General features: G+C 46.6%; 1 protein-coding gene across 5 annotated transcripts; it reads right to left on the bottom strand.

Moving 5' to 3' along the window:
• Positions 1-408: 408 nt before the first annotated feature.
• HRH1 (histamine receptor H1) lies at positions 409-92,901 on the bottom strand. 5 transcript variants are annotated; one of them, XM_044385069.3, is made up of 3 exons: positions 92,668-92,892; positions 6,056-6,184; positions 409-3,331 (listed from the first exon to the last, which is right to left on the bottom strand). In XM_044385069.3, exon 3 carries the CDS (start codon positions 3,294-3,296, stop codon positions 1,833-1,835), a length of 1,464 nt encoding a protein of 487 aa, XP_044241004.2. In that variant the 5' UTR covers positions 3,297-3,331; positions 6,056-6,184; positions 92,668-92,892; the 3' UTR covers positions 409-1,832. The 5 variants fall into 5 exon arrangements, with proteins under 5 accessions (XP_044241004.2, XP_057167917.1, XP_048082669.1 ...); XM_057311934.1 differs by lacking the exon at positions 92,668-92,892 and adding an exon at positions 77,565-77,777; XM_048226712.2 differs by lacking the exon at positions 6,056-6,184 and having other exon boundaries at positions 92,668-92,901.
• Between the last annotated feature and the right edge of the window lie 17,310 nt (positions 92,902-110,211).

The following is a 110,211-nucleotide window of genomic DNA, read 5'->3' as shown; positions in this document are numbered from 1 at the left end:
TATTGATGATTTCTTGTTCTTATCAGACTCAAATCCAGGTCTCTTCAACCCAAAGTCAGAGCTCATAAACATTTCTCTTCACTAGCTGCCTCAACCATTTATCAGCATAAATAATGGGCACTTTGGAAACATTTTTTGACCTGGGAACAGACCAGCTGAAGCTTTTAAAACCAGCATAAAGGTCTCTTTTGCTCCCCCCGTTTTGACCAAGAAGAGCTTTGGGGGATGTCAAGCAGAGAGTGAGCCTTGTTATTAAAAGTAAGTTCTTTTCTAAAGACATTTACAAATGTGACCAGAAACCAAAGAGAAAATCTATATCAGATCTTATAATATTTGACAGTACGTTTCAATACATCTTCTCAGTCAGAGAGACTCAGAAAGGTAGAATTAAATAAATCAAACTCAGTATAGTTTCAAATATCATATTTTAAGTAGGTAAAAATCTGTCATTTTAACAGATCATGCAAACAGGAACACGAAGAGACAAAATACCAGCTTGTACACACACCCCACTTTGCTACATATATGACAGTTTGGCAGTAAGTTTTAAAATATAAATCACAACCAGATTGCGATGTAAACCCCAAGGAAAACCGGATGTTCCCATGCCTTTGCTAGTTCTTACTGAAGAAGTGTGACTACAAAAGAACATGATGACTTCTCTTCAACAAACATGGCAGAACTCACAGAGAAAATGCACATGAGGGCTTCAAAGTATCACCTTTTATGGCCTCAGGCAAATTCTATGTCAGCCGTTCCTTCTCTCAACACATCCTTTTCAGAATTGCCACCACTTTCGGGAATAGTGTGTGTGTGTGTGTGTGTGTGTGTGTGTGTGCGCGCGCACGCGCGTGTGTTGTATACTTAAAGGATAAATTTTTGCCTGTTGGAGGAAACGTGTGACAACGAGCTGGAACCCCACCAGGTTTTCATTCTAGCTATGTGATGTTTGGCACTTATTCCGCCTTGCCACACCTCACTTTGCTCCTCTAGTAACAGCATCCTCCTGCTGTGGAGTGTCATGGAGCTTCAACGAGATAAACACGACCCAGCTTTCAAGAAACATGGCTTTCTTCTCCCCATTCCCATTTTTGTTTGTTTTTGTCGTGCAACCATTAAAAAAATACCCTTTTTCTCTTTCTTTTGAGAGCAGCTTTTATCATTATTTTGTTACTAGTCAAAGGAATTCAGGGTTGAAAACAATGAACGAACAAGCTGCATAATTTCCTACCAACTCTAAAATATGCGTGGATGAGAAATAATAAAGCAGAATTTCCAACATGGTTCAGACACTGGTTCTGGAGAAAGCTGTAGGAGGGGCTCAGAGGAGAGGTGTTCTGAGAAGTGACAGTCAAGATGGAATCGCTGTCATGCCTATCAAGGTGACCCCTGGAAGGGGACAGCGTCTATCTGCATATGTAAGGTCTCTGCACCGTCCTATAACTCCATTCCAGGAAGGCTTGAGAGTTCCATCTAATTCAGCAGTAAAACTCTCCCCACGTGTCCCTTCAGTTTCCAATTAATCCCAGTCTGCAAGCTTGAATTACAACGAGAGTCTGAGGCTCCCACATTTCCTGAGGAGCAGGAGAACTCATCCAGATCTGATTCTCTTGAAATATCCTGCTCTCTATTCAGAGTACAATCTCTCTGCTGACCACCGCCATCTGCTGTTCTACCAATGGTGCCTAAGAACTCTCCAAGTTATCTGGTCCTTAAGACTATTCTTCCGACTCCAGAAAGCCCAGGTGCCCGGCAACTCATAGGCCTTCATCCTCCATTTTCTTCAGGAACATCCTAAGTGTCACTTTAGTTGCATCCCCTTGTTCCTTCCCTTAGGAGCGAATGTGCAGAATTTTCTTGAATGTCTTCTTGAAGTTTTCGTTGCACAAGGGGTAGATGAGGGGGTTCAGTGTGGAGTTGATATAGCCCAGCCAGATGGTGAACATGTGCACACGCTCATTGCAACAGTTCTTGCAGAAGGCAATGACCATGAAGAAGATGAAGTAAGGAATCCAGCAAAGAATGAAGGCCGCCATAATAAAACCCAATTGCTTGGCCGCCTTCCGTTCTCGGTTCATGTGCAGGCCAGACACATACTGTCTTGAATGTGAGCGGAGCCTCTTCCAAGTGAACTTGATGTAATCCAGGCCTGTGCTAGACCCACTTCTAGGTTTACCTTTCCCTGATGCTGACTCTGTGGGGGTGTCTGAGTCTGTCCGGGAGAAGGACTGGCTATCACCTAGGATCTGATCCTCTGACATTTCATTAGCCACATGCATGTTCAGGCTCTGCTCATCCATCCCGACTGGGCTCTGGCTCTGGTCGATAGCTATGAAACTCCTGCCACTCCCCTCTGCCTCAGTCTGCATTTGCACAATGTTAAGTGGAAAGCACTGGAGTTTGTCCACTTCTCTGTCCTCCTCTTGGCTGAAGACACCTGGAGATTTCGTCTCGTCTGGGTCTTGGGATGGTGGCTTCAAGACAGGCTCACCACTGGCATCCTTTGACTTCCTTTTCAGAACTTCCCAGGGAGACTCCTTCCCTGGTTTCTTGGCGCCTGCCTTGGGGTTCTCTGGCTTCAGCTTAATTTCAGAGAAGGAAGGGAGGGATCCATTGATGAGCTCTCGGTGCTGACAGTGCTGCCGAACGGCCTTGTAGATCTTGGCGTAGAACCAGAGCATGAGCAAGGTAGGCAGATAGAAGTTGATGATGGCAGTCATGATCTTGAACCAGGTGACATCATAGAAGTCTGTCTCACACCTGTCATCCCGGTGTCCTGAGGACTGTGACATAAAGTGATGCCATCCCAGAATAGGAATAATCCACAGGAAGGAGAGAAACCAGGCCCCCAAGATGGTGGCTGATGCTCTGGTCTTGGTACGATACTTCAGGTATCTGAGGGGCTGCTGGACAGAGCGATAGCGATCAATGCACAAGATGAAGACGCTGAAAATGGATGCTGTGCTGGCCACGTAGTCCATAGAGAGCCAAAAGAGGCAGAGAGGCTGGCCCAGGGACCACCTGGACATGAGGAGGTAGAGGATGTTCATGGGCATGACGACAGCTCCCACGATCAAGTCTGCCACAGACAGGCTGACAATGTACAGGTTCCCCACGGTGTGGAGCTTCCGCTCACTCCGCACAGCATAGAGGACCAGCAGGTTGAGTCCCACTGTGACCAAGGAGATGGCACTCAGGACCACCACCAGTGGCATCAGTTGGGGGCTGGCTATGGTGGTCTTGTTCCCCTCGCACATCTTGTCTTCGAAGCTGCAGGAAGAATTGGGAAGGGTCATTGGCACGAGAACAGCCTCCAGCTGGGGCTCCCTCCCTGGGAAGAAAGACACAAAGATTAAGATCAGAGCCTTGGAGATCAGTAGAGTCAGTTGGTATCATCAAGTTGACCTAACTGGGGTTGTATGCCATTCAGGGCAGTAGATACTGCTGTTACCTACGGTCTATATCCCCTTCTTCCTTAGTCATTCATTTCTTCACCCATTCAATGACCATTTAGTGAAATCCTGGCATTGTTCTGGGCACTGGGAACATAGTAGTGAACAAAAAAATTTCTGCCCTCATAGAGTTTACATTCTAGTGAGGGAGCTGGCAAAAGCAAGACAAAGTTTGTGCAAGTCCCATGTTGCATGTGTTCTGGGAAGGTGGGCTGCATTATGAGTGGTCTATGCTGGATATGGCACTCTAGTTTGAAGAAAACTGAGAAGCGCTAACAAAGTGTAAATCTCTCTTAAAATTGAGCAAAAACAAACTGCTTCCATATTAAGACAAAGCCAGATAAATTCTTGAGAAGAAAACTAAATTTGTATGATTTTTTTTTAAGATAAAAAGCAAGACCTTAAGACATTTGATCCTTGTGGGAGGAACCTTTGAGTTACTTTATCAGAAAAGCATCATGGGGGTAGCACTGATTTTGTCCCAGCTCTGCCACTGATATCCTGAGTGATCTCTCAGCCTGCATTTTCTCATGGGTCAAACGTGAAAGGTGGCGCAGGTGATCCCTAAAGCCTTTCCCAGGCATCCTGTTTAGAGTCTTGCTTTGGGTATTTTTCCATATTCTCCTCCAGCTCTGAACTGCCCATCAGAGCAACCCTTCAGCTTCTTCGAGTGTTCCTCCTCGAAGGTGATGCTTCTCCTCTTGTGACCCAGTCTCGCTCTCTGCTCCTGTCACTCTCCACTGTCTGCCTCAGAGCCTTCCCTACTCACCCCCGTCAGCCCCGGCCATCAGCTCTGTGAGGATAATAGCCCCCAGTTCTACAGCTTCAGCCTGTCTCTTTCTCCACTTCCACACCTCAAACCAGGACCTCCAGCTTCACCTGCAGCCCTGATCCAGCTCACTCCCCTTGGAATAGCCCGCGGCCACCCCAGGAAGGCGCAAAGAGGCTACGGAAGTTCATCTCAGGTTTAATTTTGATTTTGTTTGGGAGAAAGCAGGAAACAGTTCCCCCAGACACTCCCACCGGCTGGTATTCTCAAGGTAGCTCCAACCACCCTCTGCTACAGATGTGTCTCGTTTCTCTTTTTCCCTTGTTGCCTTGAGGGAAGTTCTCTTTTCTTATTTCTCTCTTTGCCTCATTGTGCACAGAGAGGGACCGAGAGTCTCTTTTCACTGTGCATATACTATTTGTCATTCAACAATGTGACAGAAAATGATTTTTTAATATAAAAATCATTGATTTTTTTCTTTTTTGACTAAAAAGAAAAACTGTGATGATTGAGTTGAGATCACTGAACTAAAAATTACTGTCCCATATTAAGTGTCTCAGGGTGAGATCTACTCAGGTCTGCAGCTTACTTTGAAATGAATCAAAAAACAAGTTGGATGGATAGTTGGTTAGAAGAAGGGATAAAGGAACAGACATATAATAAAGTAGAAAGAACAAAATGTTAATTTATAACCTAGGTGGTAGATTTATAGGCGTTCGCCGTACAATGCTTCCAACTTTTCTATTTCATCAATAATTTTCATAGGAAAATGCTGGGGAAATTAACATAGCATATATACATTTATCTTCCTCACCTATCACTGTAAGCTTGACTTTTTGTCACATGTTCTCCTTTGTAGCTTGGACATGTTAGTCTGCATAAACATACAAGCAAAAGATCAATACATATTTGTTAAATGGATGAGTGAGTGAGTGAGTGAGTGAGTGAGTGAGAGGCAGATGCCACGAAGCATCTCAGCTCAGAACTTACTCATTCAATAGATATTTACTGGTGAAAGGTTCCCTTCAGCTCAGGGATCTGCTTCAGGAGCAAGAGAATCCATTTTTGTCCTCTGAAGCCATGGGATTCCAGGATTCCTGGAAAGGCAACTGCAGCACTCGCCTGCTGCATGAAGACCCATCTTGGCCCCTGCCTTCCCTGAGGACTGCCAGCTGGGGGGCAGGGCGTCAGGGAAAGAAGAAGAAGCCTGAAGGAACCATGAAAAGTGGGCCTCACAGGCTGGGCGCCCAAAAGGGCAGCAGGAGCAGCCACATCAACGGTGATCTCATGTCCCACTCAGGACTGGCTATGTAATTTGCGGGGCCCAGCGCAAAATTAAGAATTAAACAATTATTAAGAATTTCGAGATGGCAACAGCAGAACATGACACTGAAACACAGGCCCTCCTGAGCACAGGGCCTGTGTGGCTGCCACCACCACAGGCCCATCTGCCATTTCTAGTCTCTGGTCCTCTTACCCAATCCCGAACACGCCCCAGCTGGTGAGATAACTAATGCAAGGCACTCCCCCCTCCCTCAGGGATCTGCATTTTGAAACGCAGATGGTTGAATGGTTTTCTCTCTATAAATGCCAAAGGGACGTCGAGCTGAGTGTGCAAATTACCTGGGGACAGGGATCCTCACTGCACCTCATGCTACACAGGAGGCCATGCTCCCTTCAGGCTGCCCAGACCCCAGCAGGTTCTGAGGTGGTCTCTCTGGGATCAAGGCCAAGACTAGAGAGATGGTGCAGGAGATGGGTGTGCTCTGAGAAGAGACAAGGGAAGCTAGAGGAGGCACTTCGGACAGGGCAATTGGAGAAGAAAGGCGGGCACCTGTAGATTCTTTATAGCGTTGTGTCCCTAGAGAAGCAGGTGATGGAAGGAGGGGGTTCTCACCCCAGCTCTGCCACTTGATGGGCCGTGCGGAGCTTGGGTAAACAGCCACGCCTCCAATTTCCTTACCTGTAAAGTAAGGAACACATCATTACCTCCCTCCCGGGGCTGTCGGGAGGGTCAGTTGAGGCAGCAGGGTGGGAAAGCTCTGCTAATCCCCAGGTAACGACAACCGGGTGACAAGCAGAAATGAACCCCTTTTCTCGAAGAGGCTCATGTGCACAAGCAAGTCATCATTTTTGAATTAAGGCAATGGCTCCATTCCAAAACCATTAGCTGCAGCAGGATTTTTTCCAGAGTGATTACAAATAGTCTAATCCAATCAGGCCCATGTGCCAGCAAGTAAACAAAAGTAGTCAACGTTCCTTCCATATCCTGGGAATGCTGACTGGAGCAGCCACAACGGTAAGGGGCCGAGCCCTGGGCTTTTCAGATATCGGTTATTAAATGCCTACCACAAGCCTAGAGGGAGGACTTGTGATGATCCCCAAGGTAGAGATGAGGAAATGGTCAGCTCAGGTTCAGAGAGGTGAAGCAACCAACTCACGGTCACACAGCTAGGAAGAGACTGGCGAAGTAAAGATGCAAACCTGAGTCTATCTGTTTCGCAACCTTTGCTCTATTGACATTTTGAACTGGACAATTCTTTGTTGTGAAGGACTGTCCTGTGCACTGTTGGCTGTCTAGCAGCATCCCTGGCATCCCTGGCCTCTGCTTGCTAGGTGCCAGTAGCCTCCTCCCCCTCTTCCCAGTAGTGACAACTAAAAATATCTCTAGACGTTGCCAGATATCCACTGGGAGGCAAAATGATCCTTAGTTGAGAACTACAGGTCTAACTGAAGAATAAACACCTTGAACTGCCAAAGAATACAACTTTCTGCTCAAGGTAAAAAAAGACTTTCTAAAATTGATGTTATCAAACAATGCAATGAATTGCCTTGATAGATAGTAAGTTCCCCATCATGGGAGGTATGCAAGGAGAGGTGGCCTGAATCTGATTCCAAATTAGAAATATTCCTTCTTTCTCAGGGGCATTTATTTACCTAAATAAACTTGCAGACCTTGGTTTTAGGTAAAAGAGACCAATAGGCAGGGATGTCTGCTAATAGGAAGGGGAGGCAAGAGGAATTGGTGGGTTTGGAGAGATGCTACACTTTAAATGAGGCTCCCAGTGGCCTTACCTTCCCCACTTCCCATCCCATTTCAGCAATGCTGATCCACAGAAGGCTCAGAGCTCACTTGGATGGAAGAATTGGGCGGTGGTTAAAAACCCAAGCTTTGTAAACCAGTTAACCTCTCCTCTAATCCTGCTTCTGCCCTAATTAGCTGGGCAAGGTATTTCACTGCACCAAGTCTTGGTTTTCCTCACTCCTCAAATGGGAGGAAAGCACCTCGTACAGTGCCTGACATAGGAAGTGCTCAATTAATAGCAGCTGTTGTATTTTCTTCCATTTCTGGGTGAATAACACAACAATCCCACAGCCTGTCCAGTCTGCCTCAGAGGAATCATCCTTGACCTCCTTGTTTTTCACTGTGGCAGAAACTGCTCATAGTCTTCCAGTATCAGTTCTCCTCTATTTAGGAATAGACCTCTATTTTTCTAGCTGAGTACATGGCTGCCTAGAATAGACATTATATTTTCCAGGCTCCTTTGTAGCTGTATATGGCCATGTGACTAAGTTCCAATAAAATGGAAATGGAAATGGAGTTTGCTACTTCCAGAAAGCAGCCCTAAAGGGAGGATGTGTTCTTTTCTTTGGCCTTGATTCTTCCAGCTGGCTGGAATGGTGATAGGATGAACAGGGCTTAAGCAGCCTTCTTGGGACCATGAGGAACAGCCACAAAATGAGAACAGTGAAGCAGCAATTTGGATGGAGTTGAGATCTCTGATGACTGCAGAGCTGCCAAACCAGTCAGGGCTCTCCCCCTCTGGGATAGTTTAGGTTTTCTATCACACACAGCCAAACTGAAACCTAACTGGTACACTGCCCCTGACTTCAAGGAGTTTGTCAATTAACATGAGAATAAAGACAAAAGGTAAAGGAACAGCACCAAAAAGTAAAAAATTCTAGAATGTAACTGGGACAAATATGATGACTGAGGTAGGATCAAAGCAGGTGACAGGACAGAGGAGAGAGGAACAGCCTCTCTCAAGGTGGAGTGCAGATGTCAAGAAGAACAGAGAAGGAGTGATGTGTGAGCTGGGCTTCGAAGGATGAGTAGAAGTTCACCAGGAGGAAGGAAGAGGAATTTAAGGATGAAGAAAAGAAAGAATAAAAGTACAGAGCTGAGTTTGAGGCATTAGGAGGGAATCGTTGGAATGATGAGTCCAGGAAGGCATCAGGGGACAAGGAGTAAGAAAGCTCTTTTACACCTCTATGCTTTTGCTTGTGCTGTTTCCCCTGCATGGAGCACCATTCGCGTTGAAGCTCTTAGTTGCTCCCCCTTCTGTGTCTCCACGATGCTTCTAACTCCCTTGACATCACCTAGCTTATCATCCTTTCTTCAGGTGATTGTTCCTAACTAAACAGGGAGCAACTCTAGGGCATGGAAAGTGTCCACTATTTCTGTTTCTGATGTGAGACACCCATGACCATCAGGGAGACACCCCCTCCTTCATGGCAGGGCCCACACCTTTTCATTCACTTCCATTCTCCCATGCTGGCACATGAGGGATGCTCAACAGATGTTTGTTGGATGGGCTCTGAAAAGCGAGACACAAAAAGCGAGAAGGGCAGCAGGAGACACAGGAAGAAGGATCTAACTGCAGAAGGCGTGAGCTTATTTTTCACAAAGATGTCTAAACCAACAAAAATTGGAGGTAAGACTTATGCTATTGATGAATATTGATAACCTTCACTTAACTTTTCTACTTTTTCCTGGAAACTTTATTGTTGGAAATTTCTCTCATGGTAATCCAAATCATAAATACAGATTTATACACAAGGATGCTTATTGCAACATCATTTATGATAGGCAATAAAAGGAAAGAAACCTAACATCTGGGAACTAAATATATGATGGGACAGCTACAGAATAGAGTACCATGCAGTCACCAATAATCACATTTACGGAGCACCATTAGTAATATGGAAAAATGCTTACAATGAAATTAAATTTACAACAGATGTTGTTTATCCAGAATGATGTCAATTCTGTTATCAGGTTTAGCATAAGGGTGAGTCTCCATTATGTTATATTAACAGTGGTTTCCTCTGGGTGGTGGGTGATGTTTATTATCTTTGGCATTTCCCAAGATAATCAACGAGGAGAGCATCTTAGTTTTATAACAGGGAAAAATAAGAACTAACTGCATTCATTTTTAAAAACAAAATAAAACAGATTTCTTCCATTGGAAAAAATTTTTTTAAGGAAAGGTCTTCCACATTCTTAGCACATCTTTTATTTTCTTTAGTGAGAAGTGAGAGTTTGGGATTCCTTTCTTGATACATTCCAAACTGCCTCACCCACCACTGCTCATTCCAAACCGCTCCACCCTCCGAGAATCATTTGCATTAGACGCTTGTTTTAGTCAAGTACGTCTGAACATTGGTTTCTTTGCTCTAGTTCTGAGGGTGAGGTGCCATGCATGAAAGTACCCCAAGTATTGCATTTTCTCGTTGAGTCTGGCCAAGGCATAATTTCCATAAAACACCCAGGCTTATCAGTGCCACTGGCTGTGGTGCAGAGAGCAGACTGCAAATAGCAAAATCGCATTATAAACCCAGTGCTACCGAACATGCCTGACTTTGAATGTAGGGCAGTGCCGGGTGAAGAGTTAGCCTCTGGGTAAGATGCAAGAGGTAGATGACCTTGTGGGAAGAGAGGGGCCCCGAGGATTTTTCTGGGAGTGGAGGTACACATTCAAATGTCTACAGAGTCAGGAAGGGAGAATTAATAAGAACAGGGGACTGTGTGTCGAGCAAAAGGGAGTGGTGGGGACTGGGGCAACCTGAGATTATATTCTGTCTGAAGAGGGCAGCTCTTGCTTAGACACCACCAACCACTGTAGGTCCGGATCTGCCTATTTTTTAAGTGAAGCATAAAAGCTGGATTTTTTCATGGAAACTTTTAATTTTAAATGTCACTTATTTAGTTGTTTTATTTGTTTTCTTGAACACTTGATCACAGGTCAAGCAAAAACAAATTTTGAGGACATGACCTGTGAGCTCCGAGTTAAAAACGTCAGGTTAGTTCATAGGGAATCCGGAGTGCTGAATACAAGGTAACCACCCTGGAATAGAATAGTTTTGGGGTATCTGCCCAGCTCACAAGCCTCCTTCTTGGAGAACCATCATCCAGCTAGGGGTAGAAACTGGCAGCCAAATTTATACCATGTAAACCTGATCCCTAGTCATGTGATTGGACTGGAGGATGTCATCTGACCCAGAAGGGCTAAGTCCCATTCTCTCTTCTGGAAAACTGAAATGGGGGTTGTGCAGCCAAGACAGTCTGTTGGTCTCATGAATTGAAGTGACAAGAAGAGGGGGGCGTGGCTGCCATTGAGGGGCGGTGTTGCTCATTATGCAGGCACACTGAAGTAGAGGAAGGAATGTAACAAGGCAGGGGACAAATGCCATGACCTGTGCTGGGATAACTGATGTCTCCATGTCCAAAGATGAATCTAGACCTTTCCCCCTCACAGCATACACAAAAATCAACTCAAAATTGACGATAGTCCTAAACGTAACAGCTAAATGTCTTAAAACGATCAGAGGAAATCATAGGAGAAAAGCTTTGAGCTCTTGAGTTAGCTGAAGATTTCTCAGATACAACGCCAACGGTACAACTCATAAAGGAGAAAATTAAGTTGGACTTTGTCAAGTTTTAAACTCCTGTGTTTCAAAAGGCACCACTAAGAAAGTCAGAAGCTACAGAATGGGAGAAAATATTTGTACCTCATACATCTGTCGGATCATATGTCTGATATGTCCAGAACATATAAAGAACTCTTCCAACTCAGTAGTAATAAGACGTATGACCCAATTTAAACACAGGCAAAGGATCTGAATAGATGTTTCACCAAAGAAGGTACAGGAATGGCTCAGAAGCTCATGAAAAGATGTTCAACATCATTAGTCATCAGGAAAATGCAAATCAAAAACAAAGTGAGATACCACTTCACACCCACTGGATGACTATATTTTTAAGAGACAGACAATAATAAGCATTGATGAGAATGTTGAGAAATTAGGACTCTCCTATACTGCTGGTGGGAATGTAAAATGGTGCAGCCACTGTAGAAAAATTTGGCAGTTCCTCAAACAGTTAAATATAGTTACCATAATAACCAGTGATTCAATACCTAGATAGCTACTCAAGAGAAGAGAAGGTATACATCCATGCAAAAATTTGCATGTGAATGTTTCTAGTATTGTTGATAATAGCCAAAACATGGACACAACCCAGATATTCATCAACTGGTGAATGGATAATCAAAATATGGTATATCCATGCCATGGAATATTATTTGTCAATAAAAAACCCCCCAAAGTACCAATGTATGCTATAGCATGGATGAACTGCAAAAACATCATGCAAGTAAAAGAAGCTAGACACAAAAGGCAACACATGGTATGATTCCACTTACAGGAAAAGTCCAGAATAGGAGATCCATAGAGACAGGAAGTGGATTAGTGGTTGTCTGAGACTGGGGGTGGAAACAAGAAGGAGTCTTTGGAAGTGATAGCAATGTCCTAAAATTGAATTCTGATGATGATTATACAACTCTGGACATTTACTAACAATAATTGAATTGTATGATTTACTCAGAATGGGTGAATTTTGTGATATGTAGATTATATCTCAAAAAAGTTGATTAAAAAGAAATTCAGTGGTCCAAGCAGGAGGCTGTCTAGGTTTCCAGACTTCTGTCTGTTTCAAAAACCTGTTTTGGTACACTAGTATTGCTCCCTAAAATACTCACCAGGCACTGGGATTTTTTATAGAGGAAATAAAAGAGTATTAGGCAAATAAGAATGAAACTAAGGGTAGATCCTAAAATGCCACTGGAGTTGGGTCACAATTTTGTCTCTGAGCTTCCCAGGAGCCAGATCAAAGAGGAAAACAGGATCAATTACAAGATTCTAGTGTCGTTTGAATAAAAGCAAAATAGTCACTTTGCAGAAAGACAGCTTTAGCTGGAACTAAGTTTTAGATAAAATGGTTTCTTGTAGAAGGGGCACAGTGAGATGTTACAAATAACTTCTTCATCCTTAGCAGCAGAAGAGTGGACATGACATAGCTACATCAACTCTTCCCTCCTGTGCCTCCATGATCCTCTCTCATTTTATAATTTGGCTTAAGAGTTTGGGAGGTTGGAGCGCCTGGGTGGCTCAGTCGTTAAGCGTCTGTCTTTGGCTCAGGTCATGATCCCAGCGTTCTGGGATTGAGCCCCGCATCAGGCTCCCTGCTCAGCGGGAAGCCTGCTTCTCCCTCTCCCACTCCCCCTGCTTGTGTTCCCTCTCTCACTGGTTGTCTCTCTCTTTCTCTCTGTCAAATGAATAAATAAAATCTTAAAAAAAAAAAGAGTTTGGGGGGTTGGACTTGTTTATCTGCTCTTCCCAAGCCCCACTCCTGGTGTGACAGGCTGGGATTTTGAAATTAGGCCACAAATGGGGAGCTGAAGGATAATTATCACTAAATGGCAAACAAAAGAAGTATAAAAAGCCCAGCTCCATTCTCTCTTACCTTCTGACATTGAAAGCAATGAATAAGAAGAAAAGTAGTATTTCAAAGGCTTCCTACATACCAGCATTGGGCTGGGAGGGTTTCCATGTTGCTTCATTGAATCCTCACAGTGCCAGTTATGATAAAGGAATCATTTTTTGCCCCCATTTTAATGATGTGGAAACAGAGATTTTTGGAGTTGATCCAAAGCCCAGCACTAAGGTCCAAAGATGACTGAAGAACAAGTCCCTTAACGGCCCAAGTGACACCCACCTTCTAGGCTATTTGAATGAGCTTCAGACCCCCTGCCCTAACCCACCCACCTTTTCACTATAGTAAGAAAGAGAGAGAAGTAAATACAGGTTTTAAATAAAGATTTCACGGCATTGGAACTAAAAACATCTATGCTAACATTAGACAAGGACAGTGTACACAACACCAGACCCAGCATACACACACGTATCATTTCAGGACACAATGAATAATGTTTTATTTTTGTTCCAAATCCCCAGAGATTAAGCCTTGAGAAAGGCACTTTCAAAGACCAAAGTTACCCAGGCTGTTTTCTTCTTGAGAAAAAAAGAATTGTGTATGATATTGAAGGAAACAAAAGAGCTGGTAGAAGAGAAAGGAGAGGCAGATGAGATGTTTACAAGAGGTAGCTCCTAGGTAATTGGGAGTTTCTTTAACGTCTGTCTCCTTCAGTCAAGGGACCCCCTGCCTGACTGTGCAGCAGCCATCCCAGCACCACACCTGGGGCTCCTCAGCGCCACCTGCTGGCCAAGCCCCCTCCTGGTACTGGGGCAAGGTTTGTCTCTAGACTGAGGTATATGCGGACAGGAGCATAGGTAAGAGTGAATCGGTCTGGCAGCTCGTTCCATTCTCCTATGCATTCATTTACCCATCCATCCATCCATCCATCCATCCACCCATCCACCCATCCATCCATCCCCTCCTCCTTCCACTGATCAATCCATTCAAAAACTCCTTATTGAGCCATCAGGCACAGATGCTACGCTAGGTGAAAGGTAGACACAATCCCAGTGCTCATGGAACTCATGGCCTATACTAGTGGTTCTCAACCTTGGCTACCTGGAGACCTTTTAAAACATACTGAGACATCTGTTTCAGGGAAGACTGAGTAAGGGTACTTTTCCCTATTTTTCTGCTAAGTATAGTAAAAAAAAAAAACCAAAACAAAACAAAAGAAAACCCTGAATATTATATTTAAAACAAACATAAGACAACTCCAAAAGGTGGAGAGGCAAAGGCAGACCAGCTAGGAATCCCAGGACCCAGAGAATGACACAGTGATGAATTGCCTAGGTTTTTGTTTGGCCATATGTATCTGGAGACTTTGAGCTACAAAGGTTGGCAGCTCAGAAATGCCAATGGGCTCAGACAAAAAAATAAATAAATAAAAAGCCCCAACAAAAGCCTACTGTGTCTAGCCAAAGGACCAGGAAAGGGGCAGCCTAGCAAAATAGAAAACTTGTAGACTAAAACTGGTCTACCTGCAGCCAAATGCCACCAAAAACACTAGAGCCCCATTCCGATCCTGGCCAGCAGAGGCGGAGTGGAGCCAAGATTTCCACCCTCACCAGGCTACAAGGTGACCCAACCCTCCTGCTGGGCAGGTGTCCCTAAGGCCCCTAATAAGAACTTTCATCCTCATCGGGTAAAGAGAAGCCCTGCACTCCACCCCCCCCCCCCCCAGAGAGTGGAGGCCACATGGGGAACAGTAATGAGGCACCTCCACCCTTCCCAGCCAGGGAGTTATTCCTGGAGGCCTGGTAGGGAGCCAGAACTTGTCCCAGCTCATGAGTAATGAAGACCCCTCCCCCTTCAGGTGTCACAGAAGCTGAGCTGAGAACCGGAACTTCTACCCCCACCTGGAAGTAATGAAGCAGTAATGAAGCACATCCTCCTCCCACTGCCTCCTGCTTCCCCTGCCAGAGCAGTGTCTAATAACACCAGATAAAACAGAAGAATTCAATTTGATCCAGAGTCTCAAATGCCCACCTAAAACGCCCACATTTTAGTCAAAAATCATTCCTCGTATGAAAAACTGGGAAGAGCTCCTACAGAATTTTTCTTAAAGCAATCAATAGATACCAATGCCAAGATGACAGGGATGCTAAGATGACCTGACAAGCACCTTAAAGTAACCATCATAAAAATGTTTCAATGTGCAAATGGGAACATGCTTCAACAAATGAAAAAATAGAAAGTCTGGGCAAAGAAACAGAAGAAAAAAGAAGAACCAAATGGAAATTTTAGAACCAAAAAATCTGGTGACTAAAATAAAAACTCAATGGTTGGGTTCAACATCAAGATGGAGGGAACAGAGGAAAGAATAAGTGAATTGGAAGACAGGACAGTAGAAATTACCCAAACTGAACATCAGAAGGAAAATAGACTGGAAGCTAAAAAAAATAAATAAATAAAAAAGACAGAGTCCCAGAGATCTGTGGGACAATATAAGAAAAGTGTCGACACTCATGTAGGCATGGTGCTAGAAGTTGACAAGAAGGAGCGTGTGGATGAAAAGGTACTTGAAGAAAACTCCCTCAATTTGGTAAGAGACATAAACCTTCATCAAGAAGCTGAGTGAGCCTCAAACAGGATAACGTCCTCTCAAAACCCACACCCCAGGACACATAATAATTAAACTTTGGAAAGCTAAAGAAAAAAAATCTTGAAAGCAGCCAGAGTAAAACACCTTACTATAACGAGAATGGCAGTAGATTTCTCATCAGAAAATGTGGAGATGAGAAGGAAGTGACATAATATTTTCAGAAGCTGAAGGAAAAGAAATGTCAACCCAGAATCTCACATTCGGTGAAAATACCCTTAGGAAATGAAGGGAAATCAATACATTCTCTGAAGAAGAACTTGCACAAGACTTGTATGCTGAAAACTACACAATGCCGATGAAAGAAATAAAAGATCTAAATAAATGGGCAGATACACTGTGTTCACAGGGCAGAAGATTCAGCATAGTAGATGTGTCAACTCTCCCCACACTGATGTACAGATTTAATGCAATTCCGGTTCAAATCTCAACGTGTCTTGTAGATATGGATGAGACCATTCTAAAATTTATATGGAAAGACAAGGGACGAGAATAGCTAAATGATTTTTCAAAAGAAAAATAAAATGGATAAAATGAAATCAGGCTACCTGATTTCAAGACTTACTACATAGCTGCAGTAATCAAGACTGTAGTATTGGTTGAGGGGTAGGCACAGACCAATGGAACAGAATAGAGTACCAAGAAACAGGCCTGCACAAATATGCCCAAGAGATTTTTGACACAAGTACAAAATCAATTTAACTGGGGAAAGGGTGTTTTCAACAGATGGTGCTGGACCAGTTGGACGTCCATAGGCAAAAAACTGAACCTCACTCAGAACCTCATACTTCATAAGAAAATTAACTCAAAACAGCTCACAGACTTAAGCGTAAAAAGTAAAACAATAAAACTTTTAGAAAAACTCAGAGAAAGTCTTCAGGATTCAGGGCTAAGCAAAGCGTTCTTAGACTCGGCACCCTGAGCATGACCCATAAAAAGAAAAATTGATAAATTGGATCTCTCCTCCAGTTGTTTGCCTACTCCCATTATAATCTTTGCTGGATCTATGTGTTTCTTATACCATCATTTCCTTTATATATGTATTTAACAGATTCACTTTTTTAAAGCTCCGGTTTATTTTACTATCATGTATGAGAAGCCAGTCATCTGTTTTTTGTCATCTATAGAAGATTTCCATAAGAATAAATATGATGACAACAATACAAGGTGATTAAATTCTAGCCAGATATTTTGAGGAAGGCTCTTCATTAAAAAACAAAACAAAACATGAGTACTTACAATATAGGTATTAAAGATCTACCAGCACTAAATTGAAACTCTCCTGCAGGTAATCAAAAGAATCGAAAACCAATGTGAGTCAATATTCATCAACGCCACGACTGTTTACAATTTACAGTCACTTCAGGTACCACCTAAAATGTAGTAAGCTTTGTTTTAAATCTCATCACATGCTCATTTTGCTCCCAAATGCCTTTAAGGAAAAGTGCAAACCCTTTAGATGGCTGGCATGATATTTCCTTCATGTTTGACCCACTATACTGCAGTCACAATGAAGTCACTGGCCCCAGACACCTCAAGTTCTTTCAGCCTTTGGGCTCTGTACATGCTGTTTCCTCCTCCTGGAAGAGGATGTGCCTTCAGAGTGGGGACCTCATTTTTGTATACAATTCTCTCCTTCTGGGCCTACTTCAGAGCCTGCCTGCAACAACAAGGTGAGAAGGATGAGAAGGAGAAAGAAGGGGATGGTTGATAAAGAAGATGGGAAGCTGGGTGCCTGGGTGGCTCAGTCACTTAAGCATCCGACTTGATTTCGACTCAGATCATAATTTAAGAGTCTGCACTCAGCAGGGAGGGAGTCTGCTTCTCTCTCTCTCTCTCTCTCTCCCTCCCCCTCTCCCTCTGCCCCTCCCTCTGCTTGTGCACGCTCTCTAAAATCAATCAACCAACCAATAAATCAATCTTTAAAAAGAAGATGGGAAGAAAAGAGGAAGAAGAGAGGAAGGCAGGAAGGAAGGGAGGGAGAGAAAGAAGGAAGGAAGATGATGAACTACGTCTTTTTTTTTAAAGTTTATTTGTTTATTTATTTATTTAAGTCATCTACATCCAACGTGGGGCTCAAACTCATGACCCAAAGATGAAGAGTTGCATGCTTTTCTGACTGAACCAGCCGGGCACCCCTGAATTTCTATTTATCATACAAAACTTATCTTAAAATTTCCTTCCTCTTTGAGGTTTTCCTATATTCTTTGGCCACATCTAAGCACTCCTTCCTCTGGGTTCCCACAGTATTGCTTCCATATCTATTTTTTTTTTAAGATTTATTTATTTATTTGAGAGGGAGAGACAGAATCTCAAGCAGACTCCCTGACTGAGACACCCAGGCATCTCCCATATCTCTACTGAGGTATTTAATGCTCTGTATTCTACTGAATGAATGAATGAATGAATGTATCTTTCATTTAGACTTTGACCCTTACAAGGACAGGAGCAATATGATAGTCACCTATTATTCCAGTACCTAGCCCAGAGGTTCTTAACCATGGCTGCATGTTAGAATCCCATGGGGAGTTTTCAAAAAAAATTCTAGGGGTGCCTGGGTGGCTCAGTCAGTTGAGCGTCTGCCTTCAGCTCAGGTCATGACCCCAGGGTCGTGGGATCGAGCCCTACAATCAGAATCCCTGGTCACTGGGGAGTCTGCTTTTCCCTCTCTCTCTGCCCCTGCTTGTGCTCTCTCTCTTGCTCACTCTTTCTCAAATAAGTAAATAATAAATAAAACTTTTTAAAAAATACTAATGTTTGCCTCCCACCCTCAGACAAGATTCTGATTTTCTTGGTATGGAGTGTGGTCTGATTATCAGGATTTTTGAAAACTCTCCAGATGTAGCCAAGACTGTGAACCATTGCTTAACCCAAAGCTGAATGGTAAGAGGAGCTCAATAAATGATGAATGAGTGAATGGATGAATTCTTTCTTTAACACATCACAGTCCTGACCCAACATGACCATTTTCTGGGTTTCATGTTATGCTAATTCATTAATATATTCAGGAACTATTAATTAAGCAATAATGCGGTACCAGGTGTTATGCTAGGCCACGCTGCTGGAGATGGAAACATGAGTAAGACTCCCACTTCTCACCCTGTTCCAACGTGCCTCTGGGAAAGCTGGGGCTGTGTCCTTGTTTGTCCAAGAACTTTCTGTCCTGCTGGTTAATTGGGCAACACCAACAGCAATCATCTCTCCAGTGACTGACAGCCAACCTTACTCCTGGCTGCTTCCTTCAGCAAATGTAAGGACAGACTCTATAAATGCCCGGAAAGTTCCTGGAGGGTAGGAGTGATCAACAGAGCAAAAAGAGAGTGATCCTGTCTAGAGCTCTCCAAGCACTGCAGAAGTAACAGGGGAGTCTCACAGGTGGCCGACTCAGGGGAGTCTGCCAGGTGAAACCCTGTGCTACTTAAATAAACTTCCTTCTGGGTGTGTATTTACACAAAGAAAATCTAAGGCCTTAGGATATGATTAGGATCTGACCTACCTCACACTTCAGGAGAACTTCCTTCCCAGTTGCTGCCCTCTCATACTTAGAGCTGCTCTAAGATTGGCGCCACAGATTACCGAAAAGCAGAGATAATGACCATTTGTGCCACTGCTGTTCTGGTTTAGACTTTGGTAATATCTCTGCTCAACTGTTTAACAGCTTCAGAACTGGTCATCCTGATTCTGATCTAGGTCCCCTCAGCCCATCCTACACGCACCAGCCAGATAATCTTTCTAAAAACCACACATCCAATCACCTCTTTCTCCTACGGAAAGTCTAATGGCTTGCCATGGCCATCAGGCCACAATAGGATACACAGGATGACCCCCCTATGTATCATCCAAGGGTGACCCAGATGAAACTGGGCTGTCTTGCGTCCAGTCTAACTATGGTACCATATTCAGAAGAAATTCAAGTCCAACATCCAGGAAGAAAACAGAAGGAAAGTAACTTAAACCTTTCCCGAAGACTCTTAAAGAGGCAAAAAAAAAATCCTAAAGCACCTCTTGTCCCACCTATTACTCTACTGGGCCACTTCCTGTGTCAGCTGCTTTCCTGGTGCTTTCTCTTCTTTTCCCATAAATTACTCCAAACAGCACCACAGAAGCCCAGGAGACAAGCATTCAAAAATAGATGCCACTCTGGAAACAAAGGGCCGGGGCCAGGCAGTGGCATGTCAAAACCTTTGACCTCACACAAAGCCTTTTCCATCGGGATGGACCCAATTTCCTGCGTAGCCTCCTTTTCTGGGACTCCACGTTGCCTCCACAGACCTGGCTCTCGCGCACCCCCATACCTTTGCAAATGCTGTTCTCTCTGCCTGGGCTGCCTGTTCCTTCCCTCTCAGTCTGATAACACATTCAATTAATTCTTTACAACCAGCTCTGATGTCACTTCCTTTAAGACTTTCTCAGTTCCACAAGACAGGGTTCACTGGCTTCCTTCTCTAGGGTTTTTCTGAACTTTGTACAGACCTCAGTTACAACCCCTGTCAAGCTGGGTTGTAATTCCTTAATTACTGACCTGACTTTTCATTAGACCGTAGGTGCCAAATTTAAGTCTGAGTCATCTCTGTGTCCTCAGCCCCAAGAACCAGGGAGCTGCTCAATAAACAGTTACTAAATGCTCTAGAAATATGCTCCAGCTATGAGTGCTGCAGAAAAGCATTTCCCAGTGTTCTCCCCTCTGCTCATTAGCCTGGGAGCTCATGTCACAGCGGAGCTTGAGAGATTGGCCCTGGCACTCACATGGCCATCCCTCCAAAGGGTAGTCTGTCCCTCTCTCTGACCCCAGCCAGGCCTGATTCTCACCTAGTCGTAAATAAAGGAAGTTAAAGGCAGCCCAGCAATTAGGCATGAGAATGCAATAAAGGCACACGGACTTGAAGAAGTCAAACTTCTTTATTTGCAGATGATAGGATCTTATATCTAGAAAATTCCAAAGGTTCTACAAGAAAATGATCAGAGCTGATGAGTGTAGGGGGCCTAGGTCCTCAGTTTGGAATGGGAGAGGCCCTGCTGCCACCTGGATACACTTTCCCATAACATTTGCCAGCACACCTTCCTTTCCTATGCTCTTAGCCCCAACACACGGGGTGCCCTGTGCAAGGCTGCCTGCTCTGCCCTCGTGTGCCTGGGCAGTGCCTTTGTCTGGAAGGCTTCTTTCCCACCACCGCCTTATCTGTAAACAAGAGCTACATCTATTGAAGCTGAGAGTTTGTTATGCATAGTCTCATTTAATCCTCACAGCAACCCGGTCAGGAAGGAGCTATTAGCATCACCCTTATTTTTTTAGGGGGGAGTGGCAGAAGGAGAGGAAGAGAGAGAATCTCGAGCAGACTTCCCACTGAGCAAGGAGCCCAACACAGGGCTCAATATCACGACCCTGTGATCAAGACCTGAGTCTAAATCAAGAGTCGGACGCTGAACCGACCGCACCACCCAGGTGCCCCTGTCACCCACATTTTTCAGATGAGACTCTGTTCCTGTCCCTTGCCCAAGCTCCATGGCTACATGGCCCAGCTCAGCTTTGAAGTAAGGGCTGCCTGACCCCAACACCCAAATTCCTAACTGAAACTCTGGGAAGATAAGAGAGGCCCCGTTTCAATACCACCTCCCTAACACTGTAGGGAAGAGACACATTCCCTCCTTAACCCAAACGCGAAGGCTGGCATTTAGCGCGGACTCCGTAGCTGAGTCACTCGTGTAAAGCTTCTCTCTTCCCCGGTAGGCAGGAAGGAGCCATGTCCTCATCAGTTTGACAGCCTCATACGCCCACACTGCTTGGCGCACAGTAGGTATGCATATCACAGGGCTTCAGCAGGGATGGAACGATACGGTGGGGGAAGAGTCTACTAAAGAGAACGCATGTCTGTTCCTTTTGGCATGTACGGCAGTGATGCCATCACTCAGATGTGGGGTGTGAGGATAATCTGGCAGGCACACATGGTGGGTGGGGCGAAGGCTGTCCCCTTCACTGCCAAATCTCCCCATGTGTCCCATCCCCATTCTCTGCAAATCTGCAGAGAAGCCATCCAGCGAGAAGAGCCCACTCTTCACGGCACAGGATTTGTCCTCTCATCTTTGTTTACTGTGCATCTGGCTCATAGTAGGTGTTTGGTAAGTATTTGTTGAATGAATTTGTTGTATGACTTCGAACACTTCTCTCAACCTCTCTGAACTTCCTCTAGCAAACAAGGGGGTCGCACTAGATCAGAGGATTTCAAACCTCCCACCCCTTTTCTTGGTAGCACAACTACTGGTTCTTACGAAAATTTATAATCAGAGAAAAGCAGATTGCTCTGGTTAGAGAAGAGGAAGGGGGATCCCAGAGCCCCATCTGCTTGGCTCTTCCCCTCCCTCCTTGTCCCAGAATCCCCAGAAGCCCCTCAGAATACAGTTTGATAATAATCGAGCTAGATGAACGCTAAAAATCCTTATGGCTATAAAATTCAGATTGCTCTTTAAGGAACATATGCATTTTAAGAGAGTTGCTCTGTAAAAAGAAGCCCTTTCTGACATATTTGGACAACTATGATTGCATGTCTCATGTGCTTGAATGGTGGAACCTGAGGCACCTTGACTGGAAGGGAGAGGTAGGGTTGTCTCAAGATGGAGGATGGATGCTTCCCAGTGCCTTGACACTACACTGGATAGAGAGGACCACTTGCTCTGCCTGGACATGTTTGTAATTTGGCCTTGGCTACGCAGCATGTCAGCAGTCAGCAACCTGGACCACTGTACCTTCCTGTCAGCCTGCCATCTTTTTCCTAAATGGGCATCTGCTTCATAAATGGTGGCCAAGAGAACATTTCCAATCCAGGAAAGTTACAGCTGTGAATATGCAACAGGTTTCGGTTCCTTGTCCTGGCCCAACCCTGGCTTGTCCTTCATCCCCACCCTGGCCCCTGCCTCCAGCTACTTTGCTATTTCCCCAGTTCCTGAGCCCAGGGTGTAGGTGTTAAAGAGAGGCTGACTGTTAGTACCCCATGCCATTAGAACAACTACACTATCATTGGCATATAGGATTAATGGACGATTTTAAGGAGAAACTGATATAATCATGTTCACAGTGGCATTATTCAAAGGGTGGAAACAACCCAAGTGTCTATCAACCAATGAATGAATACACAAAGTATGGTCTATACCTACAATGGAGTATTATTCAGCCTCAATAAGGAAGGAAATTCTGACCCTTGCTACAACAAAAATGAACCTAGAGGACATTGTGCTAAGTAAAATAGCCAGTCACAAAAGACATATATTGTATGAATCTATTCTTAAAGCGCTTATAGACAGAAAGTAGAATGATGGTTGCAGGACCTGGGGAAAGGGGTAATGGGGAGTTGGTGTTTGATGGGTACAGAGGTTCAGTTTTGTAAGATGAAAAAGGTTCTGGCCAAGCAACTCCTTACAACATTCTGGGGGGGCGGGGTGCAGTGTCTAACATGAAAGGATTTGTCAGTTGAAGGGGCTCTTTAGAGGGAATCATCCTGGGAATTCCAGGGTGATTGAATGTGAATGTCTAGTAGGTGTCAGGGCATTCAGCGAATTGTTACATTTTACATTTTCTTACAAACTCATTTTGTACCTCCTCCACCTCCAGATACTTCAGGGAGCAGCCACCCCAGTGACTCTATCTGACTCGATTTCTCCTCTCAGTTCAATCAAGGAATCAGGGGTTGATCGTCTCTTTCCTGCTCCCAGGGAAGCAGGATTGTGAAGGAAAAGTGACCCTTTGATAGGCAGGGAACCCTTCGCAGGTAATTACCCTCCACTTGTCTGTTCCTTTAAGCTCAAACGACCTGGTAAAGGCAGTAGAGGCAAACAAAGCTTAGAGGAGGCAGCCCAAGCCTAGAAGGGTAAAAGCAGCACCATGTTCCCTACATAAAACACCAGAAAGCAATTTACTGTCTCCGCCTTGTGTCTCCAGCACATTTTCACCTGCCATGGGCAGGCTCAGGAAGCATTGAGGAGTCCACACCTCTCACTGCCTGCTGTTTCCTGGGGCCACTGGAGGCTCCGCGTGTTTGGAGGAAATACAAGTATGGGCAGGCTCAGCCTGGAGCACTCCAGGTCCCAGCAAGCAGCCTATGCACCTCAGTGACAGTTCTTACAGGGGACGGGATTTTCAGGAGAATCAGGAGGCGTCGGACCTCGGAGAAGCGACTCTGCTAAGATCACACAGCAAGTCAGGAGTAGAGGTGGAGACAACACTCAGGGCTTCTGATACCCAGGTCTGCTTCTTTCCAGGACCACCACTTCACACTGACAGCTCTTACAGGGTCCAGGTGTGGTGGGAGGGAATGACCTGCATTCTCTTACACAATGCTAGGGGCTAAGTGCTATTACAATTTCTTTTCCAGATAAGGAAACCAGGCTGAGAGAGGTTAAATAACTTGCCAAAGGTCAGAGAGCTGACAGGAGGCAGACCTTGAATTCTTATCTGATTGTATTCAACACCTCCCCCCTTCTTTTAAAAGTGTGTATTTTTAAAAAACCAAATATAAACACAGGAAACAACACTAATCTAATGAGTTTACCCAACAGATGATGGTAAGACACACACCACCCAGGTCAAGAAAGAGGATTTTGCACCCCCACCCCCCAAGCAAGCCTGACCAGTCCCTGAACTCTCTGCCTCCTGACTCTTTGCTCACGCTGTTCCTTTTTCCTGCACCACCATTCTATTAAATCAGTACTGACCTGCTGAGATCCTGCCCAACCCAGAGGCCCAGCCCAAGGGCTACCCCTCCTGAGACGTTTGCCTGATTCCTACTACCTGGCCTGGTCAGAACCTCTGCATCTCTCAACAGGACAGCCTTTTGCACACCTCTTTCATTTTCTTTAGTACATCCTATCTGAATTTGTTGGTCTAGGTAATAATCATCTAAGGTCAATCATCATTATTGAGAACTTTCATTGTGTTGGTCACCATGCAAAGAACTTACATGCATTGTCTCATTTAACATGTAAACCTCTATTACCATGTCAGTTTTAAAGACTTGGAAACTGAGGCGCAGAGATACTAAGAAGCTCAAGGTCACACAGTTAGCAAGGAACAAAGCCAGGCATTCATTCAATCAATTAATCATTCATTATTTATTAAGGGCCTATAATATACTAGACATATACTAGATGTTGGGAAAATAGCAGGAATGAAGTCAGACAAAGTTCCCATCCACAAAGAGCTAGCATTCTAAATTCACACTTAATTAAAAAAAAAGTAAATAAATACTACATTAGGTGGTCACAAATGCTTTGAGAAAACAAGGGGATTATTATGTCTGGGGTAGGTGTGCTATTGTATAAAGAATGGTCAGGGTGATGTGGTAGCATTTGAGCAGAGACCTAAAGGAAGCGAGGGAATGAATCACGCAAAGATCTGCAAGAAAGAGCATGACAGGAGGAGGGATCAGCCTGTGCAAAGGCCCTGGGGTGGACACATCCTTGACATGTTTGATAAACACCCAGGACATCAATATGGCTGGAGCTGAGTGAGAAATGAAGGCAGAGAAGTGGTAGAGATGAGATCATCTGGGGCCTTACAGATGTGATAGATACTTTGGTTTTGACTTTGAAGGAGATGAGGAGCCACTGGAGGATGGTTCCTAGAACCCATGCTCTTCATTACTATGCTATACTTTCTGATTGTTATTTGAATGAGTGCCAAAAGGTACTTGTGGACATTTTCTCATTAAAACCAGCAGGATGGCAGCCAGACAGCCAACAACAACAAGAGATGGCAAAATCAGAGCTAACAGGGATGGCATGACCTATCCCCTTGCTTGTCAGGAGGCTCTGTGGTCCCCACAGCACAGGAGTGGTTGGGATTCTGGGATGACCTGAGTGGGTCCTCTAACTGGACCTGGCAAAGTGTAAACTTCCCAGGCCTGTTCCTGGGGAGGGCTCAGCCCCTCCACGAAATGTGTCCTTTGCTTGAAAGAGGCAGAGAGAAGGAGGCACTTCTGTAATGACTCACTGGAGAGAAATGAAAATTGTGTTCAGGCTGGAAAACAATCCATTTGAAAGTCACACATTTGCCTCCAGAATATATATATACGGCTTTTTTCTTTTTCCTTCTCATTAAAAGTATGGCAGAGACTTCTTACACACACTGCCTCACAGCGTGACAGAAACCATCTCCTGAAATTCCTGCCTTCTTTCCTGTTACAGTTTTCTCTGAGACAAAAATACAAACCTGAAGATGTGGGCAGGCCCCCAACCCCCAGGCTGACTGGGAAGTGCCATCCGGCTGTAGGGCGCGCGTGCTGGTGGTCCTTAGGACCATCCTGGCGGCAAATATTCTTCTGATGGGTGTCCTCACCAGCCAACCAGCCCCCAACTTTGGAAGGCATAGGAACCTCTGAGAAGCCTGTTAAAAGGCAGATAGATTCCAGGGAACTGGACCCGGGAGGTCTGGCACAAGGCCCAGAAGCTGAGTTTTTAATAAGGAGCCCTCGATGATTCTAATGTTGGTGGTCTGAGAAACACTGCCCCAAACCCTAGGAATAGCACCAAGAGCCCAATCTTCCTGCATCGAAGCTTCCAGGAAAGTGGCCGCAAATTCTTTCTCAGACCACAAGTAGCACGTTTTGGCTCCTAGCAGGGGTGGGAACTCTCCTGGGTAAATCTGAGCGGTAGAGAATCTTGAAATCCCAGTCCTTGCTGATGTTCACCCCAACCCTCTGCATTTATTATCCAGACTTGAGCTACCAACACCGCCCAGGGTTTGCTCTCTGGGTCCTACCCAGGAAGACCCACCCCCTGGGACTGCAGCTGCCCAGGGGACAGCCGTAACTGGAGAGGGTGCCAGACCTGCTCTGATGTGAAAGGTAAAACAAGGTCTAATCCTGATTATGAAATGCTGTTTCATCTCTCAATATGATGAATTTACATGTTGGCAACAGGTACTCCTCTAACAGTTGGAAACAATAGAGCTCAATGGGCAACGTTTATTATTATTATTATAATCGCCGGAATCAGGGGCCACTAGCTAGAGCTCCTGGTTGGCACCCCTTCCTCGGGATTTACAATAGTGGTTTGAGAGCCCTGTTAGCTGCTTGCTTCAGGCACCAGATTTGCTAATTAAAATTTTCCCATGGTGCATTCAAGTTCATTTATATCTGTGCTCAGATGTCACCTTCCTTGTCCATTCTGTCTAATGAATTCTCCTTCCCCAAGCCTTCTCTCTTGTTTCTAATCTCTTAGCTTGCTTTATTTTTCCTCTTATCCTGCTTTCTTTTTTTTCTTTATAGCACCCAGCACTACTGGAATTGATTTATTTGCTTGCTACTTTATCTTCTATCTCAATCCCCTTAGCAGGTTAGCTCTTTGGAGCTGGCCTTTTATCTTGTTCACCGCTGGATTTTGATGCTTGGCACGTAATAGACACTCTATCGATATTTGCTGAGTGAATGGATAAGTGAATGGATGATGTTACTATACTCTGAGAGTACATGGAACCATCTCTAACTCCGGGGTGCTCTACTCATGGGATCCCGGGGTCTTTGGGGGACTAAATGAATACACCAAAAATAATAAGTTTATTCAGTGCTTACTATGTTCTGGCTGCATACACTATCTTCTTTTGTCCTCAAGGCAGTTTTGCAGGGTAGGGATTATGAACCCCATTGCAGGGATGGAAAACCAAAGCCAAAGCCACAGAGCTGGTAAGGGGAAGAGGGGGGTTCAAATCCAAGTCATCGAAGGATAAGGCCTTTGCTCCACCCATTAGACTGGATGCTATCTGCCTTGTGTTGACACTGGGATAGGATTCAGAGGCAAGCAAGGCAAACCCCTACCCTCCAGAAGTTGTACCTACAGTCTACCTGGGCATGTAGCAGAGTGACAATGGGCAGGGAATTGGAGTCAGCCTCCCAATCTGAGCTCCATCTCTTATTAGCTGAGCCTCAGGCTCCTCCTCTATAAAATGGAGGTAATAATTCTCTCCTTGTAAGGATGTCCGCGGAGACAATACACAGAGAGTGTACCAAACAGAGAGCTTGGCATGGAGCAAGCACTCTAAATAAACAATTGGGTTTATTGGCTACCACTGGAGAGACAAAGCTCACATTAAAAGCGATGATCTAGCCCTCTGGTTCCCAAACCTGTCTTCATGGAAGTTGCCATCAGTTGAATGCCTGTGTCACCCGATTCATATGTCGAAGCCCTAACTGCCAATGTGGTGGTATTTGGAGATGGGGCTTTTAGGAGGTAATTCGATTTAGATGAGGTGGTGAGAATGGAGCCCCCATGACGGGATGAGTACCTTTGTAAGATGAAGAAAAGACAGCAGAGGGTCCGCTCTCCACCATGTGAGGACGCAGTGAGAAGATGGCTGTCTGCAAGCCAGGAAGAGAGCCCTCGCCAAAAGCTGACTGTACGACGCTCTGATCTTGGGCTTCCTACCCTTCAGGACTGTGAGAAGTTCTGCTGTTTGCGCCCCCCGTCTGCTGTGCTTTGTTGTGGCAGCCTGGGCTCAGACAGAAGAGGTTCTGGAAGTCACAGGACTCTTACTAGCCAAACACTCTAAACTACTGATGGATTAAATTCCTTCATACAGACTGGAAGCAGTTTTATTACCAGATCAGATGTGCCAGGAAAAGAATCAAGAATCTCTACAGAATTAAAAATTGCCATCACAAATAATTTCCAAATCTCTTTGTTAAGTACAGTTGACCCTTGAACACCATGGGGGTCAGGGGCACCAACCCCTGTGCTGTTGAAAACCCACGTGTGACTTTTGACTCCCCCCAGAACTGAACCACGAATAGCCTACTGTTAGCTGGAAGCCTGACTGATAACATGAGCAGTCAATGAACCCACAGTTTGTATGTGTATCATATACTGTATTCTTACAGTCTGCTAAAGAAAAGAACACGCTATGAAAATCCTGAGGAAGAGAGAAAACATTTACGGCACCGTACTGTAAAAAAGTCCGTACGTGAGTGGACTCGTCAGTTCAAACCTGTGCTGTTCAAGGGTCACCTATATTTCTTAATTGGGCCTTTTGGTTTTTGCATCCTCACGAGCCCTATGAGGCCGATGAGCGTGTGGGAAGCTGGCATCTCACAGCTGGGGTGGGGTAAATTAGGCCTCTGTTCCAGGAGGCCAGTTTGGTGATTTTTTTTTTAAAGATTTTATTTATTTATTTGACAGAGAGAGACAGAGACAGCCAGCGAGAGAGGGAACACAGGCAGGGGTAGTGGGAGAGGAAGAAGCAGGCTCCCAGCTGAGAAGCCTGATGTGGGGCTCGATCCCAGAACGCTGGGATCACGCCCTGAGCCGAAGGCAGACGCTTAATGACTGAGCCACCCAGGCGCCCCGATTTTTTTTTTTACTCAAAGTCTTTAAAATGTACCTCCTTTTCCTCAGCAGTTCTACTTCTGAGAGTCCTTCATCCCACAGCATACAAAAAGGCGTTCACCATAGCTGTTTATATTCTTAGAAAACAAGAAACTATATAAATAATGATCATTATGGGATTGGTTAAGTATTGGCTCATAAGAACACTGAGAACATATGCAGCTGTTAATAACGATGTGGCTTTCTCTGTGGATGTGGGAAGATATTCGTGGCTGTCAAATTAAGCAGGTTACAGAATGGGATGTAACCATAGCATGAAAAATTGGATGACTATGTATCCTTGGAGAAGAGTTCCCTGAAAATTCACAGTTGGTTTTACCTTGGTAGAAGGATGTTAAGTGACTTTTTTTTTTTTTTAAGATTTTATTTATTTATTTGACAGAGAGAGACAGCCAGCGAGAGAGGGAACACAAGCAGGGGGAGTGGGAGAGGAAGAAGCAGGCTCACAGCAGAAGAGCCTGATGTGGGGCTCGATCCCAGATCGCCGGGATCACGCCCTGAGCCGAAGGCAGACGCTCAACCGCTGTGCCACCCAGGCGCCCCTGTGACTTTTTAAATAAAAAAAAAGTGTTTGATTTAATAAATATAGTATTGTGTTAGGACAAGTTATGCAAAAAAAAAAAAAGTCAATTTAAAATTGATTTAAAGAAAAGTGTTAAGGTTGTGTTGTGCAGGTACAGCAGGGAGTAAAGAGACGTGGAAATATTGCGAAGGGAGCGTGAAAGTTTGAAATACATATTTTAAATTCTTCTCCACTTTGCTCTTGGGTACGCTCCGCAAAGTGGAAAGACTGTTCTCACCTTTAAACAATAAACTTCTGAATGAGGAAAGCTCCCCCTTTTGTTTATCCACTGATCTAGTTTTGGTGGTCCACAACACCCACCCTTCTGGACAGCTCTCAGGGCACAGGCTAGACAGACCACTGGACATGCAGGGATGGCCATTCTCCTTCCTTGGGTCTTGCAGTGGCTCCCCACCCCTAACCCCCCAAACGAGGGGAGCAGTGTGTACCTATTGGAGGTTCCCTTTGGAAAGACTGTGCTAATCTTTTGTGCATCTTTTTACAACCACTCTGGAAGGGAGGCCTTTTGATTACCACCCCCCTCCATTTTATAGACTAAGAAACCAAGGCTCAGAGAGGTAAAGAGTCTTGCCCAAGACACACAGCCAGTAAGTAGAAAAGCTCAGACTAAAGCCCAGGTCTGAGTCTTGAACACCTCACTCTAAACCTCTGCTGAGGTCTGACTTAACTTGGCCTTGGAGGCGCAGCATGATCTTGCTTCTACCTGCCTTTCCTGCCTCCCCCCACCACTGCCACTCCCTGACCCCTAACTTCAATACATCCAAGTATCTCATACCTCCACTTCGCTGCTCCTGCTGTTCCCCACCTCCAGGAATGCCCTTTCCCCTGCAAATCTCCAGAGACTTCCACCCATCCTTCAACTCCCCAGCCAAGTGCTCCCCCACACCCCACACCCCACTCCTCTGGGTTCCCTCCACCACAGCACTTCCACCCTGCTGGCATTGTCTGTCCTCCTGTCTGCTCCTTCCTACAAGTCTGCATGCCCCTTGAGGTTACAGACAGCGTTTTCTGCTTCAGGCACTGGGCACAGGGCCTGGCCCCTAGCAGGCACCTGGGAATTGTAGAGCGATTTGATTAGAGGGCTTAAAAATCATGGGGCGCCGCCTGGGTGGCGCAGTCCTTAAGCGTCTGCCTTTGGCTCAGGGCGTGATCCCAGCGTTCTGGGATCGAGCCCCACATCAGGCTCCTCCGCTGTGAGCCTGTTTCTTCCTCTCCCACTCCCCCTGCTTGTGTTCCCTCTCTCACTGGCTGTCTCTGTCAAATAAATAAATAAAATCTTAAAAAAGAAAATCAGGTTAGGAGGTGCCTGGGTGGCTCCGTCAGTTAAGCGTCTGCCTTCGGCTCGGGTCATGATCCCAGGGACCGGGGATCAAGCCCCACGTCAGGCTCCCTGCTCAGTGGGGAGCCTGCTTCTCTCTCTGCCTGCCTCTCTTGCTCTCTCTCTCTCTCATTTTCTCTATCATAAATAATAAATAAATAAATAAATAAATAAATAAATAAATAAAATCTTAAAAAAAAAAAATCAGGTTAGGAACCGGATATAGTTTGAGTTCCAGTTCCACACCACATCAGCTGTGTGACCCTGGGAAAGTCACTCTACCTCTCTGAGCCTCAGTTTCTGCATCTGTAAATTGTGTGGGGATGAAATAACATAATTATAGGCAAAGAACTTGACACAGAGAATACATAACAAATCCCAGGTATGATCATGATGATGTCAGTCGAGCAGTTTATTTACAAATGAATCTGGCCACAGGTGCAGGGGGAGCCAGGTGATAGGAGGATGGGGAGTCAGGTACTGAAAGGAAATCCGGGCCAGCAGGCCGATTTTGGTATCCAAGGATGGGAAAAACAGCCAACCAATAAGTGGCGATCTGTGTCAAAGGTCAGCTGCTGGGTGTGCTCCTGCTTCGCAGCCAGGTGGACCACAGGGACAGGGCATCCAGGACCTGAGTAAAGTCCAACTCCAAGACAGCAGCCCTCTGGCAGCCGCAAAGAGAAGTTTGTGAGCCTAGGGTTTGGTGGCAGACCTCCTACCCCTGTGGAGCACGGGGAAGTGGCCGAGCAACTGAAAATGTCCCACATTCATGCGCCAGGGGCTTGCTAAGCACTTTCCACCCATCATCTCATTTCATCCTCACAGCGACCTTTTTGGGTGATGCTGTTTGTGTCCCATTTCACAGAGGAGGAAACTGAGGCCCAGACAGATTGAGAAACTTGCCCAAAGACCTAGAAGGTGAGGGTGGAGCCAGGATTTGAAGCCAGGAAACTGCTTCAGGCCCTCCTGCCCCACATCGAGGGACCTGGGCAGGGCAGAGCCCATGGGTGGGGGTCCAGGGGCCCAGAACCAGGGGATCCCCACATCAGGGATTATGCGATCTAAGTAGCTTCTGCACAGGGCGTTCTACCTGGGGTGGGTTGTGCTTCTCCAGCGGGAAGAATTTATCCCTGGAGAGCGGCCAGACACAGCGTGGTGGGTGGCAGCGCATACATTTCCCATATCCTCAGCCCCACCTCCTGAGAAGAGAGGCACCGATGAGAGCCCTATGTCACCAGCAAAATTGCCTCCAAATTGCCTTCTTCATTAACTGTACAAATTTGCATCTTAATTAGGCTTAATGGAATATAATTACCAGACCCCAAGTTTCTCTCTCTCTGATTCCAAGCAAGGATGCCACAGAGGCAGGCCAGGAGCCAAAACATGGGGCTGAGGAGAGCCGGGCTGGGCTTTCCCCGCAGGAAATCTCGCACCTGGAAGAGGAGGGTCGAGGTGGGGTGACAGGGGGATGGCAGCCGGGGTGTCCAGGCCCCTGAGATGAGAAGCTGAGGATGGCCTGGGCTTTGGAACTGGATGTGGCAGGAAGCCTGGCTCCACCTCTGACTAGCTGTGGGACTGCAGCTGTCTGCTCTCTCTGAGCCTCAGTTTTCTCCTGTGAGAAATGGGATGGTGAAAACATTTTCCAGTGGGTGGCTTCTGGGATCAAATAAGATCACGTGTAGGCCAGCACCTGGCCCAAAACCTAGTATTTAGTTTGTCCTCTTTCTTATGCCCTCTCTTTCTGCACTGCAGACTCAGGAGGTCACGCGGAGCCGATCCTCGCCTACCCGTTCCTGATTCAGTGCGAATGATCTTACAACATCCCCTCCCTGCTCTAGCCACACACACCTCTGAGTGCTTGGAAAGCTCTAAGCACTTCCTGCCTCAAGGCCCTTGCAAGTATTCTTTCCTCTGCTTGGATTACCTGGCCCCTGCCTGCTTTAATACTCACTCATGCTTCCAATCTGCACTCCAGCGTCACCTCCTCCAGGAAGCCTTCCCTAGCTCCGACTACACTCTCCTAACACCCTTAATCTGTGGGATTATTTCACTAGAGTCCCCCTCTCTCATCTGCTAGACAATAAACTCTGTGAGTGTGGGAAACACTTCCCTTGCGTCCTCTGCTGTGTCTCTAGCTCCCGGCTTGGGGTTCATCACGAGGTCCTTCCTTCTTATTTGTTTAAGGTGCACATCTCCCTGAGCCTCGCTGAATGCATCTGTCAAATGGGAATCATCATCCCACTCTCACATCATGGTGTTGTAAAATGATGAAACAATTTTTGGCACATAACAGGTCCCCATGGACCATCACTCCATGCCCCCATTCCTTTTGATGAAGGAAGAGTCAGAAGCAGCAGTGTAGCCAGCTCCAAGAGCAGTTGGGCTAGGGGACGGCAGAGCGGAGAGGGAGCCCGGATGCTGACACCACATAGGATCAGGATGGAAAATAAAGGAACCTTAGAAATGATCTAGTTAATTTGTTCCCATACAAAGTCTTCTTTTAATCTTCCCACCATGAAATAACTTCATCTACCACGAAACTACACGAATTAAGGAAAAATCCACTCTCCCAGCTTTGAATTACTCAAAGGCATTCTGCTTTATCCGTCTGGTGCCTGCCCAGTGTGAAGGGAGCCATGTGGAGACACCTTGCCAAGTAATTCCAGCAAAAAGGAAGGCCCGCCGGGGCCTGGGCAGCAAGAAAATGATTTCCTTTAATTTCCCAAAATGTTAACGACAGCCTCTGGAGGCCAGGCACAAGGGCCAGAGTTAAGAGTCACCGTGGGACCACACAAAGGGAAAACCTCTCTGCTTTTATTTTTCCAGGCTAGACCTGCTTCCTTTTGGCAGGTCAGCAGGCGCATGACAAGGCCCGGTGAGGACGGCTTTCTGCCTGGAAGGCTCCCTCTCAGGGGGCAGTGACAGCCTTGGTAACACCTTTAATTTACAGATAGCCCCTGTCCCCCAGAGTCTGAGGTGGTGTGGACTTTTCCGCCTGTTTCTTGGAATGCTCACGTCTGACCTTAGGTCCTCATGACCCTTTATAGAGATTTCCTGCTCTGATCCCCACTCTTACGACACGCCCCAGAGTATCCAGAACTCGGTCACTTCCCCTTGGCTTCTCTCCCACTCGCCATTCTCCGTCCCTCCTGCCGCCCTCCACCATCTCTCTGGTTTCATCTCCGCTTTATTCTAGCTGCACAGGTACTCCGCATCCATAAAATCCGGCACCCTTTCACACCTGGGGGCAGGTGCACGTTCCTTCTGCTTGGCCGCCAAGTGGTCTTCCTCATATGAGAACCCGGTGAACTCCTACCCAAGCAGCAAGGCTTCCCCCGCATTCCCCAGCAGTTCCTGCTGTCACCACAGCCTGCCTGTTGCAACGCCTCTTGAACCGGAGATCAGTGGTTTACTGGCACGTCTGTCTCCCCTTCTGCATTGAAGGCTCCTCCGAGTCTTTGCTGCTCCTCCGTGCCCCCTAGCTCCAGCTCTGACACAGCTGGAAGGCAGGGGTGGGCCTCTGAAGGCTTCTGTCTATCTCAATGGAGTCCCTAAAACTGCCCACAGATGTAAAGGGGGCAGGAGCGTCTTTCCAGGGAGAAGCCACCGAAGGGCTCTCTTCCCCACACAACGGTAAAGATCCTCCACCCTAGACCCTGAGTGTCTCGATGGAAGGGAATGTGTCTGATTCTTTCCTGTAACGCACAGCCCTGCACAGAGCAGACCCTTAATATAAAATACTATCAAGTCACGGAGTTTTTTTGCATTGGAGATTTAATCTAAACTTCCCATTTTACACATGGAAAAGCTGAGCCCCAGAGCAGGAAAATGACTTACTCATCTGTCAGCCAGTTGGAATGCTTAGGGGAAACACCTTCTCTCTTATAGGAAGTAGAGATATTAATATTAATTTACTCACCCTTCCATTATTCCCCAATCAGTTTTCAAGCACCTACTATGTGCAGGGTATAACTGGGGGGATCCAGAAATGACTGACACACAGGCCCTCTTCTTGGGGAGCTCACAAGCAACAAGGAGGAAAGACACACATGGATTATCAAGATACACAGAAGAGTCCTGACGAAGGAGGCCTGACTTCCTGGGAGGCTGCGGGGGGTGGGGGGTAGAGGGGCAGGTGGAGCTCTGGGAAGGCTTTGTGTGGAAGTGGCATCCAACCCATACACAAAAGATATCCCAGACCCTTCAATGCTGGAGCCAGAGCCCACATCCCTGCTCTATTCCCCACTCAGTCCCAGACTGTACTCCCTCTCCATGGTACAGTGTAATTGTTAGGATGATCTAGGATAAAAGGCACAGAAAACCCCAACTCACTTGGCTTATGTAATAAGGAAATATATTCTCCTTCTAACAAGAAGGAGTTAGAGCAGCTCCAGGGTTGGTTAATTCAACACCTCAAAGACATCATCAAGGACTTCAGTCCTATCTATCTTTTGGCTCAGCCATCCTCAGCATCTGTCAGGAAGATCACCTCCTGGTCTCAAGATGGCTGCCACTGGCTCAGAGGTGACACCCAGACAAGACAACATCCTGAGGAAGAACCATCCCTCCCCATGTGTGTCTTCCTTGGTGGGAGTTAGCCAGGCAGGGAGACTGCAGGCAGCAGGAACAGTGAGTGCAAAGGCCCTGAGGTGAATGAGAGAGAGAGATGACTCCTGGGGCTGGCAGCATGCTTCATGCATAAGTGCAAGACCTCTGAGTCAAAGAGATTTACTTTCCAATCCTGAGGTCAGTACTAATGGGGAGTATGACCAGGGGCAAACTGCTTGACCTTTCAGTGCCTGAACTGTTTCACCCATAAATAATATAGGGTTAATAACACATGTCTAACAGGGTGTGTGGCTCAAATAAGGTCAAGTCCATAAACCTCTCACCACAGTGTAAATTCTCAATTATCATAATCATCATATCGTCAGGATTGGACCCTACAACGAAAAATGCACCGAGAGAGACGGGTGGGGTCCATTTGGCTCCTCCCCATGGTTCTCTAAGGCAGCCAGGCTGGACTTGGGCTACCCAATAAGTGGCCACAGCCTCATGTGACTAGTGAGTCCTTGAATGTGGTAGGTCCAAATTGAGATGGGCTCTAAGTATAAAATATACACAGGTTTGAAGACTTAGCCCCACACTCCCAAATGTAAAATATCTGATAATCATTGGTTACACATTGAAATGACAGTGTTTTGGATATATTGTGTTAGATAAAATATGCTATTGAAGTGAATTGCACCTGTCTCTTTTTACTTTTTAAAACGTGGCTACTAGGATATTTACAATTACATTCATGGCTAGCATCCTATTTCTACTGAACAGTGCTGGGCGAAGCACATTCTCCCACTGCAAAGGTCAAGAAACAGAAACACGAACGCACCCAATGCCTGCCCAGCTCTCTTGTTTTTCAGTCTCTAGTCTGTCCTTAGTTTGTCTAGCCTGTCTTCTCCAGGTCCCCAACTTCCTCTTTGCTTAATGAGCCCCACTTCTTGGAACCGTTGACAAGTGGCACTCTCAATACACAGACAGGGAGGGAGGGCTGTACAAGCAGTGGATGATTGTTCTGTGAGAGGTGGACTGAGCCCTAAATACTAGCCTTGCAGCCAGCTCTGGGGGCGGGAGAGGAGCTCATCGGTGGGGTCCCCCCAGACCACTGATGCTCGAGGGCTCTAAACACATATGGGGGCACTTGGGTGGCTCAGGTGGTTAAGCATCTGATTTCGACTCAGGTCATGATCTCAGGGTCCTGGGATTAAGCCCTGCCTTGGGCTCCCTACTCAGTGGGGAGTCTGCTGGTCCCTCTGCCTCCCCCCCCCCACTGTACTCTTGTTCTCTCTCTCTCTCCCTCCCTCTCTTGCAAAAATAAGTAAAATCTTAAAAAAAAAAAACCCAAAAAACCCAAACATAAAATAAACACATATGAAGACCCCCACCCTTCCAGAGCACAGTGTCAGGAATGCTTGATGGCTACTGCAGTGTCACCACCTTCTGTTTGGGGACATCTCCAGCTGGAAGTCTCAGATGCCTGAGACTCAACCCATCTGAGCTGTCTCATCACCTGTAGCAAACGCCTCTGGTGTCCCACCCATATGTGCTTGGTCTACTCTGAGACAGCTGTCTACACCACCAAAGTTCTCTCTCCACCCCCAACGAGGAGCAGGATGAAAGTGCTGGATAGTTAACACCCCAGGACGATACGCAACCAGCTTCAGGGGGCCATGCTCAGGCATGGCCCAGAGTCTGTCATTGGTTCCCAGGTGGGCTGAGGCACAGCCCACAGCAGTAATCCCTGCACCAACACACCTTCCATCAGCATTCTTCCTTGCCCTGGCTCACTTCCCACTCCTACCTGGAATACCTCCCTAATAAAGTGCTTACCCAAATCCTTGCCTCAAGCTCTGCTTTGGGGAGAACCCAGACTAAGTCATCATCTTTCCTCCAGAACTGCATCTTGTTCCATGGACGGCATTGCTCTCCTCTCGGATTCTGTGGCTAGAAAACTGGGAACCACCGCCGACCTTCCCCTCCAGCTCACCTCTTATATTCCAACCATCTTGAAGTGTTGCCCATTCTGCCTCCTAAATGGTTCTCAATTTCATCCACTTCTCTGGGTCATTTTGCCATGGTTTCTGGGCCAGGCCATTGTTGTCCCTCATCTGGACAGCAGCTCTAGCCTTCCGTATCCCTGCCTTAACTTTTTTTTTTTTTTAAAGAAGACTCCCCGCTGAGTGGGGAGCCCGATGCGGGGCTCGATCCCAGGACCCCAAGATCAGGACCTGAGCCGAAGGCAGATGCCCAACCGACTGAGCCACCTAGGCGCCCCTGCCTTAACTTTTGATCCTGGTGGTTCCTAAATCTGCCCAGATCTGCCAAGCCCCGCCCATGTATCTAGATGCTTCCTGGACAACTCCTCTTGGAAGTGCACCTCAAACTTGCCATTTCCAAACCTCCTTCTGGAGCATCTACATCAGTGACTGGGTTCCCCCCCCAACCTTATCAGCCACACACCTGGAAAACAGGAAGTCACCTTCAGTAATTCTCTTTCCTTGCCACCCCGTTTCTGCCTTGGAAATTTCTTACACATCAACCCTCACCTGTTGTTTCCATGTCACTGGCTCCATTCAGGTGGCCCACGTCTCCCAGCAAGAATACTCTGACTCTCTCCTAACTGGTCTGTTTGCCTCCACTCTTGCCTCCCTGATCCCTTCTCTATGTTGCTATTGGAGGGATTTTCCTAAGATGCCAATCAGATCATGCCACCATCCTCTCTGACTCTTCACTGGCTCCCCATCTCCTCCAGGATAAATTCCATAAAGATCCCTTATAATGTGGGTCCAAACCTCCTTCACTTCCACCTTCCCCCACAAAACCCAGGGCTGCAGCCATCCCCAGACTATTCGTACTTTTTCTTGCCTTGGGCCTCAAGGCTGTAAGGGGTGGGGCCCAGGGATGGGGATCTCCCTCATCGGTTCAGCCAGACATTTCAACAGGAAGTCCCCACTCTCCTCGCCCAGAGAATGGCACTACCATCCAGCTGCACATCCAACCCAGAAGCCAGGCAAAACCAGATGTCCAATCCACTGCAACAGTCATTGTAACACTAAGACACGGGTCTCTCAGTCATTCACATGCTCTTGGCATTTAGTTCCTTCTTAAAAATCCTGGCAGCAGGGCCCTGAGGAATGGAAATTAGATCAGAGAGAGTGAATGTTTGGAGCATGGGGAATTGAAAAGTGGTTGGGGGGGCAGAAGTGGATTTGGGTGGGACTTTGTAGGGCAGGGCAACAAGCAAGCATGTGGGTGGGTGTGCAAGAACAGAAAATATGAGGGCACGCAGGACCCACTGCAGCCCTTATGACCTCACAGCTTTGCAGAAGGCTGAGCCAGGGTCGCCATGTCCCCTGTGCTACACATAGCAGAGGCTACGGGTGGCGCAGGGGGCACGTGACTGAGGGTACTGAGGGTAAGTGAGGGCCCTGCAGAGAGCTGGATAGCCCAGCCCTCTGCTAGTGAGTGGAATACATGACGTCGAAAGACAAGCAGAGTTGGAGAGCAGCATCCCCATTTCCCAGATGAGGAAGTAAAACAGATCACTTGTAATCACTGACTGGCAAAAGGCAGGGCAGGGACCTTCCCACGACCTGCCAGATGTGGTCTTTCTTCCTTAGCTCCTGAAGGCAAATGCTGTAGCATTAGCCACAGTGTGCAGCTGGGAGGGAAGTCTTGGATGAACTGTCTGGTTTTTTTTTAAAAAAGTGATTCTGTGGTTGTATGTCATGACCCTACAACATAACCACACACTGTAATACTTTGAAGACGATCTTCAAAAGGCATGTACAGTGCTGTCTAGCAATTACAATTGTGAAGTCATGCTTTCCAGAAATGATGACTAAATTGGGTTGCGTTTCTTTACCCATTGTTCATTGAATCCATTGAGTGACCTCTGCAAATATCCAAACTAGCTAGCATTGAGGTCATTTTCACATTAATGTACCTTTCCCAGACGGTACCTTTTGTTCAAACAAAGTAATTTATAGAGCATTCTATAATACGATAGATGTTGGATGGGCCCTTTTCTGGGGGATAACGTCAGGGGGGAGAAAAACATCCTTGCCTATGTATGCCAGGTTATATCCCAGGCACCGAGGTTAAAGAGGTGCACGAAGCAACCAGGGTCCCTGCCCTCAGGAGGCTCACAGCCTAGAAAAAAAGTCTAACACTAAAGAAGCACTTATAAGTGGAAAGAAATCAAGGAAGGTTATAGGAACATGGAAAAGAATATCCTGACCCAGCGCTCCTTAAACTTTAATGTGCACATGAATTCACTTGTTCAAATACAGATTCCTACTGAGTAGGGCTGGTGTTGGGCCTGAGATTCTGCATTTTTAACAAGCTCCCAGGCGATGCTGATGCTGCCAGTCCATGGACCACAATTTGAGTAGCCGAATGGCTTCTTATGATCTGGGATATAATTTCCTATGACAGCATCATGCCCTGTTTCCTAAAGGGCAGCATCTCGAATATTTTATATGGCTATGAAACTTGGCTGCTCTGAAAGGCTCTGAGGGAGGACTCAGTTAAAGGCTCCAGCATGGGCACTGCTGTTATCGAGGCACACCAGCTATGTGCTAGGAGAATAAATGGACCTATCCCAATCCTGATGGAGTGAGCAGTAGAATGGGGGTAGATAAATAAAAATCCAAAAACCATAATACAGACAGATATGGGGGGAGAAGGACTATAACCAGATTACATTTTGAAAAGATTCCTGGGATGGGGCACCTGGGTGGCTCAGTTGATTGAGCGTCCAACTCAGGTCATGATCTCAGGGTCCTGGGATGGAGCCCTGAGTTAAGCTCCTTGCTCGGAGGGGGGTCTGCTTGAGATTCTCTCTCTTCCTCTCCCTCTGCCCCTCCCCCCACTCATTCTCTCTCCCTCTCTCTCTCTCTCTCTCAAATAAGTTAATCAAAAAGAAAAAAAAAAGATCACTGGTTGCAGGGAGGAAAATGGACTGGTGGGCCAGATTGTATAGCCACTTTGCTGGGGGTGTGGAACTGGGCCTAAGAGAGCATTTCAGTCTCTCTCTGGGTGGCATAAAACTCTGAAACTGTGGCTGGCCACTTTCGGCCCCCGAATGCTGGAAGCAGGGACAGATGATCTGCTCAGAACAGGGCATGAATGAGACACACAGGAAGTAACTGGGACAGAGAGGGCTTGCAGGGGAGCGGGAGGGGAGCTCTGCAACATGAATACATGTAGATTCCTGAGCTCCGACAGGGCCACATGAGGTCACCCCATGCCCTCCGTGGAGGTGGGGGGGATTTCTAGTCAGCCCAGGACTGTGAAGGTGAGCTGGGGAGGGGAGGTTGTCAAGGAATCACATGGCAGATATGCCTAAATATAGTCTGGCTGGAAGAACAAACTGGCTTTGAAGGTTCACTGCTGGCACCGTCCAGTCAGCCCCACTCAAAGTTGTTTATGTTTTCTCCTCACATTGGAGGTTTGGTTTGATTTACAAGGGACTGAGATGAATATGAATCTTTTCAAAAGGAAAACAACCGCGCAGAAGCTGCATGTTCCAAGGAGCACTCCCTACAATGTCCTGCTCTTTTTGGTTACTGGCGAGAAGAAGACTGAGGATCTGAAAGATCCCTCTTAAAAAGAAAATGTCTGGAAGGAATGTCAAACTGACCCCTCGAAGGTACTGATTGGATGCATGCTGTTGAGAGGGAAATCCGTTCCTTTATCTCGAAAAGAAGGGTAGTTCTCCTCTTGACGGGACAGCTTGGGGATTAAATTCAGACATTTGGGCATCCCCAAGTGTGGTGTGCATTATCAATGTTGCTTAGCACACTGATTCTTTTTTTTTTCTTCTTCTTTCTTTGGTCTCACACAAAGAAAATTGTTGTTTTAATGGTTATGCATGTATTTTAAGGCATGTTAGAAAAAAAAGCATATCAAACCCATAATTTCATGGCTATGATTGTTCAGGATGAGGCTTAAACTAAAAAGTGAGCTGACTTAGAAAGTTTTTAAGTAAATAATAATAGCGCATTGGTGTACCAAAGGTTGTGACATTCGCAGAACAATGGGATGAAGTGTGGGTGAGCATCGGGCACAAAGCGGCACAGAGTAGGAGCCCCAGTGTGATGGTCACCACCGAGCAAGTGCCTAGAGCATCGATAATCCTTACAACAAGCAGGGGTAGGAATTACCGTTCCTATTTTACAGTTGAAAAAATTGAGGCTTGGGGAAATGGGATCGCTTGTCCAAATGCAGAGTACGATACAGCACCAAAGTTGGGATCCGGACGTAGGTCTGTTTGCCTCCAGGCCCCAGATTCTCAGACGGCACCGTCCCACCCTGAACAATATATCATTCTCTCTCACTTCTAGGGAGAACAAGGGTCCTTCCTATAAACACCTCATAAATGCCATACTTGGGGCATGGCCAATTTTACCCCAATGCACTAATTTATGCCACATTATCTGCTTGAGTTTGTACTTGGACAACCCAGGATCAACCCAGCAAATTTCAGGACCAGCTCTTCCTGCCACAGAGTGGGCCCAGCGCCCTGTCCTCAGGAGGCCTGGAGTGAGCAGCCCAGGGCAGCCTGGCCTTGGGACAGCGTGTGATGGCTGGGTCTCTTCCCACTAGTGGGGTGTGCAAGCATTGGGGCTTGGGTGAGGACGAGGAAGGGGCCCTTCCAGTCTGGTCTGGTCATGCTCACTTGGCATCCAGGTGGGTTTCTGGAGCCACAGTTGCAGACTGACATTTTGCTCCATGTCCTCTGGGCACTTACATCCCCCCTTGGGACTAGCAAGGCAGGACTGGGTGTTCCAGGGCTCCTAGCTAAAAGGCGTCCGGATGACACCCTTCTACCAACATCCATAAGGGTTTCCCAGAGACCTCCTGTCTTGCTCCAGAAAGGCTCCTGCTCTCTGCCTACACACAGCCATTCCAGAGGCACATGCTTCCTGCCTGTCTCTCCCCCAGTTACCTGGATTTACACTATTCTCACTCCTTCAGTAGTCATTTTTCACAAAAAAAGAATGTGTGCGTGTTGTAAGTTGATCATCATATCATTCCATGTGAGTATTAACTTCTGTCTCAGCAAAACAACAAACTGTTACATGTAATGGACCACTAAGGTTCTTTGAGAATTGCCAAACTATGCACCCACTGATGCCAAGCATCTCGTTAGAGTCCTGGCTAAGATCCATGGAGCACTAACTATGTCCCAAGCACTATTCTAAGAGCTTTGTATGTGTTTGTTTACTTAATTCTTCTTGAGATAGATAGTTACTATTACCCTCCTAACTTTACAGATAAAGAAAGTGAGTCACAGAAGGACTGACTAGCTGGATTTTGAATGCAGCGCCAAGCCCTTCATCATTGGGCTGGTCTACAACACGAGTTTAAGGGTGTCCCCTGGATCCAGAAGGACAGCAGGTTTATCCGAGAGTAAAGAATCTGGGTTGCAGTTACACACGTGCCATGTGACCTTGGACAAAACACTCCACCTCACTGAGACCTTTCTGGCATCTGTACAATGGAGACAAAATCTGCCCTTCTCATTCAAAGGGTTTCTGTGAAGATCAGAAGAGATCACTCATGTGCAAATACTCAGTTTTTTGGCAAATGTATGCATGAAGGGGCAGAGACAAATGGATTAAGTCCAGTGCTACTCCTGCCTTCAGGAAACATTTAGGATCTTATAGTAGAGGAAAGGTAGAACACACGTGCAGTTTCTTCTGTGGACTTCTGCAAACGCTGAGGCAAAGTGTTTAAGGCACAGTGAGGACAGTTACCAAGAACACACTGTGTGATCTGAAATAAGGGACTTCCCATCTCTGGGCTTCACCCTTCTTAAGCCCAAGGTTAAGAGGAGGTCCCTTTCTGTTCTAATGTCTTACGACTTGATCTTGTTTCTGGGTTAACATATTTGTGAAACAGCCAGCAGCTCACACTGGGGATTCTTCTTGCTGGAGGGAGCAAACAGCAGCCATGTGTCGGGTGCCAATGGCCTCTTCACATGCAGCATCAAGGGGTGGTCACTGCCAAAGTAATGTTTAAAGTTGCATTTTTGTCTCTCCATAATATTAGCATTCTAATTTGGGATCTTGAGCCCAGATGTTCCTTCTCATCCTGAACTATGGACTTACTTCCCCTTTGTCCTGCCTCCCTGGTCTCCAACCTTCACCTCACACAATATATTCTCTTGTCTAAGCTTCCTTGACCTTGAAACTAGTTTAGGAGGAGAACACTAGCCTTGAAGTCAGAGGCCCTGAGGTAGAATGCTGACTCTGCCACTTCCTAGCTACAGGACCCTGGCTGGGCAAGACTCCCTCAGCTTCTGCTTCCTCGTCGGGAAATGGAGATGGTAGGAGCTCTCTCACAGGGCTGCTGTGAGGATTAAATGGATCGAGCAAGACCAGTGCTCGGGCATATAGTAGGCATTCAATAAACAGCAGCTGTTATTACTGAGGTAATATAGGGACTGTATTAGTCAGCACAGGAGGGGTTATTCTGCAGAAACAAATTAACACCCAAATCTCAAGGTGTAACCAAGCCAAGGTTAATTTCTCACTCATGCTAAGTCGCCAGTGCAGATCGGCAGAGGATGCCACTCCATGTGGTCACACAGGGAACCAGGATGAAGAGGTTTCGTCGTCTGAAATATTGTTATTAACACCACAGCAGAAGACAGTGCCAATGAAGTGCTTTGGACTCGCCTAGTTTGAACTAGTTACTGGCCCTCAGTGGCTGCAAGGGGCCAGGAAATGCAGGGGAGCACATGCACTATCAAATGAGCAGTACTCTATGTGATATGGAGCCAAAGTTTTTTCACTTTTGATTCTCCCACAGTGCTTAGCACCGTGCCAGGCAAATGAGAGATGATCAACGCCATGCCAGGCTTATTAGAGAAATGAAGACCCAGGTCAGAAAGAAGTCTTCTCTGATGATAAAATTTCCTAGCAAAAATGATTTTCTCTCTCTTTTCCTTCACTGTAAGCAGATGTTTGTTATTCTCACCCTACAGTTGGTCATTGAAACAGGTATTTCAGTTTTATAGACAACAGTTGTTTTGAGGAAGTTTGCAAATGCCCTTTGACTGAAGGGAAAACCCCAGGTCATGTTCAGGTCATGAGTTTACACTTGCGAGGAAGAAAGAGAAGAGGCGACAGGACTGCCTGGGACAAGATGACAAGATGTTTGCATCTCTTAACAATGCTTCTAGTGCTTCTCAAGCCCTTCTTCTGGGCCCTTTGGTCACCTAGGGGTAGGTGGGTGGATCATGGCTATGGAAATCAAGGCAGGGAGGCAGTATGGCTTGCCCATGGATCCAAAACAAGTCAAGAGTAGACCAATATTCCTGCCATACTTTTCTCTTCTTCCCAAACCCTGGCAAAGTCCTTTTTCTTGCCCAACGTTCACAGAAACTATTGTGGGTCACAATCTGTCAATACATCTACTCAAGAGAACTCCTGAGAGCTGCCACTGATCTCCCCCTTAGCCTAGGTGGGAAAAGGGGGCTCAGAACGATTCTTTCCGACAGGAAGGAATCCCCTAGCACCCCATTCTCTTCTGGGCTCACAGATGTGTTCTGGTCCTGGCTCCACCACCCTGCCACTGGGTGACTTTGGATAACACACCACTCTTCAATGGGCATCCCTTTACTCACCTGTAAAGTCAACATGCATGGAGTGCAGCCTGACAGAAGGGCTGGGAATGTGCAGATGACTAAGCCATGAACCTGACTTCCAAGCAGAGGAATACATGTAGTAGGGACCAGGAGGACTGCCTATGCCAGCAGCCCAGGCACAGATGACAGGGATGGGAGAAACAAGTGAACTGGGTGGGTGGAGGGGTGCTGTGGAGACCAGGCACCTGCAAGATGCCACCAAAAAACACTTTAAGGACATGTTTTCAGCTGACTTTCCAAATGGGCTATTCCAGTCTCTTAGGAGCCCCTTGTATTTGTGTCACGGGAGATGAAAAACTTTTGATTTACTAAGCTCATTCTGTTGCCACCTTAATCAGCAGAGAAAAAGATATCTTTGTCCTCAGTGGCAAGCAGGGCTCACCATAATGACCCTGAGGCTGGTTTATTCCAAGCCTTTGGGTTCCCTCTATTTCCCCTACCCTGAGGTCTGGGAAGAAGGCAGGTCTGGAATTGTATAACTCTGAGTGGCCTTTAGTCAACTGAGAAGGAGACAGAATAGCTCCTGCTAGAACCAGCAGGAAGCCTTGCAGATCTGCAGGGTCAGGAACCACCCAACATGAGCTCCAGATGGGCCTATTTTACAGATGAAAAAACTGAGGCCCAGAGAGGGAGAATTTCAGTCACTAGGACAGATAAGCTGGGGCCTATGTGGTGCCACATGTGGGGTGCCCATAATGACCTTAAACAACAGTGACAGCATCATTATTACTACTGATACTCTACATTAGTAGACCTTCAGGCCCTTTTCAAAGCATGTCCTCTTTTGACTCTTGCATTTCATCCTCACAATGGCCGAGAGAGAAAGGCAGTGCTGGAATTTAGCATTCCAGTTTAGCAGAAGAGGAAACTGAAGTTCAGGGAGGGGGAAGGAAACTATTCTGTTAAGTACCTTCTATGCGCCAGGCATTTTTGCATTGTTCTGTTCTTTTATTTTTTAATTTAGATATATGATAAATACATTTGTGCACAGGGTTAGGCAAAAAGATATTAAAGAAAATAGAGTACAAAATTCAACTATTGGGACTACACCAAAATAAAAAGTTTCTACACAGTGAAGGAAACCATCAACAAAACAAAAAAACAATCTACTGGGTGGGAGAAGATAATTACAAATGATATTTCTGATAAGGGGTTAATGTCCAAAATATATAAAGAACGTACACAACTCAATACCAAAAAACCATATAATCTGATTAAAATGGGCAGAAGACATGAACAGATATTTCTCCAAAGAAGGTATCCAGATGGCCAACGGACACATGAAAAGACACTCAATACCACTCATCATCAGAGAAACGCAAATCAAAACCACAATGAGGGATCACTTTACACCTGTCAGACCGGCTAAAATAAAAAACACAAGAAACAAGTACTGGCAATGATGTGGTGAAAAAAGAACTGTTGGTGGGAGAGTAAACTGGTGTAGCCACTCTAGAAGACAGTCTGGAGGCTCCTCAAAAAAAAAACCTGAAAATAGAACTACTCAAAGATCCAGTAATTCCTCTACTGGGTATTTACCCAAAGAAAACAAAATCACTAATTCAAAGGGATATACGTGACCCTATGTTATTGCAGCATTATTTACAATAGCCAACATAGGGAAGCAAAGTGCCCACTGATGGATGAATGGATGAAGAAGATCACACACACACACACACACACACACACACACACACACACAGGAATATTACACAGCCATAAAAAAGAATGAAATCTTGTTATTTGCAATGACATGGATGGACCTAGAGAATATAATGCTAAGGGAAATGACTCAGAGAAAGACAAATACCACATGATTTCACTTGTATGTGGGATTTAAGAAACAAAACAAACAAAGAAAAAAGAGACAAACAAAAAACCAGACAAACAGAACAAACTGCTGGTTACCAGCGGGGAGGTGGGTGAATCAGGTGACGGGGATTAAGAGTACACTTACCTTGATAAACACTGAGAAACGTATAGAGTTGTTGAATCATTATATTGTACACCTGAAACTGTTATGATGCTGTATGTTAATTATATTTCAATTAAAAAAAAAAGAAAACAGAAAGTAAAAAAAAACAAAAACAAAAAAACCCAAGCCCTACCCCCAGACACTGAGATCTTATTCCCAGAAGCACTTCTGTTCCTAGCATCCTGTATCTCCTTCCGGGCCAGGCTACGTGCACAGAAGCGCATGTGTAGACATAAATTATTTGCTCCTTCCTTGCTCCTCCCTTCCTTCCTTCCTTTCTTTCATTCAAACAAATGACACTTGAAAATCTTTCTATGTCAGTTGCTATGAATTGAACCATTCTTCTTCATAGTTGCATAGTAAGACATAGATGGCTATATGATCATTTATTTAACCAGTACCCTAGAGGTGGACATTTATGGTTACTTCCAAGCTTATGCCACTTCAGACTCTCCTCAGACAATCACTGATTCACACACGTGCAAGTCTGTCTGTAGTAGCATAGGCTTCTATAGGTGGAATTGCTGGGTCAAAGGATTTGTGTGTTTTAAAATTCCGTAGGATCCAAAGTGTCCTCCATAGGCTGTACGATTTGTGCACCACTGGCAATTTCTCAGGGACTCTGTCTCTGCACAACCTTGGTAACAGGATGTCTTGTTGAACTTTGAAACCCTTGCTTGCCTGATAAGTTAGGGTGATATGGTTGTACTTTATTCATACTTCTTGTAATAAGGGAGGTTGAACATCGTTTTACATAATTAAATGCCATTTGTATCCCCTTTTCTGTTCACATTCTTTGACTACTTTTTTCCTGTGGGGTTGATCTTTTTCTTTCTGGGTACAGGGACTCTTTATATATTAAGAAAATTAGCTCATGTGTGAGATATATGTTTATAACTATTTCTCCCCAGATGACTTATTTGTCTTGACTTTGTTTATCTTATCATATTGTAATGAAGATATTTACATTTTTTTAGGTGTTAGAATTTATCAAACATTTTTGGTGCATTTTTTTTATTGTACATTATACTTAGAAAGTCCATCTCCACTCACTCTGAGGTTACTTTTAAAATCTCTTATCTTCTTCAAGTAGTTGTATTTTATCTTTTTTTAAGTTTTTTAATATAATAATATTTTTTATTATATTATGTTAGTCACCATACAGTACATCCCTGGTTTTTGATGTAAAGTTCGATGATTCATTAGTTGCGTATAACACCCAGTGCACCATGCAATACGTGCCCTCCTTACTACCCATCACCAGCCTATCCCATTCCCCCACCCCCTCCCCTCTGAAGCCCTCAGTTTGTTTCTCAGAGTCCATAGTCTCTCATGCTTCATTCCCCCTTCTGATTACCCCCCCTTTCTTTATCCCTTTCTTCTCCTACCGATCTTCCTAGTTCTTATGTCCCATAGATGAGAGAAACCATATGATAATTGTCTTTCTCTGCTTGACTTATTTCACTTAGCATTATCTCCTCCAGTGCCGTCCATGTTGCAGCAAATGTTGAGAAATCGTTCTTTTTGATAGCTGAGTAATATTCCATTGTATATATGGACCACAACTTCTTAATCCAGTCGTCTGTTGAAGAGCATCTCAGTTCCTTCCACGATTTAGCTATTGTGGACAATGCTGCTATGAACATTGGGGTGCATATGGCCCTTCTCTTCACTACGTCTGTATCTTTGGGGTAAATACCCAGTAGTGCAATGGCTGGGTCATTTTTTAAAGTTTTTGATCAACCTGGGACTAACTCTGGTGAAATGAGTTGAGGTCCAACTTAATATTTTCCAGGTAGCTCTCCAGTGGTTCCAATACCATTTACTGAGTGATCCATCTCTTCTCCAGCGATTTGCAATGCCACTTTTAATACATACTAAATTCTCATATATCTATTTCCAGACTCTTCTGTTCTTTGTGTCTGTGCCTATCTGTTCTGGAGCCAGGTGCTTTCATACATAGGCACAGTAACCTGCACACTTGTTGTGCAGGTGAGGGTAGAACCAGGACTCCCAGTCTGTGCTACTTTATCTCCCACAATTGGTGGTGAGGCTCTCCTGACCCTGTGGGTGGAGGATCAGAGAGGCTCCAGACCCTGATCCTCCAAGAGAGGGAGACAAACCAGGCACAAAAGTCAGCCTCTTCTTCCCCTTCATTCACTTAGAGGCAGTGAATGGCATCAGCCAGCTCTGAGCTGGATTTCAGCTTTCTCAAGAGTGAAGTAGTTTGCCCTCAGGTCTCGGAGCCTTGGTTTTCTCATCTGCAAAGTGGTAATAATAATAATGCCTATGTCATAGTTCCAGGACTCAGTCATCTGACAGCAGATGGAAGTGTGGTAGTAAAAGCCACAGTTATGATGACGAAGAGTGTCACCATCAGGGCAGAGCGGCTGTCCCTTATTCTCAGGCAAATAATGTCCATCATGGCACAGGGCCAACCCGGGCAGCTTCCTGACAGCTGGTTAACAGATCTGAAGTTTTGGCCGTGCACACCCCAAGGGTAGAGAATTCCCAAGGGCAAGTTCCTTGGAAGACCACTGGAATGCTAAATCTGACCTTAGAGCTGCAGAGCTAAAAATACTTAATGTAGGGACACCTGGGTAGCGCAGTCGTTAGGCGTCTGCCTTCAGCTCAGGGCGTGATCCCGGCATTCCGGGATCGAGACCCACATCGGGCTCCTCCGCTGGGAGCCTGCTTCTTCCTCTCCCACTCCCCCTGCTTGTGTTCCCTCTCTCGCTGGCTGTCTCTCTGTCATATAAATAAATAAAAAATCTTAAAAAAAAATACTTAATGTAAAGCTCAATTCTGCTCGGGAGGGGTCTAGGATCCCCTTCAGAGCCCAGCAAGGTGGGCAGAAAGAACAGGAAAACGGGGAAGGTGGTTGGAGGTCAAGGCTTCCACACAACACTGAATGACTCAGTGATGCCAACCCCTGCAAGCCACACATGCTTACATCTGGAGCCGCCATCTGCCCTCCCTGAGTGCTGCGAGCCCAAGGGAAGCCAGGCTCAGAACCCACAAGTTGCCCTAAACGGCATCTCTCAGAATGCCCACGTTCCAGAATAGGAACCACGTCCTCTTCCTCCTCTTCCTTCACCCCACACCAGCATGGCACCCTCAGCTTACAAACTGTCATCACACTGTTGCCTGTATCATCTGAGCTCCCCCAAGAGCAAAGCATTAATATTATTCCCATTTTCCAGATAAGCAAACTAAGACTCACCTAGAGCACATGAGTAGCCCAAAGTCAAGAAGACAGAAAGGCATGAAGTGAGAACTCAGGTCTTTTTGGTCTGTAGGCTAGGCCATGAGATGCTCTGGACATAGGCCAAAGCGGCCTGTCCGCTTAGTCATCTATTTGTTCAACAAACATCCATTCAGCACCAACTTCATATCCAGCACTGGAATCAGTATTGGATGTGCAGCAGCTGATAAGACCATTCTCCCTCAAAAGGGCCAAATAAACAACTACTCCATGATGTCAAGTGTAATGGGTGTACCAAATGCTGTGGGAGGTTAAGGAAGGAGCAAACAGCTACTATGAATCGGGGGGGGGGGGGCTTCCCGGAGGAGGCAGTTGTGAGAACTCGAATGATGCTCTCATCATCAATGATGAGCGGGAGTTGATCTATCCCTCAGTGACTGAAAGGTCAGGTTCCCGAGCCCCACCGCTATGGTGTACTTTAGAAATTCCAGGGCACCTTGTTAGAAATACCCATTCTTAAGCCTCACAGAGGCTTAAGCACAGAGCCTCGGGGCTTGATCTCAGGATCCTGAGATCATGACCTGAGCTGAAGTTGGACACTTAACTGACTAAGTCACCCAGGGGCCCCTACTTTTTTCTTTTTCTTGCATCTTGAATCCATTGCATCAGCAAATCTTAGTGCCTCTGTCTTCAAAATGTATTCAGAATCTAACCACTTTTTAATACTTGCACTGCCACCTGAATTATTGTAATAGCCTAACTGGTCTTCTTGCTCTCATCATTGCCCCCCTAAAGTCTATTCACAATATAGCAGCTAAGACAGTCTCATTTTATTAGGTAAATTCTCAAACAGCAAAGGTGAAAAAATTTTACATTGCTCCATCTGTATACGCACTCCCTAGATTCTACTGTTAGCAGAACAGTCCTGCTTCACGATGACAGATTCTGTAGCTCCTCTGTCCGAAGCTCTCTGATAGCTTACCTCATTCAAAAAGGAAAAGGCAATTTCTTACCATAGTCTTCAAGACCTAGTATGATCTGGTCCCTAATTCCATTCTTCCCTGTTATTACTCTTTAGCCTCACTGGTCTTGTTGCCGCTCAAACATGGCAAGTACATTCTTGCTTTAGGGTCTTTGCACTTGCTGTCCCTTTGCTTGGGATGCTCTTCTCCTAGGTATTTGAATGACTTGCCTCTTTCTTTGGATCACTTCATCAGAGGTCTTTTCTGACTCCTCCAAGTAGGGATTAGGTTGAACAATTTAATGTCATTCAACCATGTTGAACCACATGAATCCAATATTGTTCTGAGTTTAAAAAGAATGTAAAAAGGATCAGGAATTTCATATGGGTCAAGCTAATAAAATAGCACCACCCTACCCTTTTATTCTCACTTGGGTTCCAGTATTCTTTATAGAGCTTTTCACCATCTTATGTACTATCATAATGTATTGTCTAGAAGGTCCTCAAAGATAGAGGATCTTTCTGTTTTGTTCAATGCTGTGTACTCAGCGTGCAGATTGGAACTTGGCCTATAGTGGGCACCTTCTGAATCTGAATTTATAGCGCTAGTACCCAGAGGCACTTGAGTTTCTCCCAATCCCCCAGGTTTTTATCGGAGGGCATGCATCTGGGGCCTGCTATCCAACGCACAGATATTGGCAGTTTTTTCTTAGGACCATTATTCGTTTTAAGAAAAACTAAATCCAGTGGGAAAACAAAGCCAGAAACCCCAGGGATAAACCCCATGTCCATTTAGCCTCCACAATTAGTCTGATTCTCTCCTTCGTGCTTGAAAAACATTATCCGGGTACGTTAGGAAAGTGCTTCCTCCACTCCCATTAATAATGTCCAGCATGTCAGAAAAGCTCGGAGCTCTGGGAACTTCTTGTGTCTGTCTGGGAGAAAGCTGGCCCCAGAGACAGGAGGCTGGGAGGGCAGGCTGCTCTTCACTAGCAGTTTTTAAGAAAGGGAGTAAACATTCCATGATAAAGAGCATGGAGCTAGACCACTTGTGTTCAGATTCTGCCTCTGTTACTTCTGAGCTGTGTGACTGCAGACAAGTTCCTTAACCTCTCTGTGTCTCAGTTTCTTCGTCCATAAAATGGGGACAACAATAATATCTATCTCACAGGTTATGTAAGGATTGACAGAGTTCACATATGTAAAACGTCTTAGAATAGTGCCTGTCAGATATAATAAATTTTACATAACTAGTTGCTTTCATTATATTAACTTGGGATTTGGAGGTGAAATTTGGGGGTGGGAGGCTGGCCATCGCCAAGACTGGGGCAGCTCTTAAACCAACAGGAGGCATCTTCTTGGACCAACTGTTTTCATTCGGCAAGTCCTGTCTGAGAACCAGCTAGGTTCATTTACTGTGCCGGGCACAGGAAACAGAGCAGTGAGTGAGACACAGCGCCTGCCCTCAAGAGGGGCCAGGCTGCAAGCAACGAGCAAACCATCTAATCATCTGCCTCTCTGAGTGGCAGGGACCTGCCTAGGGCTCAGGACCCTGCGTGCTTTCAAATAACACAGCAAGATTTCCCACTGCCTGTCTTCATCACAAGCTTATTTGCGATTCCAGCCTAGAACGTAGGAGGGAGGAGAAGAGGAAAAGGATGTTCAGGCCTCAAGTACAGAAGATCTTCCTGGGGAGCAGAATCACCCGCATGCACACAGACACATGCCCCTGCCCCTTGTGGGCCCCTGGGGAGAGCAGGACCAATCCTGCTGGTGTACCAGCTTAGAACAGACTTTCTCAGCCTCTGCACTACTGACACTTTGGGGCAGGAGAATCCTGTTTGGGGGCTATCCTGGGCATGGTAGGATGTATAGCAGCATCCCTGTCCTCTACCCACTAGATCCCAGTAGCATCCGCTCTCCCAACCCTTCCCAAGTCGTAAGAACCAGAAATACCTCTAGAAAAATGCCCAGTGGGGGCACAACCACTCTGGGCTGAGAACCACTGCTTTAGAATCTGAGCCCCTCTGCCCCAGAGAACCCCTTCCTCCACCCAGGGAGCACTCAGATTTGCCTGACTTCCAGAAGGAGAGGCCCAAGGGATCTTGCCTTCCAAACCCAGCACAGTCCAGGCCAGGGTTGGCCCTGCCGACGGTGAACTTCAAGCCTCCCCAGGCCACCACTTCAATACGGGCTGGGTCTAGATTGCATTGAAAATGCTGCAAATCTAAAAGGTAATGAAAGCATCAGATATGACCAGAGTGGGAGTGCCTTTTCGTTTTTCCTCAGGTTTCCTCAGAGACGATTAGAAAGTTTCTGATATAATCACAATAAACAACAGAGAAGAGAAAAAGGGAAAAGTGCTTTCCTGGGGTGATCCAGGAGATAGAGTACCCCAGAGGTCATGGTGTGGCAGCCAAGGAGAAGACAGACATTGAGGCTGGAAAATCCTGATGCTGTCACTTCCCAAACAGGAGCCCTCAGGCAAGGCACTTCACCTCTCTGAGTATCAGTTTCTACATCTGTGAAATGGGCAGGTAGGAACACCTATGACTTTGGGAAGTTGGGAAGGCTGAACAAGACGACGCTCATGGAAGCGTTTCAGACCATGCTTGCTCAGTGCAGGCTAGCTCAGACTCCCTCCCTCGCCTCCACTTTACAGATGAAAACACTGAGGGGCCTGGAGAGAAGTGGCCTGCCCAAGGTCACACAGCCTGGCTCCACTGCAGATCTGCTTTAGACCATTTCTGAAGCCAAGAGCAGGAAGTAACTTTCCTTCTCCAGCCTGAGTTGCTTCATCTGTGGAACGGGTAGATAGAAGGGAGGGACAGATTGGATAATATCAGGAGGCTTATCTGTGAATGAATAGAATGTTCTATTGGGGTGCCTGGCTGGCTCAGTTGGAGGAGCATGGGACTCTTGATCTTGGGGTCATGAGTTCAAGCCCCACACTGGGTGTAGAGATTACTTAAATAAATAATTATTAAAAAATTAAAGAATGTTCTATTAATGATACCAACAAACAGCTACCCAGTATTTACAGACGCCTTATATACTTTGTATCATAATCTAGGGAACAGCAAGTTACAGATGAGGGAAATGAGGCCTCATATTTCTGATAAGGAAATAATAATCCAGAAAATATAAAGAACTCTTAAAAATCAACAATAAAAAGACAAATAAACCAATTAAAAAATGAGCAAAGACTCTGAATAGAGACCTTTCTCCAAAGATCTATGAATGGTCAATAAGTACATGAAAAAATGCTCAACATCATTAGCCGTCAGGGAAATGCAGATCAAAACCACAATGAAATATCACTACACACTCACTAGCAAGGCTAAATAAAAAAGGCAAATAGGTGCTGTCGAGGGTGTGGAGAAAGTAGGATTGTCATATATTTTGATGAGACTGTAAAATAGTGCAGCCTCTTTGAAAAATAGGCAACCCCTCAAAAAAACACACAGTTAAACATGAAAAGTTAAAGTACATATGACACAAATTCCACTCCACACACACACACACGCATATATATACATATATATATTCACACATATAATAAATAAAACATATTCACACAAAAAATTCATTCACAGCAGCATTATTCATAATAGCCCAAATGTGGAAACAACCCAATTGTCCATCCACTGATGAATGGAGACACAAAATGTGGTAAGTCCATACAATGGACTATTACTCAGCCACAAGAGGGAATGGAATTCTGACATTTGCCACAACATGAATGAACCTTGAAAACATTATGCTCAGTGAAAAAGTGAAAGTGAAAGAAGACAGATACCACTGAAGACCACATATTATATGACTCCATTTGTAGGAAATGTCCAGATGGGCAAATGTATAGAGACAGAAAGTAGATTAGCGGATGCCAGGGGCCAGAGGGTGAGCTGGGGTGAGGGAGGAAATGGGCAGTAACTGTAATGGGTAGGGGCTTTTTTGCAGGGTGATAAGAATGTTTTAAAATTAGATCATGGTGATGGTTACATATCTCTGTAAACATACTGAAAACCACTGAACTGCGTACTTTAAATGGATGAATCCTATGGTATGTGAATTATGTCTTAATAAGGCTATTAAAAAAGAAAAAGAAAGTAACTGAGGTCTAGGGAGGTTCCCAGTGCGTGCCTTTGGAGCAGAAGCACAGTGAGTTGGAGGGGGCTCGAACAGAAAGTATAAGGAGATATGGTAGATCACCAATACCGTCCATTCCAGGCACCTAGGTGGGAAGTAAGGGACCTGGGATTTGAAAACAGGTCTGTTCCCAAAGCCCATGGCCTTGGCACCCTCTTTAGGAGAGATGTGCCCATAGACTAGGCTGGGGAATGGACCAAATGTATAGGCCCCCAAGGGCGAGGAGGACAAGCTGGACCTGGAAGGAAAGGAGGACAGCACCCAGAGGCCACAGTCTGGGGAGGACACGAACCTGGCCCCCAGGGGAGACAAGAGGACGAAGTATGTACGAGGCAGAGGGCTGTGTGCTGAAGGACGATGACAGGGGCAGGCAGACAGCACCTCCTCCCTCCAAGGCCTGGGTCTAAATGTAATCCAGCCATATCTTCGCAGCTGCTGGAAGCTCTGGTGTGGGCATGGAGGGGCCCAGATAACAGAGATGCCTACAGGAAGCAGATGTGTCTGAAAGAACCCCCACGGAGGGAACTCTTTTGGATAAACCTCTTCAGAGGGAGGCTGAATTGCCGCAGGGACAGGCTGACTCCTGTCTCTATCTGTGCCAACTGAGAAGCTGCTGTGTTTCAAGGGAAGCCATAAACAGCTCATAAATCCCAGGTGACTGTGACCTGCTCTACTTAGTCACCCAGCATGAAGGGTCTGCTCTGTGAGCAACTTAGCAGGCAAAGTGAATTGATTCAATCAAACATAAATTCTGCACTTTCCATGCCTGTGATGCACCTGGATAGCACTGTGTTGGGCACTGGGGGTGGAGGTGTTAAAAGGAATCCAACAAGGTCTCTGCCTTCAAGGAGCTTATCAAGTAGGGGAGACAGACACAGCAGGAATCACAACACAGAGTGATAAGTGTCATGGTGAGTTAATGATGGGAGCACAGAGCTCAGAGGAGGGACTACTCCCTCATCCTGGAGAAGCTAGGGATAATCCACAAATGAGGTTATATTGGAATTGGGTTTTGAAGGATGAGTAAGAGTTCACCAGAAAAGAATGAGAGAAGTGCTATTTCAAAATTACTCAACTGATGACTAGCAGGACTGGGTTTGTACTTGATTCCAAGCTGTGCTCTGGAGTATGTCACACTATCTTGACACTTCCATTACATTAATCTCCCACATTACATCCTTAATTTTAAAAACTACAATAGAGATTATCCCCTTTTGAGTCGGTCCTGTTTGAATCCTGGCTTCACCCCTCATTAGCAGGATGACCTTGCACCTGAGAGTAAGCACTCAATAGTCAATTTCTTTTCCCCCTTTCCTACTTGGCTATGGGCTTATCCTGCCCAGTTCCTGAGCCAATTTGAGATAGGACACCTTCAGGTTCACCAGTAGGTGGCACCTGGCACTGTAGCCAGAGGCCTGCAAGGCAGAGTCCAGCATGGTGGGGTGGGAATCCTGGTGCCTGTGTGCCTCTCTAAACCTTAGATTCCACCACCCCACCATGCTGCCCTAGAAGAATGGCTTTCAACAGGCTGTGGCAGTGGTGGCGGTGGTGTTTGGGGGTATCTCCTATGGAGCAGCTGGAAATGGACGCAGTGTTCTGAGTTATCACGGTGATTTGGAGGGCACAACTGGCATTTCGTGGGCAGTGGCCAGTGAAGTCCCCTACAACAAGCACTGTCCTTTGTCCTGCCTACCTTTCAAAGCTTCCCTGGACTATATGTAGATGGAAACACGTTTTATCTAAACACAGAACCCCTACTTCCATCTACATACAAGCACAAGAACTCATTGCATGGTTTTAATCTGCTCTGAATTGTCTAATATTGCTCTGATCACGTAAACTGAGGGAAGGTGATACATTGATAAATTAGGGAGTTTACCATGGGTTGAATCACTTGGCGGCATTCGATCTGCCCGTTCAACACACCTACATCCACCTGCATTTGTAGCTATGCGTTTCCCTGATTCTAGATGTGGCTGCAGGCATCTGTCTGCTTCAGAAAATCTTCGAGTGTGGGCACGCTGAGCATTTAGGTAGTGAAATCTGTATTATTAGTACATTATAAATGGTTTTCCTTTCCTTTCTCCTTTACCATAAGATTAGTTTCTGCTACTTACATTAGTAGTTGTACATTACATTCTACTAACTACATTCTGGTAATTACATTCCTACTGTTACTACTAGTATTTACTTAGTATTTGTAGATAGATTGTTTGATCCACGTTTGAACTGCATTTCAGGATGGTAAAGAGGGCATTGCAAACTTTTGGTAACAAAAGGGAGCATTAGGTCTGAGGGATTTAGAACCATTGGCCTTGTCCATACAACTGGGAATCTTTCCCATTTCTTTGGGATGACAGACAGTAGAGCCTAAGGATAGAAGCCACGGTTTGGGAGCCAGAAAGACTTAGTATGAAACCCAGCTCTACTGCTCACAAGTTATATGACCTGGGGGGATTTGTATAATCCTGCTGATCCTTAGCTTCCTTGTCTGCAAAATAGGGATAAAATAGCCACCTCCAAGGGTTGTAGTGAGGGTTCAATGAGGTTGACGGTGGAAGGGCACAAATTAAGTGCTCAGTAACAACAGGAACTGATTTACCATTATGTCCTTGTTGCTGTTTCTACATGGAACCCTCCCCAGCTAGAGCCCTGAGCTATGACCAGGCCTTAGCATTTCAACCACACCCGCCACTTGCAGCCTGGCTCAGCATCCTCATCTCCAGACACCGAGAGAGATCCATAGGAACCATGAAACCAAGACACCCCTGCTGGGACCATGTGAATCAGGCCTGATTTGCTACTGAATGTTGCTCTGCGTGGTGTGGGTGAAGCGTGTTCTATTGCCCAAAGCTCCTCCAGTCTCTGTGCTGGCTTTGAGCTCAGCTTCCCCACTTTTCCCGCCGCTGCTGGGGCCCTGGCATGCCCTGTGCTAAGTTCGTAGGCTGTGGGGACAAGCCAGGAGCTGCCTCCCAGGTTCCGGCGCTGGCCTCTGAGCCTCCAGGATCAGTCAGGCCCGCCTGCACCAGGCCCATGCCAGCTTCGGAGCACTGGAGACAGCTGTGGTCCCCCCATGGTTAGATATCCACGGAGCCCTCAACTAGTTCTACATATTCCACCAAGGGACAGTTAATGGCACACAAACTCTGGAGCGGGCCCTGGGAGCTGGCTTTTCTTCTCATCATTCTGGTGGGTCTCTCTGCTCTTTCACTGACCTTTGCTCTCTAGTCCTCTCAGTAATCCCATTTTTCATCTCCTGCTTCCCAGGAACCCCAGGCAGGCCTTGAACCATGCATTTGGCCATCAGAGGAAACTGATTCCTCCCCCTAAGGCAATGGGAACCAGCAGGGGTGTCAGAGCACAGATGTCCTCTCCCAGTCTCAGAAGACCCAGAGCCATCTCTCCACGCCTCCTCTCTTTGAATGAGTCATTAGGAATTCAGAGAAGGTGATGAAGGAAATCTGGTCTTGATCACGTGTTTTCTGAGAGCACTAAGATAACACACACGTGGAAGCCTGCCCTGAAGAAGTTCATGGTCTAGCTGGGAGGAGACGGTCATGTAACAGATAACTATAGTTAAGTGTGGTACATGTTGAGTATGACATTCACCGTAGAGGCCATGGACCTTCTCATGGATGAATGGCCAACTAATTCCACCTGGGCAAGATGGGAAGCCTTCCGAGAGAAGTTAACATTGGAATGGGGTATTGAAGGATGAGTAGGAGTTCTCCAAGGCTTGGGCTAGACTCGCAGGCCTCACCCCATCCTGCTAGCCCTACAGCTCTGGCATGGTTAGCCCATCCCTTTTTTCCTGAGTCACAATCTTGGGGGAAGAGGCAGTGAAGAAAAGGAACTGAGAATGAAACACAACTCTACACCCAGAATGATCCATATTTAGCCTGGATTCTGGTTCAGAGACATTGGCTTCCCCAGACTACTCCCAAAACACAAAAATCAGTATTTCCCAGAGTCCCACAGAGCATGAATTCCTTAGAAAGTCCTGTATGTTATGTGAAAAACGTAACTCCAAAATCAAATAAATTTCAGAAACACTAAGTTAAGCAAAGTCAAGCAGATTTTACTGCAGGATTTCTCAGAGCCTTTAAAGATAAAATAATAAGATAATAGTAATTAATATATTTAAAATAAATTTTTATAAATAATTTAATACTATTAAAAATGTAATAATTAAACAGCTATCCTTTAGTGTTTCCTAATGTGCAAGACAGGTGTTGTGCACTATCTCACGAATGTTCATGATAACTTTACATCATTGGTAACTGCCATTATTTCCATTTTGCAGCGAGACTGAATCAACCCAAGAAGTGAAGTTCACTGCCCAAGATCACACAGTAAATGCTGCAGCTGAGATTCAAAGCCAGGTTCTGCCTGACTTAAAGTCCTCATCATTTACTGGGTATTGTGAATCCCTAAGATATGATATGCAGCATTCCCAGACTTACGCAGCCATGGAACCTCCTTCTATTCAGGGTTCCACAGAGCAAGTTTGGGAAACAATGTTCTACTTTCTTCCTAGTAAGATGCACCAAAGGTAACAGAAGAACTTCCGAGGCTCTGTTTCTCTCTTCCTCTCCCTTCTCAGCTGGGCCCAGGGGTCCTGAATCCTAAGCAGGGCCTTCCATGTTCATCCCAAGGGCCGGTGTGAGAATTCAGAGGAGTTCCCAGGGGAAGCCGAGAGTCTAGCCAGCAGTTCCTAACTAAACTGTCCAGCTCTAAATAGATGACCTCACTGGATACATATCACACACAGAGGGTTCCAGATTTTATTCTCAGCTAGTTCTAAGTGACTCCTTCAAACTTAGCAGCTGCTTCTGTCTCCAGCAGATTAGATAGGTTATGAACTCAGAATTCTTGCGACATTACCCACTTAGCAGGACAAAGTATAGCCTCTGAGGGCTGGTGCAGTGTCACCAAACAGAGCCACTGGCCAGACCCAGGCCTGATCTTTTGTCACTTGGACCCTGACATCAGCCTCTGCACTGACGTCTCCAGACCCTTCTTGCCAATTCCTCACTGCTGGCAGCATCGTCTTTCAATCAGCAGCATTTTGTCACTCCCTTCCTTGGAACTCCTCGATGTCTCTCTAGTGCCCCGGTAAAAGTCCAAATCACTTGGCCTGATTTTCAAGGTCCTGGGAGATGTGGGAGTCTTTGTAGTCTTTGTTCCTTTCTCAAGAGAACACATGGATGAAAAAAGGGGCTATAAAATTGATATGCACAAGGTACCCTGCCCCGAAGATAAACCATCTCATGGAAGGAGCCAAGTAAGCAGCACCTGCTGCATCTCCTGTCCACATATCTTTTATTTTGGAGGCTCTTATTAATAAGGAACAGAGAAAAGCTTTCTCCTTAACAAATGAGTAAGAAAGTTGTATTCATACATCCCACTCGATCCTGCTTGAGACCAGGCAAGAGACCACAGGGAGGTGGCAAAAGGGATTCAGACATGTCCCCCTGGAGGACAGTCCTCAAATAGGGGCAATGCCCGCCTAGTCCTCATCTAAGACCAATGACACATGACTACTCGGGGGTCCCGCACTGCTTGAAGAGCAATACGCCCACCTTTGCCAGGGAGCTGGAGGGAGAACAGGAGATGCCCGGATGCCTTCTGGCCCTGCCTCACCTCATTCTGGAAGGTGCCTACATGTCATCCTGTTCAAATGCAGATTCTGATTCTGCAGGTCTGGGGCGGGGCCTGAGGCTCTGCATTTCTAACAAGCTCCCAAGTTATGTTGTTGCTGCTGGTCCTAGGACCACTCCACGAAGGGCAAGTTTCCTGAGAATAAATGGGCAATGCAAACCCTTCCACCTGCCCACTGGGTCTCCTGGAGACCCTGAATCTTTCACTCATTGGGATGAGAAGATTCCAGGTTAAATCACGGGAGGCAATGATCCTGCTTCTCTCTCTAGGCATGTCCATCTCCTACCACCCCCTGCACATAAGCTGTATCTTTTTTTTTTCTTCTAAAGATTTTATTTATTTGACAGAGAGAGAGAGAGAGAGAGAGAAAGCATAAGCAGGGGGAGAGGCAGAGGGAGAGGGAGAAGCAGGATCCCTGCTGAGCAGGGAGCCTGATGTGGGGCTCGATCCCAGGACCCTGAGATCATGACCTGAGCCGAAGGCAGGCACTTAACTGACTGAGCCACCCAGGCGCTCCCCCCCGCCCATAAACTTTATCTTCTGCTCTGGCAAAACCTAACTCCCTACGGATTCCTGCACACACCATGCTATTTGTTGGAATGCTGTATTGTTTTGCTGAGACCATAACTTCTGCCTGTTAGCTCATTTTACCTCATTTTGCTGAATTACATCCTACTCATCTTTGAAAACTAGGCAGGCACACCCTTAGGCTGAGCTAAGTACTCCCGCCTAACCCCTAACCCTTACAGTGCAGCCGTAAGCCTTGTGTCCATCTAGACCTAACACATATCTTATTACGTGGAGACCGACTGCATATGGGTCGGCCCTCCCCACCATACTGCAAGTTCAAAAGCATGGATCATGCCTTGTCCCCCTTTGTCTCCTCAGAGCCTAGCATGGAGCCTGGCACACAGGCACGCGATAAACGTCTGGCACACTGATCCAAAGCTGGTAACATCTCCTCCAAGGAAAGAGTTTAGCAAATTCTTGCCATCTTAAAGAGAAAACACTTAATTTTATAAACAAAGTGTGTTTTGGGCTTGCTTTTTTGTTTTTGTTTTTTTCTGCTTCCTTCCCTGCTCCTGAGTTTAAAGAAAGGTGTGAAGTGATAATACTGATAGTGCAGTTTGCAGTTGCTTCAGCTGGATTAACTCATTGAGTCCTGTGAGGCAGATCCAGCTAGGGACCCCCTTGAGCAGATAAGAAAACTGGGACTCCCCGGGGGCCACTGACTTGTCATACGGTGTGCCAAGTGGCGATTCCAAGCTTTGTGTGACTCCAAGCCCTGGGGTCCTTCTGCTGAGTTCCTCCAAAGCTGCAGGGCCTGAAGTGTGCATTCTAAATAGGGGAGGGGAGGCCTAACAGTGTCCACATGCTGGGGGAGGGGGAGGCAGTAGGCACTGTGGGATGGAGTTCCAGAGGGCTGGGGTATGGAGAAGGGGGAAGGGGATCCTTTCCTTGAGACAAGGTGTCAAAAGGGATCTGATTATTAAAGGGCACCTGGATAGAGGGATTAGGTCTCCAAACAGAGCTGTTCTTGCTGCAAGACAGTGAGCAACTCATTTTTGATATTAGTTCACAGAAACAGAAGGGCTGTCGGCTTTGACTTGACAGAGATGTGGTAGGGAGGTTGTTTCAAAGGGCAAGACAATGAATGTACTGCCTCTTGAAGGGGGTGGAAAGAACAGCAGGTGGATAAGGAATTCCAGAATGAGTCATATCCCGGCTTCGGCCTGCCTAAGTCTTGGGGGGCCTGGGAGGTGGCTGGGAGTGGGCCCCACAGGTGGTGCCCTGTGTCCCACACTCCCTACAGGAACAAAGCCTCCAGTTGAGCCCAGCTAGCCTTTGTCTCCTCCATCACAGCCTGGCTTCCCGCCCCCACTTTGTTCCTCTGAGCCATCACTGCTATAATGAGCTGGCTGAGGTGGGCTAGAGGGTGAGCAAGGGAATGATGTCCCCTCCCCCTGGACCTCTGCTAGGCCTCTCCTACTCCCCCATCTCTTGGTTTCCATGACAGCGTCTGGAAATGAGGCATCTACTTCAAAATGCTGGCAGGAACCACAGAGACATAGGCCTAGGGGGGACAGAGGAGAGGTCTTAGCTGTTGAGTGCCTACTCGGCGCGGGTCCCATCTAAGACTTGACATCCAGCCCTTCCCCTACACCTCACCGCAGCCAAGCAAGGAACCCGGTATTGGCCTATTTTACAGCTAAGGAAACCGAGGCACAGAGAGGGACATGTTCAGGATCACGCCGAGCAGAGCCAGGATTCAAACTTAGACTTCTGTAGGCCCCAAGCCCAGGCCTCTAATCACTATACCACTCTGCCTCTTGGCCACGGGTCAGTGGTTCAGGCCTGAAGTCTACCACTTGCCACAGGCCCCTAGGTGAATCCCTTCACCTCTCTGAGACTCTAGAATGGGGTCGGTGAGTTCCATTGCTCCAAGGGGTTGTGAGGACTGAAATAAGCCCCAGGCTCTTATTTGGATTTCAGTAAAGGGGTCTGCCCTCCATTTCCAATTGGAAACATCCCAATCCCAGGGTTCTGGCCAGAACAGAGCCAGGGCTGCCCAAAATCCACCAGGAAAAGTCCAAGCCAGAGGCATCCCTTGCATGCTGCCGTACCTCCCATGTTCCTAACAATAATGGCCCTCATTTACTGGGCACCCACTTTGCACCAGGAGCCCTGCTAGGGCCCTGCATGCTCACAATGACCCCAAGAGGGAGGCATGATTATTATCCTCCTGTTCCAGATCAGGAAACTCATCCGTGGCACCCAAGGTAAGTCCCTCAGGAGCAGACAGGAGGCAGCCTTTGCGTCCGCCTGGGCAACTGGGGGAAAGTACGTCAGAGGGACATCCATCATGCTCAGTTCTTCAAAATAGACCTGAGAGCTCATCACGTCTTATCATGTCCACACTATACCCTGGTCTAGGCCACCACCGCCCCTTGCTTGAATGACGGCATTACCCTCCCTGGAGTCATTCTGCCACCACTCTTCTCTTCTTTCAGTGTATCGCCCACACAGTAGCCAGGGTGATGCTTTTTATCATGCATTTGATCATGCCATTGGAGGTTCCCAGTGTCTTCTGAACAAAAGCCACGTCCTCACAACGGCCATCAAGGCCTCCCATGCCTGGCCCCGTGACTCTGACTCAATCCCCTGCACACTCTGCTCTAACTACTCAGGTCTCCTCCCTCTTTCTAGAACATTCCAAACCACCTCCAGCCCAGGGCCTTCCTGTTTCCTCTGCCCAGAAGGCTTTTCCCTCAGATATAAGCACGCTTCCGTTCCCCCTTGACTTGATTCAAATGCCACCCTGCCTATGTGAATGGACAGCCCTCATTCTCTCACCCTGCTTATCACTTACTGCATTTTATATTCACTGCTTGATTTATTTCCTGTCTGTCCCCCAACTAGAGCATAAGCGCTAAGAAGGCAGCACCTTTCATCTCGTTCATCCCTGTATGTTAGCACCCAGAACAGTCCTCAACAGTATTCATGGGTTATCTATGGGGTGGCTGGGGGCAAAGTCTCTGGGCAACCAGATACTGACTAACCGAACTATAAGTCTGCCTCTTGAAATGCAGAATGTGAAACATACAGAGCAGCTGCAGTTGGTAGAAATCAGGGACAAACATCAAAAGCCATGAGGTCACAGAAACGATGACACAACAGACGTCATGGGCCAGAAGAATCCAAAGGAGTATATAGGCTCCACCTGGACAGGCACCTTTGTTGGCTTTGTTCTGCTGCATAACCCAAGTGCTGAGAGCAGGGCCTGGCACACAGTAGACGCTCAAGAAATGTTTGCTGAATGAATGAAAGGTGCAGCAGAGCAAAAAGGAGGCTCAGTTGGCATCAGCAGGAATAGCCAAAGCAGAGGAGCAGGTAGGTCACTGAGGCCCCTCGCTGTCCCTGTTCTAGAGAGGGGAGCAGAGGACACTGCTGCAGGGGCAGGACAGGCTCGTGAATTTCCAGTGGATCCGAATGACCCTCCCATTCCCCATGGGGCCTGGCACTGTCCCCTGACAATGGTGACACTGCTTTTCATCTTTCTCACATCCCACTATATGCAGACCATACACCCCAGGGTCACTGTAACCCCAAACAGCCTGGAAACAGGGAAGGCTTCCTGGAAGAGGCACCACGGAAGGGAGAACTCAGAACAAGCATTCCCCTGACTCCTTTCCTTTCTTTCTTTATTTAAATAGTGGCACTGAGATACAATCTACAAACCATAGGATTCCCTCACTTTACTCTGTATATTTTATCATAATAAAAAATTCCCAGAATAAAACTCACTTGTTTGAAGTGTACAGTTCAGTGGGAACTTAGGGCTTGAGTGGGCAGGGAAAGTGGGAGGTATGGTGGCAGCAAAGTCATGGTGACAAGGAGCCACGAGGAGCATCTGGGGAAGGGTGAGTTGTCAAGCATAGATGGGGCCAGTGTGCAAAGAGCCCACGGACAGAACTCTGGCCTGGAGTTTAGGTTTGATGTGGGAAGTCTCAGAAAGAGAACAGTCTGCCCAAAGCCAGTGGTGGCGGCCACAGAGGTCACGAGACCTGGGTTCTAGAGCCAGCTCTGCCATCATAGGAGGTGTGACCCTGGGCCAGTCCCCCTCCTTCTGCCAGGCCCCTATTCCTCCTCTGAAGGAGAGACCCTTGTAGCTCTAACTTCCCCTAAAGAATGTGGTAAAGAACAGGGGCTGGGAGCCAGATCTGGCTGTGAATCCTGGCTTCTCTACTTTCTGGCTGTGTGATCGTTAAAACAGGGACAACAGTCCTGACCTCACGAGCTATTTAGAGGGCCAGATGAGGGGACAAATATTAAGTGCTCAGCACGATGTCAGACACATAACAGATGCTCAGTGCGCACCATGACTACCGGTGCCTTGTGTTAGGTGATGCCAATAAGACTTGTGAGGGCAATACAGTAAAGTAACAAGCATGAAGCTGAGATTCACGCCCCCCCCGCCCGCCCCACGGTACTTACAAAGTAACATTTAGTGCACAGATACACACAGAGCTCTGTGTCTGGGATGAAAGGGGGTAAGATGCATTCACCAGGAAAACGCTTGGTTTCCCCTAGCGACTAAGGACGCAGAGAGCCCGGGGTGTTCAGAACTGGCACGGTGAGCTCGCCATTAGGGAATTCAGCACTGACGGAACAACCTGGGTGTCCAAGCCTTGGGCGGCCAAATCCCTGTCCCTCACTCAAGCTCCCCACTTCAATCTGCAGAGCCAAATGTTCCATTGAGTTTTTATTCCCTACTTGACTGCCTGCTTTTCCTCCTTGTAACAGAAAGGAAACAGTGAAATCTCTTGGTATCGGTGAGCTCTCCACACAGGAAACCCAGGGTCTGGTGTTGTGACTGACTCCTGCTACCCAGCCTGGAATTTACACCTAGAAAGATCCACTTTTTGTATTTATAGAGGATGAAATGAATGGAGGAATGTTATCTGAGATACCAAGCTAAGAGTTCGGATTGCCTTACGCTGAGCAATTTCTAAAACGTTCTGGGCAGTTACCTTTAGGGGCTTCATGGCACTAAGGAAAAAGGATCTCAGTTCAAATGCCAGCTTGGCTAAACTGTAAAGGCAATGGGTGCGTCTGTCTGTCCACTGCAGCGTCCCCAGCACAGAGTAGGGGCACGATCCCCACAAACAGACCCCAACTCCTGCTTTACCTTCCCACACCTCTGCCGCTGAACCCAGGCAGCACTGCCTGTTTGGGTTTGGCAAAGACTCCATTCAGCCCCAAGAACTTCAGTGAGGACTTTCTCTTTTGCAGGAACTCTGGTCAAAAGACTGATGTCTGCCTCTGACCCAGGACTGAACTGCCAGTCTGTTTCTGTTGCTGGCTTGATAAAAGGACTCCAGAAACGAAGTGGAGTCACATGGATGGTTTGATAAAGTAGAGAAGCTATAAATCCTCTACTCCCACAAAAACTAGAGTGATTTATACTAGGATCCAGGTATCAGAATGCACAGCACAATCCATGTCTGTAGCCCTATGTGGCAGAGGAAAGCAGGGATGGAGGAAGAAAGAGTTGCTCTTTGTTGGCAAGAAAAGGTTTAGAAAAAAGAGAAGACGTACATTTCCATCTCTTGTGACGTTTGTAGTCTGGAGGTGGAAAGAGACAGGGAAGGCAGGGATTTATTTCACGTTATGCTGTGGCCACAGCGTCACAGCAGCCCCTGAGCCAGGCTGGGGGATCAGCAGATGAATGACAAAAGGGCACGACACCCCTCACAGATCTCCTCCTTCCCCGTGCCCTCCCTCTTTACATCTACTTTCCTTTTGTTTACACAGGACATTTCTTGTGCTCCCTACCTACCTTCCAACCTTAAGTCTTTCTGTCACTCCGTGATCACACTCTGCGATGTGGCCCGACCAGCCTACTTACCCTTTCCGAAGAGTGCACCTTCCTTCCCACCTGTGTGCCTTTGCTCACCCTCTTGCCTCTGCCTGAAATGTTCTTCCTCTACACCTCTACCCATTGAAACCTTCTGTTTCAAAGCCCTGCTCACATTCATTCATTCACCCATTCATTCATTCGACAAGTATTTTTTGAGGGCTTACTATGCCCCCCCACACTGTGATAGGTACCAGGGACCTAATGGGTGAGCCAGCCACAGCCTGTGTTCTCAGGCTGCTTACAGCCATGCGAAGACAGACAGTTACAATAAGGAGTAATATGTGTGGTAGATGTAAGAGCAGGGGGTGGTGTGAGTCCAGAAAAGAGTACTAGCCCAGCCTTTAAGCAGGGGGAGGAGGGGGGAGGTGTTTAGGGAAGACTTCCTGGAAGAGGAGACTTCTAATCCGAGTTCTGAAGAATGAGATGAAAAGAGAGAGAGGTACATATAAATGTATGTGAACATATACAATTATGGTCATGATAATGACCTGCATTTATGGAGTGCAGCTAGGAGCCAAGCACTGGGCTAAGCCCTCCTTTAGCCCTCTCAACCCTTTGGGAGTGAGCACTGCTGTCGTTCCCATTGTTCCACTGAGAAGTCTGAGGCACAGAGACATTAAGAACTTGCTCCTGGCCACACAGCTACCAAGGGGCGGAGCTGGGGTTCAAACTCAGTATGGCCCCAGAGCCCATGCTTTTGACCACTACACAGTGCCATCCTACACCGTCAGAGCTATCCTGCCACATCCTCTTTTCACTTAATGACACGTTTACCATGGACATCTTTCCAAGTTGTGGTACTCAGTCTTCATTCTATTTAATGGCTATAGAGGATGTCATTGGATTTTGAGCAGGGGATTGACATGATCAGATTTGCTCCTGGCAAAGAGCCCTCGATGGAGGGGGGGGAGGGGCATCAGGGTGCTGTAGGGGGTCCTGGGGAGGGAGGGAAGGCCTGAGCCCAGGCTGGAATAGGGGGGCTGCAGAGGGGACTGGGCTCCGGGGAATAGGACAGGGCAGTGGGTGCAGCAGTGGTCAATACTGAGGGAGGGAGGAAATGGGGGAGGGGGTGGGCAGGACCCCGTTCTTTACAAGACCTCTCACAGACCCAAGCGTCTTTTCCCTTGGCCCCAACCTCACCCCCGTGTGTTTTCATTCATTCTCTCCCAGCATGCTCCAGCTAGCACTTTCAATTAAGACTGAGTGATCATCAGTTTCAGTTCCGCTGAGATGTGCAGATGTGGTGCCTGTGGAATTCTTAATTCTTCAAATAATCTCTGCCCAGGAGGATCATGTCTATTCTACCCAAAATGCGAGAAACAAGCAGAAAAACCCATGAGTTACCCGACGGCACTGCTTTAACACTGTCCTCAAGTAATGCCCCAGCCGGGCTCACCACACCCTGTCCTAATGCATCTGCTCCAAAACAGTGTCAGTGTGTCCCCTTCTCCCCCCTCTCTGCTGCCACCACCTCCTGGTCTAAGTGACCATCCTCTCTCATCTGGGCGACTGCAATAGCCTCCTTACTGGTCTCCCCAGTTTCACACTAACATAAGTTAGTCAACATCTCAGACCTCAGTTTTCTTATCTATAAAATGGGCACACCCATTCTTATCGCACGGGACTGTTGCAGGAACTGGTAACTTAACGAATGGAAAGTCCTGGCCTGGCATGCTTGCTCTACAGATGGCAGTTCTTTTCCTTCATTGCTGGATGGGAAGGCTCAGAAGGCTCACAACTCTCCTCCTTTCAGAGTCCGCTGGTATATATAATGAGCCAGCATCAGAGGCCTCCGGCTCACCCTACCTCTCTGGAGGCATCTTGTCCTGTTTCCTTCCACACGTTTCCTTCCAGGTAATGGGAGCTTCACTAGCTTCATACCCCTGGCCTCTCCCCACCTCCTCCTTTGTTCATCCCCTGGGTCTGTGCTGCATGCCACATGTTTATGAGTGAGTTGCAGAGATGAAACAGGCAAGTGTTACTCACGCCCTTCTCTGCTTCCCCTAGAAGCCAGCCTGCCTGCAGGGAGCATGTATCTGACTGTGCTCTCTACCAGGAAGGAGGAGGGGCTGCACGCCTGTGGGGCCCAGCACTGCCTGCACCAGGCAGGCGGGGACACCGTCCGGATCTGGCCTTCAGCCTTAACCCTCCAGGGTTACTGCAACCAGTGCTGACAGTGACACGTTGTTCCCCAGCTGCCCAGCTGGGCGGAACTCTCAGTCGGGCCAGAACTCAAGCCAGGCAAAGGAGTGCTATGTATCGGACCCTTGCATCCCCAACCGGAGAGACGAGAGGGAGACACCCTGCCCTCTGTTCCCAACTTGTTAATGGAGCTCCTCGGGGCCTCAGTCAAGCCTGGTGTTGGGTGCTGGGAGAATCGATCAATCAATAATGGACAAATATTGATTGCGTTCTTGATACAACCGTGAAAAAGAACCCATCTTTGTTCAGTGTTTCTTACCACTTTTGAAATGCCTAAAAGCATTTTTGGGTGTGTGAGTACTACAAAGTACCAGGTACTTTGCCATCTCGGTGCTGTCTGTTCCCCTCCGTGTGATCAGGGCGTGCCCTTGTCTTTTAAGGCTCTAGCTGTGATCTTACTTTTTCATCCAATAAGTTTTTAGTGCACACCCACTAGGTGCCCAGGGCTAATTAATGGAGTCACTGCGGGCATAGCAGTAAACCAGGCAGATGACGTCCCTGCACCTCGGGGGCTGGAAGTCTGATGGGGGCTATGAAGAAAATCAATGGAGAGGAACCAGACTGGGGTGTGTGGGGGGGAAGTGGTCAAAACAGAGTGGTTGGGGAAGGCCTCTCCAAGGAGGGGATATGTGAGTCCTCAGTGGTGAGAAGATCAGTCACCGCAAGCTTGGGAGAAGAGGCTCTCCATAATGCTGTGAGAATTCTTATTCTTATTATTCCCCTTTTATAGATATGGAAACTGAGGCCAGGGAGGTTACAAGGCTTTACAAGGCTTCCTCTGAGGCCAAAGAGGTAACTATTGATGGATGGCATCAGGATGTGAAACCCCAACTACTGCTACCAAACCCACGACCTCTGGGTTCTAGAACCTCGTAAAAGAATCTGATCTTGGGGCAGTTCAGCTAAGTGGCACACAGCATGCCCTCAAGAAGCTTCCGGTGTAATCTGAGACAATATCTTCATGCCGAAAACACTAATCACACAGGAGGGTCAGAAATGGATGCACAGGGTTGACACCATTTCAACTTTTAAAACCCAGCAAGGTTTGTTTTGGAACATGACAAAATGACTCCCAATTTCTTAGGGGAGAAGAAACCCATAATATATTTACTTACTAATTGGTTTATTTTATAAATGTTTATGAGTTGCCAGACTCTGTGTTAAGTCCTTTTCAAATATTAATTCTTTTGAACTTCATGACTTACTTATTACTCACAGTGACGCTGTAAGTTAATACAGTCACTAACCCCACTTTATACTTGAGGGGATCAAAGGAAAGATAGGTGGGATGACTTGTCCTGGACATAGTCTAGCAAGCGGTGGGGCCAGAATCCAAACCTATGTCATCTGGACCTGGAATCTCTGTTCTGACCATAAACTGAATTTACAAGTGTCACTTATCCGACTAAATGTATCTATACAACATTTTCTCTCTTTCTGTCTCACAGGAACTTGTTTTCAAGAGATTGTAATGATCTGATTTAAATGCAGAATTCATGGTCCCCCCCCCCCAATTTGTTCTGGGGAGTTCAAGGGAGGCATTTTGAAAAGCTAGACCATCCTTCCCCAGGGAGGCTGGGATTAGATCCACTTGAGGCCCATGTTAGGCCCATCAGGGTGGACCCACTACTCAAACAGGTAGGTGCCAAGGACAGAGGAAAGAAAGTGAGGCTTCCATCCTCAGCCCACGATCAACAGTCACACCGGCAGAGGTTCCAGACCACACGTGCGGACTGGCGATCGACTGTGTTTCACATAGGTCAGGGTGAGGGACAGCAGGATGGATTTGTTTAATGATGATTTTCTCCAGGAACAGAGAAAAGCCAGCTAGAAAATAAACAAAGTTCTCAGAAAGAATAAGCAGAGCAAAAATTGCCTAGAAAAGTTTAGAAGAGAGAAAACAAAAGAAAAAGAAGACGAAGCAGACATCTTTGCCAGCTCTTAAAACATACAGTACATAGATAATCATCAGAGCATCGTGGCATGGTCCCTACCACTCTCCTATGCCCAGCTGGCATCTGCTCTCTGTTTCCCGCCATGATGCTGTCAGCTGGTCAGTGGCTAGAATCGGCAAAAAGTTCAACACCAGGACAGACAGCCTGGAAAGAGACTTGCTAGTAATGACAGGGTTTCCAGGTCATACACCCTGATGTCCAAGATTGGAGACCATGTGACTAGTATTCCCCTGGAGTTGTGCAAAGCTGCTGTCTGCTTCTGACCACACAGAGTGTCTGATACACGTGGCATACAGGTGAGGAAGGGAAGAAAGCTGCTGTAAACAGGATGAGGGCAGCTGGTTAAAGATGTGAAAAGCAAATTAAAATGCACCTTTATCTTACACCCAAACTCAAATAGTTTAGAGAAGGATAATTTAGTGTGAAACAGGAAACCATTGAGATAATGACGATCCCAAACCTTGTTTTCCTAATGTGAATAATGGGGATTATAGTCACTACCTCATAGCATTGTTCTGGGGATTAAAAGAGATGATCCAAATTAGCACAGTGCCTTGGTGCTTTGGTAAAAGAAGTTGGAGGGAAGATTGGGCTGAGAAGTTTGCCCAAATCTAGCTACCCCAGTGGGATAGGGGGAGGCGGGAGTCAGCAAGAGGGGTGTGGTCCCAGGTCCCAATCAGGAGATCCCAGGCAAACTGATATCACAGAGAGGGAAAGCCTCTCCTACCAACCAGAAGACAAATGGTCCAGGGAGGCAGGTTCCTCCATCTGTTGGCACCAGGGACTAATAGTTCACGGTGAGCACACTGTCTGCGGCCGTGGTGATTTTAGAAGCGGGACAGCACTCAAGTGGAGCTCAAAGGCATCAGATTCTCACCCTGGGCTGAGCTCTCTTCATCCAGGATCCCTGGTTGCAAAAACCCTACCCAGTGTCCAAGGCTGGGCTCTCCCTGCAGCACTCAGGACAGCTGGGGCTCACGGTCCCTGAACCCCTACCTGAGGCAGCCTGAACCTCTCGCCATTAGGAAGTTCCACTTTGGACAGAGCTGAAACCAGCTGTCCTCCCCACCCTTTTCTTCAGCTTCCATCCTCTGGGTCCTCACTGGTGAGTTCACCAAATACTCCACAAAAACAACACCCAGCTTGCACAATCTCTTCTAGAGAACTGAAGAAGTGGGAACACTGCCCGCCTCATTTCATGAGGCCAGCATAACCTTGACACCAAAGCCTGACAAGTAAGCACCAGAAAGAAACATCACCAGCAGATCTCACTCATGAAAACATAATGTGAAAATCTTCAACAAAAAAAGTGAGCAGAAATAACCCAGCAATAAAGATACTACAGGATGACCCAAGTTGGTTTGATTCCAGAAATGTAAAAGTCAGTGTGGTTCATCATGTTAACAGATTGAAAGAGAAAAATCATGTGACTATCTGAGCAGAAGCAGAAAAAAAATCTGTCCATTTATAACCAAAAAAGAAGAAGGAGGAAGAGGAGGGGGAGAAAAGAAAGAAAAAGAGTAAGTGGAAAACTAGGATTAGAAAGGAACTTCTTTAATCTGATAAAAATTATGTACCAAAACCCTAGACTAAACATACCTAATTGTCAAATGTGGACAGCTCCTCCGTAAGAACTACAAAAGGCAAGATGCCCACTCTCCCCTTTTTAATTCATTCCTGTCTCAAAGTCTTAGGGCTATAAGGCAAGGAAAAAAGAAAAAAAAGAAAAAAAGAAAAAAAACCTGAAAGGATTGGAAAGGAAGAAAAACTTATTTGCACCTCCTACAATTCTATACACGTTGTTTTCAAAAGAATCTACAAATACACTTTTTTAATTAGTAAGAGAGCTTAGCAAGATTTCTATATACAAAATCAATATACAAAATGCAAACATATTTTTCCAAAATGTAACCAACAAAACATTAACTTAAAAAGAATGTGTGTGTGTGTGTGTGTGTGTGTAGTTTATAATAGCATGTGAAATATCAAATGACTAGGAATATCTCTAACAAAAGATGTGCAAGACCACTAAGGGAAAATTGGGAAACTATACCATGAGAAGTTAAAGATATCTTACATAATGAAGAGAGATACCATGTTCATGGAAGATTAAATACTGCACCTTCTGGACCCCAGTGAGGCAACAGAGAGCTCAGTATTAGGAAGCAGATAAGAGCAAACTGGCTTATATTCTACTTCCTGCCGCTTCTAAATGTGTGACTCTGGACATTCCACCAACCCCTCTGAACCTGTTTCCTCGCCTGTAAAACAGAAATAGCCATTTTGTCTAGTTGTTAGGGGTCAATGGATATGAAAGCACTTTGTAGAACGCTGTATAAATATAGGGATTCTTATGACCAGTATTACTGCCTCTTGTTGGTCTGAGGGTGGTGAAAATGTTCTCGCTCCACAGACTCTGCTCACCAATTTGTCATCAAGGGCATTGCTGGGTGCTTATTCTGTGTGTAGCATTTCCTCATTCAGTACTTGCAGCAAGGTGGGTGCTATATTAACCCCATTTAAAGATGAGAAAGCTGAGGCTCGATCATGCAGCTTGTCATTCATATATCCATTGCTTTATTCATTGGACATTCATGAACCCCTTCCATGCCCTAGGAGCGATGAATACCGTGGTGAATAAGAAGACATGGACCCTGCTCAATCAAAACTGATAGTCCAGCTGGGAAGATGGCCAAAAGTCACACCACAACTAATGAGCCGGCAGAAGCAAGATTCAAAATCAGGCCTATTGAACACCAGAGTCTATGCTTTTAACCACTCCCTGGAGGTGCCTTCCTCAACCTCCTCTACTTCATTCTCTCTGTTGTGATGTAGTGATTTCTAACATCCATTCTGCTGGCAGAGGCAAATTTCAATGGGCTTTGCCATGCAAGCTGCTACACAAATTGAGAGCTGTCAGCTTCGATCCCGGCCCATGTGATCCTCGTGCATTATCACTGGAGAATTACAGCAGGGAAGATGAATGCATAAAAGAGAAGAGGCATCCTGGCCCCCCCTCCCACAGCATCAGCAGCATTGTTCCCAACGAGTGTGTGCCTGAGTCCTCTGCCACCATTAATGGCAGAAGTGAGTCACTTATAAATAAGATACGGGAGCTTTATTATAATTACATCCAGAGATTCAGAAATGCTCAGCGTCACTGTGAAAGGGAGGGCAGCAGGTGACTGGGGCTTGAACGATCCTCTGCCAGGTACATCTTTCAGATAAAACGTCTTGGATCAGGAGCAATTACAGCTAATGCTTGGACTGAATGCTAATGAGAATTACTTACAATTGCATGCAATTCTTTGCCATTTATACTACCTGCTTTTTTCCTTCTTTTCTCTGCTTTTCAATCTTGACATTATTCCTGAGAACCAGATACTGGGAAATATGATTAGTGGCCATTTTGCAGATGAAAAGACTAATGCCCAAGGTCACTCATCTCAAAGGGCTGGCTGGGGTTCTAACCCTGAGCTTTCCTTTTCTTTCTTTCTTTCTTTTTTTTTTTTTTAACCTCACCATTCTGCTTCAAGGGACAAAATTTTCAGAGCTCTGGATGTGTCCACTCATATGGAAGATGCACAAAATATCCCAAGTCAGTAAGACAATCTGAAAGGCAGTTCAAGTGGTATGTTCTGTTGAGAACCTTGCCTTGGTGAGGACAGGACACCTTATGAAATGAGTTTCAAACCTACCCTCTGCCATCCCACAACCACAAAGAGGCCCATGATTGGACTTGAGAAATGATCAAGAAGAGAGAGCCTGGCTAAAAGATAGGAAGAACCCTTTCCTTACCTATAGAGAAGTCAGAAAACTGTCCCAAACCCATGGCCCATGGAACCAAGCCAAAGTATGAAGTTCAAGCTACTGTGTAAAGGAATGAGGTTCACCATCAGTGATAACTGTGGTAATGCTCAGCATCTGCATTAGATTGCACTCTGTAGAGTGCCAGAAGTTTCCATAAATCTGCCCCAAGACATCGTGTTTTAGGCTATTTAAAGCTTGGGACCACACTAAGACTTCCGGGACACACACTTATGTCTCCCACTTGACAGATGAGAAAGCAAGAGGCTTGCACTGGTGAGGCAGCTTTGCAGACGGCAGAGCTGGGCCTGTTCGACCTTAATACTAACAATCGTGACAACTAACTTTGAAACAGCACATTTACATATTACATGCCCCATTTAAGTACTTCGTGCATTTGAACACAATTCTTTCAGTTACCTAGTGAGGAAGGTGCTATGAACCCTCCTCTTCTAGAAATGAGGAAACTGAGGAACAGAGAGGCGTAGCAACTGGCCCAAGGCCACAGAGCTCATAAACAGCATTGCGATTTGAGCCAGTTCCAGGATCCACACTTTTGCTCCCTTTGCTATCCCTCCGCTTTGGTAAGGAAAGGCCACTCCATTTCTGCCAGGCACAACTCAAATGTGAAAAGGAAAGTGCAAACAAGGAATTCTGAGAGAGTCCAGGGGCAGGAGGTTCAGCTACAAGTTCTTCCTCCCTTGAACACTCAGCTGAGGGCCAGGAGGGACCACTCCCACCCCAGGACTGCCCAGTCTCCTCAGGGCTGCAGGAGCCTTTGCAGGCAGCTCTAGTCTCCACCCAGCTCCGAAATCATGGACAGGGAGGTGCTGGGCCATCTCTTGCCTTGGAAAGATTCTGCATCACACTTGAAAATGGTACTAGGCTTTCCTTCCCCAGTCCACAGACTCTCCCTCCTCCAGGGGAAATATCTCTTGATAGAGCCAGGCAGGCCTCAGACAGCCTTGGGCTCATAGAAGGGTCCAGCCAGCCCTGAACCATATTGGCATATTTACATGGGGTTGTCAGGGATTCCTGGGAATGATAACTCACTCAGCAGCAGACCTCCTGCAGGACACCCGTCAGAGAAAAAGGAGAGTGGTGTACAGGCATCAGGGACAGTATTCTCTACCTTTGCTGCTGCCAGCCACAAGCAGGAGGGACCCACCCCCATCAAGGAAGGAGTTACCCCAGCGCCTTCCAGTCAGGCTCACATAGTAAGACAAACACTGGTCCCCTCATGTCAGGTGCCAGGTCTGAGGTGGGAGCCCCCTGCCGGAGAACAGCGACCCTGCCTGGAGCATCTCTGAACTACCAGCAGCCGGCTGAGCCGACACCTCAAAGAGATTAAGGGATTGGGGCGGCGGGGGTGTCTTCTTCTGGGACGGAGGAGTGGGGTAGGAGAGCGGTAATCACCCAGAGAGAAAAAGTAGCTTCCATAAAGGACTGCTGCGCTCCAGCTCCCAACTTCCTTGACTCCCTCCAGAAAAATCTAGAGCAACTTCCAGAATTTGGTCCCCTCTCACTCTTGCCCTGAAAGAGCAGCCCCAATGCGCTTCGGCCACCGAAATCCACTCCCTGGCAGTAACGACCACCCATTTTTCCGAAGGATCCTCCGAGAGATACAATGAGGAGGTGGTCCGTCCCTCCTGGGCTTGCAGCCTAGTAGCAGAAGACCGCTGGCCGTGGTCTTGACGCTTCCCATACTGGGCGCCTGGTGACGCTTGCCGGCGTGCAGTTAAGTGGTTTGGGTCAGACCAACTGGGGCTCAAAACCCCGACTCTCTCCTTGACTTGGTTGCCCTCCTGGGCACAACTTTCCCTCTCTAAGCCTCAGTTTCCTCTTCTGTAAAATGGGTGTAATAATACCCGGTTTCCTCTCCTCCACAGGGAGAATCCCAAGAGGTAACAGATGCCCAGCGCCTGGCACAGATAACGCACTCAACAGATGGGTTGGGACTGCGGTTAGCACCAAACTCGGGCAGCCCTGGAAAAGCTGGGGACTCGCCCTCTCCGACTGAAGGCTGATGCTCGCGGTGCGCACCCTGGCGAACCCCGGGGAAGCCACAGGTGTCTGCGCGTCAGGGCGCCGCGCCAGAACGGTGGATCAGGGAGGGTACCCTGCAGCGAGCCGCGCTGCGGGACCCGCCCCAAGCCGCAGGGGTCCTGGAGCCCCCAAGCGTGCCCACCCCGCGCCAGCCGGCTCCCGGGGTCCCGGCCGCTCCGCAAGGATGCCCAGACCCCAACGGCCCGCACACAGCCTCGCCCCGCCGCTGCGGCCCCGCTGCGGCCCCTGCCCGCGCCCTGCCCGCGCTCCATTCTGACTCACCGGCGCCGGCTCCGGGGAAAGTTTGGTGGTGCGGCGGGCGCGGCAGCCAGGCTGCTTGGTGCTCGGCGGCGGCGGGGGCGACTGCGGGGGCGCCAAGGGAGCGGACTGAGGAGGCGGGGCTCCAGAGGAGGAGCCGCGCCGAGGGGGGCCAGCGGGGGAGGGAGGCGGAGACCCAGGCCCGTGGGCCTGCGGCGCCCTCTCCTAGAGCTCGGAGCTCCCAGGTCCGTCCCCACGCCGGGAGGGGACGCGAGGGGGCGCGAGGGGGCGCCTCCGGCTCCGACACTTTTTCCCACCTCCCGCGGCGCACCCCAGTCTCCGGTAGGCGCCGCGGTGCGGCTCCTCGGGTTTGAAGAGAGAAGTGACAGAAGGGTCAGAATAAAAAAAAAAAAAAAAAAAAGATGGGTCAGAACCCTGGCGAGAACTCCCCACCTCCCACACTCACCTGAGGGTGGGCAGACGGAAATAGGTAGTTCAGATAAAGAAGAAGAGATGGAAAGTCAGAGAGGAGATGATGTTTGGCAAAGACAACCACAGACCAAAGGATAAACAAAGACATATAGTGATACCCCACCTCCACTTATCCCTGCTCAAGAGGCCAAACTAGAAAGAGACGGACAGAGCCAGCCAGATGGAGAAACAAGACTGACAGATAGGGACCCTACCCTGGAGGTTTCATGGGGGAGTAGAGAGCCCCCCAAGGTCTAGACGCCACAGCCCTCCTCTATTTCTCCGTAGCCCCTCCAAATGAACTCAAGTTTCACAGTTACAATGTGTTTCAATTAGCATCCTGTGCTAGATCAAATCTGGAGTTGGGGCCAAGCGAGGCTGCAAGGGTGGGGGGGGGGTGTTCTTCTGCAGGTCCCCAGGAGCCTCTGCCCGCTGACTCTGGCAATTTGAGAATTCTTACTGGCTGCCTTCAGTTCCAAAGCCAGGGAAGAGAGGCAAAGTTTTCTTTCCTCAGTGCCAGGAAAACTCCATCTGAACCTTTAAGCAGTTATGACCTCAGATCTTATCTCAGTGCTTCAGAAGAGACACTCAAGTGCGGAGGGACAGAAGGGTGTTGAGGAGGAAAGAACCCTGTGTTTGGGGGTGGGGGGTGGGTAGGTGTGGGTTTGGGGCATGGCAGGGCTTTTAGTTTCCTCTGAGTAGAAGGCAATTCTGCTTAATAGTTGTGGAATCACAAAGAGCTAGTTTGAGGCCTGGCTTCACAAGCTGTGTGTGGTATGTGATATCCTTCTGGCCTCCTGGACTACATGTGCAAAATGAGGGTTAATAAAAACAGCTGTCATGGTGCCACCTACTCTTCTAAGTGCTATAGGTGCTTACTCATTTAATCTTCACGACATGAATAAGTAGGAGCTATTATTATTCCTATTTCACAGAAGAGAAAACTGAGGTACAGAGAGGTTAAGTAACAGGCTCAAGGTCACACAGCTAGTATATAGGAGAACTGGAAATCCACCCTATGCAACTTGGCTACACGGTCCAAGATCATAGTTACTGTGCTGTAATCTTCATCTCACTGGGGTTGCTGGAAAGTCCCATGGGGTTATTTACATGAAGGACTTAGCAAGTCCATAAATGGTAGCTCATAGACCACTGAGTCTTTTTGCAAGTTAGGGATTAAAGGACTGATGGTGATGCCCAGTGATAGGAAAATCTGGGCTCAAGATAGCTGACAATCCATGTTACCGTCCTGGGTACCGGTTCTGACATTCATGAATCAGAGGGGCAAAGGATTCCCCCTTTGTTCCTCTGACCAGACCGCTGTTGATGAGCACACCCCCCAATTAGGACTCACTCTGAATCCACAGTAAGCCCCCTTCCATTCCCTGGTGATTCTCCAGGGCCTCCATATTTTATACTTTACCAGACTGATGCCCCTTTTGGAATTGAGTTAGCCCTTGAGCGAGCAACTGTTATAAACTCTAAGGGAAATGCAATCTACCCCCTACAGCTGTGGGGCTGATAGGAGTATGAATTTGGGGGGAGCTTGAAAATGGCTGGGTCCACTCTCATTCCCTCGCATTTCTGCCATTCAGCAAAAGCTTGATTATTTGAAAAGCCTCTCCAAAGTTTCACTTCCTGGGCTGGTTTTAGGCCTACTAAGCCCATAGTGATCACCATTCTTAGAAACATCAGCATTTTAAAAACAGCATGTCAGACATTATTTGAAGCCCCGGGTGAGCAGGGTGTGTGTTGCTTCGTTGTGGCATTTGGAACTGATATATCATAACTCAGGCCGCATCCTGGGTGTGTGGGACGGAGGTGGGTAACCAACTTACTAATAACATATAAGCGACAGAGGAAAAATAATTGAAAGCCCTTTGTCATACTTACCATGTGCCAGGCTCTAAGAGCATTAGACATAATTGAGAGCACTTACTCCTCACAACAACGCTATGAACAAGATACTATTAAATTCCTATTTTGCAGATGAGAAGAGAGAGGCACGAATTGGGGAAGAGACTGCTTCAGGGTACACAGCTAGTAAGTCATTCCAAGATCAGATGGTTAGGAAGCAGCTGAACTGGGTCTGGAACCTGGATTGGCCTGGCTCCATAAGCCTGTTCCTACTTCTGTGCTTTGTGGAGGAAAGCTAGGAAAGGGGGACTATTTGAGTCCCCAAGTCAAGAATAGAGGTGCAAATTAAGAAGGGGTAGGTAAAAAATATCTGCTCTGCCACTTATTAGGTCAGTGCTCACATTGCTTCTCTGAGCCTCAATAACTGCATCTGTTAAATGAGAATAATAACATCTGGGTCATATCCAGGATTTTCATGATGATTCTTCCGGTGGCAGGGAACATAAACCCAATTATAACCAGGTTCAGCCAAAAAGTGTTCTCAACTGAAAAATTTCAGGAGACATTTTAGATTCAGACATAGTCCGTGCCAAAAGCTCAAAGGAAGTTGTCATGAATTTGTTTCCCTCTGTGTCTTGACTCTGTTTCCTTTTGTGTCTGTTTTATTAGCAGGCTGGGTCTTTCCACAGGGAAGCAGAAATGGCCAATTAAGCAACCTCAAGGTAAAGCGATCACTTCCTTCCCAATACGTCCAGCAAAAATCCCAGTGTTGATCTCCATTGGCCTGGATTGGGTCATATGTCTAGCCCAAACCCACCACAATTGCTCTGATTGGCTAAGCCTGAGTTACATGCCTATGGCTAGAGTTAGGGAGTGGGGTCAGCCCCTCCTAAGTGACAGGGACTAGGAGTGCATGGGGGATGGGTCCCTAAAAGAAAATCAGGGTGCTATTAACAGAATAATGGAGCATTGGAGCTGGACAGGCACAGATGTCTGGTTTCTCATGGAACCATTGTTAGGATTAAATACGCTCATGTGTGTGAAGTGCTTGACTGTGGTGCGTACTCAGGAACTGAGACCTCTCTCTTGGGAAACAGAATTTATGGCTCACCAAACCCAGGCCAACTGCTTCCTTGTTCACATGGGGAAACTAAGAAGCTCCAGAGAGGGGAATGGACCAAGTGACCCAGCTGACCAGCTATATAACCCAGTCATAGAAGCCATGTCCCTTGAACTGAAACAAATCCCAGTTAAAGAACTGAGAAATCTGAGATCTCTCACTAACCAAAGGAGTTTTCTTTTCATTTGCACAGGGGACACAGAAAATCAGAAAGTCCTTAAGACCTAGAGGAAATGAATAGCACTTATGTTGGACTCCCAGACTGTGCAACAAGCTACGGATGGGTAGACGTGGGCAGAGTGCCCAATCCATCTCCCCACCCGGCCTGTTATGAACTCGGCCATTTCCTCTGGGGACTCTGCACTGTGGGTGCTGAGAAATCCAAGTGGTCATTTTTCAGATTGCTGCCCAAAGAAGGCAAGATGGCTCTTCTCTTGTTTTATTTCCCGCTCAGTTTGTAAGAACAGATGTTGTCCTTCAGGGCCAAAGTGGGCCAAGAAGCAATCATGTTACGTAGAATTATCAAAATTGACCCTTTCAATTTGGCCCTGAGGGAGTTCCAAAGTTTCTGGCCTTGGGCCCTTAGTGTGGCTTCTCCACTCTGAATTTAATTAGACTGGCATGCTGTGAAGCTTATCTATTTAAAGGAAGGTGAGTAAGAATGGCAAATATCAACCTGGAATAAGACCTGCCCCTCCCTTCCCCGCTTAAGTAAAGCGCATAGGTTTGGAGTGCACACTGCTGACGGAAGCGTGAACTGAGAGAGCCTATCCCGGAGGGCAGTTGGGAACCAAATGTTGAGGACTTTAAAAATATTCAGTCTGTTATTCCATACTCAGAGAGTTTTTCCTGAGAAAATAATCATGAATATCGCCAAGATATACATAAAGATGTTCATTGCAGGATTGCATATAATAGGAAAAGATTGAAAATAATCCAAATGTCGGACTATAGGGAACTGGTTGAGTAAATTATGGTATATAGATAGAACGGACCTGTTAAGGTCATCCTAGACACAATGGAATTATGTGAAAATGGGTTGTGATATGAATGTTAAGTTAAAAGGGCAAGTGACAAAAGAGTAGGTATGCATCAATTCATTTTGTGAAAAAGTGTAGCTATGTATAAAAAAAACTTAACAGTAGTTGTGTAAGGCATAGTGGGAAGGAGAAGATAGGTGCTTTTGGTTTTTACTCATCTGTATTTCCTAATATTTCTTTAGTAAATTTGTATACTTTGGTAATTAGGAAGAATGCCCTGTAATTGTTATAAAAATGCTTTTGGTTTTTACTCATCTGTATTTCCTAATATTTCTTTAGTAAATTTGTATACTTCGGTAATTAGGAAGAATGCCCTATAATTGTTATAAAAGGATTTGTGTTTGGTTTCCTTTTAGAAAAGCACTTTCATTTATTAAAAGATCACAAACCAGAAGTGAGATTAAATTGACCTATCTCCCTTTCTCTCTCTCTCTCTCTGGCTAGGATGTGTGGAAAGAACGGGGAGCTTAGGGTTGGGAGTAGCAGCAACAGCTGCAGACCAGGGGTATGCAAGGTACAGGGTGGACCAGGAAGCTCTACCCCTTTGCTGTGTGGCCCTGGGCAAGACACTCAGCATCTCTGGGCCTCAGTTGCCACATTGTTAAAATGAAATGTTCCGTTACATCATCTCTGGAGTTCTTTCCAGGGCCAAAACTCTGTGTATGGAAAATGTCTGTGAGCTCTAATGAATGTTCATATATGCTACGGGAGAACATGTCTGGCCTAGAAATGGGTTCAGCATAAATTATTTTTGCCCCTCCAGCCCTGTACAACTGCTGAAAGCCCGGCTTAGCTTCACCGTTTCTCAGCTCCTATCTCCCACCTAGTTACTTAGGAATTGGCAAATTCCAGGGGAAAGCACATGGAATACTGGGCTCACCTCCATGTGTTTCTCTTCACTCTGGGATCTTGATCCTTCAGGTCTTGGCTTCCTGGAGAGCTCTTTGATGCCTTCTAACAGATTTTTATGTTCTTTTTAACAGTTCTAAACGGGTTTTCTAGTTGTATATGGAGAGGATTGCTCTCTACAAGCTAGTTTGTCTTGAGTAGAAGCAGAAGTTCGGTCCTATGTTATTTAAGTGAAAATGGCTGGTGATAAAATGTATGCACAGTGGGATCCTATTCATATGCAAAACATGTCTATGCGTTTATGCCAAAGAAACAGTGAAAGAGTGAAAGCTACATACAGCCTCTACTTCTGGCTGGGTTTTCACTTTTTTAATGTTTAGCTGTATTTTTCAGATTTTATACAGTAGACTCTGATAATGTCTAAACTGGGATTGACCTTTGAGGTCATTTATACCCATTTTAAAAATGAGGAAACTGAGGTCAAGAACATGTACGTTCATTTCAAACAATTATTGGAGGCTTGCTGTGAGCAGAGATCCATGTTACGGGGCCTCTGGGGCATCTAAAGAAAGGTAACACCTAGTCACTTATTCCTCCACCTCAAGTGTCCCAATTGTGCTTGACTTTGGGATATGAAGATGAAGATGACAAGAATCTGCCCTCAAGGTATTCTAGCTATGGAGAAAAATATCCAAATAGACCATCCCAGGTATGAGGTGGTAAATGCTAAAGTAATGATGTGGCAGAGACTGTGGTTGGAGTCTTAATAACCATTCTTTCAATATCCAACCAAAAGATTGGATTTCTCGGCCTCCCTTGCAGCAAGGTATAGTCATGTGACTAACTTTTGGCTGATGAGAGGTAAGGGTAAATGTTGTGGGGGTTATTGAGAAGTCTTTTAAAAAGGAACTTACAAAAAATAATAAATAAGTAAATAAAAAGAAAAAGCAAATGCTCCTTTCCTTTTCTCTGACACTTGGGATGTAGATGCAATGGCTGGAACTTTAGCAGCCATTTTGACATATAATATCACCTTAGGAAGGGAGCCCCAGACTCAGATGATGGAGCAAATAAAATCGCCTCAGTCACTGACACGGTGGAGCTGCTATATCAGCCCTGGACTGTCTATCTCCATACTTTTTTTACATGAAAAAGAAATTTATTTTGCTTATCACCCCATTATTTTGGATTTTCTCTTTCATACAGATAAACCCAATCCTAACTTACACAAATTCTAAAAATAAAGTGCTATGGGAATGAAGGAGTAAAGGGAGGGAGGAATGAGTATTTCTACTCGTGAGCATCAAGGACGTCAGAGGAGGTGTGAAGGGTGTGAAGAGTTCACCAGTGGGATGGGCAGGGATTAAGAAGGAAGAAGGTTTCAGACAGAGTGAACCATGCAGGGAGCATGAGCACAGGGCTGGAAATGGGCATTGGAATGTGCTGGAGATGGGCACATGTGTACTGGAATCAAGAAGCCTGGACTCAAATCTTATTACAATCTTTAGCAAGTCACTTCATTACTCTATGCCTCAGTTTCTCCATCAGGAATATGAGGATAATAGTATTAACCTCATTGCGTTGTAGTGAGGATAACATGGGTTAATATATGAAAAATGCTTAGAGCAATGCCTGGCACATGGTGAGTGCTCAGTAAATGTTGGCTGTCATATGCTTGTCTGTAAAATGAGATAATCACAGCCTTACGTTCTATGCTGGCCAGTGCATATAACATGGCACATGGCTTTATACACAGGAGGTGTCCACTAATGTAGCTCTCTTTCTCTCCCTTCCCTCAAGGAGCTTACAATCAACATTTAACAAATCTTCATTAAGCCCCTACTCTGTGCCAGGCCCTGGGCCAGGAGGTTGCTGATTCTAGGACAATCAGACCTTATTGCTGACTCCAGTGGCTTCGTCTCAAGGAAAGGAAGTAAAATAAAGACACAAGCATAATACAGTGTGAAAAGTACAGCAGTGGTTCAATTTCAGTTCACGAACTCGGGTAAGCAAGAAAGGTAACTTTAGTTCTGTTACATGAGCTCAGTCTCTGCTATGATCTCCCATTTCGGGTGGGAATCCTTAATGGCAGGTAAGTTGGGTTTTTCCTATTTCTCTGGGGGTAGTATGTCAGTTCTAAGGATCTTGTGGGGACACACACACACACACACACAGGGTCCTGCTAAATTATCTTTTGTTCCTGAGTCTCATTTCCTCTCTCAGCTGCTGCTGGGGTCCTTGCAAGTGCACAGGAGCTGTTGCTCAGCCTCCATGGCCCCTGGTATAGAGAGCTCTGCTAGACATTTGAGGCTCTTCGGCCCAGCCACACACAGCCATTTTTCTGCCAGAGAGTCTGCTTAGGAGAAGAGTACAGGTTTTTCCACATTCAATTTCTCTGAAGTTATCTGGGGATCCTGGGATCTTTCTCCAAGCTCAGGGCCATGTCCAGAGAAGGAGCAAGTTCAAGTGTGCCTTTCCTCAGGGGCTTGTGCCATCCATCTCCCCCTTTGCTGCGGCTCCAGCTCTCTTTCCTACCCTTGTCTCTGTCAACGTTTTAAAAGAAAAAGGTAAATGATTCAGCCAGCAAAATCCAGTCTCCTCAGAAATAGCAGAGGAATTGCAATCTGGGACAAGCAAAATATAACGGACCATAAGCAAGTCTCCAGAGCAAAGGAGGGGATTTCTTTATAGAAGGAAAAAGGGAGTGGGTGGGATTGTTTTGAACAAAAGTTCATTAGAAGAAAACGAGTTTGAAGTGGGGGCAGGCTCCCATTGGCTGCAGGCGAGGGCAGCTTGCCTTTGCCAGCCCAAAGGAAAGCTTCCTTCTCCCTGCTGCACTATGCAAGCTGCGACCATGGCTTCCCTACTCCAATTCTCAGTTCGGTTTCCTTAACACATTTTCACATCTGGAAACTCTTGCCTAGCTTCAGAGAGGTGGAACCTTGCTCCTAAACATGATGCATTTCCCCATATTAATCGCCTCATCAGTACGTACGAACCTTTTCCTGTTGCTCCTGAGACCCTAGACTTTTGAAACTCAAAAGGCAGGAAAAGATTTTGATTTCTTTTTTTTCCATGGAGCCAGAAATAGAAAGTAGCCTTCAGACAGTAGCTTAAGATAAGACCTCTGGGTAACAGAAATTAGCAAGAATGAAAAACAATTCAATTCATGCCCCCTTCAGAATGGCTGAAATAAAGACAAGGGACAACATCAAGTGTTGGCTGGGATGTGGAGCCCCTGGAACTCTCCACCATGCCTGGTGGAGATGCAAAATGCCACAGGCACTCCGGAAAACTGCTTGGCAACTTTAATAAACGTAGATCTGCCTTATGATCCAGAAATTCCACTCCTAGGTATGTCTTTGAGAGAAATGAAAACATGTCCACAGAAACTGTCCATAAATCATAACAGCTTTATTCCTTATAGTCCAAACTGGAAACAACCTAAATATCCACTCAAACAGAAGTTTGAATAAACAGATTCGTTGTCTGGGACCCCACAGCCATCAAAGTAGATGAACTACTGTTGCCCACAACAACAGAGAAGGAAAAAAATCATTATTTTAAATAAGAGAAACCAAATGCAAAAAAAAAAAAAAAGTGAATATTGTATAATTCTACTTATATGAAGTTCAATAACTGGCAGGACTAATCTATGGTTTTAGAATTGGTTACCTCTGGGGGTGGGGTGGGGAACAGGACTGTTATTGACCTAGAAGAGGCACTGGAAGCAGGTGCTAGAAAAATTCTATACTTTGATCTTTGGGATGGTGACACAGGTACATAGATAGGTAAAATTTTAATATTTGTGCATTTTACTATGTGGAAGTCAGTTTTAAAAATCTCATTTTAATTAAAAAATGCAGAGGCAAATATTTCAAAAATAATATGCTACCATTGGTGCTATGGGAGGTAAACACACAGGACTCTGTGATACCCCAGGAGGGGTATTCGCCACACCATGTGTGGGGTAGGTGTGTGGTTGGAGGGGTCCCCAAGGAAGGCTTCCTGGAGGAAGTGATGGCTCAACTAAACGTCAAAGGACTTGAACAGAAGGTCAAGCAAAAGATGTCGCTAAGGGCATTCTAGGCACAAGGAACAGCATGCAAAGGCACTGGGTGAGTCCCAGGAGAACTTGACTAGGTGTGAGGGTGAGGGGATGAGACTGCAGATGGAAGTAGCAGTCAGATCTGACAGAGCCTCATATGCCAGAGGGTAGCTCAAAGGGGGAGGTCCTGAAAAGTTGCGGTCAGATCTGGACTTTAGGAAAGCTCCCTCAGGAGGAAGCAAGGACAGTGGTGGTGGTGGCGGGGGGGTGCAATAATCCAAGAGATGGGGGTATGTGGTCTGAACGAGGGCAGGGGTAAAAGGGTTTGGGGTTGAGAGAAAAGCTTCCGGGGACACTGAGGAGGAAGGCTTTGGCAACTGATAATATTGGGGGGAAGTTAAGGAGACTGTCAAGATCTTGCCTTTCATGTCATGGTGGAGCCAACTGCTGAGAAAAAGATCAGAGGAGGTAACATCTGTAAGTGTTGTAGTGGTTGGCCAGATGTTGTTTTGCCCGTCCAGCCCGTTTCCCCCTCTCTCTTATGACAGATCCCTGCTTTTCCTAAGGAGAACTTATTCCTTCCTAACCTTAGGCCACTTGCATAACGTGGGGGTGTAGGACATGTGACCGTGGCCAATCAGGAAGTTCCAGCTCTCTGGTGGAATGCACTGATTGGTTCAGGGTTTGACACATGACCCAGATTGATCCAATGAGAGTTAGCCCTGGAAATTCTGGTGGAACGCTTGGCAAAGAATCCCGTCTTTTCTTCTGGGATTGCTGGGCTAGTGGAATGGAAGCCTGGAGCTGCTAATGGCCCTCTCTGCCACCAAGAATGGGAAAGGCTGCCTGAGATAAAGCCAGCACTTGAGTAAATAGCGCCGAAAGAAAGAGAGCACTATGCCTGATGATACTGTTTGGGCTTTTAGATCCAGCCATGCCTGAAGGCTAACCTATATTTTTCATTTTGGTGAGCCAATGGCTTCTCTTCTTGGAGTAATCCTATTTGAGTTGAGCTTTTTGTGACTTTTAACTGAGAGAGTTCTGATGACTATAGGCTTGACTGGAAAGTTTCACTTAGGTACAGAGCTTCTGTTAGGAATGATGTAAAAGCTCTGGGAATGGATAGTGATGATGGTTGTACAACATTGTATATGTACTTAATGCCACTGAATTGTACTCTTAAAAGTAATTAAAATGGTAAATTTTATCTTGTGTATATTTTATCACAATAAGAAAAGTTAGTAAGAACTTTTTAAAGAATATGTTATGATAGACAAGCAACCCATTCCCCACACAACAGGTAGAGGGCCCCTTTGATGCACACTGGATCATCTTTATTGAAAATCGTCCAGAGTCTTCCCATCCCATTTAAAATTCAGCCCATACACCTTCCCAAGGTCTGCAAGTCTCCCTGTCATCTACCCTTGCACCCCTCTGTCCTCATGTCCCACCCTCCTCCCTGGGCTCACTACCTTCCTGTCACTCTAGTCTCCTTGCTCCAGGCAAACACAGCAATCTTTTGTCCTGTGTTTGGGCCTCTGCACTTGATGGTCCTTCTGCCTGGGACACTCATTTCACCACCCCTCAACCTCCCCACCCTCGCCAATCTTTCCACAGTCCCCTCACCATCGGTCAATCTGTACTTAGGTGCCACCCTTTGGAGAAGCCTTCCCTGGTCAAAGTAGTGCCCCCTGCCTATCATTTCACCCTTCATGGTGCTCAGGGCTGTCTGCAGTGGTCTTTTTCTTTGTTGGTTTGTTTATTATCTCTCAGCCTACATTTGAATGTAGGAGGGCAGCTAGAGGGCAGGAACTCTAGCTTGTTCCTCTCTGTGTCCCCAGCACTGAGAAGAGCACATGGTCCATAGTATGTGCTTAATAAATGGTACTGAATGAACTATTTGCACAGGTAAGTTCCTTACAGGCAATTCTCCAAGTGGGGAAAGCTGAGCCCAGAGAAGGGAAGGGGCTTATCAAAGGCATCCTACAAATCAGTGTTAAAAGAGACCTAGACCCAAGACTATTGGTTCTACATTCAGTTCATTTTCTGTAATTCCTCCCACCTCTTTTTGTCAAAAGAGTTGCAAGGCTTCAGTGATTTCCCACCTTGATGCAAGTATCTCAGAACAGAAAGAAGAGTGAACTAGAAGCCAGGAGACTTGGGAGCTGGATCTAGCACTGCCATCCACACACCCTCCAGACTGGGTCTCCTGGAGGACAGGGGCATTGTGAGCATCTGGTGCACTCATAGTACAGGAGGTGCTTAGGCAAGGTTTGCTGAATGAGTAAGTGATTGCTTGCATGAAGAAATAGGTGTCAACAAAGGGTGATGGTTAACATCTCAGGGTCTGAGCTAGACAGATTTGAATTCAAATCCTGACTATGCCACTTTCTTGTTGTTGGACACCTGATCTCACAAGAAGAATATATTTGGCATCACCTGTGCTAGTTAGTCTCCAAGATGGGTCCCAATAACCCTCACCCCCTGGTATTTATGTTTGTTTGTAGCCCATATAAAATTAGGGTTGGCCTGCATTGACCCACAGAATACTGCAGGAGTGACAGTACGTGACTTTGGAATCTAGATCATAAAAGGTATTGCAGCTCCTCCTTGGACTCTTGGATGGTTCACTGGGTAAACCAGCTATCATCTTTTAAGGACACTCAAGGAGTTCTGTGGAAAGAGGGACCAAGGCCCCCACCCATCCCAACAGCCAGCACCAGCTTGGGAACAGATCAGTAAGCCACTTGGAACTGGACTCTTTGGCTCAGTCAAGCCTTCAGATGACTAAAGCCTCAGCTTCATGAGAGACCTTGGGATAGAACTGCCCATTCAAGGTACTTCTGAATTCTTCACCCACTAAAACCACAAGAGAGAACAAATGATTATTGATGTTTCAAGTCACTAAGTGTCTGGGCGATTTGTTACACAGTAAAAGGTAACTAATATATCATATTCATCTTTATCGCTGACATTTTCTGAGAGCTTACCATGTTTTCATTTGAAACTTCCCAGTAATGCTATGAGATATGTGCTGTTATATTTGTTCTACAGACAAGAAAACTGACGTATAGGACAGCAAAATCTCTCCCTGCAGAGCTCCTGAACTTAAGGGCTTTATGGTTAGGCCTGAGAGTCAGAAACTCAGATATGTATGACCTAAGGCAAATACGGCTCTAGGATCCCAGAAGGGAGAGATGGATTCTGGATTCTGGTTTCTGGTAGTTTCTCATAGGTTGAGAGAACACTCCAAAAGCAGCAGACACATCCCTGCCCTTGAGCACCTGACTAGTGGAGGTCAGATGCTTATGAATTGCGTATGGTGTTCGGTTGCTGAGAAACACATACATGTTTACACAATAATGATGAAAAAGAATAATCCTTCATAAAGGTCTGGCACTTTGCACATATAAAGCTTCATACCTGCAGAATTCCATGGAATTCCACCTGACAGGTAAGCATGGATTTATGGACTGAATGTGTCTCCTCTCTCCCAACCAAATTCATATGTTAAAATCCTAACCCTCAATATATGGTAGGTATTTGGAGGTGGGGCCTTTGGGAGGTAATCTGGGTTAGATGAAGTCGTAAGAGTGGGACCTCATGATGGGATTAGTGGCCTTGTAAGAAGGGTACCATGGAGAACTTTCTCTCTTTCCCTCTCCCTTCTTTCTCCTTCTCCTCCCCCTTCCCCTTCCCTTCCTTTTCCTCCTCCTCCTCCCCTCCTCCTCCTCCTTCTTCTTCTCCTCCTCCTCCTTCTCCTCCTCCTCCTTCTCTCCCTCTTTTTCCCTCTCCTCCCTCTCTCTCTCTCTCTTTCCTCCTCCTTCTCTTTCTTTCCATGCACACACAGAGAAAAGGCCACAGCAAGAAGGTGACTGTCTATAAGGCAGGAAGAGAGCTCTCACCAGAACCCAACCACGCTGGCACCCTGATCTCAGACTTCCAGTCTCCAGAAGTGTGAGAAAATAAATTTATGTAGTCTAAGTCACCCAGTCCATGGTATGTCACAGCAGCCTAAACAGACTAAGACACATGGTAATGTATATTTTACAGATGGGGACACTGAAGCTCAGAAAAAGTTATAGGACTCTCTAAGAGTCACACAGGCTTTAAGTGGCAGAGCCCAGGTTAAAGCCTGGCAATTGGGTGTCTTTACAAGTGCAAAGGGGCTGTCAATGGGGTTCCTCTAAGGGAGGTTCTAGGAAGAGGTGAGCAGAGAGCAGGGTTTTGAAATGGGGAGGGGGGCTGGTGGAGAGGATGGGGCATGGAGGGCCTAAAGGGGCAGGGTGAGTGAGCCCCAGGAAGCTCCTGGGGGGTGTGAAGACAGAAAGGGAACATAGCCGGAATGGAAAGAATGAGCAAGTCTGGGTGTGTGGAAGAGGCTTGGCTGAAGGAATTCGAGTGTTAGGCGCAATTGCAGCAGGAGGGTTGTGCAGACTGAGAGACCCTGGAGCTGGGGCCAAAGTCAACCACTGTGCCTAAAGTGAGAAGAGCTGATTTTGCGTCTTGGGTGGTTTTAGAATATTCACAATATTTTGCAATCATCACCACTATCTACCATCACCTCAAAGAACAACTCCGGATATCCCCATTCCTCCCTCCCCCATTCCTTGGCAACCACTAATCTACTTTGCCTCCATAGACTTCCCTGTTCTGTACTTTCATATAAATGCAATCAACTCGACTACATGCTGTCTAATGTGACTGTCTTCTTTCACTTAGCATAAGTTTATCTATGGTTTTCAGGGTTTATCTATGTTGTAACATTACTTCACTCCTTTTTATGGCTGAATAATATTCCATTGTAGGGATATTTCACATTTTTGTGTATCCATTCATTCGTTGATGGACACTGGGTTGTTACCTCTTTTGGGCTGTTACGAATAATGCTGCTATGAATATCCTTGTATAAGTTTTTGTGTGAATATATGTTTTTGTTCTCTTGTGTATACATCTGGAAATGGAACAGCTGGATCATATGGGAATTCTTTGTCTAAGTTTTAAGGAACCACCAAACTGCTTTCCAGAGCAGCTGCACCATTTTACCCTCCCATCCCCAATGTTTGAGGGTCCATATCCTTGCCAGCACTTGTCTTGTGTTTTATATAGCCATCCTAGTGAGTATGAAATGGTATCTCATTGTGGTTTTGATTTGCATTTCCCTAATGACTAATGATATTGAGCATCTTTTCATATGCTTATTAGCCATTTGTATAACTTCTTTGGAAAAATGTCTATTCAGATCCCTTGTCTATTTTTAGTTGAGTTGTTTGCTTTTTAGTATTGTTTTGTGAGAATTCTATATAGAAACTAGATACTAGACCCATATCAGATATATGACTTGCAAATATTTCCTCCCATTCTCTAGGGGTCGCCTTTTTCTTTCCTCCCATTCTCTGATGGGCAGGGCTTCTCTGAGGCTGGTAGGGACTTTACCCCTGGTGCCAGATCACCGAACACTCTCCCACCATGGAAACAAATCGTTCCTCAGAGGTCTCACCCAAGAGGACATGTTAGTACCTCCTCAGTACCTTTACAGCAGTGCCCCACCTGCCAGGCACTCAGGGCATAAGTCTTAAGATAACATAGTCTCTTCCCCCTTGAGTTCCCTGTCTCCATGAACAATACCCACAATCACCCAGACTCTCAAGTGCCCCCTCAGGCCACCGGCCAGTTTGCCACCATAGCCCTCACTTCTGGTCCTCTCTCCTCCCCCCACATCCCATTCTAGGCCCTGGTTACCTGAAGGATTTCAGTGGCTCCATAATTGCCTATAGACCTCCTGGCTTGCTTCTTCCAGTCCATTCTCCCCTCCATCAGCACAGAAGCAGAGTAACTTTTCTTAAGTAAGAATCCCATCATGGGTCTCCCCTCGCCAACAACTTCTCAATGGCCGCAGTCAAGAGAGAAGACACATGCGGAAGCAGTGGCATTTGGCTTAGACTGCTCTCTTTACCCTCTCTCTTGAAGTGACTCAGCCAGACTGAACCTTTTCCCAATTTCCCAACTCGCCCCGCCTCCATGCTGGGCAACTCACTCTGACACAGGAAAGAGTAAAGAGATGGCCATGGGGAACTCCAAAATAGGTCATGGGTTGGGCAGCAACAGGTCACAGAGGAGCTGGGGGTTTGTGTGGGGAAGAGGGAGGGGAAGGGTGCAGGGGGAGGGGAGAGAACCTCACTCACACATGCAGTGACGCGCTTGGACTTGGACATGCAGGCCTGCTCGGCGGACTCACCTAAGTCTGTGGGGTGTGTGAGAGCCTGAGTCAGCCCTAGGTGTTGGGAGGAAGATTCCGCTGCACAACCCCCCCCCCCCCAACTGACCCTCCCAGATTCCTTAAACCCAAGCACTGAAAAAGCCTTAGAGATTCCGTGGCCCATCGCTCATCCCTTTGCCTCTATTAAACCCCCATTCTTCCCACCTCAAAAATGGAAATGATGACACCCTCTGGGCTTTTGTAGAGCTCAAAGAACACGTGTGCCTGGAAAGTACATCTAGGCTCTTGCGTTAACTTTTAGATCACATGGGAAAACTGAGGCCCAAAGAGACAAATCGGTAGTTTTCAAACTTGACTGTGGCTGAGGATCATTAGGAGAATTTGTTGAAAATAAGGATCCCTGGATCCTACGCAGCTTCTGGTAGGTGTCTTGTCATCTATATTTTTTAACAGGCGACTCTGCTGGGAACTAGGGGAGCAGCTGACTGCTCTGAGGATACACGGAAAGGTGTGGGAGGGTGAGGGGGCCCATCTTCTGATGAGGTCTGGTTCTCTTCCCAGAATTCTGAGAGGTGCCTCGCGAGAGGTCACTGAGGTCCCAGCTGTGTGTGGTTGACCACCTTACTTTCCCAGACTGGAAGCCAGAAGCTGGCTTTCCTGCTGTCAAGCTGCTGGAAATACTTCTCCCTGCTGGATTTGGCTGTTAAGGATGTTCTGGGGAGAGAAGTCTCTTGGGGTGCAATCTCTAATGAGCTGGGAAGGGGCAGTTTGGGGAGGGAGGGAAAGGAAGCTCCATCCTAAAGTGAACAGAACTGAAACCAAATCAAACAGGAGACAAGTTTGTCTTGGGGCAGGGTGGGGACTGCAGTGAGGAGGGGGTTGGCTAGGGCAGGCGCTTCGGTGGTCACCTCGTTGTCTGTCTCAGGCTCCTGGCACCTTCCTGGCTCCCTGCTTGCCTTTTCCATCTAAATGTGTTCTCTGGACAGGATCTGAACCTCATCTACACTCAAGTACAATTGTCTAATAATTCCAATCTAAAACATGATCATATTCCTTCTTTCTTTTCTCTTTCCTTCCTTCCTCCCTCCCCTACCCCTTCCATGGCCTGCTTTCTAATTTTGCCTCTGGTCTTGAGCTCTTAATCTGAATTGCTTTCCCCAGGTCTTTATTTCTTCGTTGAGGATTTGTGTTCTCCACACTTGCTCTGCAAAGCTACAGCTCTGGTCATGTCCACACTCAGCCAATGCTGCATCCACCCCCATGCAGCTGCAGCGGAACAGCCACCCTGGCTGTGCTCGCTTTAAAATCCGTGACCTTGCGTATTGCATGGTGCACTGGGTGTTATACACAACTAATGAATCATCGAGCCTTACATCGGAAACCGGGGATGTACTGTATGGTGACTAACATAATATAATAAAAAATCATTAAAAAAAAATAAAAAATAAAAAAAAATAAAATCCGTGACCTTGAACGTCAAGAGAGCTCTTGGTACTGCCTGGAAGTTAGGCTCTACCTACCTACCCATTGGCTCTCCAGCTCTGTTAGACTACTGTTCCACTCCTCTGCTCCCCTAAACCCTTAGTACCCCACCACCCACCCACACTCTCCACTGCCTATTCACTGACAAAATCCAAGCAGTCAGAATGTCCACATACCCACCACATACCACCACGCGCTGACCCTCCCACGTACTCAGGCTTCCTACTTGCTGCCACAGGTGAACAGCCCGTGAGCTCCTGAACTTGTCTTTGTGCGCTGGACCCCAGCCCCCTTCATCTGCCCTCTTTTTCCACAGCATCAGTTTTATTTAAAAAAAATTTTTTTCACAGCATCATTTTTAATCTCTTCTGGATCATTCTCATCAACATACAAACATGCCATCATTTCTCCCATCTTTAAACCAACAACAAAAATCTGGGCTGCTACGTGCAAAAGAGTAAAACTGACCCACTTTTTTACACCATATGCAAAAATAAACTCAAAATGGACTAACAACTGGAATGTAACACCCGAAACTATAAAATTCCTAGAAGAAAACATAGGCAGTAATGTCCTTGACATCAGTCTTAGCAACATCCTTTGGGATCTGTCTCCTCACGTAAGGGGGAAAACACAAAAATAAACAAGTGAATTATGCTATGCTCAGTGAATTAGGTCAGAGGGTAAAAGACAACTATGGTATGATTTCACTTATATGCAGAATCTGAGAAACCCAACAAACAAAACAAAACAGGAATAGACTTACAGTTACAGAGACTGGTAACCACTGTTACCAGAGGGGAGGGGTGGGAGGATGGGTGAAATAGCTGATGGGGATTAAGAGGTACAACATTCTACTTATAAAATAAGTAACAGGGATATAACATACACCATAGGGAATATAGTCGATAATATTGTAATGACTTTGTATGGTGACGGGTGGTAATCAGACCTAGGTTGGCGATAATTTTGTAATGTATAAAAATATCCAATCACTATCTTGTACACTTGAAACTAATATAATACTGCATGTCAATTGTAATTTAAAAAAAAGTGATGCCATCACTACTAAAAAAAAAAATCTTCTTGACTCCTCCTCCCCCTTGACGATCCCTGCATGTCTCCCTGTTTGGATTAATTACTGCTGTATAGCAATCCACCTTCAAACAACAACCATTTTCTTACATCTCCATACCATGGACTCCATGGTGTGGGGTGACAGGGCTCTGCCAGGCAGCTCTTCTGCTTCCTGTGGTATCAGCTGGGGCTGTAGGCTTCTGGAGGCTCCACTGGGCTGGGATGTCCGAAGGCCTGTAGTTGGTGCTGGCTGGTGGCTGGAGCTTGGTTTGGCCTATTGAGTGCAGGGCCTCCCTTCTCCCCTCCACGTGGCCTGCGTGTGGCTTGGCCACCTTACAGCATCCCGCCTGGGTTCCAGCAGTGTGGAAGCTGCTGGGCCCTCCTAAGAATTAGGCCTGGAACTGATGCCTCTGCCACATTTTATGGGGGTAAAGTCAGTCCCAGGGACAGCCTAGATCCAAAGGAAGGGACTTTACAAAGACTTGAATACCAGGAGACAAGGTCTCTGGGGGCCACCGAGCAACAAACTCCAACACTCTCCTTTGCAACAAAACTCCTCAAAGGAACTGTCCATCCTCGATCCTTCTGATGCCTCCCTCCCGTTGTTTCTTTGTAAACCCATTCTGATCAGAAGGCCACTCCTGCTGCTCCGTGGGTGTCCGTTTTGTCAAGGTGGGTAGTGGCCTCCTTATGGCAAAATCCATGCTCATTTCTCAGTTCTCGTTTCTCACATGGGTTAGCACAGTTTGACTGCTCCCTTCTCTCTCGTCTGATTTCCGGGTCCCTGTGCTCTCCCAGTTGTCCCCTTACCTCACTGGTCTCTCCTCCTCCTCCTCCACTGGTTCTCTTCTCTCCCCAACCTCTTGATGCTGAGAAGACCTGGGGCTCGGTCTTTGATCCTCTTCTCTTCTCCGTTCTGTATCATTGTCTTGGTAACCTCGCCCAATGTCATTGCTTTCAATACCATTTTTGTGTAAGTGACTCCATGTTTAGGTCTATGTCTATACCTCTCTTGAATTCCGACCACAGTGACTGCCTGTTTGACATCTCCACCAGATACCCAATGCACATCCAAACCCCTCCTGTCCAAAACTCAACTCCCAAAACCTTGACCTGACCCCAGCTCTCCCCATTTAGGTGGGTGGAAACTCCTTACTTGCAGTTACTCGGGCCAAAAACCCTAGCATCAAACCCGATTCCTCTCTTCCTCTGACACCAATATCCAAATCGCCATGAAATCCTGCTGGATCTACCTTCAGAATATACCCCATCTCTGACCACCTCTCATCCCTTCTGCCCCCATTCTGGTGGAGCCACCATCCCCTCTTAGGCAGACGACTTCTCATAGCTCTTTCTGCTTTGATTTCAACCTCCTATGGTCTACTAATTTATAAGAGTTTTCCAAGGGATCCTTTTAAAATGTAAACCAGGTCACATCCCTCCTCTGCTCAACACCCTCCTGTGGCTCCCATGTCCCTCAGCAAAAATACTGAAGTTCTCACCATCACCTACAAGGCCCTATGTGACCTGGCCACACCCAGACCTCTGATCCTCCCCCCACTCTCCCCTGCACTCACTTTGCTCCAGGTGCTTGGCCTCTGATATTATCCCTTAAACACAGAGGCACACTCCCATCCAAAACCTTTGCACAGGCCCTCTCCCCCACTTGGAATGCTCTCCCCCTAGATCCCTTCAGGGCTCCCTTCCTTACCTCATTCAGGTCTTTGCTCAGAGGTTACCTTCTACATGAGTCCTTCCCTTATCTCCCTGTTTAGAATGACATCCCACCCAGCCTCTTCAGCTTTTCTAATCTTTTCCAACCTCTCTTTCCCTGCTCTTTTCTCTCATCAATAGCTCTTAGCCCTCTAACATACTCTATATAATTTACTCATTTGTTATGTTTATTGTTTATTGTCTGTTTCATGTTGCTAAAATGGAAAGGTTACAAGGGGAAGAATCTTTGTCTCCTGGTCACAGAGACACATTCTATTGCCTAGAGTGAAGCCAGGCAGAGACACTGTGCTAAAATTTTAGTTTTTAATTTTACTGTAAGTATCTTGAATCCTTTTGAATATCTCAAATCCTTTGGGACGTGAGGCAGGGTGCAGACAAATTTATTCTTGCATTCACCTACCCATCCAATCATCCATCCATCCATCCATCCATCCACCCAATCTACTGCCTATCCATTCGCTCTAACCCATTTATCTGCTTATCACCATCCATTCATGTCTGTCCACCTTTCTGTTTACTTATCCATTCATCCCATCCAACGTATTTCCAAACAATCTTTCAACAAACATTTTTAAAGCATTGACTTTGGGCCAAGCACTGTGCTGGGCTCTAGAGTCAAATCCATGACACTAAGACTCTGACCCCTGATGTGGCAGTAATGGGATAACTGTTGCATAAGAAAAACCCCACAACCACAGGGCCTCAAGTCTTACTGTAAAGAATGACACCATAAATGACAGGTGGCGAATTGCTTGGGTGCAGGTGGACTAGGGGAAGGAAAGAGGGAAGCTGCTGGCTCTTCTCACATGTCTGCTTCAGCTTCTCCTTCCCAGCAGCAGGCACAGACCTGGGATCTACTTCCCTCCAGGTCCCCAACTCCCAGTCTCCTCATCTGTGAAATGAGACAGCAGCACTCACTTGACAGAATTAACTAATGCTCGTGGGAAACTTTCTGTATCGATGGTACTTAACCCTGGCTGCACATTCTACCCCTCAGGAAGTTGATGCCCAGGCTCCGCCTCCAAACAATGAAATCTGAACCTTCTGAAGTAGGGCCTGGGCATCAGCATTTTAATCATTTGGTGGTGGGGCCTGGGCATTACTGTTTTTAAAAAGCTTCCAGGGGATTCCAATGTGCAGCCAAGCTTGTGTACTGCTGGAGCTAGAGCCATTTAATCAATGCCCCTTATCTATTTAATTGATCTTGAATATTGCAGCTGGAGAAAAGCAGATTTAATTAGAGCAGACGAGACATTTGTGAAGATGCTGAAGACAATGTCTGGACACTTTCAAGGGCCTCACAAGTTGTACGTTTCTTCTTATCTTACTCTTCACTTGTTTTTGATTTAGCTTATGTCACGGGAAAAACTCATGTTCATAAAGCTTAATTTTTGGAAGAGGGAGTTAAAGAAAGTAAGAGTTGGAGAGAAACTCTCAAAGGCTGAGACCCAGAGAGAAAAGATAGAGAGGGGAAGAGGGAGGGAGAGAAGGGTGGAGAGAGGAAGAGAGAGGGAAAGAGGCAGAGGAAGAGGGAGAATGGGAGAGACAGGGAGAGGAAGGGAGAAGGAGGGAGATATTTTCTTGAGCTACTTGGCCAAGAGTAAGTGGAGAAACAGCAAAGAAAAATCTGTGGAAGCCCAAGTGCACTGGCCAGAGACTATATTCCCTAGTGTCCAACATGAGCGGTGAGAAAGTATGCTGGGCAGGGGCTCCCCTCCCTCCAGAGGAAGGGGGGTGTCTTGGTGGGAAGAAGAACCTTGGACCAAGGTTCCCACCTCACGGTCTTATTGAGATGGGACACCCATCCAGGTCCTCTGAGAAGCAGACCCCAAGACAAGAGGTGTGCAAGGGATTTGGGGGGAAGCACTTTGAGGAATAATCAAGGGGAGGAGGAGCAGAAGGAGACAGGAGAGCCTCAGATCCAAGTGTAGTTGGACACCTGTGAAAGCTGAGCGAGGAGAGGCCTCGGATGGAGTGGCACTGAGAAAGCCGAGGCTAGGTGGATGGGGAGCCCCAGGACAAAGACTGGCTGTTAGAGGAAGTCTCCATTGGGAAGGAAGGCCCAGCACTGGTACCCCCAACTGCTCAGTGGTTTTGAGCCAACTGGGGCAGCAGTGGGAGGCAGTCAGCCAACTGCATGCCTCCCAGCAAGGAGCCTTAAAGGGGCAGCTCTGTGGCCATAAAGACACCCAAAAATGGAAACATTCATTCATCCAAGCAATGTTATTGAGCTCATGATAAACATAAAGACAGTGTGGCTATGACTGTGAACCAGGCAGGCATGTCCCTGCCCTCCAGGAGCCTTACACCACAGCTGGAGAGACAGCATTACACAACGAATAAGTCACAATTAAGAGATGCTAGAAGGGTCTATAATGAATGGTTGACCATTTGATTTAAATCTAGACCCTTTGGAAACTGAAAGTGAGTGCTGTTAATAATTATGCCTGGACAACTAACATAAACTGGGACTGCCCTGGACAAACTGGGATATACGGTGACCCTGACATAGAGAAGCACCAGCTAGCCCAGGGAATCAGGCAAGGCTTCCTTGAGAAATGGACACTGGAGCTAGGTTCTGGAAGATGTGTAGAGGTTAACCAGTTGTTTGGGCCGCCATTACATGTTATCTGAGCCTGGTGATCCCCCTGCATGACTGGCACCACAGGTGCTGGTTGATCATTTGGTGATTGATTTCTCACAGTCTTATGGGCTCCCATGTCTGGGAGGTCACCACTGTCTGGAAGAGCACTGCCTGGGATTCTTTGCATGGCACTGAAATGGAAACAAGGGCACCTAGAAGAAGGCTTTCCCTCTGCCTTTGATTATGTTATTCTGTACAGAGAATAAGGGAATCTGTTGACATCTGATTATGACCCATTTTTGCCTTTTATTTAATTTTTTAAATTTAATTTTAATTATAATTTAATCAATATATATTATATATTAATATATAATTAATTAATTAAGATATAATTATTATATGATGCATTACTGGTTTCAGAGGTAGAGGTCAGTGATTCATCAGTCTTATATAACACCCAGTGCTCATTACATCACGAGCCCTTCCTTAATGTCCATCACCCAGTTACCCCATCCCCCACCCACCTCTCTCCAACAACCCTCATTTTGTTTCCTACAGTTAAGAGTCTCTTATGGCTTGTCTCCCTCTCTGATTTCATCTTGTTTTATTTTTTCCTCTCTTCCCCATGATCCTCTCTTTTGTTTCTTAACCACATATGAGTGAGATCATATGATAATTGTCTTTCTCTGATTGATTTATTTCACTTATCATAATACCGTCTAGTTCTGTCCACGTCATTGCAAATGGCAAGATTTCATTTTCTTGAAGGCTGAACAGTATTCCATTATTTTTTAAAAGACTTTATTTATTAGAGAGAGTGAGCGAGTGAGCACGAGCCGGGGTGGGGGGGAGAGGGAGAGGGAGAAGCAGCCTCCTTGATGAGTAGGGAGCCCAACATGGGACTTGATCCCAGAATTCTGGGATCATGACCTGAGCTGAAGGCAGATGCTTTACCAACTGAGCCACCCAGGTGCCCCCATTTTTACCTTTTTTGAAACATCAATGAACCTGCTTTCCACTAATCTTTCTTAAAATTGTTGTAAAATACGTAACATAAAATTTGCCATTTTAACCATTTTTGAGTGTACAGTTCAGTGGCACTGAGTAAATTCACACTGTTGTGCAACCATCCCACTATCCACCTCTAGAACTTTTTCATCTTCCCAAACTGAAACTCTGTTAAACACTAACTCCCCAATCCCTCCCCCAGCCCCTGGCACCCACCATCCTACTTTCTATCTCTATGAACTTTACTCCTCTAGGGACCTCACAGAGGTTGAGTCATACAGTATTTGTCCTTTTGTGACTGGCTTATTTCAGTTAGCACAATGTCTGTTCTCAAGGTTCATCCATGTTGCAGCGTGTGTCAGGATTTCCTTCCTTTTTTAAGGCTGAATAATATTCCATTGTATGAATTTACCACATTTTATTTATCCATTCACCCATCAATGGACGTACGAATTGTTTTCACCTTTTGGCTCTTGTGAATAATGCTGCCATGAACACGTACGTAGAAGAAAGCAAGTCCTTGCTTTCAATTATGTGGGTATATACCCAAAAGTGGAGTTGTTAGATCATAGGGTAATTCTATGTTTATTTTTTTCAGGCATTACCTCACTGTCTTCCACCGCATCTGCACTATGTCACATTCCCACCAGTAATCCACAAGCCTTCCAATTTCTCCACATCCTCTCCAACACTTGTTAATTTCTCCTCTAATCTTTTATAGGGACTTAAAAATGTTTTTGAGAGAATTGTAGATTTACATACAATTTTAAGAAATACTGTGGAGAGGTCTTATATACTCTTCCCCCAATTTCTCCCAATGGTAACACCTTTCACAAGTATAGTGTAATATCACAACCAGGATATTGAGATTGATACAATCTGCTGATCTTATTCAGATGTCAGTTTTACATGCACTCCTGTGTGCGTGCGTGCGTAGAAGCAGTTTTTTGTAAATTTATCCTCTGTGTAGATTCAGGTGACCCTCCCCCCCTAGTCAAGAGACAGAACAGTTCCACCACAAGGATCCACAATAGGGATTTAAAAAACCCTTTTGTTTCGGAAAAATGAAAACTACACAAAAAAGTAGAGACCATAGTGTAATTGACACCACGTGCCATCAGCCAACTTCACGTAATTCCCAATTTATGGCTGCTTCCGTTTCCTCTGTAGCCTTGCCCACTCCCATATTATTATGCAGCAAATCCAGCCTTCTCATCACTTCAACTGCAAGCATATCAGACTAACTCGAAGAGACAAAGACACCCCTTTTAAGCAGAACCACAACACTACCCTTATGCTCTATCCCCTGCTCCTAGCTAGCAATAATCCCCAAAAGGGCTTCACAGGGAATTGGCAGATATTGTAGCTTCTCCTCCAAGCTACATCTTAGGAAGGGCACACATCGGCCATGAATAAGTTGCTGAAGGATAACAGACAAGAGTAACAAGTTTTCTCCCAGACCCCACAACCAATCCATCAGAAAAGCCCGTCACTCTATCTCCAAAATAGAATCAGTATCCAACCACATGTCACCACCTCTGCTCCTGTCACTGTGTCCCAGCCTGCACCGTCTCTCACCTGGGCTGCTGCAGAGCCTCCTCTCTGCCTTCGCTGCCTCCACCTCTGCCCCCTACTGCCTCATCTCTGCACTGAGCCAGAGGATCTGTCAAGACAGAGCTGAGAGCATGCCCCTCCTCTGCTCAGCACCCTTGAAGGGCTTCTCATCTCACTAAATAGCCTAGACAATCGCCCCCACGCAGCCTCCCGTTACCTTCCAATTTCATCGGTTCCCCTCACTCTGCTACAGCCAGAGGCCAGTCGGCTGTGGCATAGATGCCCCGGGCACACTTCCACCACAGGGTCTTTGCTCATGCTCTTCCTTCTGCCTGGAATGCTGTTTTCCACATGTCCACTAACACTTATTCCCTTCAGGTCTCTGATCTAATGTCTTTGTGTAGCTTCTCTTTGCACGCCTTGATGGACTCAACACCTATTTCCACCCTACTCCGTCTCCGGGGTGCTGACTCTAGCGACCAAATCAACAGAACCTTCGCCCTCTGGCTTCCACTGGGTTTGGCCTGTGGAGGGCACTATGAAAAGGAGTGAGGTCGGGTATTTATTTCCTGTGCTCCCTCCCAGGTGACTGTTACAGGCTGGCTCTGGCCCTGTCAGGTGGCCTTTCTACACTGCCTCTGTCTTCTGCCATGTGTGCTCCCTTGCCAGCCTCAGGGTCATAGTAGCCTCACCCCACTGTCCCTGTGGTTTCTCTCCATCCTGCCCACATCATTGTAAATTGTTTCTCTGCTAACTCTTTTCCAGCAACTTCACTTCAGTGTGCCAGCTGTTCCCTGCTGGGATGCTGACAGATGCTGTCATCTTCTCAGTGAGCTTGTCCCTGGCCACCCAGTATAAAATGGCACCCTCCCACATGTCCACACCCCCTCTGTATTCTCTGCTTTATGTTCCTCAGCATTTCTCACCATCTACTGTGGTACATATTGTACTTATCTATGTTGTTTATTATCTATCTCCCCCAACTGGGACAGTTGTATCCTGTTGCACAGGGTGTGCACTGCACAGTTCCAGAAGTCACTATTTACACAGACTGCCATGTGATAGGGCAATGGCATCTCCTAGAGTTGTGCAGCAGGGTGGCCCTGCCTCCCATCAGAATATAAGCTCTGACATTTTTCCCCCCACTATTCTATCTCAAGTGCTTAGAAGAGTACTCAGCACATAGTAGTTCTCACAAAATTGTCATCAATGACTGCTAATCTCTTACTTCCCGTGAGAAGTTTAAGTGCAAGTACCCTGATAGGGTGGTGTCAGGAGGTCTTAGTGAGTTTTCTAAGGTCTTCCCTTGATACACTGTCTTGCAACTGCAAGGCCCTGCGAGTAGGAAGCATGTTTACCTTCTGTACTACCTACTGTAGTGTGTGCTCCTGGAGCCCCTCCCAGCCCTCAGCCAGATGGGAGCCCTCTTGCTTGGGAGGTCCTGCCTTCCACACCTGGAAGAGTGCGGCCAGGGACTGACACAGGTACAAAAATCCTGCCCCTTGTCTCAAGGTGGGACCAGCTCAATGATGCACACTTGCAGGGCCCAGATGAAGCCAGCCTCCCTGAAAGGTTGCATCCTCACCTAGCTCTCACCCCACATGTACATAAGCATCCTGACTGGGGCCCCCCTTCCTGGGCACCTGCCCTAAGATGCCTGTGTGCTCTCCATGTGTGACATACTGCCCCGCACACAGCAGGGGTCGCGTCACTATTATTACTGAATGAATAAACCCGTATGGGTTGGCTTCCCAGCCCTGCCACTCACTAGCTGTATAACCTTGGCCAAGGCAGTCTTGATCCTGAGCCTCGGTTTCCCCACAGACCAGGTGGAGTAATCCCATTCATGGAGACGACCCTGCGTGCTGTGAAGGACAAATACTAGTCAGGGATGGCACACCCTCACCCTGCCCTGCTCAGCATTTTCATTCCTCCCTGAATGTTAAATCTTATCTGGCCAGCTTCCTTGTTAGCTCCTGGTGGGGTGGCTTTCTGTTTCTTGGCCTCTTTCCTCCAGGGGACAGGGCTCACAGGCGCTCTGTGGATGCTCTTTGCTTGATTGAAAGTGCTTTGGGAAACAGGAGGAACTTGGGGAAAGACAGCGATTAGAATAGACCATTAGGTATTAATGCCACCCACCATCAGTGCTGCAGCCAGACTGGCTTCCTTTGAGTCTGCTGAACTGGAGTTAATTAGCTTTTGGATTTCTTAGCTGTGGGGTGTCGCTTTAATCATCTGCCACCTGGCCCCAGCTCAGCCCTGGAGGGAGAGAAGCCTTTAGAAGCATGAACTGAAGGGAGGCCAGTCTTGCAGAATGAGAGCCCCTCAGAGCTGAAACTGTGCTCCAGCAACCGACTGCCCACCTGCTTGCCCCATTTGAGTGGACTGAGGCCCGAAGAGGCTGGACGGACTCTCGGCAGGCAGCAGAGCTGGGATTCAAGCTCAGGTTTCCTGTATTATGGCTTGGGGCTTTGTCCATTTCACAGTCCTTCCCTTCACTCCATGGATATTTCCCTAGCACCTCCTTAGGGTGGGACACTGGGATTTCATGGATGAGGAAACCAGAGCTAGTCCTTCCCCTTCTGGGGGCTTACCCTGTAGTAGTAGCCATCGATGGGCAAGCAAGCAGATACAGTGATAATGACAACTGGTGAAAAGGACCACGAAGGAAACCAGTAGTGCAATGAAAGGGAGTACCATGAATCACCCTACAAAGGGCAGCAGGGGAAACCTCTCCAAGGGGCTGACTTACATTCCCTAAGATGACAAGAAGTTTTTCTCTACAGAATGGCTGCTAATAAATAAAGATGAAATAATAGCATGAGACTATCATAATTTTGCAACCCCCAAAGGATTAATGGACCATGCTTTGAACATCAGTGGCCACAAGCATCACAAAAAGGGAGGCCAGCAGACACTAAGTGCCTCCCAATGGAAGAACACGGCATCACCCTGAAATTGCCAGAAAATTGAACCTAAATCTGGTCAAGCCCTTAGCCCAGGACTATTCAAAGAAATACACACAAATGCAAGTCACACAGGTCACATATGTCATTTTAAATTTTCTAGAAAGCACACTGAAGAAGAGGTGAAATTAATTGTAATAGATCTTACTTAACCCAATATACCCGACACATTATCATCTCAATATACGATCAATACAAAAAACGGTCAATGAACTCATTTCCATCCTTCTTTCATACTCAGTCTTTGACATCTGTGTGTTGTATGTATACAAGCACATCTCAGCTCAGACGAGCTGCATTCCAAGGGCTCCGTTAGCCACACGTGGCTGGTGGCCACTGTCCTTAAACAGCGCAGTTCTGCTCAACAACGGGTTTCCAGGAAATTCAGAATACAGAGGAATGTGTGAACGCCACCACCCTGATGCAGTCTGCCACGTCCACAAACTCTGATTTTCTGGAAAACTCTATGGAAAAAACAATCTAGTTTTTTTTTTTTAATAAATACATTTGAAAGGGGAAAATTAATGGAGAGAGGACCCATAAATTAACAGAGTCTTCAGAGACACACATATCAACCAATAACCGTATGTGAACCTTATGGGATCCTGGTTGAAGCAAACAATCTGTAAACAATCTGTAAAACATTTTATAGTGTTTATGAGATAGCTGGGCATCTGAACACTGAATATTTGGTGCTGTTAAGAGTTGTTATTTGTTCTAGGTGTGATAATGGTGTTGTGGTTATTTTTTCCTTTAAAGAGTCATTATCTTTTAGAAAGCCATACTGAAATATTTATGAAGGTACTTTGAAATAATATGAAGTCTGGAATTTGCCTCAGAATAATCTGGTAAGGGAGAGACTAATGGGGGTGGGATGGAATGAAACAGGATTGATAATGGGGCTGCTGGATGAAGGACACATGGGTCTTATTACACTATTCTGCCTACTTTTGTAGATGTTTGATACTTTGCATCGTAAAAAAATGTTCTAAGGAAGTTGGCATGATGTTGGAAAGGGATTTAGATAGCAGAGGCCACAAAACAAGAGACTGCACGAGGGTAGGGATGTCTGCCTTATTCATTAGTGTCTCCTAGCATCTCACACGGAGATAACACATAGTAGGTACTTAGTACATCTGTCCCTTTAGCATTTATTTCTGTCCTTAGGGCTCTTCAGGTATATCCCACCAGGGCTGTACAGTCAAATTGCTCTGTCTTTCATCATAATTCTGTATGTGGTTACATCAGCAATGCTTTCTTTTTTTTAAGGCTTGTTTTATCTTTTACTTTTAGTATTTTTTAAACTTTTATTTTATAATCACGTAAAATAAATATTTGGATGCTTCCCAAGTCAAGTCTACAAAACAAGGCATATTCTAAGGAGTCTGACTCCAACGCCTGACACTTTTCTTTTGAGGACTTACCTCCACCCTTTGGTACAGCTAACGGGAGTAAAGGCAGGCACCCTCCTCCTGCCTGAAAGTTTGACTCATGACCCACCAACAAGCTCATATCATCTCCTTTTGGAATCTGAAACTCTGACAGAGGGACACAGACATGACAGTAGCTGGATTTGACTCCGCAGGTGGTGGCCCCCTGACCAGACTGCCCTTGTAACAGTCCTACTCCAGAGGTCCTAGCATCCTAGCCCTCTGACATTGGTTCCTGCCTCCGTCCCAGCCAGAATCTCCAGCTTTCACCCAGTACCCAGCCCCCAATATGAATCCACTAAGTTCCTTTTCGCTTCCCTTAGCTTGAGTCCCTTTCTGCTGTTTGCATCCTAATACCCCTAACTGAAGCAAGACCTCCAGCAGCACATGGCATAGTTAAGTACTTAATCCAAAATCTGGTAAGACACACCCAGAGTGAGGGCCAAGAGTGAGAGTGTGGGGGGTGAAGTGAGCTTGGAGAATGCCCGGAATCAGGCAAAGCTGGAGAAGCCAAAGTGGCAGCCAGGACACCTATGCTGCAGGCAACGCTGGGTTATCGATGTTCCTGAGGGCGGCATACCTGGTGGTATCAGCCCGAGGGTCCCAGAGCTTGTGCTTAGGCCAGCACTCCCTGAACCCTTCTCCCCCCGCTCCCCAGCTTACACATCTCCATCTATGATGTCACCAGAGCAACAGCTGTGATTGCCACAGTAGCTCAGCCTTGTTTGCTATTCAGAGGATAGACCTTTGAGGTTGAGGTATTTTTTGCTGTATTGAGTTGTCCTGACCCTACTCCTGGCAGGCTGATCGAAATGCCTGGAGGAGCTGGGCCAGGTGTAGGACAACATGGAGCAGTGGGAACTGGAGAGAACTTGAAGGGTTCTGCTACTAAGTTCTAGAAATTGTCACCACGAGGCTCAGGGTCACCAGATCTCATTTTTCATGAGAACCTAAAAATGAAGAATTTTATGTTAAATGTTCTTATTTTTAAAATACTCTAAAAATGATTCAATGGGATGAAGTCATCCCATGGGCCATCAGTTGGAAACCCCTGGTCTACCATCTACATGGTGTGCTTTCCTCTCTGTATGGTCATCGTCTGCCTGTCTGTCTGCCTCTCCCATAAGATCACGAGTCTCGAGAAGGCCAAGATCATGATTCTCTTGTTTCCAGCTGAATCCCACATGCCTCGCTCACTCCCCGGCATACGGCAGAGTATAACATATGCACGGGTAGATGGATGGATGGACAGACAGACAGATGGGAGGGAGGTCACACAATTCATGGAGGACAACATTGCAAAGATATGCATCAATACCATACAAGGAGGGAGAGAGGGAAGAGAGGTGACTTGGCTTCTCAGCTTGGATGTGGCTGCACCACTAGCCATTAGCAAGCTCCTCAGTCCAGGGCCACAAGGGCCAGGCCAGTCCCTTTTCGAAGCTGCCAGAGTCTATTCTTGGAATAGTGCTTCCAGAGCACTCACTCCACCCACGGTGAGGCCCTGCCTTCCTGTGTCCACAAAGCTTACTGCCCGTGGTTACTCAGTGCGGAGGGCCCCAGGGCTATGGCCCCCATGCTTTCCCCCTGCCTGGCCTCTGAGCACCTCAGTGCCCCTCGCCCCAGGAGGGAAACAGACTGCCTAGTCCCTTGCCAGTCTCAGGGCATAGAAGTCATGGCTGTCAGGCCAGGATGGGGCAGAGAGGTGGGGCTCCCCTTGGTCTGCCCCCCTTCGCTCCCTGCTGGCTTCTTTTGAGGAGCTTCTTCCTTCCCTGCTCTGCCGCCCACTTGGCTGTGAGGACACAGAAAGGCTCATCAGTTGCTATAACAACACCTACCACCTTCCTCTGCACTTAGCCAGGCTATTTAGTCCCTGTTGGATAATGGATCTGCTTGGAGAGTGACCGGTCCCCTTAAACTGGCCAGCCACTGGCCCAGGCTTTGGCCTCAGAGTTGGGTCTGAGGCATTACTACTATTAGCAGAGGTGGTGTTGTTTTAAGCGGCCAATTATTGAGTGCTCACTGCGTGCCAGTTATAATGACGCCTTTACAAGCACTATCTCATTTAATCCTCACAGTGACGCTATGACATGGGGAACATGCCTTTTGATTTACAGCTGAGGAAAAAGCCAGTATGGTCTAATAAGAGTGGGGACCCTGTGACTGGGCAGCCTAAGTTTGAACCTTGCCTGCCAGTTGCTAACTATGTGGGCAAACCACTCCCTCTGTGCCTTAGTTTCCCCATCCATAAATGGAGATAATCATGTGGCCTGGAATAGTGTCTGCCATGTTGCAAGTGCTGGTCTTGGTGACCCCAGAAGGAGACCCTGAGACAAGGGTAACGGCAGAAATAGTTTGGTGAGATTTGAGGCAGGGTGGAAGGAGTGAGGCAGAAGGAAGAGGCAGCCGGGAAAGTGTGCTCTATTAAGTTACCAGATGAAGCCTTCTGGGAGCCAGTGTAGACACACACCTCCGAGTTACCCCATCTGTAGGGCGATGGAGTTGGGGGTTTATCCACTAATGCCCCCACCATAGGTTGAGGGTGGCTCCTGGGTGGGTGTGAGTTCCCCAGCACTTCTGTCTTACTGTGTGGGCTCTGCGAAATCACCCTGGCATCTGGGGAAAGCTTGTGGCCAGGTACTGCAGGTGCTGGCAGTGGGAAGCTGGGCTGGGCATGCACTGACAGAACCACACTATCTGCCACGTAGATCATAAATGTGTGTTGAATGAAGGAACAAAAGCAACTGTGGAAGACAGAACAGCCCCCCAAAGATGTCAGTGGCCTAATCCCAAGAGCCTGTGGATATGCTACATTACATGGCAGAAGGACTTTGCAGATGTGATTAAACTTACATATCTTAAAATAGGGAGATTATCTGGTGGACCCAATCTAATTACTGAGCTATTAAAAGCAGAGAACTTTCCCAAGCTGGAGCAAGAAGGAAGCAGCAGAAAGAGCAGCTGGAGAGAGCCAAAGCATGGGAGAGACTAGATTTGCATGAGAAGGAGCACTGGCAGCCCTTAGCAGCAGAGGCTGGCTCCCAGCTGACAGCTAGCAAGGGAACAGGGACCTCAGTCCTACAGCCACAGGATCTGGATCCTGCCTACCACCTGACTCCACTCCGAAGTGGGTTCCTCCCCAGAGCCTCCAGCTAAGGGCCTGGGCTGGCCAACACCTCTACTGCAGTCTTGTGAGACTCCAAGCCCCATACCCAGCTGAGCCCCTTGCAC

Source organism: Ursus arctos, unplaced genomic scaffold (assembly GCF_023065955.2).
Source record: "Ursus arctos isolate Adak ecotype North America unplaced genomic scaffold, UrsArc2.0 scaffold_14, whole genome shotgun sequence".
Classification (NCBI taxonomy): Eukaryota; Metazoa; Chordata; class Mammalia; order Carnivora; family Ursidae; genus Ursus; species Ursus arctos.
This window is presented reverse-complemented; position numbering and strand designations above follow the sequence as displayed.

Excerpts from the sequence above, each read along its gene's own strand:
- HRH1 (XM_048226712.2), bottom strand. The coding sequence starts at position 3,296 with ATGACCCTTCCCAATTCTTCCTGCAGCTTCGAAGACAAGATGTGCGAG.